Raw genomic sequence first — 130,645 nt, 5'->3', positions numbered from 1 at the left:
GAAACAATGGATATGGGGCCGGCCCTGTGGCTTAGCGGTTAAGTGCGCGCGCTCTGCTGCTGGCAGCCCAGGTTCGGATCCCAGGTGCGCACCGACGCACCACTTCTCCGGCTATGCTGAGGCCGCGTCCCACATACAGCAACTAGAAGGATGTGCAACTATGACATACAACTATCTACTGGAACTTTGGGAAAACAAAAGGAGGAGGATTGGCAATAGATGTTAGCTCAGAGCCAGTCTTCCTCAGCTAAAAGAGGAGGATTAGCACGGATGTTAGCTCAGGGCTGATCTTCCTCACAAAAAAAAAAAAAAGAAAGAAAGAAATAATGGATAAAAACTTCTCAAATCTAGGGAAAGAAATTGTCATCCAGATACAAGAAGACCAAAAGACTATACTAGGATGAACCCAAAGAAATCCACACCAAGACATATTATTATCAAAGACATATTATATCTTTGACATATTATTGTCAAAAGTCAATGACAAAGAGAGAATTTTGAAAGCACCAAGAGAAAACTACCTAGTCTTGTATAAGGGAACCTCTTCCATAACACTATCTGCAGATTTCTCAGCAGAAACCTTGCAGGCCAGAAGGAAGTATAATGATATATCCAAACTGCTGGAAAAAAAACCGCCTGCCAACCAAAAATATATCTGGCAAAACTACTTTTAAAAAATGAAGGAGAAATAAAGACTTTTTGAGATAAACAAAAGCAAGGAAAGTCATCACCACCAGACCTGTCTTAAAAGAAAATCTAAAGGGAGTCCTCTAGGTTAAAAGAAAAGGACACTAAACAGCAACATGAAAATACATGGAAGCATGAAGTTTGCTAGTAAAGGTAAATATACAGACAAATAGAGAATAACATTGTAACAGTGAAGCATAAATCACTTTTAATTCTGGTTTAGAAGTTAAAGTACAAAAGAATAAAAAAAATAACTGTAAATATAAAAATACATTAATGGGTACACAATATAAAAAGATGTAATTTATGGGGCTGGCCTGGTGGCTTAGTGGTTAAGTTCGCACGCTCTGCCTTGGCAGCCTGGGGTTTCGCAGGTTCAGATTCCAGGTATGGACCTATGCACCGCTTATCAAGCCATGCTTAAGTAGAGGAAGATGGGCATGGATGTTAGCCCAGGGCCAATCTTTCTCCAGCAAAAAGAGGAGGACTAGTAACAGATGTTAGCTCAGGGCTATTCTTCCTCACCAAAAAAAAAAAAAAAAAAAAGATGTAATTTGTGACATCAATAACACGTGTGTGAGAGAAAAGTAAAAGTGTAAAATATATGTATATGATTGAAGTTAAGTTCTTATCATCTTAGAATAGACTATTATAACTTAAGACATTTTATGTAAACCCATGGTAACCACAAAGAAAATACCTACAGAGAATGCACAAAAGAAAATGAGTAAGGAATCAAAAGAGGAATCAAAAGCTATAGGACAGATAGAAAACAATTAACAAAATGGCAATAATAAGTTCTTCTCTATCAATAATTATGTTAAATGTAAATGTATTAAACACCAAATCACAAGCCATGGAGAGGCTAAATGGATAAAGAAACCCCAAGGTCTCACTATATGCTGTTTACAGGAGATTCACGTTAGATTTAAGGACACACAAAGGCTGAAAGTGAAAGGACAGAAAAAAGATATTCTATGCAAATGGTAACCAAAAGAGAGCAGAGCTGGCCATACTTTGATCAGACAGGAGAGATTTTAATTCAAAAGCTGTCGCAAGAGACAAAGAAGGACATTATATAACAATAAAAAGATCAATTCACAAGGAAGATATGAAAATTATAAATACATATGCACCCAACATCAGAGCACCCAAAAATATGAAACAAACATTGACAGAACTGAAGGGAGAAATAGACAGCAAGACAATTATAGTTGGGGACTTTAATATGCCACTTTCAAAAATGGATAGAATATCCAGACAAAAGATCAATAAGGAAATATTAGACTTGAACAACCGTATAGAACAAATGGGCCTAACAGGTATATACAGAACATTCCATCCAAAAGCAATAGAAGACACATTTTTCTCAAGTGCACATGGAACATTCTCCAGGACAGAGCATATATTAGGTCACAAAACATGTCTCAAAAAATTCAAGAAGATAGAAATTATATCAAGTATCTTTTCTGACCACAATGGTATAAAACTAGAAATCAATAACAGGAAGAAAGCTGGAAAATTCACAAATGTGAATATTCACAAATACAAACAACACACTAGTAAACAATCAATGAGTAATGGAAGAAATTAAAAGAGAAATCAGAAAATATCTTGAGATAAATGAAAATGAAAACACAACACTGAAACTTAGAAGATGCAGCAAAAGCAGTACTCAGAGAAAAGTTTGTAGTAATAAATGCTTACATTAAAAAAAAGAAAGATCTTAAGTTAGGCTAACTTTACACCTCAAAGAACTAGAAAAGAAGAACACACTGAGCCCAAAGTTAGCAGATGGAAGGAAATAATTAAGATTAAGCAGAAATAAAAGCAATAGCGACTAGAAAACAGTAGAAAATTCAATAAAACTGAGTTGATTTTTTTTAAAACGATGAATAAAATTGACAAACTAGATTAACTAAGAACACAAAAGAGAAGACTCGAGTCAATAAAAGCAGCAATGAAAGATGAGACACAACAACCGGTGCCACAGAAATTAAAAGGGTCATAAGAGACTACAATAAACAATTATATGCCAACAAATTGGACAACCTAGAAGAAATGGATGAATCTCTAGAAATATACAATGTACCAAGATTAAATCATGAAGAAATAGAAAATCTAAACACACCTAGAATGAGTAAAGAGATTGAGTCAGTAATCAAAAGTCTCCCAACAAAGAAAAGCCCAAGGCAAGATGGCCTCAGTGGGGAATTCTACCAAATATTTAAGAGAATTAACGCCAACACTTCTCAAGTTTCTTCCAAAAAATTGAAGAGGAGGGAACACTTCCAATGAAGCCAGAATTACCTTGATACCAAAGCCAAAAAAAGATACTATAAGAAAACTACGGGCCAATATTCTTGATGACTTGAGATGCAGAACTCCTCAACAAAATGCTAGCAAACTGAATTCAATAGTACATTAAAAGAACCATACACCAGGACCAAGGGAGATTGGTACCTGTGATGAAAGCATGGTTCAACATATAAAAATCAAACACTGTGATAAACCACATTAACAGAACAAATGATCAAAATCACATGATCTTCTCAATACATGCAGAAAAAGCATCTGACAAAATTCAATACCCTTTCACGATAAAAAACATTGTATAAGCTAGGACTAGAAGGAAATTACCTGAATATGATAAAAGTCATATATGAAAAGCCTATATCTAATGCTATACTCATTGGTTAAAAACTGAAAGCCTTTACTCTAAAATCAAAAACACGACAAGGATGCCTACTCTTGCTGCTTCTATTTAATATTGTATTGAAAGTACTAGGCGGAGCAATTAGGCAAGGAAAAGAAGTAAAAGTTATCCAAATCAGAAAGGGAGAGTAAAATTATCTCTGTCCACAGGTGACATCATCTTATATGAAAACGCTAGAGATTCTACACTCAAAAAAAAAAAAAAACCCGTTAGAACTAATGAACAAATTTAGCAAAGTTGTAAGATACAAAATCAACACATAAAAATCTGTTGCATTTCTATACAGTAACAACAGACATCCTAAAAAGAAAATTAAGAAAAGAATTTCACTTACAATAGCATCAAAAACAATAAAATACTTGAGAATAAACTTAACCAAGGAAGCAAAAGACTTATACATTGAAAACTACAAAACATTGCTAAGAGGAATTAAAGAAGACACAAATAATTGTAAAGACATGCCATGTGGATTGGAAGACTTAATATTGTTAAAATGTTCATATTACTCAAGGTAAATTCAATGCAATTCTTATCAAAATCCCAATGGAATTTTTCATAGAAAGAGAAAAACTATCCTAAAATTCATATGGAACCACAAAGAATCCCAAATAGCCAAAACAATCTTGAGAAAGAAGAACAAAGCTAGAAGTTTCATACTTTCAAATTTCAAAACTTTTTACAAAACTACAGTAATCAAAACAGTATGGTATTGGCATAAAAACAGACATATTATAGACATAATATAGACATATTACAGAATGGAATACAGAGCCCAGAAACTCACACAAAGTGGTCATAACTGTTAATATAGAAAAGACTTAATAATTCATCCAAGAACACTGTAAAAAACACCTCTATGTCAATACAAACATTTGAAAATTTGGTAAAAAGCATAAACTTCTAAAATTAACTTAAAGAATAGAAATACTTAATAAAACAATGATCATTAAATAAATAAAACTGGGAATTCTGTTAAATATAGTGGATTGAATATTTACTTTTAACCCTGCTCCTCCAAAACTTCCACTATAATGATAGTAGAGGGATAAATCAAAAACCCACAGAGGCAAAGAAAATAGAAGCAACAATAACAATAGAAAAGAGATGTTAACAAAATATTAATAGTTGGGAAGCAAATGTACTAGTGGTAATTAATTTGAGACGGTATTGAGGAATCCCATTTGTGTCTCAGTACCCTGGAAAGTCTCAGGACTTAAAGGTCCCTGGGATTTCTATATGGGAGAATGTGGGTTGAAAACACGAGGACTGTCAGAAAGGCTGCGTAAAATTGGCTCATAATCTAGATCACTTCCTGCTCAAGTGTAATTAGATATTTCGTATAAAGAAAGGCCAAACCAGAACCATGAACCTTGGGTAACAAGCCCATCTTTGGAGTGGGGACATGGGGAGCTAAGGAGCTGGGCAGAGGCCATATGGAACTCCATGGATTCAAATTAGAGCCCCTGCTCCCCTAACTTGCCTCAAAGAACCCTATCAGTCTTCTCCAGGTGGAGACTGGTCCAAGAGAAAAGATTGTCACCTACTCCCAACAAAATGGCTCTGCCCCACTCAGTCACCCTCCAGTGAAGCCTACTAAGGACTTTCAGAGCTTCTAATCAGGCATTAAGTACTTTGCTCTTAAATATTAACCAATCTCCAAAGGTGCCCAGACATTTGATAAAAGCTTTAGAGATGAAAACAGAAGGCAAACTCAACAAACAGAAAACAGAGGAAACAGGGAGCTGAAAAAAATATATAAAAATGTAGACAGAGAAATTTAAAAAATGTATAAAGTATATGATTATGATCTGTAGAAAGATTAAAAAATCCATGAAAGAAGATGCTATATAAAAGTAGTATTCAGAAAACAACGCCCAAAAATACCTTGGAAATTAAAAATATGATGGAAAAGTGTTCTAAAGGAAATGGAAAAGTTGGAAGATAAAGTAAAAAATATCTCCTCAAAACTAGACTAAAATGACAAGATTTAAAATATGAGAGAAAATTACGTAATTGTTTCAAGAAGTTCAATATGTGGATAGTGGAAGTTGCAGGAGGTAGGGACAAATAAAATGGAGAACTGTAGTTACCACAGAAATAATAAAAATTTCCAGAACTGAAGGTCATGAATTTCAATATTGAAAAATCCACCAAAGACTTAGTATGAGAAAGAGAAAAAGACCACCTCAGTGCATATCATCATGAAATTTCAGAATGTTAATAGTTAAATTATTAATTGTTAATTGTTAAATTAAGGATATCAGAAGCCTCCAGAGGAGATAAACAGGTCACATACAAAAATCGAGGATTGAAATGGTACTCTTCAACAGCTTCACCGGAAATTGGAAGACTAGGGAGAATACTTTCAAAATTTTTGTTGAAGTCTAAATCTAGCCATACTGAAAATTAATTTGAGAGATTAAATAAAGTAAATTTTATTTCCAGATATCAGATTCTCAAAAATTTACCTACCATGTACCCTTTCTAATAAAATTGTTTGAGGATATGTTCCATTAAAAATGAGGAAATCAACCCAAAGGAATAAAACCTAGGCCACATAGAAAAGCAGAACCACGCTGAGAGGTGACAATGGTGACAGAAGATCCTAGGAGGAAAGTGCTGCGGACTAGAGAACAACCAGTCCAGATGGAGGGGGAGGACTCATAGAGATGCATCGAAGAAAAGAAAGTTACATTATCTGATGAGTTTCTCTATCGAGAATCTGAAGGCACATTAGTGAGAAGAACACTGAAAAGCAAGCAAGTGAACGAACAAACAAAATACCCAAGAAATTATTAACTCCAGGGAATATAAATGTTGCACTCATAAGTAATTCATAGTCCATTATGTGGCTCAGCTGTGAATACATTTACATAGACAGAGTAATGTAAACACTGAAATTCTGGATTACACTAAGAAAATGATACAAGTATATTGTGTGTATGCTGTGTATATGGGGGGTGGGGGCAGGTGTCGAAAGCAGTTTCAGGAAGTAGGCGGGGGATGGAGTGGTGGCGAATGTAAGAGAACTAAATCTTCTTCTTACATAGTGGGAAGATGATAAATAATATTCTTCACCTCACCAACAGCATATCATTCCAATTGAATCCAGTTTGTAGTTTTATCCTGGCTTACAGAACCAGTCATACTGCAAGGGCCCTCAGAGACTCAGAGACCCACCACAAGTTGGCTGGTGCCTCTCCTCCGAGATCTGAGTCCCAGCCCTATGGGGCCACTCTTTCAAACTTCTAACAATTCTGACTTCTTCCTTTTGTTCCAGCAGACCTAGAGTTGGTAGCAGCTTCTTTTAGTCACTACTCTTTGATAACTTAGTTTTCCTTTTTGCCTTTTCATTTACCTAGCTAAAAATTCTTTATACCTGGTTAACAATTCTTTCTATTGAATTCTTTCAATAGAAACAACTGGTGAAACAATTGGTGTGATTCCTGTCTCCTGACTGGACTCTGACTGGTGAAATATCTAAAACTGAAAATTTAAAAATAGCAGCACACATCTATTGAATAGAAATATAGGAATAAATATCAGTTGAAACTGCTAAAAGAGGTATAGGTGATTGCTTCTGGAGATTTTTGTTTGTCTGTTTTGTTTAGAGTAGAAGACTTATATCAAAAGAAATCTCACATCAAAACCCTATATTTAAATGATAAAAGAAGGAATTTCCCTGGTGGAAAGGTTGAATCTAGTTGTTAACCAGAGCCCTCCAACATAAGGCATCTCCAAGGAACCTTAGGGAGAAAACATTTATGACATTGGTCATAAAATAAGGAATGTCAGTCTCAAACTTTCATTCTTATACTTTAATGGTGTAGAATCCTAGGTGTGTGATTTACTAAACTTTAATTTTTCTATTGTCTGGTGATAACATATTCTATTGGTGTCCTCAAATAAATATGATAATATTAAAGTAGGATGAAATATCCCATTCATATTTAAATGATATAACAAAATGAGAATTCAGAGAAGGCAGTCGTTGAGAGAAGAGGTGACACTTAAGGTGGACCTTGCACACTAGAGAGATGGGATAGGAATTAGAACACAGTCACAGAAATAGAGTCATACAGCAGGAATCTTAAGCAATCAAATATTCAGGTCATAAGTCCACCATTTTACTACAATTGAAACTTGTGAAAAAAATTGTTTGCAGGATTCCTTCAAACATCAGTATCTTATTGCCTGAGGTTAGTTTAGACATACAGTAATTGCATCTTGTTTCCCAGTGTTTGTCTTAGCTTTCTTGTGTCCCACTGATCCATTGATTTGGCCCCACAGGCTACTGACTTCAGTTTTCAGTGAAGAGCATGCTGGGATAAGGGCTTTGTTACCTCAACTCAACCAATAGAGTGATGGTTGTCCTGGAAAGTCAGATTTCTAGGTACTTCAAGTTTCCTGTGGCAGTGGTTAATTATCCAACGGGAACTTTTATATTTCTAGGAGAATTACCTCCAAGCTTTGGAGTCCCTGCAATGCTCTTGTGAATCAGACTTGAAAACAAGCTTTGTCAAACAGCAGGGTCTGTCTGAATGTAGGCCAAAAATAGAAAACCTTTCAAAAGATTAGCAGCAACTGGTGAAAGACAAGACAGTGTCAAAATTATTCACAATCCCTTTCCTTCTTCCTCTTAAAACTTATTAAGAATACCATTGTTGCTGAAACATACTGGATTTTAAGTTTGTGTGGCTCAGAAAATATCTCTTTCATTCCACTCTTCCAACAACCAGAGAAAAACTGTAAGCCCTATATTCTCTAACTTTTTAGAGATCACAAGAAGAATCTGGAAAAGAATATAGAAACCGGTCTGCTTTTCACATGCCTATGTTACAGCAGAAGTAATTTGATAGGCACAGACTTCTTTTTAAAGTGACAAATATTAGTTTCCATGAAATTTTGATACAAAACTTAACATAAAATCAAGCAACCACCTTTGCAGGAATAGTGTATGTGATCCAGTAATAATGTATAGTTTGTTAAACTATCTTCTTAATTTGTGTTGTTCTCCTGGATGTAGATTCCTTTAAAAGACCTACGTGAAAGAATTTTGAATTTCAAGAGTCCATTCATGTTTTCACCTTGTAAGTACACTCATTTTAACCTTTCAGTTTACCTGAGGAATGGCAGTGGTTTCTTTTAGTTCTAAATGATAACTAGTATTTTTAGCTCTTTTACTCAGACCTCAAATATAAAGACAGTGTTCAGTAGCTAATTAATACTAGTTTCTAGGTAGCTTCTCATCATTTTCTAATTTTCACAATAATCCTGTAAAATGGTATGATTAGCTTTTACTATGGAAGCTCAACTTCAGAGGGTTTGGTCTCTGTGCTAAAAGAAGGCCTAGAACTCTTTTCCCAAGGCAGAGTTCATATTCTTTCTACCATGTCAAGAAGCCTTTTTTGGTAAGGAACACAGGTTTAGATACAGATAGTACAGTTTATAATACCCGATGGTAGGAAATAGTGAATCATATGTAGAAGACAACAGTTAGTTCGGGGTTTATGTAACCTCTTTGCAGATTTCCAGGACTAGAGAAAACCAAAAAGAGGGGAAATTGACATCTGAAAAATGGGAAGGCTGGACTATCCCAAAGGGAAATTGAAATGACTCGTTTGGGGGAAAAAATAGAAATTCCTTGGTCTTTTGCTTGTAAAAATTCCCTTTGTTGTGGAATGAATAACCTTATGAAAATTTTTATGGATGTTACAATATGTTTTTGGTACAAAGTAAAATCTATTTTTAAAAAAGGCTAAGTTTCCAGTGTTCTTGTTAGGCACACTTGTACCTAGTGAGAGTGTACATTGATACAAATTTTTTGGAAAGAAATTGTATCCAGAATCTATGAAATTTCTTACCCTTTTACTGTGAAATTTCACTTCCAGCAATTTTTCCTAAGGAAAAGATTAGAAATGTGGACCAAAATATATATACAATGGTGCTTATTGAAGTATTATTTTTAATACTGAAAAAAATTGGAAAGACCTAAATGTCCAAGTTTATGGAAATGTTTAAATATATTACAATACATGCATAAGTTGGAATAGGATGAAACAAACACAATGTGTTTGAAGAATTCTTTATGGCTTGGAGATGTGTTTATAACGTAAAGTGAAAAAGGCATAATAAAAACAACACACAAGAGTATGATCTTAATTTGGGGGGAAAAAGTATCTTTCCAAAAAGCAAAAGGATTGAGAGGGAAAACAAAATATTAATAGCAATTATCTTAGAACAGTGAGATTATGAAAGCTTTTTATTTTCTTCTTTCTATTATTTTCTATTTTCAAATATTACTTTTTTTCAGATTAATTCAGCTTTCACAATAACATATCAATGAAACTTTTGGCAGTGAAATGCAACTCAATAAATGCATATATTGTAAATGTGATCAGCCTTATTTTTATTTAAATTTAGGTCTAGTTTTAGGGAACCAGTGGCAATTCAGCTACCACTATGGCTCATTAAGAGGATTTTAATTATTTTAAATTTATGATTGGTTTGGTTTAATCATTTTTCAACTGTACATTGATGATCCTTTCTTCTTCACTCTTGAACCTATTGCTCCAGGAACAATTTTTTTTAAAAAAATAAAGATAAGCATACGTGTCTTCTGTATTGAAGATTTTAATCCAGGAGTTGTTGATTATTATTATTGTTATTATTATTATTATTATTTGCTGAGGAAGATTCACCCTGAGCTGACATCTGTGTCAGTGTTCCTCTATTTTGTACGTGGGTCGCCGCCACAGCATGACTGATAAGTGGTGTAGGTCTGCGCCCAGGATCTGAACCTGTGAACCTGGGCTGCCAAAGCAGAGCGTACAGAACTTTAACCACTTGGCCACAGGGCTGGTCATGGTCCCATTAATCTAGGAGTTTAAATTTGTCTAGTTACCTTTTTTTGTTAAGATAACTATTTTGTCATTTAGAACATGCATCTGCTTTACATTGTGCAATTGAAGTAACTAATTATATATTGATGATTTGAAATTCTTTTAAAGTTAGTGCATGGGGTTGCAATTAGGAGAAATAATAACTTTCATATATGAATGACCTAGATGTCTCACACAGAAATAGGATTTGAAAATAAAAGCAGTCAGGATAATATTAACATCAGGACCTCAATATCTCTAAGCTCCCACCTGTTTCATTGCATCACCTTTATTGATAAAAAGTCTCCAGATATTTCCAGGAATATCCAGGGATAGCAATTATTCACATGAGCTGAGGAGAAAAGTCCTGTCATATTACTCTGTTCTGGCCTCCCCCTCATGTCCTATTACCACTTCCATCTTAAGAATCCTAGAGAAGAATTTTTGAAATATGTTGAATGGAGTTAAAGATTGAGCTAGAGAAAGGAGGAACAGAAAAATTATTTCTTCATTACCCTCAAAATATGCCAATATCAATATTATTTTTATTATTATAAGACTAAAAAGATCTTAGTATGAAGGTATCTGAAACCACAGAGAAGAAAATAAAGCATTTCCATTATCACCAACACACTTACCCCCCTGTCAGATATTTTTTAAATGTGTGCGCTGATTTTATCTTTACAAAAATGGGTCAGACTGGAGTACACTTGCTTCATAAAAGTAAGCATCTTTCCTTTTCAAAAACTATAGATTTGTATCATTATTTTAATGGCCATAGAGTATTCCATTGATAGATTTCCATGATTTATTTCATGAATTCCTTATTATTTTCATTTTTATACACATTTTGATGTATTTGTCAGATTTTTTCCCCAAGGCTAAATTCTTAGATGTGAAATTTCTGGATCAAAGGAGATGTACAATTTTAAGTCTTTGCTAAATATTTCAACTAGAAATTCATTGAGACTTCAAAAGAGCTTGAGACATAAATACACACATACAAAAAATACTTATAAACTTTTTTCTATTCCAGTTACTTACCTTTCCATTTTGGCACCAGTTATTAGTTATTTGATTAGTTATTAGTTTTTTAATTGCTTTAACATTATAATGTGTTGCAGTAACTAGCAGAGCAAGTCCTCCATCATCACTCTTCTTGCTTATAGTTTTCCTGGCAATTTTCAAAGTTTGTTTTAACAGTTCCTTGATAAAATGATTTTGTCAAGTTACCTCCCAAACCATAAATATTTTGATTGAGAGCATAGTTTTAATGCAAACTTTTTTTACTGCCTAGGATTGCTTTTGCTTTATACAATTTGCCACCTTAATTAACTGATTTTCTATATAGTCCATCATATGAATCATAACATAGCAATCACATTTTTAATATTTATATCTCTAATTTTATGATCTTGACTAATTGCATAAGATAACGATTCTAGGATGATGTTAAATAATAGTGGTGCTAATCATGCATGTCTTCCTCCTGATTTTATTTTTTTTAGATCATGATGCTGTCTTTTAGATTGAGATTCTCTTTGTTCTTCTATTCTTGTTTTAGTGGGTGTGGGTGTGGGTGTGTTAATAAATAATGGTTGAATTTTCATCCATTATATTTCTGGTATTGGTGGAGTTAACAATAAGTATTTTTCCTATTGATGTCCTGATATGATGCATTCTTGATTTCTTAACATTGATCCATCTTATCATCCTTAGAATAAATCTTACATGTCTGATGGCCATTATGTTGATGAATTGGCTTTGTAAATATTTAGATTTTTACTCATATTCATAAGTGAGAATGATCTGCATTTGATATTTTTGCATGTTAAATTTCTCAGGTTAAATTCAGAATTATACTGACTTTATAAAATAACTTAGGAAACCTTTCTTTTTTAGTATATGTGCAGGAAATAGTTTAAAAATCTAGTAATTAACATATTCTTGAAAGTGTGATGGACATTATATTTAAAATTTTCTCAATTTCCTTTCTTGGAAGTAGCTCTTTCACAACTTTAATTCTTCCTGGTTAAATTTCTTTTAAGCTATAAATATGGTTGGTTAAATTCTCTGTCTGTTATACCAATACATATACTCTTAGAAAACTCTTCATTTCTTTAAGTTTCCAAATTTATTGTTATGAAATTCTGCATAATCTTCATCTAAAAATATTAGATCTTCTGAATATTAGTGCTTATATCCTTTTGCTAATTTGGAACACTGTAAATTTATAGTTTCTTTTTTACTTTTGATAAGGGTTTTTATTGGCCATTTGTTACTCTTTTAAATCTCTTTGAAGATTTGGCCTCAAATTTATCAATTAGGTTTTTCTCTAATTTATTTATTTTTAAATTTATTTATATTCAATTTTCATAGTATTCTTTCTAAATTTACTATATTCTTCATATGGCCTTTACATTGAATGCTTTGTTTATTTATAAGTATTAATATGTACAATATAATGTGTTATATATTATGATATATAATAATATAGTATATGTAAAATAATATAATTATAATAATTATTTATACTATAATATATTTATTTGTAATTGTATTATGTTTTAATGCTATGAATTTTCCCATGAGTTTGGATTTGTACACATTCTAGAAACTGTGATGTAGTTTTCTTATTGTCATAAGGTTTTGCTTTTTTTTTTGCTGAGGAAGATTCACCCTGAGCTAACATCTGTTGCCAACCTTCCTCTATTTTGTATGTAAGCCTCTGTCACAGCATGGCCACTGATAGACGAGTGGTGTAGGTCCACACTTGGGAACCAAACCTGGGCCACTGAAGTGGAGTGTGCCGAACTTAACCACTAGGCCACGGGGGCTGGCCCTCATTGTCATAATTTTTAAGTGGTCTGTTATATTGGCTTTGATATCCTTTGAATCTTTTGATTCAAATATTATTTTAACAGTATTTTTTAATTCCTAAGTGGTTATATTATATTTTTCTTGCTTTTTAAGTTATTAAATTTCAATTTTATTGCATGGATTTAATGGAAATTGCTATGTTGGACTTTGCTTTTTCTTTTTAATATACTGAGATTTTATTTAAAATCTAGTAGATGATAATTATAAAAATATCTACCATAGGTGTTTGGAAAGAAAGTGTGTATTTTATTTTTCAGATATAACAGTTTAATATAGTTACATATTATTATATTATTCAAATCCTACATATATGTTTGATCTGTCAAAAATGAATCCAGCATATTTAAGTTTTCTACTACTGTTAAATTTCTGTAATGTGTTTCCACAGGTGTATCTTTTTCCCCTTTATATATGTTAATGAATTGTTAACCAACTAAATTAACTAAGGAACAGTTGAATCAAAATCCTTTCAACACAGAACTCTCTGTATGTCATCCTATGCCAGTTAGTGTTCCAATGACCAATCTAAGGGATCAAATTTTTCTATTTGTAAGCAACTTCTTTCATTCAGCCTGGATGTTTTCTCAATACGTAATATAAAAATGTGTTTTTAATATTCAATATTCCATTAGGACTTAGCTAACTATTGTTATTAATATTTCTTGGGTCTAGTGTGCATTTTAAGTCTAGGGAAATTTTCTTCTCTTACATCTTTGAATAGAACTTCTATTCTCCTCTGATATCCTCTGCAGAGTATGCAGAAAAAATATATATCCATATGTTTATTCTTCATTGATTGGCTTTCAAATTCTTGAACTTTTCTCTTATTTCTTTTGTTAATTCTACTCATTACTGCTGATATTTTCGAAATATGTGGCTGCCTATTTTGTTTCAAACTATTTGTTACTCATCCCATTAACTCTCTTTTTATTTGTTTGTATATTTCTCACCCCGTTTCCTCTTCATTTCTACCTATTGTCTCACCATGAATTCTTGCTTTAAGAAATTAATTAATGTTGTTTTAATGGAGATTTAAAAGTAGCCATAGTTTGAATAGTACTGTTTCCTGAAGAAATCATTTTTCATAAGGGTTTTGTCTTCCAATTCATGGATACTATGCTTTACTTTTTATTATCCACAGAACCAGTTTAGGGACCCTACTTCTTTGTTTGCTTGTTGATTTTGTTTTTTCTACTTTCTTATCCACACTTGTTTATCCACAACTGGTAAGATTTTTATGAAGAAACAGGGAAAATAGCTGTCTCTTGGATCTCTTCCCACTCTCTTGAAATACTGTTAGAAACCTTTTACAGCTCACATTTAAATGCTTGTTGCCAGTTCTGTAATCCAGCTAAGTGTGGGGGACACAAAGATGGAGCTTGGGCCAGGGGTAATTAGGGCTGGAGAACTTGGTGCTATCTCTGCTGTTCACACATCTACATGTATGTGTAAAGTCACTATGATAGGTGACTGGCTGAGTATATCCAGGATTCTTCTATGGCTGAGAATCAGCCTTGTTTCTTTAACCCAATCATCATTTCAATTAAACTGCTCCACTTAATTAAACTGCTTCTTTAGCATCCCTGCCACTATGGGTCTTCAGTGGTTCATGTCTAGTAGAGTGATCTTTGCCCTGGTTCCTGGTCCAACGTCCCCAGGCAGCTATTTGAGACATTAAAGATAGTCTTGTTGCTTTTGCCTGGATCGCCATATCTACTCAACATAACTTCCTTTGTTAACCTGCAGTTTCTTCCAGTTTCTGCCCAGAATCTTGGGATTCACTGTCCCATGGATCTTACGTAACATTTTGTTTTTTTGATTAGTTTGGTTTTTGGATTGTTTTAAACAGGAGCAGACTAGTCATGACTGTACAAAGATAAAACATTAAATAAGTTATAATGATTTAGATTTTGAGATCAGTTAGAAAGAGATTAGAAAAAAATAGGTACCAATATAACAAATTTTACAAAACCAAGGGAATAGTGGTATCTTTGATAGGAAAGGAAAATATAAAGAAAATTATTATTAGGTGTGAACAGATGATTCAGTTTTTAAATGTGTTCGAGTATCAGAGTATTCCATTAGAGATATTCTAGAGAGTGATCTTCAAATGCTTGACCTAAAATTGGCATTGGACTTACAAATCTGCAAATATGGGATGGGCCTCTAAAATCTATATTTAAAAAAAAATATGTCTTGGATTCTGATGTGTAGTTATGCTTGAAAACTACTGCTCCAAGTTGTCTGGAAATGCACATTTCGAGAGAAAGCAAGAAAGTTGACTATATGTATGAAAATATTTTAAATAAAGTAGATGTGGCTATAAAGCAATCTGGCATCAAAATGCAAAAACATAAGCATTCAAATGAGTGTTATTGTTTTGTTATATTACTTTCAAGTCTGCAATTTATTCTTTAGATTTCCTAAAGGATTGAAAATCTTCATCTGAGAATGGATTTGATGTTTTTGAAGCAGATTGAAGTCTTCTGGAACTATTTTTTAGCAGCATGACAGTAGGTCTTTGGGAATCTCTTTCCAGGTGTTGGACAATTGAAGAATGAAAGTGAAAACTAACTCTTCCTGAAGTTGTTATGACTGGAGTTCAAATATCAGCCTGAAGATAATTACCCTTAAGTTGATCAAGATGCTTATGACCAAAAGCACATTTCAAAAGAAAAGAGTCCCTTTTTTTGACATTTATGTCCGCAGTCCTGACACAAACTAGAGACAAGCCTTTTTAGTACATGCAAAAAAGCCAAAGTATTAAGTCAAATTGTATGTAATAAGTGAGATTGGTATTTAACTACATGACAACTCCAGATGAATAAAAAAGAGCAGGCCAAAAGACTCCTCTTTCAGTAATGGACTTCAAATAATTCAACTCTATCCCAGCACTGTTCACATGTTTCAGTAGCTTGTATATCAATTTTAAGGATATGTAACATTAAAGCTTGACTAATTTGAAACTTAGTAGGCATAAAAAGAAATGTAAGCTCTGCATTTATTTTGATGATGTGAACATGAGGAAGCTCTTAAGTAATCTAAAATGAAAGTCATATTTCTTTATATTCCACCTCTATTTTTTAAAACCCTAACTTTTAGTTTTCTTTTCCCTATCACATTGTTGAATTAATTTTATTAGAAGATTGGCCAGATAACAGGACAATATGCTTTCAGAAAGACTTTCTTCCTTGTCATGGTTAATGCTTGCAGTTCTCTTCAGCTTTTTAGAGGTGAAGAAATTAATTGCCCAAGAGCCTCTGAAGTCTACTCTGCCCTGCTGGAGAATATTAGTTGATTTACTTCTTCATGGTTCAAATCTTGAAAATGATTTTTAACAGAATTCATACTTTACTCTACCTAGTTGTGGAAAATTGGGTGTTATGAATAACACAGGTGGGCAGACAGAGTAAAACAAAGTTACCAAAGATTCATTGAGAACCTCTCACCAAGGTTGTTTTTTATGCCCTGACTCGTGATGAGATCTAATGATGAGGTATGAAGCATGTTATTGATATGACACACCCTGTCTCATTATCCAAAAAGTTTATTCTAACAGGGAGAAGCAGGGTTTAGTTTCCTTGCTGTGAAATCCCATGATAATGTGTAGATAGAGCTAATTTAGGAAAGCCTACTCCACCCTAATTGTGTATTTCTTTTCTCCTGTAACTTGTGGGATTCAGTCCCAATTTCGGAGGATGGCTGGTGGTGCCTCCCTTCGAGGTACTGTGACTATAAAAGTGCAGGAGAAATACACTTAACATCATGTTTAAGAAATTATAGTCTAGCCCAGCCCTGTCATTTTGGGGCGAGAGGGTGTGTGCTCCCTGCATCATCAGGCACCTATTTGGTGACGGGATCAGGATCTGATGCCAGGTTCCTCGATGAGTGCTCTCTTTCTCTCACACTATGCATCCTTGTTGGGATCAGTTCTAGTGAAGTTGCCTCGAAACTAATTTTCAAAAGTCACCATATCGACAAAAATACCACCCATTTGTTTCACCTTGCAGAGAAGGAACACAGAGTCAAAAAGGAGGAGACACTGACAGAGCATGTAGGCAGAGCACTAACCTTAAAACGGGCAGAGCAAGTACAAAGGTGGGGATCAGCCAGGGTCTCAAGCCAAGGAAAAGGAAAGGAAGATGGGGTTAGGATCTGAGAGACCATCCACCGTTCGGCTCAAAGGGATTCACAATGAAGCATGGCTAGGGAATAAGAATGGCCTGTGAGGTGACCTGATCTTAAGGCACAGATCAACTGTGCTGCTACATGAAAGAATCTTCTTAGAATTCCTTCAATCTTGCCCCAGAATCTGGGCTTCTGCTGGAAATAAATGGGAAAGTTTCTTAGAATCAAGGCTCCAGTGTTTTTCTGTGAGCAAATTCTATTCCTCTCTCACTTCACACCTCTACTCATGAGCCACACTTTTTTGTATCTTTAGGTAAAGGAACAAATATGTGTAATAAACATAAGCAATGCTTATGAGGAATAGGAAGTGGTCATAGGATGAAAATATCATTATTTTATTTATTTGTTTGTTCATTTGTTTTTTTGTTTGTTTTAGGATTTATGTAACTTTCTCTGACTTCTTTTAGGCCCTAAGAAGAAGGACTCATGACAATTTGTGGCTGACTCAGAGGAAAAGGAATTGAGCCACCATATAAGTTATTAATGGCGTAATCCATGCTATGGTGGAATTATGTCTGGGCCCAGTAACCACAAATACAACTTAGCTCATTTAATTTAATATCAACTGACTGTATAAAGTGATTTTTATAACATGTTATATATGAAGCAGCCAGTTCTTTTTCTTGATGTAAAAGGCTAAAAGTCATTTTTATTGACATAAAACAGTAAATTTCAGAGTATTGGGATAATAGAATTCCATCATGTTTAAGGGATTTAAAAGTAGGTGGGTTTCTATTGTCTTATTTTTTGTATGTATAGATTGACCACTATTAATTAGACATATACATTGAGTTTTATTTTACTTTGAGTTATACTTTAGATTTTTCGGGGAAATTTTTCCTCACTTTATTCACACTCTTTTATCTGTTCTCCAATTTGTTCAACTTCTACAGGTGATTAAAAACACTCTACAACATTGTCCTTTGGGATTTTCTTGCGTGGGGAGGGGAAAGACAAAGACCAAATTAAACGTCATTGAATAGTACAGAGATATGAAGCTATGTAACTGACATAATTGACTCCAAACATAATCAGCTTGTTTCTTTTTTTTTGCTGAGGAAGATTTGCCCTGAGCTAACACCTGGCCAATCTTCCTCTATTTTGTATGTGGTTCACCACCGCAGCATGGCTGATGAGTGGCGTAGGTCCACATCTGGGATCCGAACCTGTGAACCTGGGCTGCAGAAGCGAAGCCTGCAGACTAAACCACTAGGCCATGGGGCTGGTCCCTCAGCTTAGTTAATTTTCATATGCCCAAACTGTACCTGCAACCACTCTCTCTTGATATTTTCCTGAAGCTACTTTTCCCACAATTGCAAGTCCTGATACTGAGATGAATTTCTAGCATACTGGAATTCAAGAAAGAAGAAACTACAGCCTTTGCAAACAATTGTAGCTGGATATATTTTTTTAAATATTACCTCACGGTTTTTGTTCCTGAATGCTTTGTCAGCTAACCCATTCCATGCTCATTAGCTCAGAAAAAGATTAGAGGTGAAAAAAGGCTTTGCCAAGGTTTCGTGTTTCAAAGTTTAAGTCTTTGGGAGAATGGAAAGCACTTTGAAGAAACCAATGCATTTGGAAGAATATAATGATTTATAAGAAGCGCTTTTTGCCCCCAGACTAGAAAAGGTTCTGCATGTTGGAAGGGGAGGAGAAGGAGACCTTAGATACTGTGGGATCCCTGATAATGGAGTCCAAGCTCAGCTCTTATCATCATTTTATAGCATGAAGTTTGTTTTTCTCAGACAAGGTTGTATAGCTACCTAATGCTTGAGGCAGAATTCATACTCAAACTTTCATGCTATTTCCGCTATAACTAGGGCAACTATATAATTCATTGTCCAACTCAGGAAAATTTTGAGAATACAATGAGGGCTATTAATAATTACACCAGGACAACAGTCCTGGGGCATGGCTCATGGTTGCCCTAACTATAACCCTATGCACCAAGGGTTATATTTATTTTGATCTCTTATACCACATCTTTTGCTATCTACTTGATCCTGAATCTTTGTCTGTATCATTAAGCTCTGATTGCTGTCTCAGGCCTTCTATGCATGATGTTGTGGCCTCCTATGCATGATGTTCCTACACGCACTGTCTTTTGCATAGACTTTACCACCAACTAGCTGCATGATCTTGGCCAAATTACATAACCTCTATGAACCTTCGGTTAAATTAGCATAATATAAATATCCCTTCTGCGACTCTAATTCTACTCCCATTTTGCTGACCTGATTCTACGTCTTTGGCACTATTGCCAATGGTGATTTGCTGAATCTCTGGACATTGACTGAGCAAAGACTGAGTCTGTTTCTCAATTAAACCTTGCTATCATTCTGGCCTTGAGCCTCACCTGCTGTGGAATGTCAGCCCTGATGCTTATTTATCAGATTATTAGCTTCTTGACATATTGTTAGGATTGCTTAAAATACAGGCATTTCTATATAAATGGAAATACTTTAACACTTTATCCTTTTTAATAATCAAGCCAAAGAAACTGCAGCCATCAAACTCTGGTGCAATCTCTTTTATTGAATGTGATAACATTACTGGGTAGCACTCAGTGTTCTTGTGGGGATTAATGCATGAAAATGCCATTTTGCATAACAATAATGTCAAAAGCATAACTCTGAAAAGGTCCATCTTAGTTATAAAACTCAAGCGGAGGATTGATACATTATCTTGAGAGAATTCCAAAATGGCTTTGTGATTCTGCATTGTATAATATCTCTGACAAGACATAAGAAGAAAGTATTCCATTTAAGTACACAGGTGCAGATCTGATCCCAGAGCTCTGTTTCTGAAGTTGTGTGTTTTTAGGTAAAGGTCACCAAGAAATGCTTCTTTTGAAACTTCACGTATTAGAAGAAAATATGGCAATATTGGGGTGAATGACCTTTGTGTTGATCACTCTGTCAAGAATCCATAAATATGGGCACATGAGAAGAGACTTTGCCTATATTCACAGATTTTTAGAACAAAATTCAATATTTGGAATTATTGTCAACCGCATTTTTTTTGACAAATGCAGGCTCTGAGACATCAATATTTAAAACCCTTAATATCACACTCTCCTGATTATAATTCTGTAAGGAAAAATACTACCTTCTCTTCTTTCCAGCATTGGGTATACTATGTTGAAACACCATGTTGAAACACAGAATAGTAAGTGGTTCCATATACGTTTGTGGTTTTCATTCTGACTTTCTTGCTCCTCATGGTCCTTTAGTTTGTGCTGCTGTTTATCAAGAAACACTGTGTGAAAGTTAATAATAACATAATTTAGAGCAATAATTACATTTTTATTCAATAGCTGTGGGAAAACGCTGGGTTGAATAATGAGATAAAAATGAGTGTCTGAGGCCTAACAGGACATTAATCAACATATTAACTGTGTGGGCAAACTGATTCGAGACTATTATGGCTTAATTTGTCTCAAAATCATTATTTTTAATGTATTGCATAATGTACTTTAAAATATGTCTTGAACTGATCATAAGTGAGAGCTAGATTTCAACAGAATAGATGCTACACCTTATCATGTCTTAAGTTATCCTCTTTTTATAGTGCATAGTATAAAATCAATATTCCTGAAACTGACATTTCACAGCTATATTCAGATAAGGCTAAATTAGTCCTGCAACCTCTTTACCTAAATTCAGTTATGATAACAAAGTCTGTATATTTTTCTAATCCTAATTGCCAAAATATATTTATTATTCATTGCTATTTTAAGGGATTTTCACAAAAATTTTTAAATGTCATTGCAGTTTTAAAGAATAATAGTAATTTTCCAAACTCAGGAATCTGATCAGTTTCATGTGACAGGAATTCAATTCTTAACCCTAGATCTTCACTTAACATGAATTTGAGCCTTTGGAGATGTCAACCACACCTAAGGATTCAGCTATAACTGACAAACTCCTCCTCATCCTTTAGGAATCTCTTTCGACATCTCTCCCCAAGGGAAGCACACCTTGGCTCCTCCTTCCCCAGCCCAGGCACAGGGACTCATTCTTTCCCCCATGCTCCTGAGTAGTCTTTGATGCTACTCTAGCACATATTAAGCAAAAGCATAATTATTTGTTTATATGTCGGATTCATTTACCTGGCAATTTGTTCCTTAAGGAGAAGGAAATTTCTTTCTTACTTTAATATGCCATAATGTCTGCATTAATACAGAGAAAAAATTATATATGTGTATATATATTATTCAGATGAAGATAAAAATAGTTAATTTAAAAGTTGACTATAGCTGGAGAAATTCATCCATAAGAAGAATAAGGTAGAATTCTACTTAGAGAGAGAATTGCTCATTTTTTTTTTTTAAAGGAAAAATACAATAATGGTCTTTTGTGCTTAAAAAATTGAAGAACCTCATTCCTAGCTATAAATAGCCTAGATGAAAAAGTTTTAATTAAGGGGATTAAATTGTGCTTAAAAAGGAGGAGAAAGGGGAGGAGGGGAGAAAAAAAGGAGTGGAGGGGAGAGGGACGGAAACAGAGAAGGGGGGAGGAGACAGAAATTTCGAGTTTTTTTCTGTGAATGAGTTAGATAAAAATTTGGGAACTTCTTCATGAGGAGAAGGTCAAAAAGATGTCAGTAAGCCAAGGTCTAGAGGGACGGACAGGCAAGGGAGAAATTCCTTATGGGAGAAATGGCGGGTATATGGTTAAGACATTGAAGTCTAATATTCGACCTTAAGTCGTTTCCTGTTCTGCACAGTGCCTAAATTCTCCTCCTCATCACATTCACTGAGTCAGCCTCAAACTTACTGAAACAGCCATTCATGTATCATTCATCCATTAGTGTTTATGTCAAGAATTAAAAGGCAAGGGTGATATTTCACCCTCAGGACAGAGAAAGACGGACAGTCACAGGGGTTGAGATGAACTGTGGAATCAAGAATGAAGTAGGCAAAGGAAAACAGAGCAGAGGTGACTAGGAAAAAACCAAAACCTGGTAAGCACCTGCAGGGACATTGAGAAGAGGACTGGTCTTCTCACACTACACATGTGTAGTGTATGTATGAACATCTGGGACACGTTCCAGGGATTTTTCTTCAGATAACAAAAGAAGGAACCCTCTCAGGAAACTGAAGGACCACAAGCCAAACATCCATTGAGAAGATGAATGAATGTTGATGTAATGTGACAATATGCAGAGCTGGCTCCAAGGTTTCTCTTGCCCATGTGTCTTCTGGTCCCAGAGTCGCCACTCCCTGCCTGAGGGGGAGGATGAATGTAGCCTAGGACCAAGAAGTGAGCTGAGGATCTGAATGGAGTTTGAAGTCCACAGCAGAAACGTTATTTCCATGCCAAGGCTTTCCCCTTGCAGGAAGCAGTTTATTGAGAGAGACAAAATGTTTTAAATTTTCTAAAAGAACTGGCCTGAAATATCAAGAGGCCTGAAGGAACAAAGCTGGGTTTATACGAACATAATACATTAGACCGAGAACAGAGGCACCAGTTTTCCCACAATGTGCTGAAGCAATTGATAAGGAGATGGTCACAGAGAAATGATGGAGGAGAGCCGAGAAGAGCTAGCTTCAGTGAGAGCCCCGAGTTTTACACCCTTCCACTGCTCCCTCTTCCAGGGCCCAGTCTCAGGGCAGGAGGGCAACAGATCTCCCAGACCAACCAAGGGGACTCAATCTTCAATGTCTCTCTGGGAAGACTACAGGCTTCGGAGAAAAGCTCCGTGTTCAACAGGGTGCAGAATGGTGGAATAGCTGTGGATAGAGTGTGGACAGTAACCACAAGATGGGCCTGACCGAAGTCTCAAAGAGATACATTCGGCCCAGTGTGGGGCGAGGAAAACTGAGACTTTCTGAACACAAGTTGGGGCTTACGAGCTAACGTAGGTTGTTGTAGGAAAATAAACGACCAATTTTAATAACCTAAGTAATGACTAAACAGTAAATTCACGACATTACGCAGAGGAAGCCCCAAACGTCTCCATTTCTAGCTCTGCTTTTTCCCTTGTCTGCAGTCCCACAACTACGGCCACTAGGCTAGACAGCTCATACCAGATCTTTTTGTTTCACCATAAAACATGCATATCGTTATTTTTATTCTCTTCTTTCGCTTCAGCACTGTTCTTCTTCCTGACTTCCCTGTTTCTATCAATTATTTTGTGTCCCAAGTTCTTACTACTTTGTACTGCATACACACATTTACCTAATCTTACTGGATTTTGTTCACAATGTCTCTCACCTTCTTGCTTTCGTGTCTAACTGACCATACATTAAGATAGAGGTTTTGGCATGTTTTTTATTGCCTTGTGCCTGGACAATTTTAATCACCCCAATTATTCTCTGTGACTCCATGTTTTTTCCACTTTCAATAATTCTGCACGCCATCATGACCTCACCTCATTCTCTCTAGAACCACACTTTTATCACGCCATTAAAACCTGACATTCTGCCTTTCCTTACAGTCTCATCTCCTAATATACAATAAGCTTACATAGAGCCCAAGCACTGTTCTAGGATTTGGAGATAGAGAAGTGAAAAAAATAGACAAAAATATCATCCTGTGAGAGCTTATATTCTAGGGTGATGGGACAGAAAATAAGCATAGTATTAAGTATATAATATTTTAGAAAATCACTGCTGAGAAAATAAACAAAATATGAGTGTTTGCAATTTTAATAAGGTGGTCAGGCAAGGCCTCATTAAGAAAGTGAATTTAGACAGAAGGGGCATGGGAACAAGAAACGAGCTTTCTGTGAGCAGAGGTTTCCAGGCAGATAGAATAGCGCATGCAAAGACCTAGAAGGAGTAGGGTTTGATGAACGTGATTGAGAAACAGTAAAGACTCCAGTGTGGGTAGAAATGAATGAGAGAGGGAGAGAGTAGAGGGAAATGAGGTCAGAGAGTTGTTGGAGGGTCAGATTATGTGGGGCCTTGTAGGACCATGTAAGAATTTAGCTTTTACTCGGAGTGAAATGAGAACTATATTGATGGGATTTGGGCAGAGTAGCAACATGATCCTACTGTCCAGGAAAATGTTTGAAAAACGGTGTTTCAAAATGAGAGTGGGATTAACTGTGTTAAATGCTGCTTGATAGATAAAGTAAGATGAGGACAGAGAATCAACCCTTAGATTAACCATTAATAATGGTTTGGGACAATGATGTAGACGAGACTTGATTAGAGTGGCTTTAAGCAAAAACAGGAAGAGAAGAATTGGAGATAGTGAGTGTGCACACTGATTTCAGGAGTTTTGCTCTTAAGGGAAACAAAGAAATTGGATACCAGATAAAGACATCATGGGGATCAGGAGAAGGTTTTTTTTAAGATGGGAGAAATAAAATTATATTTCTGATGGATATTATTCACTAGAGAGGAGGAAATAAAAGAAATAGAAGAGAAAGAGAAGCACCTCTGGGATCATATCCTTAAGTAGGAAAGAAGATCCAGTGCAGCATTGAGGGATTGGCCTTAGACAGGCACATGGATGGCTTGTCTACAGTTGGGAGAGGAGGGCAGAGTATATGGATACAGACGCCATAGGTGGGGAATTGTAGTGGTGGAGTTTGTAGAAATTGACATCAATTTAATTGATTAAATTTGCTTAAATTTCCTTGGTCAAATAAAAACTGGGTCATCAGCTGAGAAGGAGGCTAGGTGAACAGGTATTACAGATTGGAGGAAAGAAAAGGAGGTTTGAAATGATCATCTGGGCAAGTCAATAGACCAAAGGAATGTAGTATGATTGCCAGGAAACATTAAGGGGCAGAGAATTAGATTTAATAAGAGTTAGACTTTTGCCAAGTGACTATGCTGTAGTGAGAGTTGATGTTATATTTTATTATCCCTATCTATAATTTTAGCAAAACCTGTCAATCAGAGCTATACGACCTGCATGAGACTGTGAAGTGAGTGAAAAATAAACTTTTATTCTGTTGAACCACTGAGATTGGGGTGAGAGGGCTCTTGTTAGATCAGTTGATATTAAGTAAGCTAATACACACTCATTAAAATCTTATCTACTTCTTTATCCAGATTGTGTAATGATATGAAAAATAAAGTCTATACTGTATAATAAAACTATTTCTAGTTCCATTTGTTTTTCAGATTTCCCTGTGTGTCTTATCTCTCAACCTATACTTTAATTTCTGGGTCTTAAAATTCTTTCCAGTTTCATAGCAGCTAGTAGGGTATTTTTTTCCTCCATATATAGTTGCTGAATAAATGAGTGAATAAGAATAGATAAGCGTCTGTGTGAGATTTAGAGTTATACTAATTTTATTCTATTAGTTAATTCTTCTTTTTTTTTTTTTCCAGATGGAAGTGGTAGGTGAAAGGCAAGAGTGTTTGTTTTCATAGTGAAATGTATGCATACACTGGAAGGCTTCTGACAGGCGTGTTTCACACACGATGAAATAAAACAATCCTCATTCAGACTTGGATGCTGAATTTTTTCCTAGCAGTCCACAGTGCCATATTTCTTCAACGGCAGTGTCTCTAAGCAGTGCATACTTTTGTTGGTGACCTTTGGGTTATGACATTTGCTTTTGCCCAAATATGCCACTGAGAACACAGGGCAATGTTTTCAAAAGAAATCCTATTTTTCCATCTGCAGAAAACATACACATTCACTAGGAAGTGCATTAACCACACAGATGCAATTAACTAGTGCAATAACCCACATGAGTTTTTTGTGTGAGCAAGCAGCTGTTTCAGAGGGTGATTAAAATATAATTCTATTTCTTAGGGGTGTTCCTATGTTACTAAAGAAGGAAAAGTCAGGATCTCAAAATATGTAGTTATTAGAATGTCTATACCCTCTTTCCACCCTTTTGCTTCTAGGTCAGATGAAACCTAAGCTTTATATGGCCCCCAGGAGTGTTCCAAGGTTGAGGAAAATTACAGATGGTAAAGCACATGTCCCAGTCCACTCCCAAGTCGTGGAGTTGACCGTTTTCACTAATTTCTATTTCTTTCTTCCCTTCCTTCCTTCCCTGATTTCCAAGCATAATATTTATGCTTGAAAATAAGCATAGCTCCCTCCCTTCTTCCCTCCCTCGCTCCCTCCCTCGCTCCCTCCCTCGCTCTCCCCCTTCGTTCCCCTGCTCTCTCTCTCTTTCTTTTTTATTAAACACTGGCATTGTGTTTAGAGCTCACGCTTTGTCTCTACAATTCAAAAATGAAAGCTTCTAATTTCAAATCCTTAGTCCAATCTTCAAACTGAATTTTTCCTTATTTGACTGTCCTCATCCTCCAGAAACATCAGCCCCTGTGTGATCTAATCAAGCAAACTCTCCTACAGGCCTCCACATTCACACTCACTCTATGCAGACTGATCTCTTCTACTAAACTACGCCTGTTACTGTTTGTCAGTCACGTTTCACCAGGCTCCACAGAACCTTTTCAGGCGAGCTCTACCGTAGGTGCCTTTATCCTTAAAACTTGCAACCTTGCGAGTTACACAGTGTACACACAGTTCCATGTATATAGAAGGATTTTAGACAAATAAATCTCACTATGTATAGTACATATTTTGAAATCTTTCCCTTTTACTTGTTATTCTATAATGTTAGATTGTAGTTTTCTCTTTCTTTTGTGACTTCCCTCTGTGCATAGTGTTTTCCTCACTCTTATACTGTTAGATGCCTTACTTTGAGAATAAATCTAATCCTAGCTCTTTTCTTCAGGAAAAATTAAACAAATCCAGCATAAATATCAAAAATTTAAATCTAAAACATCTAAAACTACTTCAATATTTAACGACTTTTAGTTACTATAATTTGCTAACGTATATCTATATGTGTATATATGTATATGTGTGTATATATCTGAAATCAGTTCATTTATATAGCCAAATGTATGTTTCATTATACCTTATACTCTATAAAATATTTCTTATTGCTTTCCTTTAAAGTAAATTGGTTGCCAGAGTCCATGAATGATGTACAATATCTGAATTGGTAGCACTTAGCAATTAGGCACTTAGCAATGCTAATGTCAGATACCAGACAAACTGGATGTCATACAAAGACTCACTTGACTTCACATTTGGTGTGCTCTGCAAAGCTGGCTATGGGTATGCATTTCAGAAGACAAAAGGAAAGTAATGTTCAAAAGCTGGCAGAGCAACTTTGGGTACAATACGCAGGAAAGAGGAGTTTAAATACCTGGCATTTGAATCAAAAGTTTGGAAGAGAGAACACTTCTTAGAAAGCAAATAACCTTGTAAAATTTGCGTTTATTAGGTTTTACACTTCCTTTCTTGTTGAAATATGCAAAGAGAATATTAAAATTCTAATATAAAAAAGTTCACTGTATTTCTTTTGACTTTCATCAACAATTTCTTAACTGTGTATACTTTAGACAATGAATTACTTTATGGATCCAACCTAATCTGCTTTTCATCTTTAGAAATTTATCATAATTTTTAGTACACTGAGGTCACCCTTTCTTGCTCTTTCTCCGTGGATGTTAATATTTTTTTTCCTATATTTCTAGTGATTTGTTGGAAGAAGGGAAGGTATGTATATTGAGAGGATTTTTGTACCTCACACCAATCAATTCTCTAACACTAACTTGATGTCCTACAATTTAATTCAATTCCAACACCACCTACCCACAGTTAGCGTCAGACTCCACAGGTTTAAGGGTTCAGTCCCACCCACAAGATTGCCCTCAATTTAGATGCCAATCTATCAGATCCCCAGGTTTCCTGCACTTCTGTTTGACTTGGCTACAAAGTTGGGGGTTCCCACACCTCCCCCTCCCTCAAGTTTTGAGAATTTGCTAGAATGACTTAACTAACTCAGAAAACACTCTACTCATTATTACGGTATATTATAAAGCACACAAATGAACAGCCAGATGAAGAGGTACATACGGTGAGGTCTGGAAGAGTCCCAAAGCACAGGAGCCTCTTTCTTCTTGGAGTTGGGGTGCATTACCCTCCTGGCAAGTGGATATGCTCACCAACTCAGAAGTTCCCCAAATCTCCTTGTCCAAGAGTTTTTATAGAGCTCAGTCTCCATTCCCCGCCCCCCCCCCCCCCGAGGATAGTCTGTTGGGCTGAAAGTTCCAAACTTCTGACCAAGGCTAGCTCTTTCTGGTGACTAGCCCCACTCTGAAGCTATTATTTAAGAGCCCACCAAGGATCACCTCATTAGAACAAAAGACACTCCTGCTGTCCTTATCACTCAGGAAATTATAAGGATTTTAGGAGCTCCATGTCAGGAACTGAGGACAAATATCAAATATTTTTCTTATTATACCACATATATATATACTCAGTCCACCATTTTTGACTTGATTATGTTGTAAATTTTGCTTTGAAGGTAATTCTTTATGATGGAATGACAATACTAAGGAGGAGAGTGTGGTTTGTGAATAATCTTAAATTGTTTCAATAAAATCTTTTGTTCCAAAGAACACTGTTAAGAAATATATCAATACTCTAGAAAATGCGTATAATTTTTCTCAAACTAAACTGGGTTAAATTCACAACAAAAAGACCTGATTTTAATATAAATAAATTAATATATAATAAACATCAATGAAGCTTGGGCCCTGAGTAGAATATTAAGAGATGCTACATGATTTGATTCACATTAGGCCTCTGACCTTCATTTGCAGATTCTAGAACATAAGTTGGCTATTTGTTCACATGAGTAACCCATGAAAATTAAAAAGCAACAATAAAATGTGATACTTGACTTCACAAAATCATAAGTAAACATATCATACCTAATCCTCTTTAATATTTCTACTAATAACAATAAATGTGTAATATATATGTGTGTGATGAAACATGCTGATTTTATTCTGTTTTAGTTATCAAAAAATGTGGATATATTTATAAAGGTAAAAAAATGGTGCCATCAGAATTATGCTTATTACACCTCCAAATATGTCCAAATATAGTAAAATCATTTATAATAAAATATTAGAACCATAATTTAAAAACATTAATAGTAGACATAGGTAGTGCTTGAGCAGGGCCCAGAAAGTTGATTAGAAGGATCACAGACAGTAATATATGCAAAGGCACAAAGACATGCAATGGTACAGTGTGATACAAAGTGCCTAAGTTAAGACTACAATTGGTACAAATAAGAATAAACCTTATTATGGGATCATATACAAGAAAAGGACTAATTTTTTTCATTTAAAACAAATTCAAAAGTGAGAGGTTGCTACTCTTAATTCAGAAGCTTGGTGATGTTAGGGTAAGTGCCCCCATGTTCCACGGTTCCAGTAGTGCTGTAGGCAAATGAAGTTAAGCCATGAGCCAACACTGTTCAGTGTCACAGTTCTTTATGCTTACCATCTCAGGAACACAAGATCTCTGCTGCCCTTCTAGCCACTTTAGGCATCTTCCAGAAAGGAGGAAGGAGATAGGCAGAAGGATAGGAGCTTTCTCCAAGTGTATTTTTATTCAAATTCTGAGAGTTTTTCCTGGGGTCTTCTGCTAGAACTTTGTCACGTGGTCAGTGCCTAGCAGCAAGGGAGGCTGACAACTGATAAAAAGCCAAAAAAAAAAAAAGGGTATTGGCAATACATAAAAGACAAGAAAATGTTGAAATGGATTTTAAAAGATCCAGTCAATGGTATCTTTTCAGAGGATGTCAATAAGTATCCTCCTAATTAGAACATAGAAAAATGGAGATGTATAAGGGAATTCAACAATGAGAAGTATTGGCAAGTCAGAGGAGCTTAGAACCAATGTTCTAGAAGAAAGTTTCCCACGTGTTTTACCCAGAACACTTGGTGCCTCAAAATCTTCTGTGACAAAAAAAAAAAAAATTGAAATACATTTGGGAAATACTGAATTTCTGTGTGATTTCCCTCTAGATATTAGCATATGAAAGAGTCCAAGAAGTCTTCACTAAATAAAGTGCTTAAATCTTCTTAAATTATCTTTTCTAAACATTTTTTACTGTAGAACTGTGTGTGGGGATGGGTAGTATGGGTGTGAGGGTGTGTGGGAGTTTGCATGTAGGAGTGAGAGAGAACTGTTAACCAAACCAGGATGTATCTCTGGAAATGCTGTGCTAGAAACTAAGGATCTTTCGCAGGTTCTTGAGCTGAAGAGTAACATTAAACATAAAGCATTGTCTTATGGATACTAATCTGGTGAGAGTATGCAGAATTCATTTGGATGAGATGTAGGGATGTTGCTAAGGCTGGAAGAAGGGAAGACTAGATAGGAGGCAATTGATTTAATGCAGGATTAGCATGGAAGGTCCAGAACAAAGGTTATAACACTGGCAATTAACTTAAAAAGAAGTAGTCAAAAAATATTTCATTACAAAAATTGTAGGATATTAGAGCTCAAATGGCCCTCAGAGATCAGCTAATTCAAAATTTCACATGATGAAATATGATAGACTGTTTTTAACAGGATAGATGTAAGGGGGATAGGGACAGTGGAGGGAAAGCAGGGGCCAAAGATGAGTAGATTTTGAGTCCATAAAACTACAAGAATTATGATATTATCATGAATGATAATGTCAAAAAAGTGTGCTTCTTAATGAATTTCATTCCGGACATGGCAGGTGTGAAGGACAGCTCCAGATACCAATGGGGATGTCCAACAGCCATTGAAAAGCTTGCAATTGGAGTTTGGACAAATGTTATGAGCCTTACAAAATATATTTATGATAATTGAAGCATTAGAGGATATTTCTTCTCACAGAAATAAACACAAAATAAGATGCAGAAACAATAAATAGTATAGCAAGCCCTTCTCATTTCTTCTAATCTCCCTCCTTTTATTTATTTCTCCTGTTAGTACACCTAAACATTGCCACTTAATGAACATCAAATAAAAAACAAATAGCCACCAGTCAAGCTTTCTTAATTATGATAGATACTTTTATAAAGTGATAAGTTCTTGAAATTGTGGATCCATTTGTCTATTGAAATCACATCTTTCAAAACTATACTTGTGCAAGTTTTACTGAAAAACCCAAGGTATGATGTGCATAACCAAAGGGATGTTGAACCCAGCAGCTAGAATGGGAGCTCTACCTCCTGTTTACAACTCTTAGATTTATACCTCATTTAAATGTTAATAAACTTGTATTATTATATGTCTAGTATTAGGTATCTGTCTCTGGCTTATTTTCTTCCTATGCCTTACTCTCCAGTACTGTAGCGATAATTTTTTTTGTTTTTTTGGTGAGGAAGATTAGCCCTGATCTGTTGCCAATCCTCCTCTTCTGCCTGAGGAAATTTGGCCCTAAGATAACATCCGTGCCCATCTTCCTCTACTTTACATGTGGGACACCTGCCACAGCATGGCTTGATAAGTGGTGCATAGGTCCATGCCTGGGATCCAAATTTGTGGACACCGGGCCACCAAAGCAGAGCATGCAAACTTAACCACTATGCCACCCGGCCAGCCCAATATTATTGTTATTATTATTTTGTGTTTGTGTGTGTGAGGAAGACAGGCTCTGGGCTAACATCCATTGCCAATCCTCCTCTTTTTGCTGAGGAAGATTAGCCCTGGGCTAACATCCGTGCCCATCTTCCTCTATTTTGTATCTGGGATGCCACCACAGCATGGCTTGATGAGCGGTGCCTAGGTCTGTGCCTGGGTCTGAACCTGCGAACCCTAGGCCACCAAAGTGGAGGGCATGTGACACCGGGCCGGCCCCTGTAGCAATAATTTTTATGATTGTCTTCATGTGAGAAATGGTGTCACCAATTTACTTGTTATTGTGGGAATTGAAGGTCATTTGGTGGACAGAAATAGAAATGTAGATGGTCACTCTTATCAGTCAGTGAAGGAAGAGGGGTAAGAAATTGAAAATATTGGTAGTGTCTAAAGTACTGTTTATATAGACTAGGATTTGTTTTCTTAACACGATGGGCCCCAAATCTGCATCATACATCAAATGCACAAATTCCACTATGCAGATTCACACAAAACAAAATATCAGAAGGTAAGTTTAATAATTTGCAACTGTGCTATAACTTTATTACTACCTTCTATAGCTGACATGGTCAATACTCCCTCCTCAGAAAAGAATATCTAGAAATGCAATTTCTAGTAAAACTTGGCCTAGTAATTCAGAGAGGTAGTCTCAACTGATTTTTTTGGGTAGAAACTGAATCTAAATGTTTATGAGAATGCAAACAAGCAGCTGTGATGGTTTTCTGGTATGTCAACTTCACTGGGTTACAGTCATCAGTTATTCATTCAAACACTAGATGTTTCTGTGAAGGCATGTTGTAGATGTGATTACAGCCTATATTCATTTGACTCTAGTAAAGGAGATTATCCTAGATAATCTGGCCTGAATCAATCAGTTGAAAGGCCTTAAAAGCAAAGCTGTGGTTTCCCTGAAGAAGAAATTTTGCCATGGACAAGAGACAGGAGTTTCAACCTGTGCCCGAGTTTGAGCTTGCCTTTCCTGAGTGCCTGCCCTACAGATTTTGGAATTGCCTAGCCAGCCCCTGCAATCATATAAGCCAATTCTTTATAATAAATCTCTTCATATTTATCTCCTACTTGTTCTGCTCATCTGGTTGAACCCTAAGTGATACAGAATCTAAGATAATCTTTAAAAAGAAGAACAAAGTTGAAGGACTTACACTACTCGATTTAAAAATGTACTATAAAGCTACAATAATCAAGACAAGTGGTGTTGGCTTAAAGGTAGACATATAGATCAATGGAACAGAATTGAGAGCTCAGAAATGAAATGATTTTTCACAAAGGTTCCAAGGCAATTCAACAGGGGGAAAATATAGTCTTTTCAACAAACAGTGCTGGGTCAATTGGATATCCATATGTAAAATATGAGCTTAGACCCTTCTCTCACACCATACACAAAAATTAACTCAAGATGGATCACAGACCTAAATATAAGAGCTAAAACTATAAAAACTAGGAGAAATCTTCCTGACCTTGCATTAGGCAGAGTTCTTAGGCATGACACCAAAAGCACAATCCATAAAAGAAAGAAAATGATAAATTGAATTTCATTAAAATTAAAATCTTTTGCACTTCAAAAGACTTTAAGAAAATAAAAAGACAACCAAAAGACTAGGAGAAAATATTTGCAAATCACATACTTCATAAGGGTTTTGGATCCAGAATATATAAAGAACTCTTACAACTCTAATAGGAACATAAACAACCCAATTAAAAAATCGGTAAAACTTGTATAGACATTTCACGGAAAAAGAGATAAAAAGAGCTAATAAGGGGCAAGCCCGGTGGTGTAGTAGTTAAGTTCATGTGCTCTGCTTCTGGTGGCCCAGGGTTCACAGGTTCGGATCCCGGGAGCAGACTTACGCACTGCTCATTAAGCTATGCTGTGGCAGGCGTCCCATATAAAGAAGAGGAAGATGGGCACAGATGTTAGCCCAGCAAATCTTCCTCAGGAAAAGAGGAGGATTCGCAACAGGTGTTAGCTCAGGACTAATCTTCCTCACACACACGCGCAAAAAAGAGCTACTAAGCACATGAAAAGGTGCTCAACATTACTAGGCATTAATGAAATGCCTATAAAAATCACAACATACTGACTACATACCCACTAGATTGCCTATAACAAAATAAACAGACAATAACAAGTGTTGGCGAGGGTGTGGAGAAACTAAAACCTTCATATGTTGCTCAAGGGAATGTATACTGGTACAGTCATTATATTTGAAAAACGGTTTGGCAGTTTCTTAAAAAGTTAAACATAAATTGCCATATGTTCCAGCAATTCTACTCCTAAGAATCAACCCAAGAGAAATGAAAACATAAGTCCATACAAACACTGGTACACAAATATTCACAACATCATTATTCATAATAGTGAAAGATGGGAAACAATCCAGATGTCCATGACCTGGTGAATGGATAAAATGTAGTGTATCATAAAATAGAATATCACTCAATACTAAAAAGGAATGAAATATTGACTCATTACTATATTGATGACCTCAAAGTCATACTAAGTAACAAGCCAGACACAAAGTATTAGCTATTGTATGATTTTGTATATATGAAATGTCCAGAAAATCAAATTTATAGCGATTGAAAGCTGATCAGTGATTTTCTGGGGGTGGGAGTGGGATTGATTGCAAATAGGTTCGAGGAATTTCAGGAAGTGAAGCAAATATTCTAAAATTAGATTATGGTGATAGTTGCATAATTCTAAAACAATTCAAAAATCATGAGTTGTACATTTATAATAGGTGAATTTTATGATATGTAAATTATCTCCCAATAAAGCTATAAATAAAGATACCTACATCATGATAATATTTACATAAAATTTGAAAAAATATTAAAAGGACTTATACTATTTAAGAATAAATACTTTAAAAAGTATAAGATCCTATGTGAAACGATAAACATTAAAGTGAAAATCAGATTTCCTCAAGGTAGGGAAGAAGGCAAAAGGGGAAGTGGCTTAATTCTATCTATAATGTTTTGCCAATTAAAATATATAAAACAAATGTAGAAAAAAGTTAACGATACGCTTGAGCAATTTTATCACTATCATAACGTTGTCAACATGCTAATATTTATACATCTATTTGATTGTAATATATTTCTTATAAAGATAAATTTTACTATATAAATTTATTGGTCTAAATAAACTACTTTAAATATATGCCAGACTTGGATCATTTATAAAACAGTACATTCTGCTTTATTGGCAGCATTATATGAGAGGCATTTTTCCATATTTTTAATTTTCTATCAAAACACCATTATTACTGCCTATGTAATTTTCCGCATATAGGTATACCATAATTTAACCATTTGTGTCAGATACATGAGTTGCTTACAGAAAACAAAAGTTTGGCTACTATAAATATGTGTATTTACACATAAGGTATTTATCATTTAATTATTATTTTAAAAATATTTATTTTTAAATTAATTTTTAATAAGTATTCTATTAAATTATTTAATAAGTATTATTATTTAATTCTAACTCATCAAAATAAATTTAAGATAATGCTCTGATTTGATTTTTTTTCTAATTGACTTTTAAAGCATTTATTGACTATTTTATCTTTTTCCACTCATTTAAATGCTACCTTTATGCATAGCAAATATTAGAGTGAACCAAATGAAACTGCTAATTTTGTAGATCAAAAACAGTTATTCTGTTAAATTTCATATAGTTCAATGTAATTAATACATCAGGACTATCTATTCTGCTCTTTTAGTTTCTAATTTCTCCTTTATTATGACACTATGCTAATTACACGGTAAGTGGGTCCATTCATTCACTCCTTTTCTTCCCCTTAAGTTTATGACTATTTTTCCCATGTGTTAGTTCATAATTTTTAAAAAAAAAAATACTCTGTCAGATTCTCCCAAATATCCCCTTTTATTTTAACTTGAATTGTGATACACCTTTAAGTCAATCTGGGGGAAAATGTCATGTTTACGTGCTGAGTATTGCTCTTTATTTTATTTGTCCAAATACAATTTTATGGATTCTTTCTATGTGTCCCATACATCTCTTGCTGAGGTTAATTTTGTGTTTCAATAAAATTTGTTTCTGATGTGAATGAGATAGTTTTTTCATTTTATTTTCTGATGATTTATTACTTGCATAATATAATGATAGCTAACATTTATTGATTATGTATTATTATCTACATGCTGGCTACTATTCTAATTAGCTTTCATGAAATTTCTGGTGTAATCTTCACAACATACCTGTGAGGCAATTACTAGTGCTAGCTCCATTTTATAGATGAGGACACTGAGGCACAGAGGTTAAATAACTTATCCATGATGCAATAGCTAGTAAGAAAGTATTTGAATGTAAGCAGTTTAATTATTAGGCCCTAATTTTAACGTCATATCAAAACTTTTTATTTATATTCATTTACTTTATATCCTGTCACATAATTGAACTCTTCTATTAGTTCTAGAAGTATTTTAGGTATTGTTTTAGCTTCTCTGGATACTTCAGTTATATCTCATACTATAGAATTAATCTTTTATTTGCTCCTGTTATCCTTTCTCTATTGAACAGAGAAAGGTTCCTTTATTCTTCCTATGTCGTGGGTATCTTAATCTCTGAAGAAGGAAAGATATTCTCAATTTAATCTAATTCTGAAGTTCATGGGTCAATTATTAGAGAGACACAAGTCAATTTATACTTTGAACTAATATATGTACACTGTTCAGTTTTACGCCATAGTGTTTCCTTATAAAAATTATTTTAATCTGAAATACATAGGCAATATGCTGAGTTTTAAATAAAAGTTTATTTGTTCATATGCTTGTATTCACCAAAAGCCCTTAAATTTACATGGTTCCAAAAGGGTCCATAGAATACACCAAACACTTCTTCAACCTTTACTCACATAATCCCATAATCACTAAATTTACATATATTTAGTAGTCAAAAAACAAGAAAACAATCTATACACAAACATCTATGCATGAGAACCTAATTACTATAAAATTTTACTAACAGGTTTATAAAAACCTCTTTTTTTTTTAATAATTTTATTTATTTATTTATTCCCCCCGCCGCCCAAAGCCCCAGTAGATAGTTGTATGTCATAGCTACGCATCCTTCTAGTTGCTCTATGTGGGACGTGGCCTCAGCATGGCCGGAGAAACGGTGCGTCGGTGCGTGCCCGGGATCTGAACCCAGGCTGCCAGCAACGGAGTGCTCACACTTAACCGCTAAGCCACAGGCCGGCCCTATAAAAACCTCTTTTTATAAAAATTCTAACGTAGTTACAATAAATAGTTATGCATAACAATTAGAAGTATTATCTTTGCAACTTACTCTTTAAGTAGTTCAGACGGTAATAGGGGAGAAATTCAGCTTATGTGATTTTGATGTGTGACAAATCCAAGAATTGACAGAACCATGTAAATCATGTGTATTATCATGCCTCATCTGAATGTCTCTATAACATATACAAGTTGAAGGATTAAGTGTGAGAAGAGCTTTCAAAGCTGAGTCAGTGCTGGGGGCTGTCTTGACACTGATTAAGACACTGACAGAGTGCACAAAAAAACCATTTGTTGGCATGACATGTCAGATGGATGAAGAATCAGTCTTTGTCTATTGAGTTCAGTTTTCTTTCAAACTGACTTATAGATCAGCTGCAGTATTTTCAGAGGCAAATAGTACATTGATTTTTAATATGGGCGTTATGCAAATTACGTAGTAATGAAAACTTTTTAAACAGGCTTTTCTATATAGCATTAGTAAGCACAATGAACAATTGCGCATGAATATGAGCAGTGTTTCCTTCCATCTTCTACTTCTCAGAGCCACTTTTTAAAACAGCAGCTCCCGTTAAAAGACTAATTCTCTTTCTACCCATGACTAAACTGTGCGGTGAGGTTTACTTTTGTTTGGCACTGAAAAATAAATGATGGAAAATGGGAGCTAACAATATGTTCTGATTATTCCTGCAGTATACAATATTCTGTGAATGTGACAAACCACGTTTATCCCACTAGGGAGAGCGAGTGAGGGAGAGAGATTCCCTGTGATTTATTGGCATGCATACTGCTGTTAAATAGCCATTTTATTATTCCACCTTGACATTGACATATTTTATTTCACTTCTCAGAATTAAGATTTTCATATGCAAAATCTTACCTAAATGTTGTATTGACTGTGAGAATAAAAGTTATTTGGGGCAGTAGCTAAGACCGTTGGGTCCACCAAGTATTATGTTTCCCTTGATACTACTCTAAATTATATGTGTTTTTTACTGTTTCCATCTAAGATGTTTAAAGTAACCCATTTCCCATATTTCTAGATTTTTAAAAAATGGTAGCGCAGAACAAGTAGGTCGTGATTCTAGAAAGACAGTTTATTCATTTCATTTAAGAAAGGATACAAGATCGTCTCCATACATACCCTTGTCCCCACTATATTTCTAGCTTATGACTGATGTTAATATGAGCAGCACTATCCAATATAGCTGGCTGTCTCAGTATAAGAAAGGAATCATTGTATTAATATCTGCTCAGTGGTGATTTTCTTATGGCCATGGAAGAAGATGTTTTTTGAAAGGGGCAAGGAGAACCAAAAGACCACACTCTCTTTCTCTGTTCTACTTGATGTGAAAATAAAAACTCTAAGATGACTGGCCAGAGTAATGAGTAAAATCTGTGATCGGAAAAGATAGTAAAGCTAACGACTCAACATATGAAACTTGACTTTGTTGTCAAGTTTGTGGAAAAATACAGAACAGGAATATTCCAAATAATTTTAAAATGTGTAATATTTAATTGTATATATACTGGGATTTAACCTAGAGGAGAAAAAAAAAAGATATGTCTTTACTTAATTGATATTGCTGTTCTCAGACTGTCGTGTATGTGTTATGGAATAAAAAAACAAATAAGTAATTACATTAGTGTCACAGAACCAGAGAGATTTGGCAAGGGAGAAATAGGATACAAACATAAAACAGATGAGGTTAAGTAAAATCTCTGTAGTCCTGAATTAGAATTACAAGTGATCATGATGTATTAAAAAAAGATTTCTTAGCTCTGTCTACTGAAAAATCCAGAAACAATGATCCAATAAAATCCTTGGATCCTCATGGTCGTCTCTAATATTGTTTTTCTCCGAAAGAATACAAGGTTCCTTGGAAGAAGTGGCTGATTCCACATCTTGGGCAGGACATATACAAGATGAGTATGAAACAATTTGTCATATCAAAACAAGGATACAAAGACTACTAGGGTAATGATAAAAGGACATGGGAGCCTACTTGGTTTTTTGAATAGCCCAAACTGGGGGCACAATTTAGCACCAGTAAGTGTGGAACTTGTAATGGATTGAAATACAGCTAAAATATTTAAATCAATGAGGTCATAATAATACTCAAAAAAAAATCCCACAATTCACCATTGGCCTCCGAAGGATGCCAAGAAACCAACTCATTTTTAAAACTAGCAAATAAAATACTTATTCTGATTTTTCTATGCAATCTACATTTTGGAGTAACAAAATTGCTGATGAGGTGAATTTTCTCTTTATTGAAGTAGTCCAGCTAATAATTGAAGAATAAAAGACATAACTAAAACATGATCATTTTCATAAAATAAGAGATTTAGGCCAGAGGTCAGCAAATTTTTTCTATGAAGGGTCAGATGGTAAATATTCTAGGCCTTGAGGCCCATATGGTGCCTATTGCAACTCTGCCGTTATAACATGAAAGAGGCCATAAACAAACAAAAATGAATGAATTAGTCTGTGTTTCAATAAAACTTTATTTACAAAAATAGGCTGCAGGACATTTTGGCCCATGGGCCACAGTTTATTGACCTCTGATACAAGCAATGATCACCAATGACTGCTAATATTATCAAAAGAGAGACAAGATAGTATATGCCTCCTGATAGAAGTATATAACAATATATAACACAATTTATGCAGTATTCTCACACACACACATGCAAAATGAACCTACGTCTGGTCAAGGCTCTAGGTCTAAATATCAGAGAACAAAGGAATCAATTGCAATAGAAAGGGCAATAACTTTTTAGATCCTGATTCAAACAGATAAAGTACATGTATTTACATATATATTTGTACAACATACATATATGTGAGACAGGTAGGAAAATTTGAACACTAATTGGTTATGTGATGATGTTAATATATTGTTAGTAATTGTTAAGTGAAATATGGTACTGTGGTTACATTTTCAAAGAGTATCTTTTATACAGAATTTTTACATGTGAAATTATACGTTGTCTGGGATTTGCTTCAAAATAATCTACAAAAGGGAGCAGGGAGTGCATGGGGCATAAAATGAAATTATATAGAAATGGATAGTTATTAAAGTTGAGTGATGAGTACACTGGGGCTATTACACTATTTTGTCTAGTTTTGTGTACGTATAAAGTTTTTCATAATATAAAGCTTTTAAAAAGCTAAGCAGAAGAATATACTTAGTAGTACATAAATTTCAGTTTCTTATCTGGAAGACTTTGGATTTTCCTGTATTTTTTTTGAGATTTTCCCCCTTCTTTGACAGTCCTTTGTATTTGTCCATTGCAAATTCATGTTCTTTGCTTTTGATTATTCTCTTGATTTTCAAGGCCGTATAGATTTTATTTCATCTAAAGAAAAAGCTAGCCTCTTAAACTTTGGGGTTATTCCTCATAGTTCTTTACATAGCATGTTCATCAACACTGTAAAATAACTCTAACTTGTTCTAAGAAAGCAATGTCTTGAATCCAAATCTAAATTCAAGTTTCTTTCTAGTTCATGATGAAGGTCATAGCAACCCTACTGGGGTTAGCTTGACAATTTAGATGACTTATTATGTAGTTATTACTTTATAACCATATGTATTATAACAGCATTGTATGTTACAAATGAATGTTTCATCATATCAAGAATAGGATATACTCATTTTTATTATGCTTATTGATTTATGTCATTTTATAATATTTAATCAATGAAAGTGGAAGTGTGATACACTTCTGAGCTTAATACACAAAGTAACAATGAGAAACTCTCGGAAAAATAAGCAATAAAACTATATTTTATGTTTTATAGAAATGTTAAAATCTTTCAAATTACACTTTTATCCATATATACCCAGCAAGTTCTCATGTATAATTGGAAGCATTTGAGTTTTTATTTTATGATATTTGACTTGATGATTTCACTCTTAATTTCATTTAAATTATTCATAAGAAAGCATCACATACCTCTTTAAAAGATATCTCCTTAAGACTTCTAACTTCTTTGCTCAATCTCTCCACTAATTCTTATTATTCGTTTATGTAAAGACTGTGATAATTATTATTGTAGTCACAGCAACTATCCTTTATTAAGTCTCAACCATGTTGCAGGCACTTTGTATACGTTCACTAAATTTTTAATATTCAAAACAACCCTGGAGTGATGGCCTTACTGACACTGCATATCCGAAAATGGAGACTTAGAGAAGGCAACTAATATTCCTGAGTTTCTAGTCTTAAATGAAGAGCTAGGTTTCAAGCTTAGATCTGAGTCTCTAGAGCCCCCAACACTGTATAAAATCACTAAAGCTATGTCAGAAACCTACTATCATTATGGAGACACCCGCCCCCCCTTCCAGCCTAATGTCAAATGTGCTATTCTTTACTCCAAGTGAATATCATACGTTTACGTATTACCGGCAAGCAAGGGGCACAGGATAGAGAAATAGAAATGATACCAACTCTCTGGAATGTGCATTCCACTGAAAATGTTAAGATGATATTCTCAATAAAAAAGGATCAGTTTGAGGTGACCTAGTATATGATTTCAAAATACACAAAGGCTAAATTAATCTGATTCCAGAAAATGTAAAATATGAGAAAAATTAAGAAGAATAATGAATCATCTAAATACTAGAAAAAATATATTACAATTAGATTTTGTTTACTATGAGATTAAGAACTTTTATTTTATATAAAGCGTCTCCTAAGACTGTTTTCTTAGAGGTCACATTTTTTGTGTGTGTGAGGAAGAGTAGCCCTGAGCTAACATCTGTTACCAATCCTCCTCTTTTTGCTGAGGAAGATTGGCCCTGGGCTAACATCCGTGCCCATCTTCCTCTACTTTATATGGGACAGCACCACAGCATGGCTTGACAAGCGGTGCATTGGTCCGCACCGGGATCCGAACCTGCAATTCCTGGGCCACCGAAACGGAGTGCAAACTTAACCGCTACACCACCAGGCCAGCCTCTTAGGGGTCACATTTTTAACATTTTGGTATGTAGATTCACCTACATAAAATGTCTTCAAAATACATTTGGAGGGTTATATAGTCAGATTTATCTCTTTATTCGTAGTGATGGACCATAAAAGAAAAGATTCTGGGACTTGAAATTCTGTCCCAAAATTAAAATTTGGATCTCATTCTCTTCTCCAAGAAAATAGTTGTAGTAAGTTCTGGCAATTCTTTTGAAAATTAGAAATTTTCCATAATCACAATTCAGATGAGTTGCAACTCTCCAGGGCAAACCTACACATTTAACAGCCATTAATTCTACAAACGGTCACGCAGCGCTTCTCAGTGCATGGCTCCATTCTCTACTCTCACATTCTCCACTCAACTCACACTGAATGTGAACCTCTTCATTTCTTTCTAGGTTTCATGTTCTTTCTAGCTTCCAGGTAATACAAGTTGCTCTCTGCCTGAAACTCACTTCCACCACTCCTCCCCGGGCTAAATCCTCCCATCCTTCAGGGCTCTACTTAGACATTCCTCTAGGAAGCTTTCGCAGACTTCTTGCATTTGTTTGTAGCACATAGAGGGATTTCTATCCACAAGCATGAACCTATTCTAACTCCTTCCAGCATGGCAAGGGTGGGGTCTTCATCTTGGTGTTTGACTTATTCTCTCTCCTCCAGGACATGGGAGTTAATGTTCCTACTTTATGAGTTTGCTGAAACAAAATCCCAACTACTTGTTAACAAAACGCAAGGGAAAGTTATTGGTTTTTCAAGGGGAAAAAGCGATTGCTAAAACAAGAACACTATGCATTAGGAAATCATAAGGTTGCAGCAGCAGGCTAAGTAGACAACTAAAAATCACCGTGAACACTCTTTTCCATCACCATTGGACAGTACAGTGGGACTGACATCTAATCTCTAAAGTGCATCCAAGGAAAGGGAAATCAGAGGCTTGTCCTCTGTTGCTGGTGTGACACCTGCATTGACAATCCCAGTCCCAGCTTGTACAATCTGTTTATTTGAGGCAGTCAATTTTATTTTTTCTGCAGAACTTTAAGGCTTCTATTCAAAATGGCTCTTGGCTGTTACTCATTGGGCATCTACGTGTAATACAATTGCTGTACCAATTGGTGGTAACCAAGATGGTGAAGCAAGCTATTTGCTTGCCTTCAAATAGCTGGAAATCTGGTCTTCGCTCCTGCAATTACATCCCAGGTTAGAACTCTGCTAGGAGTAGGAAGGTTCCAATGAAGTGAGGGAATAGATCATCTAAAAGTTGGCAAAGTCTGTGGAAATGATAAATATCTGTTCACTCTATTTTATCAAGGACATCCCTTGATTATCTCTTTAGAATGAGGACCAGATCGAATTTTGTAGTTATAGAGGCCTGCTTACTAGGAAAAAATAGCCCCATGGGAAAATGCCATCTTAGGCATTTAAAATGGCAAATGACAAGCTTGTGTCTTTGTGTGCACGTATGTGTGTTTTAAGTATTTGTTTTAAGTATTTGAAATATGCCCAGAATAACACTGCAATTCCAAAGTTTGATAAGATGCCCCTCTATATGTTCATGTATCATTTTGTACTTCTACTATCATAGCATTTACCACACTACATTGACTGGCTAATTTAAACCCTGTGAAGGCAGGAACCATATTATTGCTCATTTTTGTGTCTGCAGTACCGAAAACAGCCCCAGACACAAAGTACTCAATAAATACTGAGTGAATGTCATATCAATGGTGAAAGACAGAGTGGGTTCTGGCTATCCTTTTTACTACTCAACATAGTCATGTAGCTTCTTTATGTGTATTTTCTTATCCCAAATACCATTAATTCCCAAAGCATAGCAATCGAAGAATTGTATGACTCTCACCCTAGTGATGAAGCCAAAACCCAGTTAATCTTATTGCTCTGTTTATCCATCAACAAAATACACAGGAAGGCAAGAAAAGTCCAAGAACACTTTGCAGGCTACTCCACAATACATTTCCGCATTTTCAGGTGGTTGAAAACGGCAGCAAATAGATACTTTTTCAATTAATTTTAAATGAAAAGACAACCTGAACAGAGAATTCCATAGCAGAGATCATAGTCAGAATGCCCTGGCACCAAGTGTCTCAAGATTAAATCAAGGACAGATTAATGCCCTGCTGAGTCATAACTCATTGACAAACCCATATTACATTTTTCTTTGTAAAGCATTTTTGAATAGAATGTTACTGTACGGAGTCCAATTTTAGAAGTAAAAGATTGAAAGGTCATTCAGCCCTTTTTGAAATGACCTGAAAGTTTCCTCTTTGCAATACAGTGTATAGTATTTTCTCCAGTTTAGTTTTTTAAATATTAAATAATTTGTTCAAATTTCCACTGAAACTAATTTCTGTGAATTTGGTTTCCCATTTCTCTTAGAACAAAAGTCAAAGGATTTAATGCTTTGGACCCTATATGTCCTGCCCCCCCACACCCATTATATCACTTAGTTCTTCTCCTCTATGCCGTGACCACCCTTTTGAGCCTCCTTGTTCTTCCTGGTACATGCCAGGCATGCTCCAACCTCAAGACCTTTGCACTGGCTGTTCACTCTGCCTGGAGCACTCTTCCTTCAGATATCAACATGGATCATCACTCTCTTGCCAATTTCACAGCTTTATTCAAACGTCATCTTTGAGTGAGGGCTTCCTTCCTTCCCTGTCTCTATTAGAACCTTGCCCCAGCACCCCTCATCTCCCTACTCAGATATACATCTTCCATAGTACATACCACTTTCTAACATAGTATATAAATTACTATTTGTTATCTTTAGTGTGAGTTTCTCCCCATCAGAGTGCAAACTGCATGAAGGAAGACAATTTTTTTCTCTCTCTCTCTCTAGCACCTTGAACAATCAGTGCCCAGCATATGTCAGGAAATATTTATTGAACAAGTAAATGCAATACTTACATATTAAGAAATCGAGTATATAGCTCTCCAAAGTACTTAAAGAGGATGAACAACTTCAAAATCTTTGATTTAAAAGAGCGGAATTTTATATACAGCTTGATTACAATTATGTAAAAGGAAATTTAAAAAGCCGCCAAACAAAATCCCATGCACAGTGATTAAAAAGGAGGAGAATGGAAGATTGTACATACAACAATAAAACCCATAGAAATTGAAATTGTATGATGAGATTATGGATAATTTTTTCTCTTCCTTTTAATTTTTTGCAATGTCTAAATCACTTTAGCATTAAAAAAAAACATGAGAAAACTAAATATATAAAAAAGCTTTAAAAATTCTCTCTGAAGAAATCAAGAGATTTTCAAATAGCTTCTATGACCAATCTCTAAAGAGAATCTAAATTTAGGAAAATCTCTTTTTATCTTTCTTGAGGATTTTCTTTTCAGTTAGGCAGAATTGAGTCTTTTAAGTTTAGAGATCTTTGTCTGAAAACCCAGTGAGAGAATATTGGCATCTTTAAGTCCTTACCTTAGGCCTAAACCTGGGTGGTTTGGTTTTGTTCTCCTCTTCCTTCTATTAATTTTAACAGGAGGACTTAATTAGACTGGAGGGCTTATTTTAACCATATTTAGTTGTAGAAAAACCCAGCTGTTTTCAGGAAAGTGAGCTTTTAAACTCAATAGAAACAATTCTGTTACTCATAATATCCAACTACATCCTATAAAAGGAAGTGTGGCCAATTTAACAGTGAACAATTTTATAATAAACAAATGCCTTTGACATCAATGACAGTTAAGTGTTGCTGTATTTTAGCAAATGCATCATTGGTTATCACAAGCACTTCACATTGACTTGGTTTCTTTTTTACTTTTATAAAAAAAAAGTTTAACAAATAGCATAGTGGGGAAGAGTTTATACAAAAAAACCTTCCATCTCACCTCTTTCAAACTACAATTTCACATTCCATAGAGGCACCCCTTTGAACTCAATGAATCCATTCTCTATTTGGATTATTCATTTGATTCACATACAATAACTCCCCCCTTTCTTTCTTTTCCCAATTTGTGATATTTATATTTTGTTTGAATCTTATATTGGTTAATATCTAAATTTAACAAAATTTTTCAACCTGTGTTTCTTGTTCCATACACTTTCAGAAAAACCTGTGTATTTTTACGAAAAATTCCAAGACAGTCATTATTTTTATTTTTTGCTCAAATAAAAAAAGTTTATCTGAACCCCCAATTCCTTCCTTCCTATTATATTCTTAATTTTAATTGCATCTTCTTTATTAACAATGTAATTATTTTTAAAGATATTAGTTAAGTTTATTGATATGATTTTCCAATTTCTGTAATGATCATTATTTTCTGTAATAATTTCTTGCCTCTTTTTATATTCTTCTTGTGAAACGCAGCCAAGAGTAATCCTTTCTGGAAGGGTATATGGGTGATTAGTTTCTATATATCTGAAAATGCACTTATACTGTCCCCACTCTTGCATAATAGTGTGGCTTGTGTTGATTTCTAGAAATAACAGCATTCTGAACATATTATTCTTTTGTTTTCTGGCAACCATTTTTGCTGATGAGAAGCCTACTTTTATTTCATTCTTTTGTAGGCAATCTATCATCTTTCTGGTAGATTATAAGATTTTTTTTTTTTTTTTTACTGAGGAAGATTCACCCTGAGCTAACATCTGTTGCCAATCTTCCTCTTTTTGCTTGAGGAAGATTCACCCTGAGCTAACATCTGTGCCAAACCTCTTCTATTTTGTATGTGGGTTGCCGTCACAGCATGGCCACCAACCGGCGATGTAGGTCTTCGCCTGGGAACTGAAGCAGTGCCGCTGAAGCGGAGAGTGCAGAACTTATGGTGGCCACTACGCCACCAGGGCTGGCCCAAGATTTTCTTTTTATAACAGATGTTCTTCAGTTTTATCACAATATATCTAGATAGAGATTTATTTCTCTCTTGCTTGGGACCTATGTACATGATTTTTTTCCAATTCTTGAACAGACTCATCACATTATCTTCAGTATTTCTTCCTAATCATTTGCTCTATTTTCTACTTCTGGATTTACTATTGGACATACCTTGGAACTTCTCATTCTGTTCTTATGTTTGTTTGTTTGTTTAACTGCTCTTTAATATTTTTTAAACTTTTAGTCACTCTGTGTTGCAATCTAGATTAAGTCCCTGGTGTTATCTTCTGAATCATGAATTCTGTCATCCCTATCTCTCATCCTTATCTTGATGTTTTTAATTCCAATTTTTAAATTTATTTTCAGCATTTTTCATTCGTTCTTTCCTATCTGTCTAGTGTTGATTTTTAAATTTTTTAATAATTATGTTAATTAATTAATGATTTTTTTTGTTTCAGAATTTCTTAGGGTTTTTTTTTTATTTTAGTAGATACAATTCAATCTTTTTACCTCTTTGAGATTCTAAATATGCTTGTAAAATATTTTTCAAATTAGTTTATTATTTTCATTTTGTCTGCATTAAATTCATATTGCAGTAATTGATTTTGATTTTGTTGGCTGTCCTTTTTGGCATTAGTTTTTAATAATAATTTATAGGCTTTCTTGATTGAGAATTTGTTCTCTCTTGCTCGTTCTATCTCTCCATCTCTCCCTTCGTTTATTTCTGTCTGAAGTTCTGCAGTTGATTACACATTGCTCCCTGCCTGGGGCCCTCAGGTCAGAATATGATCTGTGTTGGAGTATGCTACTCTCATGCTGCAGAGTAATAAGAATATTTCAAATTCAGATACTTGAACTAGTGGGAGACTTGACCCAGGCATCAGATGCAAGGTTGAGTCTCTTTCTCCTTTTTTTTAGAAATTCGGTTCAATTTACACAGGCCTTACTCTCAGTCAATGATCTGTTACAATTCTATTCAGCTTACTTTCTAGGTTAGGGATGCCCTATTCTAGTCTCTGATTTCAAGCATGACCTTTCCTCTAGACCCTTCGTCCTTGAACCTCATTCCTCAACTAACAGACCCACTACTCAGCAGCCTCTGCCCTACTTACTGCTTTATATTTCTCTTCTGGTTCAGATTGACAGTGAGGTTTACTTAGCTTTTGAATGTGACCGTCTTTTTAATTTTATCTCTTTCTGTACATAATTAGACAGAGGAGACTTTCAGAATGAGAATAAGTTGTATAGACAGCAGGATAGTATGCAGTGGAGGTAGTAGACATAAAATGAATTAACAAATTTAGGGCATGTTAAAACAAAGGACATGTTAATAGGATCTAACAGATAGAGAAGAGAAGCTGGCAGAACTAGTAGAGTATTTTTCATTTTTCTGACATAAAGAGTGAGGAGAGAGAAGATCTCAGTCTGAGTTGATCAAGTTGAGAAAAGGTTTCAGAATTGCCCAGGCAGCATTCCTGTATGTCTTGACAAAATGATTCCTATTTTTTGGTAATTATATTATAGAGAGGAAAGCATATAGCAATTACAGGTGGAGAAACATCATATAGAGGCAGAGCATGGGGTGAACAAGAGGAGAATGTGGGCTATTAATAAGGTCTTATACTGTCCTGCATGTTTTAGAGGTTCTGTGTACAGTACCATCTCTTGTGTTTCCCAATGACGTTCTTGAGTCAATGCAGACGAATGGTTTCCAACTCTAAGATATTAATGCCCAGGCCACACTTTCAGAGATTCTGATTTAATTGTTCTACTGTAGGGCATATGATATTTTTTAAAGCACCTCAGATGCTTCAAATGTGTGGCTAGGATTGAAACACTACTCAGAAATTCTGAGCGGATCAACATCATGTGGTTGCACATCTATATCATCTGGCCTCTACCGCATTTTGACCATAATGCTTGAAAGTAACCTTGGACAGAGAAACAGTAGGAATCCATTCTCTTAATGGGCTGTGTAAATTACTTTGTGTATTAGTTTCCAATTGATGCTGTACCACAAACTAAGTGTCATAAAACCACACAAATTTATTATGTTACAGTTCTGGAGATCAGAAATCTGTGTTCTGAATCAGGTCTGTGTTCCTTCTGGAGGCCCTAATGGAGAATTTAGTTCCTTGGCTCTTCCAGCTTCTAAGGGCCTCCTGAATTTCTTGGCCCTTCCATCCATCTTCAAAAGCCTGCAGGGTAGCATCTTCAAATCTCTCCCTCTGACTCTAAACTTCCTGCTTCCCTCTTATAAGGGAATCCCTCTTGTGATTACACTAGGACCATGGGATAATCCAAGATAATATTCCTATCTCAATATTCTTAACTTAATCACATTTGCAAATTACATTTTGATCCATAAGGTAACATATTAGCAGATTCTGGAATTAGGACATGGACATCTTTCGGGAGAGTGTATTATTCTGCCTACCACAGTTCAGGATAGGAGTGATTGTAGTAACTTGATGATTAGATCGCTCTCAACATCCCTGAAGTCCAGGGAAACTATACCGTTTCAGAGGGGTTTATGGGAGCATATCATGGAATCATATTGTCAAGAACAACTATATGATTTGAATAGAAGGGGATATTTCAAAACATGAAGTTATACTGCCTTGGTGTGAAGTCTGATGCATCACTTTCAATAATATTACTTTGTCCCTCCCTTTGTCAGATAAAGACATTGGTTCCTCCAGCTCTTCCTCTATTGTTTTTCCCACCTTCCATATCCTACCATCTGTCTATTACTCTTGCATTTTTACCTTGCTAATATTGGTAACATTTGCATTCTGCTCTACATGCAAAACTGTCCTCCAAACTCTGGCCATGGATTGACTCTACGAATTGGAAAATAGTGTTAAGCATTACATTTTTGTGGCTATGTAAAGATTTTTCACTGCTGAGCCAATAAGTATGCTAGAAATATGTTTTCTTCTCTCTTGCTCAACTGTTACTACCTCTGGATGACTTGATGAAAAACGTTCCTAATTTCAATAATAAGAACAACAACAACAAAAATGGATTCTCTTTTCTTGTGCTACAATTATGGATTTAAATGATCATATTTTCAGTTGTCTCATCATGATTTTCTTGAAAATATTTTCTTCCTAGAATTTATTTCCTTCTTTAAAAAATACTATTTGTCTTTTTTGTAGCCACAATTTTTTTGAGTTCTAATAATACTATCTAATTTATCAAGTCCTCCTTTTTCCATGAAACTTCCTTCCAGAACCTTCTATCCTCTGGTTCCAGTCTTGATTGGTTATTAATGGGGTGGTGTACAATTGTCATTCTCAAACCTCTCTTCTCTTCTCTATTGAATTAAATTACATGCTCCTGGATTGATCTCATTTGTTCCTCATTCTTAGAAGACACCTTTGCTTTGTTGCAGTATATCTTTAAGTAACATCGTTTTAAAGGGATGCAGGTGAAGTAAACTTTCTGAGTTCTTGTAGGTATGACAATGTCTTTATACTGTCCTCATGTAATGAAAAGTTAATTGGTTATAAAACTGTATATTGAATATATATGTGTATGTATATCTATGTATATTTTCTTTGGTATATTCAGAACATTAAGAACATTGTAATATCCTAGAATCCACTTGTATAACTCATATTTCTTCTGTTTTTTACTCTGGAAAATTTTAAGATCTTCTATTTATTTCCTAAAATTTCAAAGTTAAGTGTTCAGGTGTGGATTGGATTTTTTAAATTCATTGCACTAGCCAATCAGATATGCTTTTAATCGGAAAACTTATCCTTTATCATCATTGGAAAATTCTCTTCTATATTATCTTTGATAGTTTCCTTCTGTCTTCTTTTACTGTTCTCTTTTTTCTGAACACTAATTAGTGGAATGTTGGACCTCCTGGGTTGCTGGCTTCTTTCTTATTTATTTTCTATAATTTCTGTCTCTTTGCCTTTCTTTTTCTTTTTTGGAAAGTCTTTCAGGTTATCTTCAAATATTTCAATTTTTTATAATTGCTAATCAAAATATCCTTGTTCTTATTCTCCATCTTCTTTTTATAATGTCTTGGGTTTTGTACTTGTTTCCTAGGTGCCATATTTTCTCAAATCTCTTTGAGGATGTTAGATGTGCTATTCAAGATCCCAGTCTTGCATCACAATGTAAATGAGTGCTCTTCTGTCTTCATGGAGCAAGTCTTACTGTAAAAAACAAAAGAAAAAAAAGTTAAGAAAAGCAAGCAGCTAATTCAAGATTGTGCTTAATGCCATGGCTGGTTTAGATTCTGACACAAGCTTCTTACATCTCTAGGAACAGTAACAAATAGTTGTGTACTGACAGCCAGGCTTTGGAGCACACTTTGAGTAGCCCTGCATCAGTGTATATTAAATCCCTTGCTGTTTCCTGAATAATCTGTTTCTTCCTGTATTCATTTTTCTGTTTGTTTCCCTCAGTCTTTCTCTTTAGTATTACTAGTATGCACCTTTCTAGTGATGCTTTGTGCATAAGATTGAAGAAATTGGTAGCTAGTATGGGTTACCTGAGTCATAAGATCCATAGGATTATTTTTCTGTAAGTCTCACCTCTGAGTGAGAATTCCAATTGCGAGTTCTGTGTGGGGCAGGGCAGGTTATCTCAGATAGAGACCTGACTCATTTCTGAATCCCTTGAGTTCAGGAATGAGAAGAGCATCAGTGCCCCAAAGTCTTAGTTTTCAACAGACATTTTAGGCCATTTCTTTAGAGAAGACTTATCTGTTTTCTACCTGGAGGTAAATGTTGCTTACCTATGGAGCCATAGGTGTATTTGGCCTTTGTAAAGGTTTTTAACTTATTCCTCTGTTTTCATCTCTGAATCTCAGACCAGCCCTCTCCATTGAGCACTAACTTTGGGCCCACGTTTTCCCAATAATTTCATGGAGAGAAAACTGCTTCAAACTTCTCTGTAGCTCTGTTGTACTGTGTTCCAGGCTGCAGCTTTCCTCTCTCATCCATTCAGCCATGCTCGTCTGCTTTCTATCTTTCAGAAATTTGTTGAAATCTCTTGTTTATTTCCGACTCAACTCTCAAAAATCTCTTCTCCATTAAGAGATTATTTCTTTTTGTACTTGTATGCATTTATTCAGGCAGAAGGAGGGTCCTGGGAAGAACCAGAGGAAACATGTGTGTCTAGCAGGTCACTGTAAACTGGAAGTTGATTAATATGACTTAAAGCCAGTAATGAAAGAAAGCAAATGTTAAATACAACCTTGGTGACTATTCAGTAATATGTAACTCCATTGATCAACAATATCTCTAAGCTAACAAAAACATTGTCTTTTTTTCTGTGGAAAGGTAAAACTGGCCATACATAACAATAATTTGAAGTTTTTTCAGTAGTGGTAATGATTGTGTAAAAAATCTACCTGAGCTCCCTCACTTGAACTCCTTCTGACCGAGGGCACTGATTTTCTGAATCAGCTAGAGGACGTCTCATCACAAAAGGAGCAAAATCACCAATCAGACCATGGGGGATAGAACTGTGTACTTTGTTGTCACAGCACTCGGAGCTCACTATTGAACTAGGCAACAACAAAGTAAGTGTAACTATATTAAATAAGAAAATTTGTGGTTTTTTTAATCCTAAGTACTCTCTGCATTAGAGTCCATTTTAAAGCATATTTAACATTATTGTAAGGAGCAGTGGATTTTGAATAAAGCAGATTTGTGTTTGAATCTCTCCACCAGGCAACATATGTGGAATCTTGGACAAATTATGTAACATCTCTGAGGCTTAGTCCTCTCATCTGACTCGTGGGATTTATATAGAAACCATTTTGCAAGCTTCTTGGGAGGACTTTACTCATATTACATTTTACATAGCATGCCATCAAAGTTTTTCAATATTTTTAATAGGGAATTATTTTCAATATTTCAAAAGTGGTCAATGAATGAAATGGAATAAAATGAGGATATTCCCTTTCTATATCTACAGCTAAGAATTCTGTTCAAATGCATATATCATTGCAAGGTTCAGTTTTGTTTTTATACACACACACACACACACACACACACACAGCTTACAAACTACGTACAAAGTAATTTGGCTTTCAACATTTTACAATGTATTATTTTTCAAAATTTATAAAAAGTAAGTTCTGAAAGAATGTGCAACTAGGGCCCTTTTTGAAATCCCATGGGGTAACAAATTCTTTGATGTGCACAGAGAAGTTAGGATGGGAAAAAAACAAGTTTTCTTAATCTAATTATGCTTAATTTGTTGCTGCCTAATTCAATAGTGAGCTCAGAGACAGTAACAAAGTAAATAGTTTGAGTAAATAGATACATATGCATTTTCAGACAATTTGTGAGCTCAGTTTCATACATACATATGTAATTGAGCTCACAAATTTTTAAAACAGAGCATGACAAGCATAGGGAGCTCATTCCATTCACAATATAACTCCCTAAAAAAAAGTAGACAAAAAGTAGACATTTCCAAACTTGTGGGTATCTGACAAAGAAAGAATCCCTTACTCAGCCTATACACACCCAGCCACCTTAACCTTTCCTTTCCCTAGCTTTTTCTAGAGAAAATCCACTGTCCAGGGGGGGAATGTGTCTGAACCACACACCTCTTCCCTTCACAGACCGGACATGCTGCCTGCTCATCTTTCCCTCTCACAACCATTTATAACTGTTTATTTCCCCTCAGGAAACCTTGGCGGTGGTTGTGGTCATTGCCGTTGATGCTGTTTTTCCCTCCCAAACACAATACTCCCTTTCTCCCTCTTCTATCTCCTGCACAGTTACCTTAGAATAATCCTTTTCCCCCTTAGCAATTCCTTCCATGAGTGAGCACAGAGAAACAATGGCCTCAATTATGGCTCATAAGCATTCATGATACACCTGTAATAAAGAGCGAAGGAGAGTCTCCAATTGTGAAGTGAAATTAGACACTATCACAAGCCAGCACCGGGCACCGCTAGAGCCCTTGAGTGGGCCCAGGAGTCCCCTTCAGAATTTCCACAACAGTCTCCACCTACATCCTCATCTTCCTCTAATTAAACCTGTTTTCCTCAAGCACCAGCATTGCCAAAATAGTCCTTTTCAATTTTATTATTTTCCTGTGTTGTTTGATTATTAGTGTGAAAACACCCATAATTTTTATAGATTTTCTCTGAAAATCTAAAACAATGTTTCAACAACATTGAATGTCAGGGGGAGGTTGGCCTAAGCTCCTAATCACCATTATGATATTATTGCTGCAGGAAAATGCATGCTGAGTTCCACACAAGTGACTTACAAATGAAGTTTCTGAACATAACCCACACTGAATGAGGGGACTGCTTATATAGATTGTTTGGAAACCACTGCAGCTCCGTTCCATTAAGCATCAAAAATTCTGCAACTTAGGATGTAAATAAATGAAATTATTCTCCAGCCTAAACAATGTTGCAGCGAGTACCTGCTCACTTTTGGAAGTTCATTTTTCCTTCACCTGGCATAAATCATTATTTAAACTGGTCACTTAAACCAGAAGACCAAATTAATACTAATAGAAATACTGAGAAGCCACACAGAGGATGTGAAAACAGCCAATTTTAAGGACTACAACAAAAAATAAACATAGTGTATATAAAACATTTGGCTACTTATAAAATGTCTGAAGACATTTCAAAAATCAGGACAGGAAGGCAGTCCTACAAAATTAGAAAGATTTTTACAGAATATTAATAAGACATTGTGTGATTCCTTGAAAGAAATCTGTGACAGTAACTGTTAACGATATCTTGATACTTCTTGTTTTCCTAGCCAGGATCCAGATGTACTAAGAAATCTTTTTAAAAGGTGAAAAAAAATATTTTTTCAGATTTTTGCCACTAGTATAACAAGCACTCCTATTTGACCAACTGATTAAATTACAGTAGCAATACCTATTTGACTCATTTTGGGTTCATTTTGATCCAGAAAAAAAAAGACTGGGAACCATTATTATTTATAACTTGAGCATCATGCTGGAATATGTCGCTTGAATCTTGCTTGAATTATATTTCCTATGTGAAAATGAAATGGCTACACAAGTTACTCTAAATCTATAGTGTGTGTCTATGTCAGCACTCATAGAGACAGGAAAGATTTGTTTCTTTCTCTTTCCATATGTAAAAAGCAGCAACCTTACTGATTTTTTTTTCTTGTTTTATCCTGGAAGAAATGACATCCCTCCCATCCCCATACACACACACACAAAATTATGTTGCTGGCCTCAAAGGTTAGAGAACACATTCATGCAGAAAGACATGGATGACTGTAGAGAACGGGTTCTTTCTTACCATAATAAGGGCTTGCATATTTTGGCTAGGAGAAATTTGCACAAGGACATATTCTCCTACAGGTAATAGTAAGCAAATTCCTTAGGTTCACAGGGGAATTCACTGAAAATATGGTCTAACAGAACAATGGTGTCTAGCAAGACTTACCTGGTAGTGCTGTTTGTGTGTGTTGGCAGATCTCCACAATTGCTTTTGCCACCTGTGTGCCCCTCAGATACTGCCGCTGGAAGATTAGTTTCCTTTGCTTCAGGTATGAATCCTGCAGAGGCTGATAGATACAATGTGGTGAGGTGTCACTGGATGTAGGAGAGAGAAATGTCGATTTGACTGTGACAGAAGAAGGACGTTAATGGATGGCTTTATTTGTCACTTGGAAGCATACCGATGTCGCAAAAGGAGTTGAGAAAGTAAATAACTTTGTTTTTGCCTCATGGAATGGGTTCCTTATGAAGTATACTTCTATTAAGATCATATCACAGCTTTAGATCTTTCTAAATATGAATGAACGGGAAGGCCCAAGTTCCATTTCATTTTTAAAATGTTTTTCTATATAGTTTCAAGTTTTAAATGCTATTAGGAGGCTTCGGGGCCTACCTTTCCACTCTCTTCTCTTTTAAGGCAGATAGGGAAATACGTTAAAATGATCTCACCTACGAGGATGAGTAAAAGAGCACAAAAATTAAAAATTAGAACTCTGGTTTTTTGGACTCTTAGCCACATTAACTTTATGATCTCCCAATTCCTCACCTGCCAACAGGAGGTAATAATAGATCCTTACTTACCTCACTGGGTTTTTTTAAAGATAAAATAAGATGAATTATATGATAGCCATTTGTAAACTTTTAGCGCTAATAGAATTTACTGACCTTTCCAAATTGATTGCAAGAAAGCTCAAAATATTTTCTCAGAATTTTTCTGCAGAGCCATGTTGAGTGAGTCAAACATTTTTTGCAGATGAATCTTATGAGGGAAATGTGGTGTAAACATTCAACTCTAATTCCTTTCAAATCTGACTTTCACAATAAGGATAGCATGTACATAACGATCCAGATATTCCAAATCACAAGAATGAAAAAAAGAAGAAAAATAAGTTCACAAATACAAATGTGAGCTACCTATCCTACTTCAGACTGTAATTATTAATTTTACCATTAGATTTCCTCCTGCAGAAACTCACTGCTCCTCACTGATATTTTATTTGTGAGAATTAGTTAAATGAAAAAGAATGGAACATGATGCTCACTCTCCTTTCATGAAGTAAATTTTATCTCAAACTGTTGAAAGAAAGATGAGGAACTTGCTTTGTCTAGTCCCTAAGAGAATTCTGAGCATTCACAAAACAGGCACCTTTCTTCAAATATATTTCGCCTGTAAGCTAGCAAAGGTGATATACTTAGGACTAGCAGGAATGGTGATTAATTGCATAGTCAGGGAGAGAAAAATATAATAAGTTTCTAAACTATTTCAGTACACCTGCATTTGTACTAGATATTCCTAAATTCTTTTTTAAAAAATTCCATAACAAGGATCTAGCCAGAAAAGAACCCTAACTTGAAAAACAGAGGAAATTAGAAATGGAGGATGAGCCTGAAATTAGTGTTATTTAAAGAGTGGCATTGGCACCTACGACACGAATAAAAGTAATTAGTTTAACATTGTGCCTCCTCTTGCCAGTTTTCTTTTCCTTTTTGATGTAATCAAGCCCATTTCCTTCACTGTCCTAACTCATTGCAGGCTTCGTTGGAGCCACAAAGCACAAACCGAGAGGTTGTCTTTCCTGCCGGAAACAGCTCTCAACTCAGTGACTTCAGGCAGCCTGCAGACTCCCCACACATTTAAGCACTGGTGGCTCGAAAAGAGCGAGCTTCTGTTTTATTTGTTCACATTCTGAGTGCTACCTGATTCTGATTACATTGCAGATGGCTTGAAGCTGTCGGGGATAAATACAAGTGTTAAAGAAATCATTTGTCCCTGGGACTGGACCACAGAAGAACCGAGTCTAAAGGCTTCTTTGTGAGCCTATCGCTTAAGCTTCTTTACTCTGTATGCGAATTGTGTCTAGTTTACAGGTATCTAGATGAACTCTCTCCCTCTGTGTGTTTGGTTTTGTTTGAGATCGTGTCATTTTTCTTGATATGGAAAATTCTTGTGTCCTGAAGAAACGCTTTCACCTGCGAGTGAGGTAAACACATTGTGCACTGTTTTGCCGAAAGAGGGCAATGTTGCTGTTCAGAATTTCCTCATTCTGTTCCCTGGGACCTGGTCTCTCGAACGATAAATAATCGCTGCTGTCTCTTCCCTTTCATCACAGACAAGTTTCCACATGTCTCTTCGCTCTGTAGTTAATCAGGACTTTGTAACTATCTGTCCTACCTATTAACTGCATCCACTCCCAAATTGTTTAAAGGTTAACACATTTCACTCCATGCATGACTGACACACACAGGCAAACTGCTGTCTCTGAAGTTCTAAATTCTTCCTTTCCGTTTGCCAATGATAGGCAGGAGGAGAAACAACCCGCTTTAGGAAATATTGAAAGGTATTTGTACTATGTTCCTAATTGCAAATGGTCAATCAATGTATGATCCAATCATGGTCTCCATAGGCAACCAAACAAAATAAAAGGGAGAAAAAAAAATGTTCATTTTCAGTAAATTTACTCCAAAATTAACTATCATCTTATTAGTTAAAACATGATTCAAAATTAACACCGGGATGTTGACAATCTTGATAACTGGCATTCGATTTCTTTTGTGGGGAGTTCGGGGGGGGTGTGGATTTGCATGCTATAATTTTAAATTATTTAACACTGTGAATTCAGGCCTTTATGAAAGAGTTGTCTTCTGTAGGAGACTCTAAATTACTGATCTTCCTTCTCTTTAATAAGATGTTGCATTTTTTTCCCTCAGCAGTTTATTATACTTTAATAGGTTATTTCCACCTATTTTAACTCCTTCAAAAATTGTAGTTTAGTTGTTTTCTAGAAGCGCAATTTAGATTTTCAATGGACGGTTTGTTTGAGCAGCAGAATTCCTGGAATTTTCTTGTCAAAGAAACACTCTCAATCTCTACCAACACGCTTGTTTGTGCTTTTGCTCTTTGAAGCAATTGGCAATGTAACTGGACTGCTGTTGAGTGCTCCCAGAACAAACTGCTCTTGCATTGAATAAATTCACTAGCTCATTTTTCTTGCAGATATATGTGTGTTTGTGGATATGTGCATATACTGTGTGTAGACACACACACAGACACACACACACACACCTGTTTTTGTCTTTGGTTTTTTAGTCCAAAGTCATATTTAGAGTTCATTAGAGGGAAATAATTATAGACATTTTTCTTGAGTATTAAACATTACTGATATCATTTCCTAGAAACTGCAAGTAGGTGTTTTATCAGAACCAACAGTCCGAAAATATGAAAATTGCAGTCACTAAAATTAAAAATACATTAAGAGAAAGAAGAATTGGGCATAGAGTGGCAAATTCTTGGAGCAAGGGACAGTTTTAGATGGGCCTCTTGGTTTTCTTCGGTCTCCGAAGTGCCCCATGTTCCCATATTTAACTGGGCTTGAAAGATTTGAGTAGAATCTGCTATCTCAGGGACATCAATAAAACCCATAGAAGCTGTGTCTGCTGTAGGTGGTTCCAGGAAATCCTTATTTAACATTGACTTAGTTTACTGTGGCTCGGCTTTTTCATTTCTTCTGAGTTAAAGCCTGCCATCTCATTTCTGCCTCCTTCTCCTACTTCTGTCAGTATATGTACATGAGAAAGTCTATGTTATTAAAAGAATAATAACCATGTTGCAGGTTTCTGAACCCAAGATTGTATTTTCTTTCTCAAATATTCATTAAAAAATATAGATTGTATTTTATTGAAAGTGCTCTTTAATGAATAGTATTCCTGTTTGCCTACAAGAAGGAGCTTCCAGTGAAATTCCTTGACAGTAATTGTGGTCTGAATTGAGAACATACAGTAACGGAGTGCAGTTAATGGCCACCCTGTGGATTGAGTGCTCTACTTTTGTCATATCTGGCTACTTTTTAAAATGCAGAAATTAGTTAGGCCAGCAAAGAGTTAATTATGTGCTTGTGTCAGGAAACCCTCAATGAGCAGTCAGAGAGAGGAATTCTTTGTCTTCAATGCAAAACAGAAATTTCAAAGACCCTGGCAGATGATAATACATAAATAGTAACTGAGCATCTATTTTGTGTGTGTGCGTGTGTGTGCCATGTGTAATGAGAGAACAAGGGAAAACCCTCTAATAAGTCAGCCCAAACATTAAGGAGCACTAAATGAATCAAAGGCACATTTTAATTTCCAAACAGCTAAAATAAATAGGACAAAACACCTTTCCAGCCAAACTTCATCTTTCTGCTTCTCTACTTTGATTTCATTTCCTATCGCCTGATATTTACTAACATGTAAAAAAGCACTTGGAACTTAAAGAATGGGTCCTTTGTGTGAATATGATCCTCTCCAGCAGGTCTGATCAAAACAGACATTTCATAAATGGATTAAGATGCAAGAGATCAGGTTTGCAAAAACAAAGTAGATGTTGGTATTTTGTGAGATTTGGGGAACTAGAAAGCTATGTAAGTAAATAATTAAATCTTCTGATTTGTTAGAACTTGAAGAAAAGAGTAATTAAAAATATGTGTGTGTTTGTGTGTGTGTGTGTAAGTATACACACACACACACACACACACTCATAGTGAGCTGGTTAATATCTTAGCCATAGGGAATTTGCTCCGAAAAGCAAAAAGCTAACATAAGCAAGAACAGATAATTCTTAAACCTATCTAGGCTTTTATGAAAAGGAAGTGAATATGTTATTCTCAAAAGTCTTCTTAAAAAGAAAGAAAATCCTTTAAAGGTGGAGCATTTGATAAAATTCCTCAGCTCATATTTAGGGTCCCACATCAAGGATGAGCAGTGCATCAGTCAACTAGCGTTGCTCCCTTGCTACCCCACCTCTCTAGAAATGCACCACTCTAGATAGCTCTGCGTCCTCAGATTGTCCACATCCTATTTGGTAACGGAGGATTTAGACCTCCTATGAGAATCTGTTTTTTCCGAAACCATAATGCTCAGTAGCATATTTTGAAAAATAAGAAACTGAGGCTGTATCAAGAACCCTGTTATTATAACCATGTAAAAAATTCAGTCAGAGAAAACAATTCTTTTTTAACACTTGTCCAAATAATTGATTAATTTTACTCTCGCCTGATTTTGTTTTCCTTTCACAATTGACAGCTTTGGTAGAAAAGTCAGAGTCTGAGTTTTCATGCTCTATTCAGGAGCTGATCTCAGAAACGGCACACTTTTCATCTATACATAGCACAGGTAACCCTCATTTTCATATTTGAACTGAAAAGTTAGAGGAACAATTTTATTGTGATTAAAAGCTTTTTGCTTAATATTTCAAATCTTTACAAACAGTTTTTTTCTTTCTATTTCACTATGCAATTTTAATTCGCATAAATGAGTTTAATAAGTAAACCAACCGATTTTTTAAAACCACACTTAGCATGGTAGAATAAGTGCAGAGCAAAATAAATCGTATTCTCATACATCATATGCATGATGTCCAGCTAAATTCTGATCCTTTCCACAGGGGGGAAAGTGAAACAGAAAGAACATCACATTATTATGTTGATGTCAGTCGTGCTGAAAACCTGAAAAATCTTATTTGGATCTTTCACTGAATCAAGTGTGATACATAAGTATTTGTTGTATTGGAAATGAAAAGGCATATGAAGTGGCTCACAAGGGTAACCCTACAAATTTGCCATGTGGTAGTCAAATTAGTGCTTCCCAAATTCAGAGCAGTACAGAGCACCAAAGTAGATTTCAATATTGTCTACACTTTTTTAGAGAGTATTGGTTATAATCCAAGTGTTAAATGAGTTAGGAACACTTTAAAATGTAATTGTGATAAGTTTTAAATACTTTGATGTGAGGCCTGTCAATGCCAACATTTCCATCTTTGATCTAAGACATAGATGTCTGCATATCTTGGAGTTCACTTGAGGCAATAGTATTTTTAGGATCGAAACATGGGCATTTATACTCTTTGGTATATTGTATTAGCTAGCTAAGGTGAAAAGATTATGAAGAAAGTGGAGTATTCTATTTTAAAAACCAATATAACTTGTGACTTTACAGAGTTAGGAATAAGTCACAACCTAAAGATAGGCTGTTCTTTAGTAAGATTTAGAAGGTAAAATTTCAAAAAGATGATGCAATACAAGGGAAAAAAATGTATGCATGTATATAAATGTATATATACATATACGTACAATCTTATTTTATTTCATTTTGGTTTCATAGTATCATTAATACTTATATTTACAGTTATTTTAAACTTATATGTAGTTTATAATAACTTCCTCTTCTTCAATGACAAATTTAATGTAGAGTGCTTCAAAGTACTATAACATAAAGAGATAACTGTTTCTAGAAACCAGAGAGTTTTTTGTAGTATTTATCTAATCGTCCCCAAAACTCTTCTCTTAGTATTTCAAAGTAACAATCTAACATTACCCTCATTCAATCAGGTAGGTTCTCATTCCACCCCTATGCCTGGCAAACAGCTGTCAGGGACATCAGTCTATTGTTTGTTCTTGTTGTCCTTGTTATTTTATTTTACTGTTTTTATTTCTAAATGTATAATGATACAAAAGTAGAAATGGCCATGTCAATTGTGAATGCTTGTAATTTTTTTATACTCATTTATGAAGGAAGAGCAAACCTTGACCGTCAGCAGACCATATCCATGCAGAATAACGAAATATACCAAGAGTCCATAAAAAAATAAATAAATAACAGCGAATTAAATCTCTTGGGCAGTTATAAATCAGTACTCCTGTTATTCTCTGCTCCAGACTCTGTTGTGGATGTGATCTGAAAGTCCTTCTGTCCAGAACATTTGCATCACAAGTGACAATAACATGTTAACAGCCAGAGCCGATGATGCCATTTTCCTAAAGATACCCTCCTCAGACATCAGCTCCAGGTGTTGTCTTATTTCCATGTTCACCGTGACCTAGAAATTTACTCTTCAGGATTCTAAACACATATCCCAAAGAGATATCTGGGCATTTGGACATTAAAAATCATTGCTAAAAACCAGAACAACACTTAAACATATATGTTCCCAAAATATGAGTATCCCAATATCTGGCACCAATCTGGCATTACAGAATTAAGTAAGCAAATTATATCTAAAAGTATGTAAACTTGTGAATATCTTTGTTATCAGCCATATATTAATGAACGCAATAGCAGAGTTCCCATTTGCTAAATCTGTTAGCTTGTGTGACAGTTTTCTGACTCAAGTTGGAGTTATGCTGAAGAATTTATAACCTGAAAATTGAGCCCTGAGTTCCTCCGTTAGGCCGCTATTTAAGTATGAATACAATATTTTAAAATTTTTAGTAGAAGGGAGAATGTTCAAGTGATCTGAGTATATCATTGAGGGTCAGGGCTGCTGTGTTCTAACCTTATCCTGCTGCTGCCTTGCTGTGTGATTTCAGGGGGCTTCTCAACTTTTCTGTGCTTTTACATCCATAAATAAAACAACGCCTGGGTGTAAAACACTGCAACATCTTTAAACGGTGTAAGAAACTCTATGTATGTCCTCCTCAACTAGGTACAGATATGCATTGTCAATCATATGAAAATAATAGTAAAAACCAGAAGACTACTCCAGCTGAAATAGAAATCAATTCCTAAAATGATATCTTGAATGATATTTAACCTGAAATACAAGGCTTATATAAAATAATTGAATTCCCAGTGTGCTGAATAACACAGTGATTATTAACCACCCTGAACAGGAATATATTTATACAGTGCTTGATACTTTCCAAAATCTCTTCATTTACATCATCCCATCTCTATCACATATCTCAGAATCACATAAATTATCCCTTAAAACTTATCCATCTTGGCAGCCTAAATCGCCTCCGTTGTTCCCTCAGCTTTAGAAACTGATTCCACAAGCCACACTGAAAATCCATCTCATAACTTTACAGGCTCAACTCACATATACGTTTATGGTGGGGATTTATTTCTGAGGAAATGTGTTTCCCTAACAGTTAGGCAGGAAGGAAACGAAGTCCTCAGGCAGTTACCCACGGGGAATGAGGGCTATCTGACGTGGTCCGTGTGCCCAGGCTAACACTATGAAGAGGGCCAGGGAAAGGCTCTGTTCTGTGCTTTCCGGACCTGATCATCCTTCAGGAAAATCAGCCACATGGTTATAAAGCTGACAACTTTTATAAGGAGTCAAACATTCTCATTTGCATTTCATCTAAATGCATCAGCTGCTTGGTGCATTTCTCACCATAAAGATAGAACAAAAGTTCCATCCAAAAACACATCATTGGTGGCACTTGGGAGGGGAAGTCCCTCTTTTCCTCCCATGTTGATCTCTGTCATCAGCGCCTGGTGGGACAGCTAGAGATCCTCCTGGAAACAAATGCTTACCTGATACAATGGTAGGTTTGGGTATTACTCACTTCAGGGTTGCTTGTTCCTTTGTTTGTTTTGATTTCGATGTGAAGGGAAACCTCCTGACCTCTTACCTTCCAGAGAATCCTCAGATGTCACAAAAGGAGAGATTGTTCAGGAGCCAAAAAAATAACCCAATTCCTTTCCTTCTCTTTTCCCGGAGTTTCCTTCTTTTACTCAACCTGTTTTGCTCCCTTTTTTTTTTTTTTTTGTAATAATAATACCTAGATCATAAAGCTGCTATGAGGATTAAATTGGCTGGTTGTTACATGTAAATCATTTACAACAGTTACTGGCACATAATAACTGCTCAAAAACATTAGGTAGCATAATTATAAAATGTTTTCCTAGGGCTGCTGTAACAAAATACAACAAACTGGGTGGCTTAAAACAACAGAAATTTATTATCTCCTGGTTCTGGAGGCTAGAAGTGTGAAATTAAGGTGTTGGTGGGGTCATGCTGCCTCTGAAGGCTCTAGGGGAGAATCCTTCCTCGCCTCTTCCCAGCTTCTGGTGGTTTGCAGCAGTCCTTGGTGTTCCTTGGCTTGTAGATGCATCACTCCAATCCTCTGTCTTCACATGACGTTCTCCCTGTGTCTCTGTCTTCACATGGCAGTCTTCTTATAAGGATACCAGTCATTTTGCATTAGGGGCCCACCCTACTCTAGTATGACCTCAACTTGATTACATCCGCAATGACCTTATTTCCCACTAAGGTCACATTCTGAGGTACTAGGGTTAGGACTTCAATAAATCTTTTGTGGGGAACACACTTCAACCTATAATGATACCCCATGTGTAAACTGACATTCCTACCTGCAAATGGACTGAAGCTGAACTTGTCTTCTACCCATAGGCAATCTGATCCTGCCAGCCACTCCCATCTCAGAGGATGGCACTGCCCCCTGTTTAATTGCCCATGTCACAAACCAAAGTTGCATTCCTTCATTCCTCCCTTTTTTCGGTCCTCTTATTTCTATCAATCATCAAATCCTATTGGAGCTTCCTCATTTGTATCTCTTCATTAGTTCTCATCTTTGTGTGTGCACTGAGACCACCTTTCTCCTGAATCATTCAAGTTTGCTGATTGTCTAGCTGTGCCCTTCGTAGACTCCAGAAAGCTGTCAATGATCACTCTAAAGATCAAGTCAGATCAGGTCAAGACCTTGCCTACAATATTTACTGGCTTCTAACTGCACTCAAAATCAAGTCCCAAATGCATATCCATTTCATTATCTGGGGTCTGCTCGTGATTCCTGCTCTCTGTCTCCCCACTCTGCCCCTCCAAATCCCAGCCACGCTTTACTACTTGGAGCTCCTCTACACGTGGGGCTTTCTGTTTCTTCCCGGCTTTTGCATGGCTCCTGGCTCTGTATGTCCCACAGTTTTTGCTCTTCTCTTTCTCCCTATTCAATTACTTACTCCTTCAGAAATAAGCTTAGACATCAAATCCTCACCCACATCTTCCCTAACTAATCTCCCTTAACTCCTGTCAAGGCTGAATTAGATGTCACCCCTATGGGCTCCACAGCACCCCATAAAATAGTACATTTCACATTAGATTGTGTTTTTCCATTTACTTGCCTGCTTCCCACACGAGATTGTAAAGTTCTGGAGGACAGGGCCTGAGTATTATATATCCTTGTATTATTGCACCCCCAAGATTAGCACATTTATTCAATCAAACAAATACTTACTCAACACCTACTCAGTGTCAATAACTGCATTGCACTTTGGGAATACAGATAATGAACAAAACAGACATTTTCCTTGTACTACAAAACTTTATGTACTGTGAGTAAAATATTAAATTAAATAAGCAGCTAAAATATAGTCTAATAAGTGCCTAAGGGTAATACAGATTTCTGTGGTCTCAGAGAGTCAGGCATGAATATCTGATGAAGACCTGAAGGGTGAACTGAGGGTTAACTGAGTGGTCCAGGTAAAGAGCAGTGTGTGTAGAGGCCAAGAAAGAGGAGCAGCATGTGTGGACACCCCAGGGAGGAGTGCAGCAAAGGGAAAGAGGCAGATAGCAGAAGGTGAAACAATCATAAAGGCATTTCAATTTATGTTAAAATGTTTTTAATGTATTCTAAGAAAATTGGGAAAATATCAAAAGGTATTCAATAACAGAATGACTTGTGGATCTATATTTCAGAAATGTCACTGGGGCAATTATGTAGAAAACCAATTGAATTGGAACAAACTTGCAACGGGGATGCCAGTTACCATCCAGGTAAGAGGAAATGGTGTCCTGGCCTAGGGCAGTGACAATAAGGGGAGAAGTTAGGCAACCTGGATGGGTAATTAGGAGGTAAAAAAAAAGAGAATTTGGTGATTGTGGTAAGAAGGACTCAAGAATAAATGAGAGATTTCTGGATTGGCTGCATTTTGATGATATTCACTGAAACTAAGAATATTAAACCAAGTATAGATTAGGAACATGTAGAGAAATGAGGATGCAAGTCTACACGTGAGGTAGGTACCTGTGCAATGTCCAGGAGGATGTATGCAGGAGGCAGCTGGTATATGGGCCTCCCGTTCAAGGAAACAATCTTGACTGAAAATATTGATGTATCTTCTTATTCATTCTACTGTGCAGGTTCTCATCATTGGCTGCATATTAAAACCACCAAGGGATCATTTATAAAAAAACAACAAAACTATGCCTGGTCCTCATTCCCAAAGATTCTGATTTAATTGGTTCCAGGCATTAGTATTTCCTAAAAGCTCCCCAGAGAATTCTAAAGTGGAGTCTGTGTTTAAAACTATAGCTCCAAGTTAAAAAAAATATACCCTTGGCATGGACGAAAAAAAAAGACCCTGCACGGTTTGATACAAGTCTTCTCTTTCAGTCTCTTCTCTTGCCACTTCACACATCCTATACATCCTATATGTTAGAACCCCTGGTCTCCTTATTCCCCAAATAAGCCAAGGAGTGACACATTTCCACGCCTTTGCTGGTGTTCCTTTGCCTGTTCAAATCCCCTTCCTAGCCACTTCTGTTGAATTCTTACTCACTCTTCAAGGTCCAATTCATGTGTCACCTCCTCTCTGAAGCCTTACCCAACCCCCATCTGGATACAGAATTAATCTCTCACACTTATCACATCATATCATAATTATTTGATTGCATTTTAACCGGATCATTAGAAAGACAGTATTGTGCATTCTTGGAAATGTCAATGAAAGAAGGAAAAATGAAGAGCATAATTACAAGGTTGTTTTCTTCCCTTAAAAAAAAGACAACTTACATTTGCATAGCAGTTTCACAGACATTTTATTTAATCCCACAGCAACCTTGTGGATTAGGTAGGGAAAGTATGATTTCTCCTACCACTGTTAGTGATTCTCTACTTTACTTTTCTCAAATATCATTTTTTTAAAAGACCTCATTAAATAAGTTTGCTACATTTATTTTCCCACTTATTTTACTACAATACAAAATATAAGTACTTGCTAGGAAATCATATTTTGAAAACAGCTTATAAAGGACTTTTCAAGTTGAAACAAATATGTTTAGACCCTGTGCTTGATCTCTTTTGCTTGTGCCTACCAGTCTACTCTCAACCACGATCCTCTCCTCTCTCTGAAGGGAGAGCCACCCTGTATTGACAATATCTACAAGCACTCTTGCCCTTTGGCTTCGGCTTATAGGAGCACAAGTGGATGATCAGAGGGATGGAAGAGAGTGGAGTAGTGTAGGGTTGCCAAGGGTGACTGTATCCGTCAACTAAAGGCCATTGGTACCCTTCAGATCAGAGCTTACACTGCAACCCTCTCCATAACTGCCCTTTCCCCCATCTCCCTCAGGTCTTGGGTGGTATTTAAAGTGTTGTTACTAATAACTAGTTATTACCATTAAAGTATACAAGTTACTATACTGGGACACTAGATTATCTCTTGCACTTCTACTAAATCCTAAACACACTTTTCTAAATAGCCCCTTTATTAAACTCTTTAAATTACCCTACTTTGAGTGTGCCATTTGCTACCTGCTGGAATGTTGACTGATGTTAGCCCCAAATTTATACTGGCTTAAATCAACAGTCTTTCAGATAAAAGGTATGATTTTTCCATTTCAGAAGGATGTGTGATTTTAATATAGCATGCACATTTGCTAATCTTTAATATTCTAAATTATGATGGTTCTTGGTAAAAAGTAGCATTGAACAGTCACTGGATAGTTTTATGGAATAAATTTTAGATGATTAATACAATCTCCTGACACAATTGTTCTATTCGTAGTTATTAAACACTAGCCTTGGTTTCAATGGAAATAAAACTTAAGATACATCATCTTCCATCCCAACATAAATTTTATGATATTTGGGAAGGTTTTATCTTTTAACAGCTGGATCCTTCTTAACAAATTTCAAAAGATTAAATAAAGGATATCAATTAATACTAAAAATGTATTATTGCTGTTTCACAATAATTTTTTCTTACCTTAGATATACTATACCATTCCCAGGAAATATTTATATCATACTGGAAAAAATTCATGCATTCTTTCACTGATTCAGTTATTTTTCAATAATTTTTTTTGAGCCAGGTATTGTGCTGGGCATAAGAAGATACAACTGTCAACTAAAATAGACACAGTCTTTAACCTCCTAGATCATAGAATATAGTATAAAGCTTATATATTGTGCTGAATATTTAAGGGTCATCAGAACAATTTTTTGATATGCAAAAGTTATATATTATTTATGTGCTATAAATGAGGGCTTATCAAAGGGATAATCAAGTCCTATCAAAGGTAAGTAATTGACCTCATAAGTGATTTCTTCAACCTTTAGAGCCCATTTTACATTTAGATAGTGAAAATATTTAAATAATTGAATCAACTTATTAGTCAGAGCAAAATTGATAAATATGACTAAAACATATAGCTGGGTGGTTAAGAGCACAGGCTTTGGAATCAGGAGTATCTGATTTCAAATCTTACCTCTAGCTCTGTGATCATAACCAGGTAGTCAACATTTCAAACTTGTTTTCTCCTCTGTAAAATGGGGATACTGATGTACCTTTCTTCAGGATGTCTGAGATACTGGATGAGTTAATGCATTTACAATACTTAGTCTGGAGACTAAGTACAAAATAAATATTACCAGTTATTATTATTATTGTTGTTGTTACTATTAACATGACTAAGAAAAGACTTTAATATGAGCTTAGTAATAACTGAAGGAAATCCACACACTAAATAAATTTATCAACCAAGAAGATTAATTGTAATTCAATTCAACTTTGTTTAAATAACAAAAAGAGAAAAATATTAAACATATGACACTTCTATTTTTGTGTATACAATAGACATTGTAAGAACACCTTTATTAAGAGTTATGGCAATAAAGATTGATAGCGATATTTAATTTATGGAGAGACAAAATCATCTCAATCAACCTTTGCTTAATCAACTCCCCTGATTAACCATTGCTCTCCATTCCTTCTGTGAAAAGTAGTGACTTTTGCCCACAACATGCTGAACACTTCTGCTAATAGGTTACCAGCTGAGAAGAATCCAACAGTTGAGCTGAATGCCTACAATGAATGTTATGTTTGTTCCCAAACCTGTTTGTTTCCAGTGCATACTGTTACAATGGTATAATTTCATATGGTAAAGTAATGAAATATGAGCACAGAAAGACAGAGAACTAGTTCTATTGAAATCCTCTGAAAGTATTGGAAAGAACTAATCAGAGTTGTTCAAAAAATATGTCAGTTTGCATGTGAGTGAAGAACAATAGCTTGAAAAATCATAAAAATCTAGGATTCTGCATGCAGGTTGACTTACAAGTTCTCACTTCAATTGAAAAAAAAATCAACCTGAAAATTGTTTGCCTTATGGATGTGATTTTTGTAAAGAATACAATGCAGCTCTCCAATCTAAGACCTATATTAAAAGAAAAGGCCTAAACACTGCATTGAAGATGGGCAAATAAATTTAAGTTTATGTCTTTAAGTAAAAATGAATGCTTAATAGTTTAACGTATCTTTTTAAAAAATTTCTCTCTTTAACTTACCTTTAACCTCTCAAATACCTCGCCCAATCTCACTGGAACAGAAAATGTCCACTGTACTATGTATTTGATCCCTGTTATCTACTACATTATATAACCACGTCATTTGTCCACCAACTCTATTGCCTTCTTTCCTTGGGCACAGAGCTGTACTATATTATCCAGGCTCCCTTGCACATTGGTGTGGTCACAAGACTAGATCTTGCCTAGGCTTTTAAGAGCAGGGATGCCTTCTCAGGCTCCTTCCCTACCATCAGCTAGATACAGATGACAATGGGACCTTGGGGAACAGTGGAGTCACAAGATGGAAGGAGCCTGAATCACCACATGAAGGAAAGCCACCTGCTAACCAGAAATACGTTTATTCATTCTATTCATTTATTAAGCAAATATTTCTTGAGAACCCACGATGAGTCAGACATTTTGCAAGGTGCTGGGAACATATTAGTAACCAAAGTAGACAAAGCCCTTACACTCAGGGAACCAACTGTACAGGCCTTCACAGGCCTGATTGTTCTAAACCCCCATTCCCCTCAAAGTGCCTCTGAGCCATTTCTAAGAGTTCCTAGAGCATTGCCTTTCAAACACCTGTGGACATAATTACCAGTCACAAATACATTGCATGGCATGACCCAGTATACCCATGTGAAACTTTACAAAAACAATCCTTAGCTTTAAGATGTACTGTGTACACTGACATTTTCTAATCTAGTCTAGTCTAGTCCATTCTAACCTAGTCTATTCTATTTCATTTTTTTTGAACGGTAGTGTCACCCAGGAAATTGATTTCATTCCCTACTAGCACACAGCGCCCATAGCTTGAAAAGTACTCTCCAAGAGGACTCTCTCTCACGGGTCCAGATTCTGGCTTTCCCCTCATGCCTCCACACTGCTTGCCTTGCTGAAGATGCCCTTCTTTCCTCAAATTCTGTCTCTGTTATGAACAAATTTCTGCTCCATGTTCGCACAATACTACTTTTGACAAGATTTTGCTGAAGGCTTGAGGAGAAAGTGAGGAAAGTACAACTATTAGAAATTATAACTATAGTGAACTATTTAGGATGCAGTAATATTGTGTTTGGGATTGCTACTATGCTGATCTTGGGGGATAGGTCAGGGCTGGGGTATAGATGAAACAACAGTGGCCACTGGAAGAAAATGGTGAAGCTGAGTGACGGGTGCAATGGGACTTCAGTATGTTATTCTCCTGTTTTTGTGTGTGTTTGAAATGGTCCGTAATGAAAGGTTAAAAAAAAAACAGAGGTGTGGGCCAGCCCCATGGCTTAGCGGTTAAGTGCGCACGCTAGGCTACTGGCGGCCTGGGTTCGGATCCTGGGCGTGCACCGACACACCGCTTCTCCGGCCATGCTGAGGCTGCATCCCACATACAGCAACTAGAAGGATGCGCAACTATGACATACAACTATCTACTGGGGCTTCGGTGAAAAAAAAGGAGGGGGATTGGCAATAGATGTTAGCTCAGAGCCGGTCTTCCTCAGCAAAAAAAGAGGAGGATTAGCATGGATGTTAGCTCAGGGCTGATCTTCCTCACAAAAAAAAAAAAAAAAACAGAAGTGAAAGAAAAGGAAAGAGGGAGGGAGAAAAAGAGAAACAGAGAAAGAAAGGGAGAAAGAGAAGGAGGGAATGAAAGAGAGAGGAGGGAGGGAAGGCAGGATGGAGGGGAGGGAAGTGACCACGTATAACCCACATCCCAAATTTGATCTCTGAACACTTAGCTTAGTAGCTTCCTATGGCTTCTGCATAGCAGGTCCTAGCACTCTTCCCATCTCTGGGAATATATTTGTCTTACAGCTGCATGTTTAAAAACCAACATGGCTTTCCCAGATAAAAGAGACTTCTTCTTCAAAGGTGGAGACTGCTGGTAACTTTTTGAATGGCCAATTTTCGAGCTTTGAAATTTTCAAGGTCCAGTTTCCATAGACACAAATATATATATATATATTATACACATGAATATATGTAATGGCCATTTCTTGTATTTACAAATTCTCTTAAAATCTTCTCTGAAAGTAGTTACTATTTCCTACCTCCCCTAGTTTAGGAGACCATAAAGAGGAGTGAGCATTTGCTTAGCTACCCACCGCCACTTTCAGACCATTGTCCAAACAATACTTTCCCTAAACCTCTCCTCTATATATATGTGGCTATATAGTATATTTACACTCTATCCTCAGTACTATCTGTTTGAACCTATATTTCATCATTTATGAAGATTTTAAAATTTGACTTATTATTACTATTTATGGCAGATTTTAATTTTTCAACAAACATTCTCTCATCCTCTTCCCATCCTCCCTCCAGAAGAGGCGTATATTTCTCTGTCCAATTGACTTTGGGCTTGGTCATATACCTCCTTTGGCCAATGGGGTGTTAGTAGATGTGATGTGATCAGAGATCTCAATTATCTTGCATGATTGGGTTTGCCGTCTAGAGCTCCTACATTTTGCCATGAGAAGAATATGCCCCTGTCAGCCAGTGATCCAAGGTGAATAAGAGACACATGAAACAACCTAGATTTGATCCACAGCTTGGAGCTAAGCCCAGTGTAGATCCACCAACTCGTCCGCCCTGCCACACACACACACATGCACACACACACGTGTGTGTGTGATCTAAAGTACCATTTTTAAAACTAGAGAAAGAGGCGTGTCTCCAAAAGAATTTTGGGTGTGGCCCTATAAAACTGGAATTTGACTGGAATCAAAACATAGAATCAAATATATAGAAAACCAATGAAGATTTTGAGACAACTCTTGGCAATAATACTATAGCATGAACTGGACAAAAAGGGATTGAATCAATTTGAGAGGTAAAAAAACCTCTGGGCTTCCCATTTTCTACAAGCTGAAAGTAAGATGCTTTCAGCAACCAAGAAAAGCATATTCTTCAAAGGCTTCTTCTGAAATGGCCAATAAAGGTGATGGTAAAGGAAGGGTGGGTTCAAGTGCCATGGAGTACAAGGAACCTACAGGCATTCCCAGGGAGGAGATTTGGGACATCGTCAAGGAATATCCTCTACGGTAGGGGGGCGTGGTGACATTACACACCAGAATTTAAAAATGTGAAGGACCACTGACTGCTATATGTCTCCCATTCTTTCCCTCTTGTATAAGTTTACTGCAGTTATCCTTATTCCAGTATTGCTTTGGGTTTGCATGTGTTTTTTGGTAGATCGGGGGCAGAGAACTGGTCTTTTAAGTGTATAGGACTCTATACTAAAGAGATGCACAGCTGTACCTATATAGATGATAATATCCTGGACTTCAAGCCTGCCACCATGATTGGATGAGACTTCTGGGGTTCCCAAAATGGAGCTGAGTGTATTTTGCACATGGGAGGGGCATAAATATTTATGAACAATAGGACAGGTTACTGTTTGGCAAATCACTTTCTCTCCACCACCCCACCGCCATGGGGGATGTGTAAGTTTCCATACCCTTGATGTTAGACTTAGCCGCGTGACTTGTTTGGCCAACAGGGTGTTGTCTGGCATGACCTGAACAGAAGCTAAAAATGTGCTTGCACAGGTAAGCTTGCCCTCTTGTGCTGTACCTTTGACCATGAAGAATATACCTCAGGTAACTGCTGGTCCCAAGAAGATGAGAGACTTGTGAAATAGACTCGAACCTAATCCAAAGCTTTCAGGCAAGCTCAATTGAAAACAGCCAAGATCAACAAAACTCAAGCCAACATGCAGACAAATGAGTGAAAAATAGCTGCTTATTTTTTAAAGCCACTGGATTTTGGGATGGTGTGTTATGTAGGATTATGGCAATCCGTTCCTGAAAAATACAATATCCTGGACCTTATCCTCACTTTTGGTACACCAACATTCATGTGTCTGACCTCTGCAATACCCTGGCAGCATGATTCCTTGATCTCCATTCCAATTAAATGGAGACTGCTTAGCTTAGCACAGACTTCGGAGTTAGACACATAAGGATTTGAACCTCAACTTGGTTATTTTCCAGTTGTACGCCTTTCAAAAATGACCTATGCTTCTTGAACTTTAGTTTCCTTGTCTATGAAATAGGCAAGTTTATACCTAATTCATACAATTGTTGTGATGATTGAATAAAATACGGGAAGTCAGTCACCAAATAATGATTATATCTCTACTGTGTGCTATATATCATATGAGCCTTTGGATATAAAGAACTCTGCTTTCATGTAGATTGAAGACTAGCAAAGAGTTCAGATATAAACCCATTTCCAAAAACTAATTATAAGAGACATATATGGGTCCCTATGAATTTTAGAGTGTAGCAAAGGAGTCAGACTTGAAATGTTGTGCAAAAAGAGAACAAATGGCCAAGCAACTAGCATCAGACCATACCAGATTGAACCAGACCTAATGGAACAGCATCCACCGGAGAAAAGTTAGAGACAGTGTCAGTAGCAGGTATATGGGCCCCATTTCCCAATCATTCTATGGCAGCACATATAAATGGAGTCTGAGCAGCCATCAGACTCCAGGGGAAAGGCAAATTCTCGTGGAGCTTTTAAGCTGCATGACTGAGGAGGAACTACTTCCTCTAATGGTTTTATCAGAAGGCTATGAACATCAACATGACATGGTAGAACCCTTGCTCAAGCCTTACCTGCAAAGGTGGTGTTTTTATTTGGAATAACACAAGCTCGTCTTTTGTTGTGACCAGGTTGTTGGGATTCAAGGTTTACAGTTGCTGCAAAATGAAGCAAGCTAGAGGAAGGATTCACCACATTAATATTCATTGTTGGGCTGGGATCCAAGCCATGGAGTTGCTCAAGATTGATTGTCTTAAGCAGTGGGCCTTGCTGGGTTCCATGGAGCTTTGTAGGAGGCCCCCTTACATGACAGCCTACAAGGGATCAGACCTGCACACGTTATCCCTTATCCCTCAGTCCATGCCCCTGATCCTAAAGGGTGACCTCTAAGCGACCCTCACCATTTCAACCATAGTATATGCAGAGCTGGTTCCTTATATTCCCATAGGAACCACTGGAGGACGGTGAGAAATTCCAGATGGCCTCATCCAGCGTACAAATCATGCACATCTGAAGCAGACGGGAGAGGGGCATTTGTAACATTAGCTTGTTCAGGCCATAAAGTTTAACGAGGCTGGTATCTGGGCTGCAGTCTTGAGGTCTAGGAAACGCAGCTAGTACTTATAACCTTGCTCCCAAGTCCATTCCAACAATTGAGGAACTTTTGTTTTTCTGAAGCAAGGAGGAATTATACTACATGGCTTGCTCAGCCGTAGGTGCTATGATCCATTGTTGACAGACTCCAATTCAGAACAAAATCTTATATCGATCCCTCAGAACTCTCGTCCTAAAGAATGTCCTGACTGGTAGGATCAGTCACAGGCCTGGGCAGCTGTTGCCGCTTTTCTCAGCCACCAAGCAGTGATATTGGCTCTAATCTCCTGTCTCGTGTGGGATACCCCATTAGATCACAAGAGTTGAATTCCCAGACTCTCCTTTCTGATTTTGGTGTACAAGCCAAGTCCTCACTTATTGATTATATTTCTGCCTGTTTCTGATTCACAGGGATGTTCATCTTGTTCTTGAATCTGACTATTTCTTTTTAAAAATATTTTATCTATCCTTGTTTAATGCTTGGAGTGGTGTGTGTTGGAGGGTCTGTTTATTTGCATATTTTTTATGTATGAACTCACAAGCCACCTGCATTGAAATCTCCTCATATTCATTTCTATACTCAAGACACAGCCTCTTTATTTCCCATGCATCCTTCTTATTTTCCTATCTCAATGTCCTTGCTCTTCACTTTTCCAAATGGTCCTTCCTTGTTTTATCATTTGGTTCAAATCCTATTAATTTTTTTCCTGCTTAACTCTCAAGTCACTTCTTTCAGAAGGCATTCTTTGTTCTTACCAACCAGGAATAATGATCCTAGCTCTGACTTAATATGGCACGTTAATTCTCCGCCTCTTTGAGAACCCTTCAATATTCTTTCAACAAATTTTTAGGTGCCTATACTGCGTCAATATCCATGCTTGATTCTGCAGCTAGTAGAGGTGTAACTCATCATTTGATGTCCTGTATATTGTACCTATTTATGCACATGATTTATTTCCCCCATTGAAGTATAAGCTCCTCGAAGCCAAAAAGTCTATTTTATTCATTGTTTCCTCCCCAATGGCCTCTTGTGCCAAATTGATACTCACTGAATTGATACAAATTGAATAAAGGAATAACTTCATGAATAAATTAGATGATATATTCTCAGCCCCACCAGATTGTACTTACTTGGAGTGTTTGACCATACTTTATACGTTTTAGGTTCTCAGGGTCTAGAAAAGTGGTCCGTTACGTAGTTATATTCAACAAGTAATATATCTAAGGTGTCCAGAAACTCGTTACAGTGTAAAAATAGAATTTAAAATCATCTTATAAATATTCTGTGTTCAAAATTATGGATTAAAAAGTATTTTTTCCATCTGTTTCTCTCATTACTGAACTAGAACAACTTTTCTTCTTTCCTTCTTTTTATAACATGTTTTATTTTGTAAGAACTACTGTAGGATTTTCATCAATCTTTCTCTCCCCTGTTGTGCTAAACTATTTCTTATTTCATGTTTGCCTGTATATAAAGTACTCCAGAAAATTATTTGAAGACTCTGCTACTATTTTCCATCTTCTATTCAGATTTCCCCAATTCTGATGAAGCAAACTCAGGGGTCTTTCTTCTAAATTCTGACATTTCTTACTTTAATGTTTTCCATACAGTTTTCCTCTCATTTCTCTAGCCATGGGATTAAATGGAAAGGTGTTTGTTGGTTTTAAATAATACCTGTTTAAACCCCAGACAAATAGGGTTTTTAACAAGAATCATATTCCTTTTAAGACGTCTAAGTATACATTATTTCTCTTGCTAGTAATAATTTTTTAGAAAAATTATTTTATATTTTAGCGTTCTTGATTTCTTCACACTATCTGAAGATATCAAAAGTTACACACATAAGGCAACATAAAGAATTCCCAGAAATTCTCAGATTCCAGACTCTTGATTAAATATCTTTCAGACAACATGGGTTTTATAGGGTGAGGAGAATATGTCAGTAAGATAATTGAATATAGTTATCTTAATCTTTATAACACACTGCTTCCAATCTCACTGCCTTTTATTCTTACAGCTTCCCTGACACTAAAGCACTTACCATTTGTTCAGTCAAAATTTAATAAAAGGAGAAAACTGCTATGTTATTTTCCCAAATGTTTACTGTGTGCATTTCTCATTTGCCAATGTTTTGATTGGCAGCTTTATATGACCCTGGATTTTAATTTTATATGAAATTTGATGGGAAGTATATTTTAGAAGTCATAATCAAAAACGCCTGCAGCTCCCCTGTATGTGTTTTTCTAAGGAAGCTTTTGTTTCTCTAAGTTGAATTTGATAGTCCTGAGACACAGTGAGGATACGCGTTAACAGGCTGCAATCACTTTTGCTATTTGTGGAAATAAATAAATAATTGCTTTTAAACATTAAATGAACGCTTTTAAACATTACTTTGGTGGAAATAATTAGGTACATATTGGTTACATTTTTACATTTCCTAAAATCTCTTGAATGGCTTTCTCTTTTGGTGTTTTTTCCTTTTGGGGTCTATTGACCAGCAGAGTTTAGGGGGGGCAGTGGTCATAAAATAGCTGAGCTATTTTCCTCATTGACATTTAATTATCATCCTCAAGACTTTCTGTTCTATGTTCTCTAGGCCCTGGCTGCTCCAAGTGTGGTGCATGAACCAGAGCATCAGCATCACTTGGCAAATTGTAACAAATGCAGATTCTCAGGCCTTACCACAGACCTATCGAATAAGAATCTGCATTTTAACAAAAGGGTCAGTAATCCATATGCCTTTCAAATTTTGAGAAGCACTACTGTAGATTAATCTGTTATATATTGTAAGACCTTTCCCACACTCTTATCAGCTGACTTTAAATGTTTCTCATGCCTCCAACTTAGTTCCCATGCCATGAAGTTCATATGCTCTATTCTTTCAACGTCAGAGAAGGGAGTTATCATTAGAGTAGTGTGGAAGACTATCCTGAGTTTCTCGCTAGTGTAAAGGTACCACTATTTGCAGCATTGCTTCTTTGTTTTAACTATTTGAATGGGCACATTTTCAAAATGTATCACACATTTCCTAATGTCTGAAAATAGGGTACACTAAACATAATTTAACATTTTCTTAATAAATACTGGTTATTATTATGAACTTCAATAATAACACTGCTGGGAACAAAAATGAGCTTAAAAGTTAGTGAGTTATTCAGGCATTAATAAATCTTATATGACTTTCCACAGACTACTATGTTGTTTTAATTCATTTCTTAATTTAATTAATTTCTTTCTCCTTCATTCATAGTAATGTCACTTTCTCATTAAGTTTCACCACTCTCACTGGGATTCCTCCTTTTCACTCCTGGTACTCCCTCAATAGTATAATTCTGCTGCTCACTGCTCTCTGTCTTATTGAGGCAAGTTTCTCTTTCTTGTTTTTCTATGTTTATTTTTGTTTTTGTCTAGTATTTTTTCTTTCCTTCTTTCTGCTTTTTTCCCCCTGCCACTTACTATCTCATCTGACAATTTTTATCTTTTAAATTGCAATATGTAGTCCGTTTACATTCAAAGTACGTAATGACACATTTAGGTTTATATTTACTGTCTATTTTCTTTCTATTGAACCATCTGCTTATGCTATTTTTTCTTTCTTTTCTTGCCTTCTTTTGTTTTGATAAAATTGCTTCATTATTCTATTTCCCCTAGGTAACATTATTTTCAATATTATTTTAGTGGTTACTCTAGATTGTAACATGCATCTTTGACTTATTGAAGCCTTATAAAAATTAATAATATAAAAATTTTTATTTTAGTCATAAAAATTAATAATTTTACCACTTTCCCAACAATGCTAAAATTTTAGAACATTTTAATTCCATTTAATTTTCTCAATTTTATGTTATTATCATGCATTTTAATTCTACATACATTTAAAATTCTCAGACATACTATTATTATTTTGTACATTGTTATGTTTGTACATTGTTATTGTATTGTTACGTCCAATCAATATCCATTTGTATTTACCCACATATTTACCCTTTTTTCAGCTCTCTGTTTCTTGGTGCAATTTCATATTTTTTCTAGATATATGCTTCTAGATTGGCAGTTATTTTCTCTCATCACTTTCTCATTTCATTCCATTGTCTTTTGCTTCCATTATTTCTTTTGATGAGTCAGCTGTCCATTTCATTGCTGCTCTGTTGAAGATAACCCATGTTTTCTTCTCTGGCTGCGTTTAATATTTTCTCTTTCTCTTTGGCTTTCAGCTATCTTACTTTATGTCTCTAGGTGTGTTTTTCCTTATATTTGACTGGCTTGGACTTGTAGAATTTCTTGAATCTGTGGGTTGATATACTTTGTCATTTTGGAAAATTCTTAGCAATATCTCTCCAAATATTGCTTCTGCCTCATTCTTTTTTCCATTATTTCTGGGACTCCAATGACACAAACATAAGACATTCTCATTTTATCACATAGGTCAAGAAATTGCAGAAGGATCATCTGCACCTGGATGGATTAAAGTAATCAGCAACAGTACTGTGCTGCTACAAAGGACGGTTAGGAAAACTTGAAACAATTCAGAGATGATTGGTTTAAGAGCATGGAGAAGCTGCTGACATAATGAAATCGAAGGAGCTGATATGAGAAAACAGAACCTGAGAAAAATGAGATGACATCTGCAGCTAGTTTTACCCAGTATTTTCAGATTCTTGATGTGGGAAAAAGGCTGAGAATACAGAGTTAAAAGTTTCCACTTTTCAGTTATTTTATAGGTTGCTAAATCAAAGAAGAGAAAATTTAATTTTTTTTAGAAGCATGGTCAGATTTCAAGTCTTTTTCTCTTATCTACTGTCATACATAATGTAGTATAAATAACACTGGCTTTAAATTTAAATAAATCTGCATTTGAATTCTAGCTCCACTATTAAGCATACGACCAAGAGTACATTAAATATTTTCTCTGAAAATGTTTATACATATTTAAAATGGAAATAATAATAGTACTAAACATTTTGGATTGTGGTGATGATTAGCAATAACTGAAATAAATGTTTGGCACAAAATAGGCATTTCAAATGGCAAATATTCTTAGAGAAGAATGCCTAGATTATCATTGTTAACCTTTACATGATTGATAAATTAGTGGTAGGCGCTTTAAAAATAATATAATTCTTTGTGCTGAATCATACACCTCTGACTGAAACCCTGTAATAATGACTCAGGTGTGAACTAAGAGACAGGAGTAATATAATCTGTTCTCTACGTGACCCAACTTGTCAGCTCTCTAGGCTCTTATCCTTAGATGTGGGTGTGATTCTGTAGGAATGCAAGTGCTCAGACCTGCCTTTGCCCTCATTTCACCTTACTGGCTCTTTTTGGTCTCATGTTAACTCATGTAAGTGACTCTAAGACAAAGAACTTTATTGGAAAGAGAGAAAATTTGTTTCCATAGGCTCATGTATTACCCATTGTCTATAATTTGTGATCTTTGGGATGTGTATGTGTTTTGATATTTTAAATAATGTTTCCAACATTTTACAGCTGTGAGGTGGTAGAGCCAGGATAACAACCTTCATGGTCTAGTTCTTAATCACTGTGTAATAAGATCTCTCATAATTATTACTATTTTCATTATGAACTTTACCTTAGAGTTCGGAATTCTGGCTGGTTAAAATCATTACTCATTAAGGGCGGGAAAAGAAATGTATGTAGTTTTTGTTATAACTAAACTTGGGAAATTAATTGTTTTGTTATGCATACAAATTTAATTAAAACTCCTTGGAGAAACCCATGCTATTCTTTAACAACTATATTATAACTAATCTCAATGTCAAATACACCTACCCCAAATGTACATAAAAATAGCCACTGGAGAATTTGTATCATAATTTAATATTTTTAAGTGCTCATAGAATATCAGCTCTACATTTGGTAGACGTCTACTTCTATTACGAAATTTTGCCTGGATCTATTCCTTCAATAGTAAATTTAAAAAACGCGTTATTATTATAAGACAGTAGCTCCTTGGAATTACATAATTCTAATTCACTCACTTATTCACACTAAATCATAATATTGGTAGGGAATCTTCTTGTATTTTTACTATGCCCATCGCTCATTTAATTGAAAAATCTCACAGACATATTGCAACAAGATTTAACACTGTACCTACACTTTAAAAAATATGGCAAAATAAAAATTCCATGAAATAAGATCGTAGCCATATAAAATACCAAATCTGAAATTGTCAGCAAGTGTTCTAGGTATGTGAGTAGGATAGACAGTCTATTTATTCATTATGCCTTTCCATCCCCATCATTTTTCACCTTAACCTTCAATGGAAGAAACATCAGAGCACAGGTAAAACCAACATGGAATCAAGACTAACTCACAATTTGGAAGGTTTCCTGGAATATAAAGATTCAGAACACAAATGCCACTTATCTGATGGCCTTCCCAAAACCCTAGCTATTAGATGTGTTATATATGAACAGTCAGATCTTTTAAAAGAGTATAAATGGAATCAGTGAACCGTTTCTCTATATTTCTGCATTATATTTGTAGCATTCTACATTAACTAAACGTGTTCTTTTCACAAACTCTCTCTTCTGTCACTTGCACATTTGGGTAGCAGCCATCACCATAAGCTGGCTTCAGGAAACTCCAATATGTGAAATGTAAAGAATAAAAAATCTGGCCACCTTTTCCGGGCTCAGGTTTTAAGCGCATGAACTTAATCCCGGTGTTCTCTGGGTTCTCCTCCTTCTGCCAGTCACAATTTCTAATTAGCTTTCCCAATGGAGGAAGAAGATGGATTATATTTTAATATCTAGAGACTAAAATTAGTTTATATTTTAGCAAGTTATCACTTCTCAGCAGTTGATTTACTCTTGAAGCTGCAAAATCTGTGAGCTCGCAATTAATCATATGTTGGTCATTTTCTTTCAAAAATGTTCAGTTTGGCTGTCTGTATCATAATAGGGGAAAACATGTAATTTATGCAGTTTGGAAATTATAGCCCTGTGTTTAACTATGTCATAATATATTTTCTCACCCGCTCATTGTTCTTAACACTATAAAAGAATGTCATTTCACTGGGATTTATTTAAGCAAAACCTTTAAAGTGAGATCCCTAGCAAAACAGTAACCTCTTGGAGTTGTGCTTTATTTTTCTTTAAATGGGTGCTTTTAGGATTTGTTTTGACCACTCGTGGTTTTGTGGCAACTTTTAAAAATAAATTTTTAAACAGAAAAGCACATGCTTGGCTTTCTTCTTGCAGTGAGAATGCTTTATCTTCTTAAAATTGTCTTTAATATTCTCATGTGCATAACACATGTACAAGTATTCTGTTAATATGCACAGAATACACAAAACAACTCCCCAATGGCAATGTCATAATTTAAAGACACTATAAATTCAAAGCAATAGATATCTTTTAATTCACTGAATTTTAAAAAAACACGCACTTATTTGAAAATCAAAAACAGTACATATTTTAAGCAGTTTCCCCAACTAACCTCTGCCAGAAAATTAACCCAAAAACTATTTGACATCCTTGAATAGTATACCACAATGCTGCCAGCATACTGATCACTCACTGTGCTCTGAAACAAATCAATTAGCCTGCCAATTGTGTTCATTAGAATTCATTCATATCCCTATAAAAAGTTAATTAAAAGTAGGATTGAGGAGGAAATCATGTCTAACATTCTTATTAAATCCAAATCACTAAAGTAATTTCAAATCTAAATCAACAATCATTACTAAAACTCTCCCTCAAAAAGGTATAGTATACCTCAAAATGAGAAAAAGCAGATGTGAAACTAGAACTCTGTGATAAAGATTTCCAAATTAGAGTATTTATTCTAGTATTGTCACTATCATTTTATTATGATTATTATTGCATTTTCTTGTTGATATCCTTTGACTCTGATAAAGGTGCCTCTTTTTGGCTAAACCTCCGAATTTTATTAGCATAAGTGAATACTGAAACTAGCACTGTACCTCATTTTTCAAGAACCTCAGCCTAATATAGCATTTTAAAATGAATGACAGCACAGAATAACCAGTGGAACATGGTATTATAAGCCAAACGAAATTATCTTGATAGAAGGACCATGGAGTGTAGAAACCAGCTGCCAAAACAGAAAGAAGTCGACAAACCGTAGCTATCTGATTCCTAAAAGAGACTCAATTCCTAACATAATATCTAAATGCCTCTGGTAGAGCTGTTAAAAGCAAAAAGTGTTTGAATGTGAAATGTTCTGATTATAGCACGAAGCTCTCTCCCGTCTTCTCTATTTCTTCCATATTGGATAAGGTAGAAGTTCCTTTTGTTTTCAGAGGTCCAAAAATGAGAGCCCATGTGAGGGTGGAAGAATCTTCCTGACAAGCCCCGGAAAGCTTTAGACTAATTTCATATTCAGTTCTTGGCACTGAGGTCTGGGTGGAGGTGGGCAGGTCCACCCTGCCTTTCAGTCTCATTAATCATTTGGCTTTCCCTGGCTGCTCACAGCGTCTTCTGGAGGAACCCTTCTCTTTATTCATTCAGACAACCCTTTGGATTAAACAGAGCCAGCTAAATGTCAAAGCAAATCTGAGTCTTGATGCAGATAATCATTTCAATAATATTTCTCCATTTGTGCCCAAACACCAGGGGAATAAAGCTTTTCTGCTGTCAGGTACTGTAAGACTGCAGTTGGTGTAAATGCTTGACACTGAGCCAGATGGCTTAGCCGTGCCTCAAACATATGTTCAACAAGCAGGCTTGCACACATTGGAATTTTATTATTTTGAACCGGTGAGGCTTGCATATTTATTTACTTGACCCCCTTTGGTGTCACTTTGGTATTAAAACAATCAGTTATAAAGCTTCTCCAAGCAATAGGGTAGGGCTAGTTTATAAACTACTTGTCAGTTTCATATCACCAGCTGCAGTGAAGTATTCCTCATCTCGTGGCCTCTTCTTGATAATTTAAAGAAAAAAGGTGGCAAGGTACATGTGGCTGAGGGAGGAAAGAAATGGGAATTGAAGGAGAGAATGCTGGCATACTCCGAGAATAAAGACGAATATGCCCTTTTCTAACCAACTCTTTATATGACCTGGGGACAAGTAATTTTCTCATGTATTACCATGTATATTTCACTCAGAAAATCTTGTCTAGGCTTTAAGGAAATCAACCATTAAAATATACAGCTACAGATACCCTTCAAAATATCAAAGTAAATCTATATATGTGTATACACATACACCTTGACCCCCACTATCGTATATATATGCAACTATATGTTTATATGTATAATAAAAATGAAAACCCATGCTATTGGTTTTGCCAGGGAAGAGTTTGCAATCATTGCAAATATTTATCATGCTGCTAATATATTTTTCAGAATAAAATTTTAAATGGCTTACTAGTTGGTGGAAAATATATTTATAGAAAAGTTAATTTCATATTACTTGATAGGTTCAAATTCAGCATTAAAAAAGACCATAGAATAGATATCAAAAACTATGAACTTGTAAATGAAATACATAGGTTTTTGTGTATAGATTCTCTACCATGGAAATAAATTTCTACCTATAATAACACGGTATCTTAGGGATTTTAGAGTTCATTAGTTCCAACACTTTCATTTGATAGAAAGAAAATTCAAGCCCAGAGAAATTTACTGACTCACCCAAAATCACACAGCAAGCAAATGTGCATCAGAACAACAAACCTAGGCACGTGTCTCCCACACACTACTGCACCTGTTATCTGTGTTATGTACATTTGTCCTTCTACCAAAGTAAACTTTTGCTGAACTCTTGGCTATATTACAAATGTCCTGCTGGGAGACGCAGATCTACCTGAGATAAAATGCTCCTAGGACAGTGGTTCTCAACACTATCAAACTTCATATGCCTCATTTTATAACAAATATATTGTAATGCTCCCATTATCATCCTGAACTAAATTTCATAGATAATAGAACTTACCTACATAGATAACTTTTAAACATCAACTCAATACCCTAATTATATTTTTATTAAAGAATAAATAAAAAGACAGTAGTAATTTGTGGAATACATGTGTGTTTTGATATGTTAAACACTTGGAAACAACTATACTAGATAATGTAGTGAAGTAATTAGATGCTTGCCCCTTTAAGAAGAATTCGCCTGAACACATAGCTATAAAAATGCAAGGTATTTAATCAATGACTCAAATATCATAAAGGATTGTTGCTGATGATCGACAAGATTTTCCAAAATAGTGCACTAAATCTTAGTAAAATTTCAAACCAAATTACAAGCGTTGAAATTTTATTATTTTGATTACTCTTTTTGAATGTGTATTTTGCATTTTTAGAAAATTTTGCACATATTAAAACTACATAGATGTACTTTGTTTTAATATGTAAATTGAGATAGGTTCTAGACTCAGATCATTACCAACAGTATTTTCAACTCCCTGAATGTCTATCTGGAGGGACATTTAAAGGTCATGCAGTATTCAGGACAACTCTTCATTGTAGGGATGTCTAAAGTCCTACTTCCTGTCTAATAAATGCCAGTAGTTCTCCTCAATAACTGCAACAATCAGCAATGTCCCCACAGCATTCATGATGCCCCAGAGTAGAACCATCATCATAGAATATTGTATGTGGACTTGCTTCAGCACAGGAATCAAGGTAACCAATATCAAAACATGAAAAAGTCTATATGAAGAATATATAATTTTTAATGAATTCTTAATTTTAAACATTATACATGCCTGAATTTATATTCTTTATACATCTGCAGAGAGGAATTTCATTTTAAAATGATAAGCTTTAGATTGTGTCTTTGCAAACAGGTAACAGAACATAATTTCAAAATCAGAAATCCTAAGCTAACATTAATATAAAATACAGTTTAATTTAAAATGTAATTCATGTTAAATTTAATATTGGTTTAATTATATTTTATAATAACCCAATACTTAAAAACAACATTAAATTTTTTGCAACGGCAACATGTTTTTCTTATGTAGATGTGGGTATTGAGTAAATGTTATTTACTTATAATATAGAATTTACAAGAAATTTTTATGTCAGTCTAGGGAAACAGTACAACTACCTTTGGAAATGAAAGATAACATACCATCAAGTATAGCTTGTGTTAGTTATACTACACATTTACATCTTTATATTGGCCTATGATTTACTGTAATCAGATTCAATAATTAAGCACTGTCTCAGTTCTTAATTGACCAGGATGCTGAGAATTCCTTTTATATGTGACCAGTTTCTATTAAAGACTTTTAACTCTTTCCATCCACCTATATGTCAGCAACCAGTTACACAATTCTTAAGAGAATGTCTCATTATATATGTAGTTCTGATACATCATGAGCTATAATATATATTATTTATTCATTTTCTTTTCTGGATTGTTTAACTTTCAGTTGTAGCATCCTTCCACAAAAGAACATAAAGACATCATCTGCCTCTTATTCTCTTCTCAGCTGTACATTTACTGTGTGTGAAAGATCTCCACCATGTCTAAGAAGGAAATAGGCACAAGTGAAGAACAATAGCCCATTTCTATGTCATGATGATTCTATACTGAAATGTACAGTATATCTTTCTCTTTTTAAAATCACTTCATGTCACTTGGCCAGTCCAAGGACTCCAAAACACAATGGAAACTTACAAAATACAAGAGCATTCACAGTACAGCATTATGCTAAAGGTTCAGCAAGCCACTTTCTAACCAAATTAACTATAAAATCACTGTAACTGGGACTAGGAGCAAGGCTGTGGAGACATCTTTCATTCCTTATAGTAGCATAGAATAGATTACTCCTTTTCTGAGGTTATTCTGCCAATAATATGCCCAATTCTACAAACGTGATTTATTTTTTTCCAATAAAATAACTGGCTTAACACAAAAATAACCCATTTGTGATGGGAGAAAGAAAGAGTTAAATTTAGTAAGTTCTGTTGCTGGTGCAGCAGTAGTTTAATAAGAGTTGCATTATTAAACATGTGTAATTTATTCCTCACCTCGTAGATGGGTAGTAGCAGATGATTTTGAAAGGTGAAAATGGAAAATGACACAGATAAACACCTAGTCTATTGTTGCCTAACCACAATCCCCTCCTTCCACTCACAACTAAGTTGGCAGGATGAACATCTAAACTCAAAGTGCTGAGAGGAGGGATCAGAGGATTCATTCAATTTAAGCATCCATGGGGACATAAACAGCTGTTACCAGGTTGATGCAATCCTGGCTTTGACATTAGAGCCATCAGTGGGGAGAATATTTAATACAACTAAACAGCCAGAGAGGACATAGAGATGAGATCTCAGAGGGCATGGAGGTGGGTCAGATCCTTTAGAGCAGTGCTTCTTATTTACGTATGTGCTATTCTTTCATAGATCTGATTAAAATATAGATTCTCATCGAGGAAGTCTGTGGCACAGCTTAGATTTTGCTTTTCTAACAAGCTCCGGGGTAATGCCAATGCTGCCAATCTGTGAACCACACTACTTGTAGTAATGCTTTAGAGAGCCTTGGAAACAAGACCTTTCTTGAGAATGGGGAGGCTGATGGGGAAATGTAATATGGTGAGGTACATGCAATGAGAAGCTCAAGAAGGGAATGCTGATAAACACAAAGAAACAGAAACCTTGTAAGGTTAACATCACACATCAAGAACAAAGTGCAACACGTAAAAGAAGAATCATCCTCCTCCTGCCTAGACAGAAAAATAAAAACCACCCAGAGTTTGATGCAGCACCTATATGTGCAAATGCAGCAGCACAGAGCAAGATGAAAGATGGAAGCAACAGGAGAGCAGTTAAGGCAAAATGCCTTCATCTTGTACTTTATAAATGTGGCCTAAAAATATTCAGAGGACTATAGATAATACTATTATAAAAGAAGGCAAGTCACTTGTGGATAATAAGTGAGGAACAAAAGCAAGCAAAAATATTAACAAAAAACTGCAGTTATACTTCAGGTCCTAATGGCTAAAAGGTTTTATCAATCTCTAGAGAGGAATTATTGCCAGTTAAAAGAGATTTACTCTGATGCTATCTGTAACAGATTAGTTTTATGGATGCCTAAGATAATGCCTAACAGTCCTGTTGCATTTAGCTGAATATTTTGTTTCATTTCAAATGATAGCTTTCAAAGCTCTAAGTTGAAGAGAGTCTCCAACCAATGTGAGAAAAGAATATCCAAACAAGAGGGGACCCACTAGCCAATTTAAAAACTTGCATTTGCCTACTCAGCAGTTATACCAAGGTTTTTCAAGGAGCACTTTTTAAACCAAGATACTGGTTACTCAGACTACAGAAAATGCACTAATTCTGATCAAGATTTTCCTTATAAAAGGATATAATACCAAATAAGTATGGTTTAAGAAGACTGAGACCTTGGGCACAATTGAGCACTACAAAATTTTTATCATAGTTTTCACTCTAAAGAAAAGTAATGAGCTCTGAAAGCCCCTGAAATTTAAGTTCGTCTATTAAAGAATTAAGATATGGTAAAGAAGTATCCATTAGTAGTTAGTTTTAATTCCAGATCTGGATCTTGTTAAACACTGTTGTGGAGAAAATATTTCTGAATGAGGCAATAGCATGGACAATGATATATAAATACTTTTTATGATAAACCAACACTAATTTGTATTAGTTAGTTCTTATTATCATTTTACTACAGAAGGGCATCTCTAATGTCCTTTGGAGAAAATAATCCTTTAGTTTAAAAAGCATTTGGCTGTGATATGAAATCTATAAAAGCTTTAGTAGTTGATTGGATTCTAATTTGTGACGCATAAAATTATATTGCTCAACACTTACATACAAAATCCTTGTAATATGTATGTTTTTCTATAGATGACTTTAAATGTTATTCAATAAATTGACTTCAACTTGAGCAACTTTAGCACATACACTTTGACCCACCTATATCGTGCTTAGGAAAAGCTAAAATAAGTGAGAAAATAATTTTTAAAAAGAGCAGGGAGCAGGGAGCTCTTTCTGAAATTGGGATAAACTGTTGTCCCAAATGTGACAGGCCATTCTTTCTCATTAACTCTCACTGGCTCTAGGCAAAAGTATAAAATCAGTTATCCTTACTGCTAGATCATCCTCTAAGTTTAGCATTTTTACTTCTTTATGGATGTTTGGAATATATATATATACAATTATTATTTTATTGAGGTCCCATTGGTTTATAACATTGTGTAAATTTCAGGTACCCATCACTATATTTCAGGTTCTGTATAGACTGCATAAAAATATAGAACACTTCGTGAATTTGTGTGTCATCCTTGCGCAGGGGCCATGCTAATCTTCAATGTATCTTCCAGTTTTAGCATATGTGCTGTCGAAGCAAGCACTGGAATATATTTTTGTAATGCTATCTAAAGTGCCACCACCACTTCTCACCTGGGCTAATCCCTTCTCTATTTTTTTCCTTTGATCATATTTCTCTTCCATACCCCCTTCTCATTTTAACCTCATTAATCACACATACACATACTTCTCTATCTACACCTATAAATCCTAGAGCATATATAGAGCAAGGATAATGAATCTAGTCTTATTTTGACTAGTAGCCCCCAAGAACTTTGCTCAATATCAATTGCAATGAAAAGTATTAAACAGTAGCTAGCTATAGCCTTTCAAAGTTTGTGTTTGTTTTTAGTAGACAAACTGGTTTTACTGACACTGGCATCGTGATCTTATAAAACCAAGTACTCATAGCTTCAGGAAAAACAATTAAAAACCAGAAACTAGCCCGCTAAAATATTGCTACCCTGTGTAAAGTAACAAAAGCATGTACATCCACTTCTGCAACTCAGGATGGATCCTGATCTCAACGGCATTCTACAGACCGTCTATTTACATAGCCAGAATCTTTCACAGTACATTATGGGTTTCTGGGGTGTTAGAGACTATATTGCAACATCTCACCCAAAATAGCATGTGGGTAACTGTAACAAATGCATCCCAAAACATTACACTACAACTGTTTCTAATATTTAGTCCTTTATTTAGACATTACCAAAGCTTTAGTTTCTATAATGCTGACTTGAAACACATTGAGTCATCATCCGGGGATGACAGGGCAGGGGGATGGGGAGTAATGGGCGTGGCCTTTAGGGAAGAATCCTAAGGAAAGGGCTGGTGTTGTCCATCAGAGATGCTGTCCTTTGATTCTGATACTTCTTTGGAGGTATTTGCATTTTTCAGTGAATACAAATGTAATATTTTTTCTGCTACATAGGAAGTAGCCATGATTTGCAGTTAAAATCAGGCAGAAGTGATGTTATAAGGAAATTCATAGTCCTGATAAACTTGATAAATTTTCTATTATCTAACTTTAGTGATGGTACATGTGTGTATAATACATAACTTTCTAAAATAATTCTTTTGCAGTTTGCCTAAAAGGATTATATTAATAAGAAATCTTTCCTCATGCTAATTTAAAAAATTTGATTCCAATGACAAATGATTGGCATGTAAAAATCCAAATTAATGGTATACGCTCATAATTGAATTATAAATATCAATATGACAGTTGTTCATTTTTAAATATGCATAAATAAAAGTAATAATTTAGAGTATCTCTCTCAAGAGAAAACCAGCTTCTGTTTAGGATTAGAAATGGATATGCTCTGCTATCACAACATCTCCCAGCATATCTCTGCATGTTCTTTGATTTTTTCTTCTCTCTGCTCCCCTTATGAATAAACTCATCTTATTCAACAAGTGCTTCTTCCTCAGTATACCTGGAATCCACCTAATCTTCTTCATTCTCATTCCATATCCTGCTTGAGGTTCTTTCGACCACCTCAACCTAGACTATGCAGTAGTCTTCTAATGAGTTTCCAAAGGTTTTACCCCCCCGCTTCCGAAAGTCTTTAGAGTTAATTTCATCTTATCATTCCCACTCGACAATCTTATCCTTAGGATAAAGCTGACATCTCTTATCCCGGCATTTTAGGACTGAGAGAGTCTAGATCTAAATCATTCTTCCAATTTACATTCTAGTATTTGTTCTCTTTGTTCCTGCCATGTTATCTATCCCCTAAATATAACATGGGCATTCATACTTTCATAATTTTGCTCATGTTGTATGTGTGCATATGTGTGTCTTTAGAATTCTCTCCCCCAATCATCTCTGATCCATTGCAGTCATGACAGATGAACTCATTCTCCAGTTCATCCATGAAGTCTCGTTCATCTCTTCTACCTACAGAGCTCTCTCTATTCCATAAAGTCCCTTTACACTTACTTCTGTAAGGCTATTTGTTAATTATTTATTGTCTGGAATTATCATTCACTGTTTTCCCTTGGAAGTATTACTGGAGCTAACAAAATTGAGAACTTGAAGACAAGGGTGATGTATCTTATTTATCTGCATAGCACCTGGCCATATGATGTATATAATAGCTACTCAATAAATATGTATTTGAACAATCAGGTAATAATGACAGAGCAAAAGGCTTTGATACAACTATATTAACTTATCAAGAGATGTTTTCCGTAAAACTGACTGTATTGAGCATATATTTTAATATCAAGCTATATCTTAAAATGTGCTATGAAACATATGTGTTAAAGGGATTGGTACTTTGGTAATGTGCATAAATGTCTACTGAATTATATATTTTTAAAATTCAGATATTCATATATTATCATTTTTAATACATCTATAATTTATTTGTAAGATAAATTAGGGAATACTTTTCTATAAATCAAATTAAATTATATATCAAATTTACAATATAAATATTCCAAATATCAAAATGTAATAAAAAAAATCAAAGAGAATATTTAAACCAGAATATGTCAGTAGAAACTAATAATAGTTAATAATAGTGTTTATGAACTTAGCATACTGTTTTACTCACAGTATTTTTCACAAATATTTCAAGATAATCTTCTATATTTCAACAGGGACTTTATATTCTTCATAAAACATAACTATTAACAAACATAACACGGCTCATAAAAATCCTACTTTGTTCAAAACCATTTACCTTGTCCTTGCTGTTCTCAATCTTTATTACTTTACATAGGGATTTGCGTAGCTCATTAAACAAGTTCATCATATGAAATTAGTTATTAGTTAACTCTATTATCTAATTAATATATAAGTATCATCAGTTTAAAAGGTAAAGAACTTTTACTCTGTTCTTTTATTTCTGGCCTCTTATTTCTAAAAGATATATGTGTACGTATGTATGTATATGTTATGTCTAAAGATCGAATCACAGCTAATGTCTACAGAGAAGTTACTCCCGTAGTAACTATTGGGAGTTCAGGATGATTTTACCAATAAGACCTATCAATTTTTAGCTTAACTTTAACTTATCTTGAATATAAGTGTAAATATGGAAATGCTGATTGCATCTGATCCCTGCTGTGAAGTACAAGATGTAAGAAATTAAATTCATATAACACTAGCCAATGATGATTCAAATGAAGAGGTGGCAGCATGAAGTGGTGGAGACGCCCTGACTAGGAATCAAAGGACCCAGATGCAGGTCTTCCCTGACATTCTAGATGACCTTGGGCAACCTCTGAGACAGGACTTTCTATCTGAAATTGCAACTGAGGTGCCAGGATGTGGTAAGTACGAAATTCCAGAGGAAAGGGCTGACTCGATGAAAAATTATCAAGAACTATTTCAGGTCTCTTGAAATTCCTCACTCACTTTGAAAGTACGAAAGTGTTGAGAATGGATTTCTAGAGGGTATTTCTTTGGTGAGAGTTGCTGCCAAGCTGTGGATTCCATTCTGAATAGACTGGAGTGTTTGCTGCCCACTTTTTTATCTAGAACAAAAGGGCTTCAGCCGCACCATTCAGGGACCTTAATGGGAAGGAACTTCTGCAGCTTGCAAGACAAGAGACTGGTGTCCGACACATCTTGAGGAATCTCAAGGCAAGCAGCTGTGCTAAAGGCAGGTGAGAGAGAAAATGCAGCCTTTTTTGGGTAGAAATGCTCTCCTATCCATGACAAGCACAGAATGTATGAGTGTTTCTCATTCACTGGGCCAAATAGTATTAAGAACTGACCCAAGCCATTTCAAATTCTGCCCAGGAGTGCCACTTGGAATGTAGTGGGGAGAGGCTCACGGGAAGACCAGAGCCTGGGGACGTGGCTGCTGTAGCTACAATTGGAAGGCCTAGCAAAGGGGACCTCTGAAGAATCCGCAGAAGTTCCCAACAAGAAAGTCATCTTTAAACAGTACCAAGACTCAGAGAATGTGAATCAATCTTACATAATACTAGTGTACTTTCTGTGCCTTCTTTCATTTTCTCACACTGTCTTTGGAAGAGCCAGAAACCACTTCACAAGCTGAGAGACGAGAAGCAGAAAATGAAAGAACATACTGACTGTACCCACTTACCAGGTGTCAATAGGCTACCTGAAATCCTCCCCAGTGGACAGAATGGAAAAGATTTAATTCTCAATCAAGTTTGGAACTGGGTGTTCTAATACCAAATTGAGACTGCTTTCTGAGTTAGAGGGAGCATAGAACTTATCATTACCTAAAAATGACTACCAAGTCTTGGGGTCACCCCAAGTTTTATCCAATAGAAGAAAAAATTTGCCCTATGGTACATATTTTGAAGGGTGAGTGAGAAAGAAAAATAAAGTGAATGTTGGTTATATTCGCCCAGTTCTGCCAGTTCAACATACAAGTCATGCTACTTAACTTGCCTGCCCCTCAGTTTCCCCATGTGTAAGACAGGTGGTGAAGAAGCTGTTTTTAGAATTAAATATTTTATATCACGGAAGTCTGTCTTTTCTGGGAGATGGGAATGGCAGAAAAGGTAAAATCACATTTTATGAAAATAACTTAACCCTAATAGCTAAATCCGATCAAGATGGCCTGTGTGCACCCGCAGACAACACTACAAATCAAACTCTTCCAGTGACGTAGTGGTAAACATCCCAAGTAAAATAACAGTAAATTGAATTCAGAAGTGTATTAAAGAATAACAAGCCATGACAAAGTAAATTTTTATTCTATAAATGCAAAGATAGATCAATAAAAATAGATTTGCTAATATACTTTATCATATTATCATCTTAGACACCATGAAAAAACATTTCATAAAAGTCAACAAAGATGTCTCATTTTAAAACAAGTAAATATTCTGAAATCTAAGTGAAAGGATTTCTCTTTAGAATAATAATGACTAATACCGCAAAGAACATCATGCCTATTGTTAAGACTCAAAGAACTCCTATGCATCAGGAAGAGAAAAGATTTTGCATTATCAAATCAATGTTGTATATTGTTCTGAAAGTTTTAGGTAATGCAATAGGAAAATAAATATAGTTAGATATAAGCAGAGAAAGTATCATTATTTTCAGCTATTCCTTTTTGCTTTGACATCATAATTAAAACAGCCTCCTTATCCAAATATTATTATAGTCTTTTATCTATCTCCTAATACTTTAATGTTTTTGAAATTTAGAGGTGGACAATGGTCTAAATTTTCTCCAAATATCCAGAATTAGAGTAAGACTATTCATTGAATAATCATTTTCCCCCCTCACTAATTCAAAACACCACCTTATCATATACTAAATGTTACATACATATTCTTGAATCTGTTTCTGGACTCTGTATTCTCTTCCAAATAATCTGTGCATTTTTGAGCCAGCGTCCACCTGTGTTATTTATTGTAACTTTGTAAAGTATTTTGAAATTTGATGAGAAAATCTGCCTACTTCTGTGGGCACTCTTTCTACTTGACCTGAAAACTGTTTTGAAGTTTTGTACTTTATAATTGTCATGGGGGATTATTTGTTCTATCTATTGATGTTAAATACTGTTCAGATAATATACACAGTCCTGTTTATGTTTGGGAGATTTATTGAAGATATGTTAGTGTTCCATGAACACTTAAAAGAATTTTCTATACAAATTTAATCAGCATCATTATCATTCCAATTTCCCATATCTTTATTTATTTTGAAATCTCCCAGTTTTTCATTTGATGTTTAATGTGTCTGTTTTATATAGGTAGGGATTTTTTCACATCTACAACTCGGGAGTATAAGAAATGTAACTTTATTCTTCCCTAACTGAAATTAATTTCTCTCTCAAGTCTTCTTTTCTGCTGATGCTGAAAGCTTGCCAATTTAGAGGAATGTGTGCTCCTCTAGGTCAAACTCGGGCCCTCTGGAGTATGTACTCAGGAAAATTACTTCTCTCTCCTCTACCCATTTTTTTCCTTCTCTTCTTCCTAGCATATCTGAGCTCCCAGGGTCTCACACATATTATTCCAGTTCTCGTGGCAGGGCATCTGGGCTTTCCCCTGCTCTGTTTTCAGGGTCCACCTGGGTCTGGCTTGTTCTTCCCGTCAACACTGGCTCCTCAGTTAATGTTAATCTCTGGCTTATGGTTATATGTGTCTTGACATGTAACTTGCAAAACCTCTTCAAGCTTGAGAAAAATTTCTCTCAAGCTCTTTGGGTAACTAGACAATTTTAGAGATTCTGTGAAATCTCTACATGACCTAACGTTCTACATGATCAAACTTCAAATATGATTTAAACTGCTATGATTAAAAACAAAACAAAACAAAAACTACAGTTCTATTGACTCCTTTTCTCTGTTTTAACTGTTTCTCTAGAAGCTTCCTCCAACGTATCTACTCTTCCCTAGATTTACTAACTTAAATCTTTTTGTTTCTGCTAACTTGATACCAGACAATTAGCCCTACACGATACTTTCCCTTTTAATACAACTTTCTCTTAGAAATACAACCAAATCAACAGCCAAGGAAGAGTAACAGGTTTTACAAAGCACACAAAGAAAAAACATTGCTTTACTATCTCCAATTGAATCCCTCTACATCTGTTAAATTGCTGCGTTACACATGCACACACGTCATTTTGGTCATATCTTTTTTTCACAGAATGCTTTTTGACGAAATAAGATTAATCTACTTGCCCATTCATTGTTTTTAACTTTAAAAATGTATATTTTCTGTACTATTTCTATTATTGCTTTTTATTTTATTTTATTATTTTATTTACCTGACATATCTTTGTCCTCTTTCTTTTTTAATCTACATCTGTCATTTTGTTTTGAGTGTTTCCCTTAAGCATCAGTCTTTGTTTCTGAATAGGATATTTAACTGACTCATTTACTGTGTCGTATCCTATATTCTTAATCTTCTCATTTGCCAATTTGTTTTTTTAGAAAATGTTTCCTGGTTGCTTTCTTTGCTTTCTGTCTATTGGTAAATGAATTATGCTTTATTTGCCTCTTTTCTTCGGAGATTTAGAAGATACCATATGTGATTTATTTGGAGAGTATCTTTGTAGTTTTCAATATACTTGTATGTAGCTAGATATATATTATCAAAAATAAAATTATTGTTTTAGATTCTCCCTTTATAAAGTGAAGAATATCCATAATTTTAATTCCCTTTATCACTTCTCTAAAAATTAATTTATTTTATTACTATTATCTAAGATTTTGGACCAAGAATATTATTAATAAATAATTACTTTACACCATACATCTTTTTTTTGAGAACTGTTTTACATTTGTATTGATTTTTAAGCATATTTCCCATGATTGTTTAAATGTAATTCTGTAATTTACAGTCAATTATACCATAACTTCCCATTCTTGAGATCTTCCATTTGAATTAATCATTGTCAGTTGATATATATCTGACTAATTTTTTTTAGAAAGGAACGTAGGAGGTATACTCCTGACTATAGGTAGGAGTACACGAGAAATATAGGTTAAGTACACGAGAAATATAATTTTATATATCATTTTGAAATGGCATGCGAAAGGTGGAAATTCTGGATGCTGGAAAAACTGAGGCTCTTTTGTTATGATCTATATACATGTATATAAAACTATATACATGAGTTTTGGTGACACTATTTTCTCCTCTCAAGAATCTATTGATTTTGCTCCCTTGACTTCTGATGATTACTATTGCAGAGAAATCTAAGGTTAGGATGATTCTATTGCCTTTTAATATAATCCTTTTTTTCAATCTTAACGTTTATAGAATGTTTTCTTCATGTTTGATTATAAAGCAAGCTTACCAGGAATTGTCTAAACATTACCCTCTCCTGAAGACACTTTTCCTGAAGAGTACTGTTGATCTTCAGACTAAAGTTTTTCTTTACCAGAGAAAGTTTTCTTCTCTGATATTGTTGGGTATTGATTCTGTTTTATTTATTTTCATCTCTTCATCAGGGATACCAATTATCTGTATGTTTGACCCCTTTTCTATATTTTTGGTAGCTATCATCTTCTCTCATACAATTTTAATTTTTGATAAAAAGATCCTCTGCTTTCTGAAAAAATTTTTCATGCTTGTCCGCAACATAAACTTCCTACTTCTATAACATGGATTTTACTCTTTATTGTTTCTAAAGCAGATTTTAACTGTGCTAGTGCATTTTAGGTTTCTTTACAATCTTTCCACATTCCTAGGTTGATTTTCATCTTTGATTACATCTAATTTAGCCCCATTTTTATCTCATGCTGTCATTGTTATTATTTTTCATCTCTTCCTCAACAAAAATTTATTATAAATAAAAATAAATGTTATAAAAATATTCCTTGCTTTCATATTGTAAAGTTTTAGTTTTTCTCTGTATCTGGAGGATAAAGTACCTTTATTTTCATATTAAAGATTATTTTCAAAGTCTCATGTTGACTATATTTCATTGTACACATCCCTCAGAGAACACAATTTTCACTACTTTTCTCACATTTGTGTCTTCCTTCTATAGACTTCGTGAAGATACAATATATTACCAGTACACATCTATACTCAGGAAGATTGCACTACTGGGGCATCTTATATCTGTATAACTGTAAAAGAATGGCCATGATAGGGATGATAGGAAAGAAAATTTCCCTAGGCATTTTAGAAAACAGCTACAACATGGTCTTCAGTCCCTTGGTCAGGAAAGATCTGATATCACTGAGATAAGAGTAAGTGTTAATGGTTGGTAGAAATCTGCATACTGCTTAGTTTTGTTAAGCAGAAACATCTTATGAAGTTCTGCAGATAGTTGATGAAAATCCCTAGTTTCTAATGTGGCTGAAGTATCCCACCCTTAATAGCAGAGGTGTCTATGAGCATTTCACGGGATGGTGGGAGAAGAAAAACAATTGCTGCTAGTTCACCTCTATCATCCCAGAACCAGCTTCATCAAATATATTTAAACAGAAATAAGCAATGTTTATTCCCCTTTTGGAATAATTCTATTTTGAATTTTTTACCCATGCATTATTTTCTATCTCGTGATCTTGGCAATGTATATGAAAAAAAATGATAGTTTATTTCTATAATTAGACATAGTAATACACTAATTAATTCTATGCTGAAATGGACCATTAAAAAAAAACCTAAGAGGAGAGAAGTCAAGATGGCAGTGTAGGCAGACTCTGAACTCACCTCTTCCCGTGGACACAGCCAATTTACAACTACACGTGGAAAAATTACCCCTGAGACAGAACTGAAAACTGGATAAGAGGAACTCCTGCAACAACGGACAATACTAATTGAGGTGGAAGAGGCAGAAACTCCCTTCTGGAGAGAAAAAACGCCACCTTCACAAGCCACAGCACCTCACGGCCCCCCGGGAGCAGTGCACAGGTACTCAGCCCTCCCTAGAGGAGGGGGGCCCTGAGCCGGGGAGTGCCCCCGCTGTGGGCATTTTGTGGACCCAGCACAATTGAGACAAGTGGCATAATATCTGACGTTGCTGCTACTAAAACATTGGGGAGTACTCCCAGAAAAGCTGGTTCACAAAGACATTAAAACTGGCTCTTAAAGGGCCCACACGCAAACTTACCCGTTTCAGAAAGCAACCTAAAATCACCAGAAAGAAAGGTGCACAGTGTTGTGGTGAAAAGAGACTCACCTAATAGGCCCTGAGTGCATCTCAGTGAGAGGTAAGACCTCTCCAGGGACTGGGACATTGGCAGCGGCCATTGTTGTGGCCTGGTGTGGGTGTGCTGACACAGACGCCATTGGAGTTCTCCCTGAGGCCTGCTAGCCCAGGGTCTGCCCCACCTGCTAGAGCACCGATTTAATCCAGCTCAGCCAGCGCAGGCAGCCCACCCTAAAGACTGGCCCCACCCAACAACAAGCCCTCAGGCAACTTGTGGGCCTGCATAGATTGGTGACTGGATTCTCTGCAGCCTGGCAACTGAGCCCACTTCAGCGGGGCAGGGTGGGCACAAGGCGCAGGTGGAGAGTGTGGGGTGGTGGTGGAGTGTGTGGGGCTCCCACCGTGGAGAGACTGGGTCTGCTTCAGGAGGTCGGGGCGCCCACACGGGGCAGGACTGTGTTGACTGTGTGTGTGGACCTGTGGGTGGCAGGGCTTGTCACCTGCAGAAGATTTGTGCTTCTCAGAGACCCTCATAGGGGGTTTGCCCCACCTTCCAAAGCCTGAAACAACTGGGTGCTCCTGTGCCTGAAGCCAGCCCCACCCAGCTGCAATCCTCAGAGAGCTGACAAGAGACCTAAAGGCTGGAGGCTTATAGCAATTGTAAGGCCCTGAGCCTAACAACCTGCCACGCTGGGGGCCTACTCACTTAAAAGAAATACGGCAACACAAATGTGGTATTAGAACTTGTAGCCAGTGGTGCTGGGGCTCCCCACACCTGATAAAGAGACTGAAGGGCCCACAACAACTACAAGCAGCTGAGCATTACAACAGCTGGCCAGGAGTGTAACTCGGCCTCCCTGGGCACCTACAGGGAGAGCAAACAGGCCACAACAGAAGGACACACGTAGCCCACATAGGGGTCAACCCTGGAATGTTGAGAACTGAGAGAAGCACACTGCAGGTCTCCTAAGGCATCACTTACATGAGGTCACCTATCCAAGAGCAGGAGATGTAGCTGGCCTACCTAATACGTAGACACAAGCACAGGGAAAGAGGCAAAATGAGGAGGCAAAGGAATACATTCTAAGTAAGGGAACAGGACAAAACCCCAGAAAAGGAACTAAATGAAACAAAAATGAGCAACCTACCCAACAGAGAGTTCAAACAAAGAGTGTTAAGGATGCTCACTGATCTGGGGAGAAGAATAGATGAACTCAGTGAGAATGTCAAAAAGAACCAATCAGAAATGAAGAATACAACACTGGAAATGAAAAATTCACTAGAGGGACTCCAAAGCAGAGTAGAGGATACAGTGAAGGGATCTGTGAGCTGGACGAAAGACTGGAAGAAATTACCCAAGCTGAACAGGTAAAAGAGAAAAGAATTAAAAAGAGTGAGGACAGTCTAAGGGACCTCTGGGACAACATCAAGCACACTAACATCCGTGTTATAGGTGTCCCAGAAGGAGAAGAGCGAGACAAAGGGGCAGAGAATCTATTTCAAGAAATAATAGATGAAAACTTCCCTAACCTAAGGAAGGAAACAGACATCCAGGTACAGGAAGCACAGAGAGCCCCAAACAAGATAAACCCAAAGAGGCCCACACCAAGACACATCATAATCAAAATGTCCAGAATTAAAGATAAAGAGAGAATCCTAAAAGCTGCAAGAGAAAGTCAAGTTACATACAAAGGAAACCCCATAAGTCTATCAGCTGACTTCTCAGCAGAAACGTTACAGGCTAGAAGAGAGTGGCACAATATATTTAAAGCGCTAAAAGGAAAAAACTTACAGCCAAGAATACTCTACTCAGCAAGGTTATCATTCAAATGGAAGAAGAGATCAAAAATTTCCCAGACAAGCAAAAATTAAAGGAGTTTTTCACCAAGAAACCAGTGCTACAAGAAATGTTCAAGGGACTGATTTAAGGGGAAAAGAGAAGACCACAAATAGGAAAAATTATCTATTTCCATGATAAGAGGGTAATGGATACAAATGCACAAAAAAGAGGTTAGATTGATATCAAAAACATAAAATGATGGAGGAGGGGAGTTAAAGAGTAGAGCTTTCAGACAGAGGTCAAACTAAAGAGACCATCTATTCTGTAGAGAAGAAGAAAGGAAGAGAGAAGGACTACTAAAACACTGAGAAAAAAAAAGTTAGAAAATGGCAGTAAGTACATACTTATCAATAGCTACTTTAAAGGTCAATGGACTAAATGCTCCAATTAAAAGGCATAGGGTGGCTGATTGGATAAAAAAACAAGACCCATATATATGCTGCATACAAGAGGCACACTTCAGACCTAAAGACACTCACAAACTGAAAGTGAAGGGGTGGAAAAAGATACTCCATGCAAATGGCAATGAAAAGAAAGCTGGGGTAGCAGTACTCATATCAGACAAAATAGACTTTAAAACAAAAACTGTAAAAAGAGACAAAGAAGGGCATTACATAATGATCAAGGGAACAATCCAACAAGAGGATATAACACTTGTAATATCTACGCACCCAATGTAGGTGCACCTAAATATATAAAGCAATTATTAACAGACATAAAAACAGAAATAGACAGTAACACAATAATAGTAGGGGACTTTAACACTCCACTTACACCAACGGATAGATCATCCAAACAGAAAATCAATAAGGAAATATTGGTTTTAAATGACACATTAGAACAGATGGACCTAGTAGATATATACAGAGCGTTCCATCCCAAAACCGAAGAATACACGTTCTTTTCAAATGCACATGGAACATTCTCCAGGATTGATCACATATTAGGCCACAAAACAAGTCTCCATAAATTTAAGAAGATTGAAATAATACCAAGCATCTTTTCTGACCACAATGGTATGAAACTAGAAATCAACTATAGGAAGAAAATCAGAAAAGCCACAAATACGTGGAGATTAAATAAAATGCTACTGAACAATGACTGGGTCAATGAAGAAATCAAAGAAGAAATCAAAAAACACCTGGAGACAAATGAAAATGAAAATACAACATGCCAGAATTTATAGGATACAGCAAAAGCGGTTCTAAGAGGGAAGTTTATAGCAATACAGGCCTCTATCAACAAACAAGAAAAATCTCAAACAAACAATGTAACAATGCACCTAGAGGAACTGGAAAAAGAAGAACAAACCAAGCCCAAAATTAGTAGAAGAAGGGAAATAATAAAAATCAGAGCAGAAATAAATGAAATAGAGACCAAAAAAACAATAGAAAAAATTAATAACACCAAGAGCTGGTTCTTTGAAAAGATCAACAAAATTGACAAACCTTTGGCTAGACTCACCAAGAAAAAAAGAGAGAAGGCACAAATAAGTAAAATCAGAAATGAAAGAGGAGAGGTTACAACAGACACCTCAGAAATACAAAAGATTATAAGAGAATACTATGAAAAGCTATATGCCAACCAATTCGACAATCTGGAAGAAATGGATAAATTCTTAGAATCATACAACCTTCCAAAACTGGATCAAGAAGAAGTAGAGAATTTGAATAGACCAATCACCAGTAAGGAGATCGAAACAGTAATCAAAAACCTCCCCAAAAATAAAAGTCCAGGACCAGACGGCTTCCCTGGTGAATTCTACCAAACATTCAAAGAAGACTTAATACCTATCCTTCTCAAACTCTTCCAAAAAATTGAGGAGGGGGGGAAGCTCCCTAACTCATTCTACGAAGCCGACATTACCCTGATAACAAAACCAGACAAGGACAACACAAAAAAAAAGAAAATTGCAGGCCAATATCACTGATGAACATCGATGCAAAAATCCTCAACAAAATACTAGCAAATCGCATACAACAATACGTTAAAAAGATTATACACCATGATCAAGTGGGATTTATTCCAGGGATGCAGGGATGGTTTAACATTTGCAAATCAATCAACGTAATACACCACATTAATAAAATGAAGAATAAAAATCACATGATCATCTCAATAGATGCAGAGAAAGCACTTGACAAGATACAGCATCCATTTATGATAAAAACTCTGAATAAAATGGGTATAGAAGGAAAGTACCTTAACATAATAAAAGCCATGTATGAGAAACCCACAGCTAATATCATCCTCAATGGTGAAAAACTGAAAGCTATCCCTCTGAGAATGGGAACCAGACAAGGATGCCCACTGTCACCACTCCTATTTAACATAGTACTGGAAGTCCTAGCCAGAGCAATCAGGCAAGAGAAGGAAATAAAAGGGATCCAAATTGGAAAGGAAGAAGTGAAACTGTCACTATTTGCAGATGACGTGATTTTATATATAGAAAACCCTAAAGAATCCATCAGAAAACTTTTAGAAGTAATAAACACATATGGTAAAGTTGCAGGATACAAAATCAACATACAAAAATCAGTTGCATTTCTATACACTAACAACGAAGTAGCAGAAAGAGAAATTAAGAATACCATCCCATTTACAATTGCAACAAAAAGAATAAAATACCTAGGAATAAACTTAACCAAAGAGGTGAAAAAGCTGTACACGGAAAACTATAAAACATTTCTGAAAGAAATTGAAGAAGACACAAAGAAATGGAAAGATATTCCGTGCTCTTGGATTGGAAGAATTAACATAGTTAAGTTGTCCATACTTCCTAAAGCAATCTATAGATTCAATGCAATCCCTATCAAAGTTCCAACATTTTTCACAGAAATAGAACAAAGAATCCTAAAATTTATATGGAACAACAAAAGACCCTGAATAGCTAAAGGAATCCTGAGAAAAAACAACAAAGCTGGAGGTACCACAATCCCTGATTTCAAAATATACTACAAAGCTATAGTAACCAAAACGGCATGTTACTGGCACAAAAACAGACACACAGATCAATGGAATAGAATCGAAAGTCCGGAAATAAACCCACACATCTATGCACAGCTAATCTTTGACAAAGGAGCCAAGAACATACAATGGAGAAAAGAAAGTCTCTTCAACAAATGGTGTTGGGAAAACTGGATAGCCACGTGCAAAAAAATGAAAGTAGACCCTTACCTTACACCATACACAAAAATTAACTCAAAATGGATTAAAGACTTGAATGTAAGACCTGAAACTATGAAACTTCTAGAAGAAAACATAGGCAGTACGATCTTCGACATCGGTCTTAGCAACATATTTTCAAGCACCATGTCTGACCGGGCAAGAGAAACAATAGAAAAAGTAAACAAATGGGACTACATCAAACTAAAAAGCTTCTGTACAGCAAAGGAAACCATCAACAAAACGAAAAGACAACCTAACAATTGGGAGAAGATATTTGCAAACCATACATCTGATAAGGGCTTAATCTCCAAAATATATAAAGAACTCATGCATCTCAACAACAAAAAAACTACCAACCCAATTAAAAATGGGCAAAAGACCTGAACAGACATTTCTCCAAAGAAGATATACAGATAGCTAACAGACACATGAAAAGATGTGCAAAATCATTAACTATCAGGGAAATGCAAATCAAAACTACAATGAGATATCACCTCACACCCGTCAGAATGGCTATAATTAACAAGACAGGAAACAACAAGTGTTGGAGAGGATGTGGAGAGAAGGGAACTCTCATACACTGCTGGTGGGAGTGCAAACTGGTGCAGCCACTATGGAAAACAGTATGGAGATTCTGCAAAAAATCAAGGCGAGAACTACCATATATGATCCAGCTGTCCCACTGCTGGGTATTTATCCAAAGAACTTGAAAACACCAATGCATAAAGATATATGCACCCCTGTGTTCATTGCAGCATTATTCACAATAGCCAAGACTTGGAAGCAACCTAAGTGCCCATCAAGGGACGAATGGATAAAGAAGATGTGGTATATATACACAATGGAATACTACTCAGCCATAAGAAATGATGAAATCCAGCCATTTGTGACAACATGGATGGACATTGAGAGTATTATGCAAAGTGAAATAAGTCAGAGGGAGAAGATCAAATACTGTATGATTTCCTTCATTAAGTAGTAGATAATAACAACAATAAACAAACACATAGAGACAGAGATTGGATTGGTGGTTACCAGAGGGGAAGGGGGGAGGGAGGAGAGCGAAAGGGATAATTTGGCACATGTGTGTGGTGATGGGTTGTAATTAGTATTTGGGTGGTGAACATGATGTAATCTATGCAGAAATAGAAGTATAATGATGTACACCTGAAATTTTTACAATGTTATAAACCAATGTTACTGCAATAAACAAAAAATTTAAAAAAAAAATACTAAGAAAATTACAGATGTGTTTTTTTTTTCCTGAGTCTCAACTGGATTCTTAACAACCAAAGGCAATCCGTTTCTAATAACGGATCTGTTAATAGCAACTCCTCTAAAAACATGAGTGAAAGAGGGAGTTCTCCAATTTAGATCTTTTAGATGTTTTTACATCTTGTTCAATATTTCAGATTTTTCCTAACAATATTTATAATTAAAAGCTAGCATAAAATTTAAGATACTTTGAGCACCTACTACATATAAGACTCACATTGTAATCGCTAAGCTATCAGACATGGCCTTTGCTAAAACTGTAGACACAGGAGACAGGACACATTCAAGAAAAGAAAGCTAACCATATTGTTTCTGCTAATTTTCAGTGTCACGCCTCCCTAAAATGAGTGTTTCTGAATTGTAGGGGCTCAAATTTCCACAACCCCAAGGATCGTAGTCACATTCCTACAAGGATTCCTGCTTGACGAGCTAGAACTGAATTAGACTTTTGAAATCCTTATTTCCACATATGAGATACATTTTAGATTTGTTGAAATAAAAATAAAGTTTCTGAATTAGAATTTTTAACTAATAAAGAAATCTGTGGTTTATATGGACCTATTACTATGACCATTTATCAAAGGATGTCATGTTCTTTTGTCCGTTTCCCTAAAATTCCTTTCCATCTGCCTTTGCTGCTAGAACTGAAGCTCTGCTTTGAGGAAGATAACCAATAACCCAATCCAATGTCAGCAGTGTTTTCCTTTGAAAAGACCTGTCACTTTGTGTCAATTGTAGGAATTTGTGTCAATTTCTGCAGTCATTTCATATTTGCTTTGTATTACATCATTTTGCTCATGTCTCAAGCAACTGAAGATGTACCTGAAAATTTATTGGACAAGACAGCTCCCTTCCCAAGAGCAGATAAGCCTGAAAGGCAAAGGTGAAACACAGTCACGGTTTTAGGAGAAAATGAAATATCTAACGAAAATGAAACAAAATTTTAATGTTTAAATTTAATGGTAAATTTAATTTACCGTTGACTTTAAAAGTAATAAATTGAGTTAGAATTGACTTACACTTGATTTCCTATTTTCCTAGCTATTTTTGTGAATCTTTGATTTAAGCTTTATATATTTTTTAAATAACTATCTTTTAAGTAGTTAGATTTTATATTTGAAGATAAAATTGTCTGCTGTCTTGCACACAGTAGACTCTATGAATTGAGTTGCTTTTCTAATGGAGAAATTTGCATCATATCACCAATACTCATCACTTTTTCTCTGAGAGAGGTGTGGTTGGGAAGTAGACTTGGTCCACATATACTGTTATCTCATAATCTGAACAGACATTATACCTGGCATCATAATTTAAACAGCTAAAATGATGTTTGGCTTATTTCCCAAGGCTAGATCTTTTCTGAAAATAAATAAGCACTTAAAATTGAAGGACTCAAAAGCATCTACCAGTCTTGAAATTCTTCTGTCTCACAAATTTAAGATTTTCTTGGCATCTACATTTGTTTTGCTCTAAGGCAGGATCGCTGAAAATTTAGCATATCATACTGAGTTAGGAATATAAGGATTAATATTCACTATAGGGACAATATATGAAAGAATGGGTCTTTTATGACATTTCTTTTCATGAGTGAGAAGGGACCTAATAAATTACTTTATTAAATCTCCTCTCACAAGTGAAGATAAATGTCATCAAGAACTTAAGCACTCATGTATTACATATAACGTACAGCTCCTCTATCTATCTTCCTATATTTTCATATTTTGTCAAACTCATCCAAGGGGCTTTACTTCATCATCAAATATGTTTTTTCTTTAAGACAAAACAAAAGAAATAATGTATTGAGAAGACAATGTCTGATTTCATTTAGGTTCTTTCTCTACTTGGTATATCTGCTTTTAGGTTACTCTGCTGTTATACTTTTGTTTCTGTAATTTCTTGTCTCCAAGGCCTGAACAGATGAGGGTAGCTACAGCATTGACTTTTATGTTGAGTAAAAATTTAGACATGTTTTGGATCCTTTCCTAACCATCTTTCCTGTCTTTTTAGTTTTTCTTTGTCTGAAGTAATATTGCTTCTCCCAAAACTTGCACCTGCTCTTGGATAAAGTTATCAACAAATACCCAGTTATGTAAGTTAGACACCAAGGTGCCATCTTGTACTCTTCTATGTGACCCTCAAGCCACACAACTCACTAAACTCTAAATTCTATAGATTTTACATTTTCATTATCATATATTTCCATTTGTTAATGCCTTGGATAAATCCTCATGTTCTTTTACCTAGGCAATTTTTATAGTCCACTAAAGCAGTGGCTTTCAAACATTTTTCCTATTACCATGAAGAAATACATTTACATTATGACTCATTATACAAATACATAATTAAAACTGAATATATATTGGTGAAATAATAGTTTCAAAAAAATTCTTCCTCTTAGTATGTGATGCACTCTGACATTTTCTATTCTATTCCATTTTTAAAGGCAAAATTGACTTTACAACCTCGCTGATGGGGGGTTGCTGCCTATGATTTGAAAAACACTGCAAAGGAATTGCCCTGTCTCCAGCCAAGACTCTGGCTAATAAATTTCACACACTTTCAGTAAAGAGTTCTGTGTTCTACCTATTTAAACACATAACTTCTCCCATTAAAGCACTTCTTACAACTACTGGATAAAGTCTTAACTTATCACTATATCATTCAATCAGTTTTCTCCTTGATTACACCTCCAACCTACATTTCATACTCCCTAAACTCACATGCTCACACCATTCCATGTTATATCTCCATGTCTTTCCACACAGCACTTGTGCTTGGAAAACTGTCTCCTTTAAATCTTCATATTTTTTATCCTTCAACTCTGCTCAAATATCTTTCTCCCCCTATGTAAAGCTTTTTCTAATCCATCCCCAAATAGAAATACTCTTCCTTGGCACCACCATTATACTTATAAATACCCCTTTAAAAACACCTAGTGGGAGAGACTCACAGAACTCACTCCCCAGAGATGTTTCCATCTCGCCTGTGTTGCCATTGAGCATAGATTTTTCATAATGAGATGATTGTTTCCTTCTGGTCAAATTTCCTATTTCTCAGCAAGAAATTTTTTTACTTCTGTTTATGAGACATATTGCTGTATAAATAAGATTCTTCAATATCCAGGGTCAGGGGTTACATTTATGCCCATGAAATAGTAAATGATATGGGATTTGCTTTCCACTAAAAACAATTAAACAATTAGAAAACTAGACTAAATATATGAAACAACTCTTTTCAACCACTGGATGGCAGGAAGCACAGGAATGTGGTCGCTGATAGAGAAACAAATGAGGCAAAGCCTATGATCAACTTGGCTTTTTGCCAGGGTAGAAAAGACTCAAGTTCACAGAGTCAAGGGCACACACATAGGAGCTCAAGGACAACTGGCAGCTGGAATTTGGAGGCTAGAGTACTGGAGAAAAGGAAGCTATTCAGAGAAAGACTTCCAGAAATCTACCTAGGGACCACCACAGTTCTTAGGCTAAATCCTAAATTGAATATTAACCTGCATATGCACCAGGTGAAACTCTAGGAGGCCTGGCAAAGATCAACCATCAGGGAGCTATAAGATTAACAATTCCCAAAGTTCACACAGGGCTGGCAGGCATGCAAGTTTTTACCAGCCATAATAGAGAGATCTTGTTGAATACTCATGGTATTCAATAGAGATCTCAAAAGGGTCACATCTCAGAAAGAAGTTAAACTAACTCTAGAGTAAAGGCTATTTTAGACTTGCTTTAACAAAGTTTAAAAGAGAAAAAAAATCATACTGACTTGCAAGTAACTAAATCCACGCCAAAAAATCTTTATCACTCTTTAAAGAAAAATAAAAATTCAAAATAATCAACAGTGTATCATCAATAATATCTGGCATCCAATTAAATATTACTATCTATAACACAAATATTGCTACATGAAGAAGTAGCAAAATTTGAAACATAACCAAGAGAAAAAGCAATTGAAAAAACAAAGCCAGAAATAACAGAGATGATGGAATGAGGGGACAAAACTTCAAAGCAGCTTTCACAAATATGTCCGATGATTTAAAGGAAAATATAAACTTAATGAATAAAGAAATAGAAGATATTTTTAAAAGAAAAATGGAATTTCTAGAGCTGAAAAATACATTTGAAATTAAAAAAAAATCACTAGATAGGCTTAACAACATATTAAACCCTTAAGAAAAAAATCAGTAAACTTGAAGACATAACAACGAAATATATTAAAACCAAAGTACAGAGAAAAAAATGACTGAAAAAATATTTTAGACCCTAAGTCACCCTGTGGGACAAGATTAAGTGGTCTAATATAAATGTAGTTGGAGTCAAAATAGGGAGGAGAATAAGAAAAGGGCAGAAAAAATTACAGGAAGAAATAATAATCAAAATATTTCAAATTTGATGAATTATTAGCACAGAGATTTAAAAAAAAGCCACACCAGGGAACATCATAATCAAATTGCTTAAAAACAATGATAAAAAGAAAACTTTTAAAGCAATAGGAAAATAATCAGCATTCTACATATAGAGAAGACAAACATAAGAATGACTACAGACTTCTGATCAGGAAAAATAAAAAACAAATTCAATAAAGTGACATATTTAAAGTGCTAAGAGAAAAAGAGTCAACAAATAATTCTACATTGAGTGAATATTTGTTTCAAAATTGAAGGTTAAATAAACACTTTTTCAGGCAAGCAAAAGATGAGAGAATTTATATCCAGCAGACTAACACAAGAAGAAATGTTAAAAATGGTGAATGGTAAATCTTAAAAAAATTCTTCAAGCTGAAAGAAAATTATACCAAATGTATACCAAAGAGTACCTGAAATAATAAATATATAGATAAATATAAAAGATCTTTTTCTTGCTTTTAAATTTTCTTTAAAAGACTGACTATTTGAAGAAAAGTTTATAACAACAAACTGTGGGGCTTATATACAGAAGAAAAATATACGACAAAAATAGCACCAAGGATGGAATGTGACAACAGCACTATATTGCTGTAAGTTCTTTATATTATTTGTGAAATGGTATAATATTTGAAGCTTGAGCAAGGATTGGTAAATTATGACCCATAGTCTAAATCTGGCCTATGTCCTGTTTTTGTAAGACCCACAAGCTAAGAATGTTTTTTATATTTTTAAAGGGTTATAAAAAATATATATATGACAGAGAATTTATGTGGCCCATAAAGTCTAAAATATTTACTATTTGGCCTTTTACCAACTCCTGAGCTAGATTGTGTTATGTGAAATGCATGTTGAAAACTCTAAAGAATCTACTAAAAATATAAAGCACTGAGATATAGCCAATAAGGCAAAATAATGGAGACAAAATAGAATACTAAAAAATACTAAATTAATTTAAAAGAGAAAGAAAAAAGGCAAAAGGAACAAAAAATAGATGGAAAAAATAAATAGCAAGAGAACAGATTTGAACTCAAGAGTATCAATAACCACATTAAATATGAATGATCTAAACACTCCAATTAAAAGGCAGAGATTGTCCTTTTGGATAAAATAGCAAAATCCAACTATATTCTGTCTACAAAAAGCTACTTGAAATAAAGAGATACATATTAACAGTTTACATGTTAAAAGTAAAAACATAGAAAAAGATATATAATGCAAACATTAATCAGAAGAAAGCTGGAATGTCTACACTAATACCTATGAATATTTTTAAAGGGAATCTATAAATAGATTCTTTTTTATAAGGTCTATAAAATAAACTTAAGAAAGAGACCATTACCAAGGATAAAGAGAGATATTATCATTTCAAAAAGATAAGAGTCAGTACATAAAGAAGACATAAAAATCCCAAATGTGTATGCACTTAAAAAGAGAGCTTCAAAATATATGAAGAAAAAAACAAAAAGAACTGCAAGTAGAAATAGACAAAACTCAATTAATGTCAAATATTTCAATACTCTTTTTTCAGTAATTCATAGAACTAGCAGACAGAAAATCAGTAAATAAATAGAAGACATGAATTACACTATCAATCAACTTGACCTAATTGACATTTATAGAACACTTCACCTAACTACCGAAGAATGCACATTACTTTCAAGTGCACATTGAGCTTCAACTATACTAGACCATATGTTGGGTTATAAACCAAGTTTCAACAAGTTTGGAATCACTGAAATCATACAGAGTATTATTCTTGACCGCAACTGAATTAAACCAGAAAGAATAACAAAAGGATATTTGGAAAATCCTTTAATATTTAGAAATTAAACAAAACAATTTTAAATAACCTATGTGTCAAATCTCAAGAGATATTAGAATATACTTTGAACTGATTGATAATGAAAAGACAACATACCCGCATCTAGGGTAGTGCTTAAAGTGATATTTATAGCTTTACATGTTCATATTAAAAAGAAAAAAAAAAGTTCTAAAAATAATTATCTAAGCTTCTGCCTGAAGCTAGGAAAAGAAAAATAAATCAAAATCAAAGTAAGTAGAGGGGAGATGCTGGGAAACAATGCTCCATGACTATTTTCAAATTTGTGTATGCTTGGGACTTTCTGAGCAAAAGAATTGGTGCCTGGGTTAAAAGATGATTGAATAGCAGCCCCTAAGAGAGAGACCTTCTAAGAGATTTAGAAATATCTCCCCTAGACACATTTGTTTACATTCCAAAAAGCAATAAAGTCCTAGGGCCCTTACCCTCCTACCCTCAGAGAAAATACATTTATTTCTTTACATTACACAGTAAAAGTCTCTGTCTGTCTGTCTGTCTGTCTCTCTCTAGAGAGGAGGGGCAGATGTGTCAGCTGCTCTATATAAGCTCCAAAAATCATAATTTCAGTGTTCCCCTCTTGTGCATTATATACAAAGGTGTCATCTGCCTTCATTGTGCTGCGCAGGGGAAATTGGGATATGGGGAACCAATACAAGATATTTTGTCAGTAACTAAAAGCCTAGCATCAGAGCACTTCCTTTTCTGATCCAGAGATCTGCATATTCTAATAGAATAAATATAATAGTATATTTATATATATGCATATACTGCTATAATTATTCTCTTCTAATATGTATACATATTATATACACATATAATATATATGTAATTGTAAAAGTAGGGTAGTAGGTTAGACCCTTCACTGTTTCAGAGTTAACAGTGGGAAGCAAGAAAACAATGAACAGAAATCAATAAAATATAAAATGGGCAAACAATAACAAAAAATAATAAACCTAAAAGCTAGTTCTTTAAAAAGGTCAATAAGATTGATAATCCCCTATATAGACTGATCAAGGAAAGAAAAGAAAGAACACAAAATAACTATATCAGGAATGAAAGAGATGGCATTATTATGGATATGAAACACTTGGTGATAAATTTAAATGTGTACAAAAAATCGCTGAGAAAAATTAAAGATGACCTAAATAAATGGAGAACATACGATGTTCATGAATTGGAAGATTCAATATTGCCAAGATGTAAATTCCTCCCTAGATTAATCAAAAGATTAATGATATTCAAATCAAAGTCACAAAAGTCTTATCTCTGGAAATTGCCAAGTTTTTTCTAATAATTATATCAATGTGCAAAAATCTTAGACTAGCTAAAATATTTTTGAAAATAAAAGCAAAATTAAGAGTCACAATATCAAATTTCAAGACCCTTTATAAAACTATAGTAATCAAGACAATGTGGTATTGCTGGAATTATTGAGATATAATTATAATATAGATCAATGAAGAAGAATAGAAAGTCCAGAATTAAATTCACACATATACAGTCAATTGATTTTCAACAATGGTGTCAAGACAATCAATAGAGAAATTTTGCTGGAACAACTAGATATCCCTTTGGGAAAAAAAAAAATGAAACTTCTTCTTATCTCACACCATACACAAAAATTAATTTGAAATTGACCTAAATGTTAATGCTAAAACTATAAAACTTACAGAAAAACCATAGGAGTAAAACTTTCTGACTTAGGAGCAGGCAAATATTTCTTAGAATAGACACCAAAAACATGAACCATAAAAGAAAAAATTTTATTAATTGACTCATGAAAATTAAAAACTTCTGATTTTTGAAAGACATCATTAATAAAATGAAAGAGCAAGCCACACACTGGGAGAAATTATTTGTATTACATGATATGACAAAGGACTTGGGACCAAGAGTATATAAAACTCCTACAACTCAATATTAAGTAAGCAAACAACCCTATAAAAAATTGGCAAAAGACCTAAAGTCATTTTTCAGAGAAAATATATGAATGACTAATAAAGACATAAAAAGGTGTTTAACATCTTTTACATTTACCATAATGCAGCAGTTTTACACCTAAGAGAAATGAAAACGTATGTCTACATAAAGTCTGGTAAACAAATATTCACATCAGCTTTATTCATTATAGTCTAAAACTGGAAACAATCCAAGTGTCTGTCAAGAGGTAAGTGGATAAAAAAACTGTGTCATATCTTACAGTGAAATACTATTCAGCAATAAAACGGAATAAACTACTGAGACACACAACAACACAGATCAATCTTAAAAATATTATACTGAGCAAAAGAAGTAAGACACCAAAGAGTACCCACTGTATGATTCATTTATATAAAATATTAGAAGAGGCGAAATTAATCTATAGAAACAGAAAGCAGATCAGTGATTGCTGGGAGTACAGGCTCAGCATTGAGTGGGGATAACTATGGCACTATTTGAGGTGATGCAAATACTCTATATCATGATTGTAGGGGTGGTTAGATGGATGTATAAGTTTGTCAAAATTCATCAAACCATTACATGTTTAATATGGGTGTATGTAAATTATACCTCAACAAGCTTACTTTAAAAAAAAAGTAGTTAATGATAGTATCTTTATGTTTCAGTCTTTCATTTCTAACCAGAACTTCCATGAAAAGAGTAGTCATGTATTATTACATTCCCAGTTACTAGTGTAGTGCCCAGTGGATAGTATGTAAAACACAAATAATTAGGGGCTGGCCCCATGGCCTAGTAGATAAGTTTGGCACACTCCACTTCAGCGACCCGGGTTCGCGGGTTCGGATCCCAGGTGCAGACCTACACCACTCATCAAGCCATGGTGTGGCAGCAACCCACATACAAAATAGAGGAGGATTAGCACAGATGTTAGTTCAGGGCTAATCTTCCTCAGCAATAAATAAATAAATAAATAAATAAATAAATAAATAAATTTGATGAATAAAAAAGATATATACTTGAACAAATAAATGAGTGCTACTAAATATATTCAGACAAAATAATAAGCCAAAACTTTAAAAATGAATACAATTTTGGGAGGCATCATAGAAAGACTCCCTGTCTGACAGTTATTCTATGAACCTACAATGACATTATTCCTGTTAATCGAACAGTAGAGATTTATAACTTTGAATAAGAGGCATCACTTCTCTAAGATACCAGTTTTTAAATGCACATACTTCTGCAAGAGGATAAAATACTGAGCCATTAATACCAACTAAAATTAACACAGCAAATTTGCTAGTATTTCCAGTAAGCAGCTTTTAGAATAGATAAGAAGTTCCGATGTTTGATGTGAGAAAGAGAGAAAATCGGAAGTGTGATGGTATTATTGCTAGAGAGTATTGGCCTGGGTGGCAGGTCCTGGGTAACTGAAGGCTGCAAGGGGCACTCTGTATTTGAGCAGTCAGTGATGTGCTGAAAGGAAAAAAAGTGGTGCAAATGAGGAAGGGAAAAACGTGGAAAACACTTTTTGATCTTTTTTTTGACATTTTTCCCCCTAGATCAAGCTATAGCGCAAGTCAGTCTGCTGTAGGAACATTCCAGAAGATGATTCTTTGGGATGCTGGCCAACACAAGGATCATCTGGATGGGGAGCCCAGAATGTGATGATTCTCAAACTATTAACTTTCCTTTCCCCCAAAATCCCATTTCTGGGCTGAAATATGATGTTGTGATACCTGCACATGGTTCAGCAAAACAGACAATAAATTTACTGGAACTTAATTGAGACTAAGCAAGTAAAACAAGCCTTGAGTTTTGAAAAATGTTTCTTTGCTTCCAGAATGCCCATGTTAAACACAAATCATGGACATGGAACACATAATTCACTTAAAACTTTGGATAGTGTGGCAGACAAAATGTGCATCAAATCACATTTCATATCCTTCCTCCTAGAACACAAGAGACACTGTATTTCCCAGCAGGCTTGCAGCGAGCAGGGCGGTGGACCAATTCTGGGAAATTAACTGAGTCACTTGTGGGTGGAGACAGTGAAAAGTTCTTTCACAATTCTTCTGTCCCCCTCTCTTCCTCTGCCTTGGTAACTGGTGTGCTGGGGTATCTGGGTGACTTTGCAGAGAGGACCCCACCCTCTGCCTTTGCCAGCCTTCCTTGGACACATAACAAGAGTTAGAAATAACTTTTGCTGTGCAAACTCCCTTAGGTTTGGTTTAATTCAGCCTATCCTGATTAATAAAGTGAATCAATGCTTTATACAAAATAATTACTATGATTTCCTTTTTAAAAAAAAAATCTATATTAGAATCACAAACATAAAAGAAAAAAAAATTTTGAATTGGGGGGATAATAGGAGTTTCTTCACTGGTCCTCCACTGACCCATTTAAAATACTATTTGTTTTGTATTTTTAAACTTTTCAATGTATTTCTACTTATTTTCAATATCATGGAAAGTTTTCAAAAGCTTGGCAAAGTCTAATCAAATCTGAAGCAAAACCAACATCATTGACAAATAAAAAGTATACAAATTGAAATACAATAAGGTTTGTGGGATAATACATATGTGCATTTGTATATAAGTGTATATGTATATTTATAGACATATATATATATTTATAGACATATATATACAAACATGATTTAACACAAAAGTATATGGAAGGCAGTAGGTATATCTAATTCAACTATTTTTTACCTTTCCAAATCCTTATTTGTTTTATGGAGACATTTTACATCACGGTTCTACATAAAAGATTTATAAAATGCATCCAATAAAAAGATAAGACTTCTCAAGAAGTAGCTAATAAAAAAGGATATATATTTTTTTTCCAAAATATAGTATAATATTTTTACCCTATAAAGCAAGAGTCAACAAACTTTTCCTGAAAAGGACAAGAAAGTAAATATTTTAGGTATTATGGGCCACATATAGTCTCTGTCACATATTCTTCCCTTGTGTGTGGGTGGGGTGTGTGTGGGTGGGCAGTGTGTGTGTGTGTGTGTAAATATATATATATATACATATTTGTAAAAATGTAGAAACTATTCTTAGCACCCAACATACAAAAAGAGGTCAAGGGTTGGATTTGGCCCACAGGCTACAGTTTGCCCTCCCTGCTATAAAAAGTTTACTTCATTAATAGTTATAATAACACTACCATAGCATTTTTGTTTTGAAATCATCATTTAAAGGAAAAGACAAATGCTCAATTAGTTTGAAAATTGCTGAATTTCTCTGGATATTTGCATTCACAAATCTCTCCATTCCCATGCAAATCTATCCTTTGGCCTGAGATGAGCTCCTTCTCTTTCATTTGGCTGCTGTTAGGGTCTGGATGTTAGTTCACAGTTATTACTAAATAATCACATTTGAGGATGCACACTTATAATACATTAATTTGACAAGTAGTGTTTGGTCCAGTCTCTCCCTAAAATCCCAGAAGAATCCAAGTTTCCAATTCTTGTATTCATTCAAGCCACCTCCTCATCTCTCTGTTTCTTTATAGAAATTCCTTATCATTTCAGACTTCGAGCTTCCAAAGAGGGGCTTGTAGCGCCTTAAACATTATTTGGAGATAAGGTTCTTCTATTAACTGAAATGTAGATGTCAGTAGATGTTTAGCTAATTCTCTACTTTTTACTCTGTTACCTAGTATAATGTTAAAATATGTGTGTGTGCAAAATTTAGTTATCTGGGAAAGACTAAATGCCCATAACAATGGGGAAAAAAATGAGGGTATCTCTGGGTCCTTAATTGTGAAAGGAATCTCGCCTAGCTCCTGACCCCAGCACACCTCAAGTACTCTGTGGGAACTTTGGCAAGACGTTTGACTCAACATCAGCATCCGGGTTCTCTCCTGTGTAGCATGAAACTCTCGCAGCCTCTTATAGGTGTGGGAGCAGGACAAAAATGAACACCCAGCTCTTCTGTGAATCTCTGGGGGGCATTACATTGAAGGAATCCACATCTACCAGTACTTTGTAAGGCCAGAATCCCCCTTGCAGCTTTTATTCTGGAAATAAACTTTCCATGTCAGTTTTTAGGAAAGTGAGTCATGAAGAAAAGGGCACTGGCCCAGATTCTGACAAAATCTTAAATCTTTAAATCTTTTTTAAAGTCTCCCTATTTATCAGCTGAACAACCTTGAGCAAAGAACTTCATCTTTCTGAGTTGTGATTTTTTCCCACCTGTATGGGTAATGATTCATATCTGAAATGTTGTTAAGAAGATTACGTTAAATAATACACACAGGGAAGCTGGCACAAGGTAGATGCTCGTTAAATAGTGGCTATGATTTTACCCACAGTCCTTTAAAGACTTTGGTATAGTCTAGCACCTTCTTGGAGCTTATATAAGATGAAGACTGATTAAGTAACAAGCCTTCTCATACTGTAATAAGTCACCTAAATCAAGATCACATTGCAAAATAGAAAGAAATTATTTTATAAGACTTTCCTGTTTTAATTAAAATCTATTATTAATGGTTTCCCTTCTATCTTTAATCTGGTCTTCTTAACTTGGGACTTCAAGAACAGGTAACGGCTTGGAGTCTTCACAGATAGCTTGAACCACTGTTTGGAGTTCTTGGATCCTAAATCCTAATAGGTTTTATTGGGAGAAGATATTCTGCTCCCCTTCAGTTTAATAAACTTTACTTTTTCAAAAATGTTGAGGAGATTATGAGGATACTGGTCCTTTACCCAGTGGGTTGATTCATGCTGAGGATAGAAAGGTGGATTTCTCCAAGAAATATGATTTCCTAGCCAATCTGCCCAGCTATTCCATCCAGGGCTGTTCCTGTGAGGCCTTTGGTATCTCTGATGCCTTTTAGTACCTTCAGTATAGAACCACTCGGTATATTCAAAACAAGCTTATAAGATTTTCTAGTGGCTGCCAAGGTAAAAGTAATAATAATTATTATTATTATAGTAACAACAATAATAGTAGAAACAATTTTAACCTAGTGCTTCTTATGGCATGCACTTTATAAGAATTATCTCATCTGATAGTTACAACTTTATTTTCAATTTCATTCAGTTCAGCACTATGCTTAATCCTTAACTTGCACTGGATCTTTTGGTAGAATGCTTGAGGAAGGCCATAACAAAACCTACTAAGGCTTTGGCAGTCTCTTCTCTGGAATTCCTGGACCCTCATTGCATCTTCAGCGACATCCAGAATCACTACTCTTCCACACACCTGGACACAAATATCATCCCTGACCAAAATCTTCCCAATCTCAGATGTGACGATACTAGCTTAACTCAAGACACAGATCACAGTGCCATTTTAAAAAGAGTGACATAGACACTTGACTCACCCTTCAAAGTCTTTCTCTTTACCACTAGAAAGTGGCTGAAGTGGTTAGACTTGTTTTTACACTGTTTAAGCTGTTGTCTGCTGTTTCTTCACCCAGAGAGGAAAAACAAAGCAAAGGAGAGCATGACAAGGGCTCTAACCTTGGCTGAGGTCTGCAGGAACTGGGGCTGAGTAATGGAGAGGGTAGAGCTGGACCTTGATTACAATGGTTTTTGCAAAGCCAAACAGAAATCTGGATCACTGTAGGAAAAAGGTAAGAATGAAGTTTTACTATACACAGACCCTCAGTCAAAGGTGTGCAACACTAATTAGGTAAGACAAAAAGCGGATTTGGGACCTGGAGCCTGATGGTATTTCTTGATGCCACAAAAAGTAGAGTGGACATCCTTACATAGTACTTATAAAAGAATATACGGGTGGTGGTAAGTTGCTTCTAAGGCAGTGAAGCCACTTACATAGTTAAAAGTGTTACACTCTTATTGTGTGTGATTGAAGACCTTGCCACTGCCAAATTTACTAGAAAGATTACTTCCTGTTCTTACAGGTTGTCGCCTGCTAATAGAACAATGAAGATCAAATGCCAGTCCTGCAAAGAGCAAAGACATAAGACCATCAGTATTTCCTTGACTATAGTAGTCTCTAGTGTTCCCAAAGAGATATCCTTTAAGCAATGTCTCAAGTCAAGTATGTAGGGACTTTGCAATACCTTCAAATTCTTATAGCCCAACACGGGACACAGGAGCGTACATCAAGACGAGACATCAGAGACAATCCAGAGTAGCCCATCAGTGTCCAAGATGGATATACAGGACACCTCTAATAATATTCCAGGAATGCTTGGTGTAAAGCTGTGATTGAGATTCTTTTCTCTAACCTACAGAGAACAATAAATGCTGTGTTTTTGACATGGAAATTGCTAAAATACCAGATACTACCTACTTGAAATAAGATGCATGGAATTATTATTATTATTTTTAACATACCTCAAATTAGGAAACAGGAATGCTTTTACAAGATTTTTACATTGTGCTTTTTCAGGGAAAATTCTATGTTGGTTCCAAACAAAAGTAGCTTTTTATCATTTCCTCTTCAGCATTATACAAATAAGTTTCTGCTAAAGTCACAATTGTCTTTAATTTCAGGTACCATTTAAAATCTCATGAACACAGATGTTTCTTTTCATATTAAGAAAAGAACTGTTCAAGATTCAAACCCTTCTTCCTTTCAGTTGTGCTAAATAAATGTGTGCTAGGAATGTGATATAGTCTCCAGTTACCACCTGGCACTATCAGGGGTCAAAACTTTTAATAAAGCTTAGAAATTGAGAATATAAGCAGAATAACGGTGGAGGCACCTACAGAGTTCATCAGATCCCCAAACCAAACCATCCTGTTCATAAAGCCTTCCAGAGCAGGCAGTTTTAAGTTATTTTAATAACTAGAGATAGAATTTAACTTCCTGACATGCTGTGAAGTTCTTCCTTCTAAGTAGCACAAATCCCCCTTGCTGCAGTTTTAGTTCACGTCCTGCAGTTTGATCCTTCGTGATCAGGAAGAACAGCTGGTCCCCATCATCCTTACAATAACCATTCATATTCCCAAAGTTATATCACCCTTGGGTTTCCTCTTCGCGAGGCTAAAAAGCCCAGTTCCTTTAACCTTTCCTCAGAGGTCCTATTTTTCAGCCACTTCATCATTTTTGTTGATTGCCTCTGGACTCTCTCCAAACTCTGTATCTCCTGTCAGTTGTGCTTCTCTCACACTAGAACAGGACTTGATGATCAAAGACCTTGTCACTGCCAAATATACTGGAAGGATTACTTCCTGTTCTTACAAATTGGCTTCTGCTAACAGAACAATCAAGATCAAAAGCCAGACCCTCACAAAACCCTCAGCTGCCATTTTATTCCTACTGCTACCTCCACCCTCTGCCCTCATAAACCATCAGTAGAGATGGAATGCATTTTTGCAGTAGGGAAATTATGAAATGGGGCAAGTCAGGCTTCAGAGAGACACTGCCTTTGCATCGAGCATTTTTCCTTTCATCATACCGTTTCCCACAGCAGCTGTACCATTTTACATTCCCACCAGCAATGCATGAGAATTCTAATTTCTCCATATCCCCACCAACACTTGTCATTTTCTGGGGTGTTTTTTTTTTTTTTTAATAATAGCCATCCATCCTAATGTGGTGTAAAGTGGTATGTCATTGTGGTTTTGATTTGCATTTCCTTGATGATTAGTGATGTTGGCATCTTTTCATATGCTTATTGGCTATTATATATCTTCTTTGGAGAAATGTCTATTCAAGTCCTTTGCCCATTTTTGAATTGGATTGTTTATTTTGATGTTGTTGAGTGTAGGGTTATATTAATCCTTTATCAGATATATGATTGGCAAATATTTGATCCCATTCTTTGGGTTGTCTTTTCACTCTTTTGATAGTGTCCTTTGATACACAAAAGTTTCTAACTTTAATGAAGTCCAAGTTATCTATTTTTTTCTTTTGCTGCCTGTGCTTTTGGTGTCATATCCAGGAAATCATTGTCAAATACAATGTCACGAAGATTTTCCCCTAAGTTTTCTTCTAAGAGTTTTATAGTTTTAGCTCTTACTTTTAGGTTTTTGATTCATGTTGAGTAAATTTTTGTATATGGTGTAAGGTAAGGGTCCAACTTCATTCTTTTCATGTGGGTATCCAGTTTTCCCAGCCCCATTTGTGAAAAGACTGTCCTTTCCCCCACTGTGTGAATATTTTTAAAATTTTTTTCATTAGTATCTGTACTGGTAACACTTTGTGGTTTTTATTTTCATTTCCCTGACTAATGATGTTGAACACTTTTGTTTCCATAGCTCATTCTTATGTCCTGTTTTGTCCATTATTTTATTGGGTTCTTTGCTATTTTAGTATTGGGTTGTAGGAGTTTCATATGTGTTCTGGACACAACTCTTTTTTCAGATACAAGTGTTATGAATATTTTCTGAGGCTTGTTATCCTTTTTTTTTTTTTTTTTGCTGAGGAAGATTTGCCCTAAGCTAACATTTATGCCAATCTTCCTCTATTTTACATATGGGTCTCCACCACAGCATGGCCACCAGCGAGTGGCACAGGTCCACGCCCGGGAAGTGAGCCTGAGCTCCCGAAGCAGAGCACACTGAACTTAACCACTAGGCCACGGGGCTGGCCCCTGCTATTCATTTTTTTAAAAACATTTTTTAATGGGCATTTTTAACTTTGATTACATTCATTTTATACATTTTTTCATTTATAGATAGGATTTTCTGGATCCAATTCTTAGTAACCTTTGTTTGTCACATGGTCAAGAAGAATTTTTCTCCTATGTTTTCTACCAGAAGCTTATATAGTGTTACATTTTATATTTAGGTCTATGATTTATTTTGAATTAATTTTGCTATATGGTATGAGGTGAACAGAGGTTCGTTTTTTTCCCATGTAAGTAACTGGTTTTTTCAGTAACATTTATTGAAAAGGTTTGCCTTTCTCCACTGAATTGTTCAGATTTCTTGGTCAAAATTAACTGGCTGCAGAAGTGTGTGGTCTTTTTTTGGACCCTCTATTCTTCTCAGTTATTTTTTTTTCATTCTTTATAGCTGTACCACACTAGCTAGATTACTATAGCTTTATTACAATGTGCTGAAATTAGGCAGATTAAGCGCTCAAACTCAGTTCTTCTTTTCCAACACTGTTTGGCTACTCTAGGTTCTTTCAAAGTCTATATAGATTTTAGAATCACCATGACAATTTCTGCCAAAAGTCTTTCTAGATTTTGATTGAGATTGCATTGAACTGATAGATCAATTTGAAGAAAATTTATTTAACAATATTATTCTACAAACCATAATCATAATGTATCTCTGTATTTATTTAAGACTTTAATTTCTTTCAGCAATATTTTGTTATTTTCAGTGTGCAGGTCTTAAACATATTTGTTGATGTGTTCTTAAGTGTCACAAGTTTTTTTAATGCTATTGTAAATGGTATCTTTCAAATATTATTTTTTAATTGTTAATTATAAGTATATGAAAATACAACTAATTTTTGCATATTGACCTTTACACAGAGCAAGTATTGGAGATGAAGTAACTGTGCCCAGAAACAGCTCCAGAAATCTTTATCAGGGTCCCATTGCTTCTATTGCTAAATACTAAGCTGCACACACTTAGGGTTGTGAAAAGCAATAAACAAAAACCTCATTTAAAATGGATCAGGAGGCCAGAAGAGAGAACTCTCATGCACATGCCACTCAACACACACTATAGACCCCAGGAAGTATAGCAATATCAGGAAGTGATACTACTTTACTACCCCAGCACAAAGAAGAAGAAATTCCTCCTTGCCCAGCAACACCTCAGCCACTGAGAGACTGCCATAACTCAGCCAATGAAAAACCACTACACTTCAAACTCCCAGCCTCCTCCAATGGACGCTTTATTTACAATAGCCCCTTCTAACTTCATAAAAGAACATTTCTCTCTTTTGTTTCCCTGGATTTGTTTGTGGTTTACCATAGACCACATGTCCCAAATTGCAATTCTTTGCTGTTCCTGAATAAATCCATTCTGCTAGTAAAATAACTGGCTGTTTATTTGTTTTAGGTCAACAGGGTAAAACTCTACCAGGTCAATCAATGATCTACCAAATAGTAGTAAGCTGAATTAACTTATTAATATATAGTTTTTGTTTGTTTTCTGTAAATAACTTAACTGCCTGCCAAAATACTTCAATATTATTTAAAGAGAAACAACAGAATCCAGAGAATCAACATTTTTTTTTTTTTTTTTTTTTTTTTTGTGAGGAGATCAGCCCTGTGCTAACATCCGCCAATCCTCCTCTTTTTTTGCTGAGGAAGACGGCCCTGGGCTAACATCTGTGTTCATCTTTCTCCACTTTATATGGGACGCTGCCACAGCATGGCTTGCCAAGCAGTGCATCGGTGTGCGCCCGGGATCCGAGCCAGCGAACCCCGGGCCGCCGCAGCGGAGCGCGCACACTTAACCCCTTGCGCCACCGGGCCGGCCCCCCAGAGAATCAACATTTTAACACTGACAATGTCCAGCATCCAAACAAAAATTTCTAAAAACAGGAAGAAGCAGAAAAATGTGATCTATAAAGAAAAGGAAAAAAGTTAGAATATAGAAAGAGATAAAAATTAGAAATATAATGGAATTAGCACATAAAAACTTTGAAAGATGCAAAAAGATTTAAAGACAAACATAAAAGTAAATGAGGACTGAAAAGGAATAAAATTTAAAAACAAACAAATGGAAGTTCTAGAATGAAGATAAAATCAAATTGAACACATAGCAATAGAAATTTTCATCTTCAATACTGCATTTTTTTATTTCTAGAATTTCCAGTCGGTTTGTTTTAAGTGTTTCCATTTTTAGTTGAAGATTCCCTGTTTGTACCGTCATTACATTCATATTTTTTCTTTGAAACTTTGACTGTATTAATACTTGCTCTTTTAAGTGCTTGACTGTTATTTTCATCATCTCTATCTTTCTGGTGTGTTTCTATGGGTTATGGGTCACATTTTCCTACTTCTTCCCATACCTGGTAATATTTTATTGAGTGCTGGACATTACAAATGTTACACTGTTGAGTAGTTAATTTATTTCTAGATCAGCTCAATCCTTTTAAGGCTTGTTTGTAATATTTGTTAGGGTAGGTCTAGAATAGCCTTTTCTCTTGGTCTGGTATAGCCCTGGTACTAAGGAGTCACCTTTCTGAGGTCTCTACTGAATGCCCCAGGTATTCAATAATGTCTCTGCACTCTGGCTATATGGAACTTAAATACTGTTCAGTCCTGGTAGTCCTTTTCCTGGCAATTGTTCTCTCCCTGGTAGTTGTTCTTTGACCCATTTTGTGGAGTCTTGCCCTGTGTATGATCATCGTGGTATTACGCCAAAACTCAATAAACCCTTGTACAGGTTTTTGGGGTTTCTTCTCTGCATAGGTTTTTTTCTCTCTGGTATTCTGCCCCCAAATTTCTGAACATTGATCCCTGTCTACTCAATTCAATGAGACTGCCATGCTCTGTTTGAGCTCTTCTTCCCTGCATTGCAGGCTAGAAAATAGCTCCAGGCAGAATATAGGGGCAGTCATGTATTCATCTTGCTTATTTCCCTTCCCTCATGGATTACAATCCTGTACTTCCTTGTTTCCAATATCTAAAAATGGTTATTTCATATACATTTGCCAAGTTTTGCCATTATTTACACTGTGAAAGTAAGTCTGTTACCAGTTTTATGACCGGATGAAGAAGTGTCTTGTCTAGTTCTCAGATTGGTCTGGCTTCTATTGTGCACCTGGGCTGCCTTTTATTTGCTGTCCTCTCGGTTGGAAAAGTACTTTGCCCTGACTTGGTGGTTTTCCCTCCAGTTCTGGATATAATTCCTCTCTTTGAGACAGCCATGTTGTTGAGAAAACAGATGATAGAAAACCCAAAATGGTTTTTTTGGCAAAAGTACAATTATTTACCTCTGTGCAACTTTATTTTTTACTGTTGGATCACAGTTATAAAAATGGGCCAAGTAGAATAGTGGTCATCTATCCACAGTTCTCCCTTGCCCTTGCAAATCAGGGAGATTTCCCCTACTTTGGAGAAAAACTGTAATGCAGTTAAGAAGTCAGAAGAGGAATGGGAGGGAGATAAGCCTATACATACTTCCTCTTTTAGTCCTGCCTGTATATTCTTGGATTGACATTTCTTTGCCAGCTAAAATTGTTCAATTCCCATCTCTTCCATGGCATTCCCACAATTCCAGATCTAGTCTCTTGAAATTAGGGGAAGTTAGTTGGTCCCTGTAATAATTCTCTACCTTGTCTTAACGGGAAGTTTTGTGTTATCAAAAGTCTCTTTCTTCATTTTAAACTATATCTGCTAGAATTTTTTAGAAGTTTGTTAAACCATTCCTATATTTAAGAACTGACTTCTACACTGTGGTAGTCATAAAGCGGCTCACCAAATATTTCCAGTTCCCTTCATTCTAGTACCATGTTAGAAGTGCACTTTCTTTAAACCGCTTCTTTGGAATTTATCCTTCTTCAAGTGACTTACTTTGACAAATGAATTGAACAAGGAAGTAGTGGGCATCATTTCCAGGCAGAAGCTTTAAGAACCGGTGCACCATTCAACATGTTCTTTTCCTTTTCATAGTTTTTGTTAAAGCACATATCGAGATGAAACATGTATCTGTCTCAGTCATCGAGTGCCCGCCCCACCAGTTATAGACACAAAGCTGAGTTAGACATATGATGTGAATGAGAATTAAACCACTGTTTTGGTAAGTCATTAAAAATTTGGGGTTGTTTGCTACAGAAGCATTACCTAACCTTTCTTTGCTAATACGCCAACTCTCATTTTCTTTCTCAGTGATCACTTTGGCTGATTCTCATAAGCAGCAGATTTTGAAAGTTTGTTCTCATGCCTTCTTTGCTGGAAGTCTAATGTGTGTTTATATGTATGTATATAATATATCATTTTATATATTATTATATTATATATTGGAAATATATATTATATATATATTCAAATAACAATCAATTGCAACCATAAACCTGGGGGGAGGAGAAATGTATTACTTTCTTAAAAAAAAAAATTCCACGTGAGTCATTAATTTTGAGAAGTGATGATTATCCACTTGGACATCCCAGATGACCAGATTTGCATTTTAAAGTACTAAACCCTCTATCAGGATGACCCTAGGCATTCCAAAGGTTAATCATCAGAAGGCCATATTCAGATGGCCTGATGGCTGTCATTAGGATAAGATACTGTAGGCCATCTAAGGGAAAAAAATTAACTTTTTTTGCAAGGGCAAGGGAGAAATAATATAAATTTGACCCAAATGGGGAGCAAAAACTTCATACCCAGAAAAAAGACCCTAGAGCTAAAGTAATTTATGGTTGAGTGCTAACTCCGGCTCACTTTTGATGTGGCCAGTGCTTTTTTTAAGTACAGTCCATCAAATAGGTATTTTATCACAAAATTGAAAGAAGTTCTTAAGTATTTGTAATTCAATAGCATGAGATGACTTGAGAGAAAAATCAATAAGCATTTTTTGGCAATCAGAAGGAAAAGAAGCCCAACACTCAATAGAAGACAGAATATTATGTTGGTTAATAGCATGGGCACTGGTGGCAGACTGCTTACTTTCAACCCTGCCAGCTTTGTGACCCTGGATAAATTACTTAACTTCTTTGAGACTCAGTTTCCTCATCTCTAAAATGGGGATACTACCAGTATTCACTTGACAGCGTTGTTGTGTAGATTCAATAAAATAATGCATCTGAAGTGCTGAAACTGATGACTAGCACATGGCCACATTATTTCATTTCAATAAAAATTAGCTATCATTATTATTATTTTGAATCTAGGTCTTTCAATCCTTTTTTTTTTTTTTTTGTGAGGAAGACCAGCTCTGAGCTAACATCTATTGCCAATCCTCCTCCTTTTTTTCCCCCAAAGCCCCAGTAGATAGTTGTATGTCATAGTTGCACATCCTTCTAGTTGCTGTATGTGGGACGCAGCCTCAGCACGGCCAGAGAAGTGGTGCGTTGGTGCGCGCCTGGGATCCGAACCCTCCAGTAGCGGAGTGCGCGCACTTAACCACTAAGCCATGGGGCTGGCCCCTAGGTCTTTCAGTCCTTTATGAATATATTTTTAAAATTCCCTGAAATTCTTTATTGATTTTCCTAAATCTGTAACTTGGCCAATCCTTTATATTGTACCCTCAAGCCTATGTACCCCTATTCATAGATTCCTAAGATATTATTAAGTCATTTACATCACCTATTCCAACCACTTCATTATATCAATAAGAGAAGTGAGGCCCCCTCAAAATAAATTTATCCACTTATATTTGTTTTACAAATTATAAATGTTTTTGAATATCTCTATCATACACACAATTGCCCAGTAAATAAGTATTTGTTTTACAATTACTTGGATCAATCATATATACCAATATTTTATGAACACAAAGAAGATGACTTTAACCTAAGAGACCCAGGAGTCTTTATTTGGTTGATTTTTAACTTTGATAACCTGTTTTGCATGAGCATGTATCTTTGGCATATCCTTGGGTAAGTTTTACTGTGGATTCACTTGCTTTTTCACATTTTGTGTCTAGATATCCATAAATAGATGAAAAGTATGATATAGAACTTTATGAAGTACTTTTTGTGCCTAGCAATTTGTCTGTAGCTCAGAAATTCTTTTCTAAAATACACTAGTATAGGGGGCCGGCCCTGTGGCATAGTGGTTAAGTTCAGCGTGCTCCACTTTGGCAGCCTGGGTTTGTGGGTTCGGATCCCAGGTGCAGACTTACACCACTCGTCAGCCATGCTGTGGCTGCAACCCACATACAAAACAGAGGAAGACTGGCACAGATGTTAGCTCAGGGCCAATCTTCCTCAGGAAAAAAAAGAAAATACTACTATGAAAAGACACTACATAACCTGCACATTTTCCAAGGGAAGGTTAAGGAGAAACAGCTGAACTGGGATTCTGACACTGTACCTCCCCCAAGACTAAATTTGTCTAGAGACGACTGCAAAGAAAGAATAACAAAATTAGCTAATATTCACCTATTGTGCTTCAATTCCTGGGAAAGCCAACTCCTTCCCTCTAGCCTAAACCACAAAAATTCTCTTGTGCCTGGTATTGTTTTTAGCATCTCCAAATATTAGCCATGATTTTCAGATTTCAAATAAGGCAGTAAGATCTAAATAATATTTAACACAACAAACATTTATAAAAGTGTACTGAGTGCTAGGGATACAAAGATGAGAGCTTAGGCATCTGCCTTTGAGGAACTTATTGTCCAGGGTTTGGAGTTTGACAGCTATGTAAAAAATAATTTTTTGCAATGATGTGATAAGTGTCAAAAGTTGGCAGGGCACCAAGAATGAAGCATGGTTCAACCTGAGATAAGCAATGCCTTCTGGAGAAGATGAGGCCCACCCTACCCTGAGGATCATTGCATGTTAGCTAGGTGCAGAAGGGCGAAGAGCATGTCAATCATGATGTGCATGAGCCACATCACTGGGTGAAAGGCGGTTCAAAAGCATGATGCAGAGTACTGTGGATAATAGATCGCATTCTGTAGATAACAGGAGACACTGAGGTATTGTAAGCAGGATGAAACATATTAAGACATGTTTAGAAGCTAAGATAAACATGCTCACCTGCCCTTTGGGGCACACATAAAACTGCAGTTCTCGGGTCCCTCACTGTGGGGTGGTGCCAAGTGATTAATTCTGGCCAATAGGCTGTGGATTGAAGGATATATGTCAATTCTAGGCGAAAACATGGAAGAGCCTCTGTGTGACCTGCCCTTGTTCAGTCCCTTGCCATGGTGTTTGTGCAAACACAGGTACAGACAAAGGTATCAAAAGAGCAAAGATGGATGGAATGCTAAGTCTTCACACGGGCTAATGCAGAAGACTTTTGGAGAATGAGAAAAAGACTTTTGTTGTGTGAAGCCACTGAGATTTTGGTGTCATTTATTACTACAGCATAACCCAATCTATGCTGACCTGAAGCTATCATAAGGGTTTATTATTGTTTGTGTATGAAGTGTGAAGGGTGAAGGAGGGAGAAGAGACAAGTATGGCTTCCATGTCTCTGGTTTGATGACAGGTTGGATGGTTTAATGATGATTGAATAAGAGAAAATTCAAATGTAAAAACTAGCTAAATTAGTTTGGCAGGTTACAGAAGTGGCAATGTGATGATGTGTAGACTTTGAAGCACCTGTGTGTCATCCTGGTGGATGTGTTCAGACAACGCTTAGGTACATGAGCCAGAAGCTCAGTGGATTCTCAGGACTAATTATAGAGATTTGTATGTTCTCTGAACATTAGTTAAAATTATGAGACTAAAGAAGATCATCTAAAGAAGTTGTGAAGCAATTATCTAATAAATTTAGGCTAAGAAAATAATCCAATCCTCCAAAACCAATTTCATCATCTGAATTATCCAATTTGGCAAAATACAATTTTAATTAAAAAAAACTTTCATTGAAAGCTGTCATCTTTATAATTAGTAGTAAATTATTTTTCTTTAGAGTAAAATGAAGACTAAAACAAAAACTTAATGGGTCTTTTTGTCTTAGTGCAATGCTGGTATGGTTTTTGTTTTCTGTCTCTTTTAGATATAGGGTATTTTCTTTGCATATCCAGTAGACAGTTCACATTAATTTGTGACTCATTGATATTCGTCCACCTCTCTGTGGGTCTGGAATCCCGACTTCATTAATGTTCAAGCCCACATAGTCAGGAAAAGAAATGTTCACTCAAATGTGGGCAAAAATTTGGGAAGCAGTATCCTCTTTATAGATCGTTATCAAAAAAGTGAACCTATAGATTATTCATGACTGTGGGTGTTTCTCTTAAGCATGTCAACATTGCTAGTTGCTTCACAGCAAATACTACAATATTCTTTATTTTTTAGTTACTTTTTTATTTCCTCTTTCCCCTCCTCCTCCTCCTTTTCCTTCTCTCCCACTAAAATATGGGCTCAGAGAGATAAAGGAGCTTGCCTGCCTTGTTCACCGTTGTATCTCCAGCACTGGACCTGGCACATGGGAGGTGTTCAATCAGCATCTGTTGAGTCTGTTGAATTAATGAGTATGTATACACTGAAGGACAATGTATTATAACAAAATAATCATTTTGTTTCCTATATTAGTATGAGAATATGATCACTGTTTGTTATAAAATAGAAATTTTAAACGGTATTTAATCCTTCCTTTTCTCATTCCTGCCTTTCACTCACATGCGTATCCAATCCTTTCACAAATTCTACATATTGTGCCTTCAAAATATATCCAAAGTCTGACCACTTCCCCAAGCTGTACTACCCTGGTCCTGGCACCGCCTCCCCGCTCCCCACCCTGGACCATTACAGTAGCTTCCTTACTGATCTCCTTGCTTCTACCCTACCTGCCCATGCCCCCTTCCCCTCCACCCCAGGTTAATTTCAATACAGAGGTCAGAGTGATGTCTAAAAATGTAAATCAGATCCTGCCACTCTTCTGCTCAGAGGCTTCCTATCTCACTCATAATGAACATCAACATCCTTACAAAGGCTCACCAGGGCCTACGCCAGCTGGCC

At 35.6% G+C, this 130,645-nt stretch overlaps 1 long non-coding RNA gene and 1 other non-coding gene across 2 annotated transcripts; both read right to left on the bottom strand.

Moving 5' to 3' along the window:
- Positions 1-48,973: 48,973 nt before the first annotated feature.
- LOC131410744 (uncharacterized) lies at positions 48,974-98,919 on the bottom strand. The gene is made up of 3 exons (XR_009221406.1): positions 98,718-98,919; positions 55,307-55,427; positions 48,974-51,050 (listed from the first exon to the last, which is right to left on the bottom strand). It is a non-coding gene; the product is annotated as an uncharacterized LOC131410744 (long non-coding RNA).
- Positions 89,070-89,175, bottom strand: LOC131411075 (U6 spliceosomal RNA). The gene has a single exon (XR_009221473.1). It is a non-coding gene; the product is annotated as a U6 spliceosomal RNA (small nuclear RNA).
- Positions 98,920-130,645: the final 31,726 nt, after the last annotated feature.

Source organism: Diceros bicornis, chromosome 10 (genome assembly GCF_020826845.1).
Source record: "Diceros bicornis minor isolate mBicDic1 chromosome 10, mDicBic1.mat.cur, whole genome shotgun sequence".
NCBI classification, from domain to species: Eukaryota; Metazoa; Chordata; class Mammalia; order Perissodactyla; family Rhinocerotidae; genus Diceros; species Diceros bicornis.
The sequence above is the reverse complement of the archived record's forward strand: the minus strand, read 5'-3'. Positions and strand labels throughout refer to the sequence as shown.